General features: G+C 39.5%; 1 protein-coding gene across 1 annotated transcript; it reads left to right on the forward strand.

Annotated features, from left to right (window-relative positions):
- The first annotated feature begins 11869 nt into the window (after positions 1–11869).
- Positions 11870–81518, forward strand: IL23R (interleukin 23 receptor). Its single transcript, XM_036351805.1, has 11 exons — positions 11870–11944; positions 13017–13119; positions 16050–16346; positions 23107–23230; positions 35389–35549; positions 41894–42039; positions 51022–51178; positions 68524–68613; positions 71379–71484; positions 76063–76153; positions 80865–81518. The coding sequence occupies exons 2-11, from the start codon at positions 13050–13052 to the stop codon at positions 81516–81518; spliced, it is 1896 nt and encodes a 631-aa protein (XP_036207698.1). The 5' UTR covers positions 11870–11944; positions 13017–13049.
- Positions 81519–122472: the final 40954 nt, after the last annotated feature.

Below are 122472 nucleotides of genomic sequence, written 5' to 3' on the forward strand. Positions count from 1 at the left end.
ATTTTATGTAAACTTTTTACCCTGCCAGTACCAGGAACGGCTAATGAACCGCTTTGCAGTTTGTTTTTTCTTTTTTTAAAAAAATACTTTGTGGTGTTGCAGATAAAAGGTCTTGCTGTACTCTCGGTCAGCACTGCAAACTGTGGGGCTCTTACGGGAAGAGCACGGCTGGCAGTCAGCTGGCCAGCTTAATAAAGGCTCTTAAAATTTAAATTCTGAGTCGGTGGTCTATCTCGATGAGCTAACCCGTAACACTACTTTATACTGAGGATTCATATTTCAATCATTGCCCATAATTAGAAATTAAAACCCTAATCTAAAATTGGATGAATGCCCAGCCGGCGTGGCTCAGGGGTTGAGTGTTGACCTATGGACCAGGAAGTCAGGGTTCGATTCCCGGTCATGCACATGCCCGAGTTGTGGGCTTGATCCCCAGTGTGGGGTGTGCAGGAGGCAGCCAATCAATGATTCTCTCTCATCACTGATGCTTCTCTCTCTCTCTCTCTCTCTCTCTCTCTTTCTCCCTTACTCTCTGAAATCAATAAAAAAAGATTAAAAAAAAAAATTGGATGAATGACTCAGTCAGCTAGTTTTTTAAATGTCAAAGTATTTGCTGCCAAAAGGCCAACAGTCTGAATTTGATCATCCTTTAGGCTAAAGTCTATTTTAGCATCAAAGTTCTTTAGTTTTGTTATTTGTAGTTATGTTTTTTCCCCTCAATAATGAATAAATACATTCCCTGCTAACTTTCTTAAGTTATTAGAAAATTTGCCTTGGTTTGTTTTTCCTGATTTTTTTACATAGGCATGTTCTGGGCTCAGTCCTAGGGTTTCTTTCCTTTTCTATTTCTAGTTTACATCTATTTTCTTGGTAATTTCATTAATTTTTATGATTTTAAATTTCATCAATGTGTAGATGAAACTCAAATTTTTATATTCTGCCTGTATCTCTTTTCTGAATAGACTGATATGACCAACTGCCTATTCAACATCTCTCTCTGGAAGCATAGTAGTCATTCTAAACTTAACATGTCTCAACACAAATTCCTAAATCCCTTCCCTATTCCTCAGCAAGTATTTTCCTCATCAAGTTTTATCACACTTCAATTAATGGTCACTTTATCCAAACTTTCTAGTTGCTTAGATCAAAATCCTTGGAGTCAAATCATTATCATTTCTCCACTTAAAACTCCCCAATGGCTTAACTCAATTATCAGAAGAGCTAGCTGAAGGCCTTCTAGAGTCTTACACTTGCCCACCACCCGTGGCTACAGTTACTTCTCTGAATTCATTTTCACCTGACTTCATTCCCATTGTTCTCCCCTTCCTTACTTTGCTCCTGCCACAGTGGCCTCCCTACAGGACCTCTAATGCACCCTAGAGCTTCTTTTTCAACCCTTTTCCTGTCCCTCAACTGTTCTATCTGCCTGAAACTCAAATTAGCAATTGCTCATAGAGACTATGATGAACAATTATATGCCAACAAATTGAATAATCTAGACAAGAAGGGTAAATTCTTAGAAGCATACAACCTACCGAGTCTGATCATGAAGAAATAGAAAGTCTGAACAGACTGATTAATAGTATGGAGACTGAATCAGTAATCAAAAATCTCCCAACAAAGAAAAGTCCAGGACCAGATGGCCTCACTGGTGAATTCTACCAAATATTTAAATAGAATTAATACCAATCTTTATTAAACTCTTCCAAAAATCAAAGAGGAAATGACACTTTCAACCTCATTTTACAAGGCAACATTTCCCTAATATCAAAGCCAGACAAAGATAAACAAAACTGACAAATCTTTTTGGTGTCCTGATACCTAAGCCAAACAAGGACACTGCAAGAAAAGAAAATTACAGACCAATATCTCTGATGAACATAGATGCAAAAAATCCTCAACACAATTAAACAACACATTAAAAAGGTTGTAAACTATGATCTAGTGGGGTTTATTCCTGATATGCAAGGCTAGTTCAATTAGGCAAATCAATAAATGTGATAAAAAAATAAATGTTATATGCCACAGTAACAAAATAAAGGATAAAAACAATGATCATTTCAATAGATCCAGAAAAAGCTTTTGACAAAATTCAACATCCCTTCATGGTAAAAGCTCTCAATAAATTAGGTATAGAAGGAATAACCTCAATATTATAAAGACCATTTATGACAAGCCCACAGCTAACATCATACTCAACATTAAAAAGCTAAAAGCTTTTCCTGTATAATCAGAAACAAGACAAGAATGCCCACTCTCATCACTTCTATTAACATAACACTGGAAGTCCAAACCAGAGTAATTAGGTAAAAAAAAGAAAGAAAAGAAATTCAAATTGAGAAAGAATAAGTAAAACTCTCTTTTTGCAGATGACAGGATCATATATATAGAAAACCCTAAAGACTCCACCAAAAAACTATTAGAACTAATGAATTCACCAATGTTTCATGATTAAAAAAATAAATATATGAAATATCAATGAACTATTTGAAAGAGAAATTAAGAAAACAGTCGCATTTACAATAGCATCAAGAACAATAAAATACTTAGGATTAATTTAACCAGGATTATGAAAGACCTGTACAGTAAAAACTGTAAGAAAATAATGAAAGCAATTGAAGAGGACCCAAATAATGGAGAGATATTCCATGTTCTTGGATTGGAAGAATTAATATTGTTAAAATTTTCATACACCCAAAGCAATATACATACTCAATGCAATCCCTGCAAAATTCCAATAGAATTTTTCACAGAAAAAAAAAGTTCTATAATCTGTATTGAACCCCATACCTCCCTAAAACAAACAAACAAATAAAAGAATAGTCAAAATAATCTTGAGAAAAAAGAACAAAGCTGGAGGCATTACATTTCCTGATTTCAAACTATATCACAAAGCTATAGTAAGTAAAATAGTATGGTATTGGCATAAAAATAGAGAATGGAACAGAATAGAGAGCACAGATATAAACCCATACATATATGGTCAACTAATATTTGACAAAGGTACAAACAACACATATTGGGGAATGGATAGTCTCTTCAATAAACAGTGCTGGGAAAACTGGATATCCATATGCAAAAGAATGAAATTAAACCTCTTATACCACTCACAAAAATTAATTCAAAGTGGAGTAAGGACTTAAATTGAGACCTGAAACTATAAAGCTCCAGAGGAAATAAAAAAGAGAAAAAAACTCCTTGATATTGGCCCCTAGGCAATGATTTTTTGTATATAGCACCGAAAGCACAGGGAACAAAAACAAAATTAAGGAAGTAGGACTACATCAAACTAAAAAGTTCCTGCACAGCAAAAGAAACAATAAAAAAAATGAAAAGGCAACCTACTACATGGGAGAAAATTTTTGAAAATAATGTGGCAATGAACATGGGCGTGCAGGTATATCTTGGAGATAGTGCTTTGGCTTCCTTTGAATATATTCCCAGAAGTGGGATTGCTGGATCAGATGATAGTTCTATTTTTAATTTTTTGAGAAACTCTGCCAGAAGTCAATTCCAGCATGTCAGCAGGGCTGACTAATCTGGAGATGGCTGAGGGCATTTCCCCAAACCTGAAAAGGATGCATAAATGATTGGTTGCTGCCAGATAGCTGAGGGCATTTTAATCTACATGTTATTGCCTCCTATTGGCCAAACACCTGAATAGCCATAGGCAGTTCCCCCAATCCAACAATACTTCTGTATATTAAACCTTGGCCTTCGATGGGTATATCTACCTTGCCTTAGGACAAATTGTGTTAATAAAGAGCAAGGGGTTAGGGGATTCAAGAGAGATTGGCTCCTTTAGCTAAATCTTCTCCGGCTCCGCAAAATGAGTTCCAAATTTATGTCTCATTTCTGGACTCTTGATTAATTTACAGCAGCCCCTTCTCTAGATTCCTGAACCCTTCTAGATGCTGGGACAAGACCCCCGGCAAGCCTCCATACTATTTTTCATAGTGCAAATCATATATCTCATAAGGGGTTAATATCCAAAAAATATAAGGAATTCATACAACTTAACAGCAAAGTAGCCAAAGAATCTGATTTTAAAATGAGCGCCCTAACCGGTTTGGCTCAGTGGATAGGACATCAGCCTGCGGACTAAAGGGTCCCGGGTTTGATTCTGGTCAAGGGCATGTACCTTGGTTGTGGGCACATCCCCAGTAGGGGGTGTGCAGGAGGCAGCTGATCAATGTTTCTCTCTCATCGATGTTTCCAGCTCTCTATTCCTCTCCCTTCCTCTCTGTAAAAATCAATAAAGTATATATATATTTAAAAATGGGCAAAGAACCTGAATAGACATTTCCCCCAAAAAGATATGTTGGTGAGGATGTGGAGAAAAAGAAACCCTTGTACACTGTTAGTGGGAATGTAAATTGATATAAGCACTATGAAAAATAGTATGGAGGTTTCTCAAAAAATTAAAAATAGAACTACCATCTGATCCAGCAATCAGGGAATATATTCAAAGGAAGCAAAAGCAATATCTCCAAGGTATACCTGCACACCCATGTTCATTACTGCATTATTCTCAATAGCCAAGACATGGACACAATCTAAGTTAACAGATGAATGGATAAAGAAAATTATATATATATACACACACAATAGAATATTATTCAGCCACAAAGAGAAGGAAATTCTGCCATTTGTAACAACATGAATGAATGTTGAGGGCATTATGCTAAGTCGGGCTGGGGGTGGGGGAAATAGGGAGATGTTGGTGAGAAGGTACAAACTTTTAGTTATAAGATGAATAAATTCTGAGTATCTAATGTACAGCATGGTGACTATAATTAATAATACTGTATTGTATACTTGAAATTTGCTAAGGGAGTAGATGTGAAGTGTTCTTATCATAAAAAAATTAAAAGCTAACTATGTGAGATAATGGATGTGTTAATTAGCTTGATGGTGGTAAACATTTCACATATGTATACATATACAAAATCATCATGTTATACACTAATTATACACAGTATTGTCAATTATTCATCAATTTAAAAATTATATTATTACATGTCTGATATGGCCCTTTTTTTGAGTCACTAAAGGCTCAAGGTCTATTTTGAAGGGGATAATGGAAGAAGGAAGGAGAATTTAATGGAATAAACCCCCTCTCCTCCCCTCTATTTATAGTTAAATTGCATAAGTAAAATGTGTAAGCAGTAGACTTATCAGTAATTCCCTCCAGATGTCTCATTTTTTAGAATTGACCAGGAAGGAATTTCCTCTTTATATTCCTTCCTTTAAAGTTTTCCTTGTTACTTAATGTGTTTAATATTTTTCAAGTGTTTTAAAATTGTCACATATATTCATCCTAAAAAGTAGGAAGTTTAAAAAAAGCAAAGAAAAATAATAACCATAATTCTATAATCCAAAGAAACTACTATGATATTTTGGTGTATTTTTACCACATATGACTTTTTGTTTGGCTTATATAGTTGAGCTCTATCTAATGAAATGGTCTAAATGTTTTCTTTATCTGCCTTTAAAAAGGCTTTTAAAACTATGCACTCCTTTACATAACTTTAAATTTATATTTAAAATATGAAACATAAGTCAAATAAATTTACTTCCTTTTATATAGGAAATGGAAATTATTGAACATTTTATAAGATGAAATAAGTGAGACTAAGCTGTAATAGGAACAAATATGCCTTTAACTATCTTATTACCACAGCAAATCTAGTAAAGCAATCAAGTACAATTTTTACATGAATTTTACCCAATGTGTCTAGAAAAAGTGTGATAGGCCATCAAAAAATCTCATTTGCATTTAGGAGGATAGCCATAACCATGTTGCTTCTGATCCCAGTTTCAGACTATTCCAAAGTGGTCCCAAATATCCCCAAACTGACTAAAATTCTGAGTATCTCAACATGAACTGAAACACAAGTATTTTAGTAAGCTTCACTTTTCTAAAAAATATATATGTCAGGTAAAGAATACAGATTTACAAGTTTAAAGCTCTTGATTAATTATGCAAGGGCACCTTCCTAAAATCAGTATTTCCATTTGTTTGGTACCCTGGAGCTAAGTATAAGTATATCCAGGGTACTGCACATGGCTGAGATTTGGGGTGGAGGATGCCATTTTTTTATGAAGTGAGAGAAAGATGACTGTGAACCCAGGCTCATACTCAGAGAAAGCGCACATGTCAAATTTGAGAACCTGGAAATTGACCTTTGAAGTATGCATGCAATCTTGAAGAGCTGGAGTTGTACATTGAAGGTTTTGAACTCACCCACACTTCTTAGAGTTCTTAGGTTTCTAAAAAACTCATAGGAAATAAGAGTTTGCATATCTCACAGGAAATGATGATGATTCAGCCTGTAGCACCTGTTTCTCCAACAGAGCTGGAGGAGCCATCAGGCCTTTGATGCCGAGAAGCATCAAGCAGCCGCTTGTAGGCACCATTCTTTGGATGAGTCAAAGGATTTATGGTGTTTATTTCTCTCCCTAGAGTCTACATAACTCTTTATGAATAATGGGGCTATTAATTCAGTGGTTAAGATAATTAATAAAATAAAGCGACGCCTCACTTATCTGGCTTATTTGAAGAATGCGTCCTTCCAAGTAAAATTATCCTCAAAACAATGAAAACTTACAACTTCAAGTTTAAGCCATGAAGTTAGAAAAACAAGTCCAACACTTTTGGTAACAAGTTTTCTTAGATGAATAATAAGAGTTGTGAGCGTGGATAAGTAGGGCAGGGCCAGACAGTGAGCGGTTGGTGAAGTAAAGTGGGTACAGTGTGGCAGCACACACCAATCGGAGGATGACGGGGTAGCAGGAGAGGCAGTTGAAAGAGGGATGCTGGTATCATAAAATCAAGTGCAGAGTCACAGGTGTGAGATCAAACAGGAGGCAACAGGCAAGAAGTTGAGCCTGAGTCATTGACCCAGATCAGGTAAGCTTTGCTCTACAGGAGTTGGCACACAGGGCTGAAGCTTGAAAGAGTGTGACCTGAGGCTGTTGCCTATTCCTATCTGTATATACTAGTAACTGTTTTCATATCTTTCCATTAGCATTTTATTCTGTCCTATCGTACTTTTAAAATACCATCTTCTTTCCCATTTCAGGATCCTGGAAAGCCATTAACATCCTCTTCTGTAGTCATAGCCCCTGGCACGGTGAATGCTGACAAAGGGGGGGCACTAAAGGAAGGTGAAGCCCTGTATTAGGCCTATAACAACAGGAAGGCAGAGTGGCACAGTCAATCATCAAAATTACTCTTCACGTTCGTTGCACATACAGTCTACAGTACATTGGAGAATGCAAAAGAGTCGTTTCAGCTCTTATACTGTAAATAAGAGTCTTTTCAGTCTCTTTAGTGCTACATTTTTTTTTTACGTTTTATGCTTTTTGTTGGTGATTTTGCTGTTTAAAATGACCCCCAAGCATAGTCCTAAAGTTCTAAGTACAAGGCTACAATGTACATTACAAAGAAAATATGTATGTTAGATAGGCTTCGTTCAGACATGAATGACAGTTTACTGGCCCAAAGTTTAATGTTAATTAGTCAACAATATAGATTAAATAAGGTGTCTTTAATCAGAAACACACATAAAACCAGATTATGTGTTGACCTATTGATGAAAATGTGAGCAGAGTCTTGCAAGACAAAAAGTAATATGAATCATTAAAATAGTAAATGAATTGAACTAAAATTAAAAACTTCTGTCCTGAGCAGTTTGGCTCAGTGGATAGAGTGTTGGCCTGCGGACTGAAGGGTCCTGGGTTCGATTCTGGTCAAGGTCATGTACCTTGGTTGCAAGCTTCTCCCCAGCCCAGGCCCTGTTTGGGGCTCATGCAGGAGGCAACCAGTTGATGTGTTTCTCTCACATCAATGTTTCTCTCTGTCTTTCCCTCTCTCTTCCACTCTTTCTAAAAATCAATGGAAAAATATCCTCAGGTGAGGATTAAAAACAACAATAACAAAAAACTTCTGCTCTCAAAGACATCATTAAGAAAATAAAAAGATTAGCCATAAACTAGGAGAAAATAGTTGCAGAACACATATTTGATAAAGAACTGGTTTTTCAAAACGTGTAAATAACTTTCAAAACGCAATAAAAAAAAAAACCCAAACCAATAAAAATGGGCTAAAGAAATATATACAGTACTAGAGGCCTGGTGCATAAAATTCTTGCCCTCAGGGGGTCCCTCAGCATGGCCTGCACCCTCTCACAATCTGGGAGCCCTGGGGGAGTGGGCCTAAGCTGGCAGTTGGACATCCTTAGCGCCACTATCACTGCACTTAGTGCTCCCACCACTGCCACTGTGCTTGCCAGCCATGAACCTGGCTTCTGGTTGAGCAGTGCTCCCCCTGTGGGAGCACACTGACCACCGGAGACAGCTCCTGCATTGAGCGTCTGCCCCCTGATGGTTAGCTACCATTGTTCCACTGTTTGGTCAATTTGCATATTAGCCTTTTATTATATAGGATGCCCTGCTGATGTGGCTCAGTGGTTGAGCATTGACCCATGAACCAAGAGGTTACTGGTTTGATTCCTGATCAGGGCACATGTCCAGGTTGTGGGCTCAATCCCCAGTAGGGGGCATGCAGGAGGTAACCGCTGGATGATGTTTCTCTTTCATCATTGATGTTTCTCTCTATCCCTCTCCCTTCCTCTCTCTCTAAAAAAATCAATAAAAATGTATTTTTAAAAAATAATAAAATTTTTATTGAAAAGATGGTTAAGAACCATCACCAGCCCTCGCACTATTTATATTTCTTCTTTCTTTTGGGTCAACATTTTCTGGTTCTGGCCACCACTTATTGCTCTAAGTGTTCTCTTTGAATCCTCTTATTTTTCTATATTGAAAAGAAAAAAATTATTTATTGATGAGAAACAGAAAGAAATGTCCATTTTTTGTTACAAGTGTTTATATTTATGCATTCAATGGTTGATTCTTTTTAAAATTATATTTTTATTGATTTCAGAGAGGAAGGGAGAGGGAGAGAGAGATAGAAACATCAATGATGAGAGAGAGTCATTGATTGGCTGCCTTCTGCATGCCCCCTCCTGGGGATTGAGCCTGCAACCCAGGCATGTGCTCTTACAGGGAATTGAACCAGGACCTCCTACTTCTGAGGTCAATATCCAACCACTGAGCCATGTCGGGCTAATGGTTGATTCTTATATGTGCTCTGAGGGGGGGGTCAAACCCATACCTTGGTGTATCAGGATACGCTCTAACCAACTGAGTACCTGGCCAGGGCTTAGTCTTATTCTAATTTTAGTTTCAATACTATTGATATGCTGAAATCATCCAAATTTAGATCTCCAACTCAAACTTTTCTCCCAAGTTTACCAATGTCTACAACAGCCTATTAGATAGTTCTCTCTGAATATGCGCTAAGCATCCCCAAATCAACCTGCTCAGAACTAAATTCATAATTTCCCCACAATCTCTCCTCCTTTTGTGTGCTCAGTTAATGTCATTATCGACTGGGTCAGCAAAACTAGTCACCAGAGTCATTCTTCGTGACCTGAATCCTTCACTTCCCACACGCATTGTTGACTGCACGATGCCAGAAGTCACCATTTCTTCATTGGTCACAACAGCCTGTCCAGCCTGCCTCTACAGAGCTCTCAGTTCTGTGTTCTCCTCTCAGTTCTTGCTGCCTTTGCTTTGCTTTAGATCCTCATCAGCTTTTGATTTTCATTAGCCTCCTAGCTGGGCTCTTTTAAAAAATATGTATATATTTATTGATTTCAGAGAGAAAGGGAGGAGAGAGAGATAAAAAAATCAATGATGAGAGAAAATAACTGATCAGCTGCCTTCTGCACGCTCCCATACTACGGATCAAGCCCACAACTTGGGCATGTGCCCTAACCAGGAATTGAACCATGACATCCTGATTCATAGGTTGATGCTCAATCACCGAGCCACTCCAGCCAGGCTCCTAACTGGGCTCTTTATCTTCAGTTCATTCTCTCCACTAATTAGAATTACCTTTCTAAAATCCAATGTAATTATGTTATTCAAATTTAACAACCTTTGCTATCTCTTGACTGACATCAAGATAAAGGTTAAAATACTTAGCAGGAATACAAGGCCTATTACAATCTGCCATTTACCTAATTTTCCAGCTCAAATCTTATTCCTCTCAACCTGGAGAAATGCTTGCCAGTCCCATACATCTATATTACTTGCAAATTTTGTTCCTGTGAAATGTTTTCCTACACACACTCCTTCACAGGCTGGAAAATTGTTACAAATCATTAAAACCCAGTTGGTAGTCATTTCTTCTGTGTGGGCTTTAAAAATAGTAATCTTATTTGTTGTATATTCTAGTGGTTCTCAACTCTAACTGCTCATCTTATCACCTGGGAGAGGAGGGCTTTAAAAAATGTCAATGCCCAGCCTCTACCCACAGAAATTCAGACTGCATTATCGAGAATGAATCTAAGCATAGGAATCAGTTAAGGCTTCCTCTAGAGCAGCGGTTCTCAACCTGTGGGTCGCGACCCCTTTGGCGGTCAAACGACCCTTTCACAGGGGTCGCCTAAGACCATCCTGCATATCAGATGTTTACATTACGATTCATAACAGTAGCAACATTACAGTTATGAAGTAGCAACGAAAATAATTTTATGGTTGGGTCACAACATGAGGAACTGTATTTAAAGGGCCAGAAGGTTGAGAACCACTGCTCTAGAGTATTCTAATGTGTGAGTTACTAAAGATACAAAAATTAAAAAGACAGTGTGGAGTTTCTGACTTAAAGAAGTTTGCAGTAGAGGAAACAAGTAAAATTAATCATCATTTACAAATAGAAAGAAGTGTATTAAAGTGAAAGGATGTGCATTTAGAACAAATAGAGGAGGCAGGAAGAAAAGGCATGCCAGGAAAGGCCCCCAGTGATGCCTACTATAAGCCAACCAAATATTTGGTAAAATTTTTTATTAGGTTGTAGAATCCTGCTAAACTGTGAACCATAGTTTAAAGCAACCTATCTGTAATTTAATCACTGTACACAATACAACAAAGGAGCTGTTTTATAATCAATAACCATTATACTTTTAATTCCCAGAACAATACCTGGCACAAAGTACTACTAAAAAATGCTTGTTAAATAAATTAATGGTCTGGAATATTATGCAGCAGTGAAAAAGAAGGATCTCTTACCCTTTGCAATAGCAGGGAGGGACCTGGAGAGTATTATGCTAAGTGAAATAACCCAGTCAGAGAAAGACAAGTATCACATGATCTCACTCATATGTGGAATCTAATGAACAAAATAAACTGATCAACAAAATAGATCCAGAGACATAGAAGCATAGAACAGACTGAAAAATCTCAGAGGGAAGGCAGGGGAGGGTGGGTGGGTGGGAAGTGATCAACCAAAAAACTTGTATGCATCTATATATGCATAACCCATGGACACAGACAGTAGGGTGGTAAAGGCCTGAGGTGGGGTTGGGGGCAGGCTAGAAGGAGTCAATGGGGGAAAAGGAGGGCATATGTAATACTTTCAACAATAAATATTAAAAAAATAAATTAATGGTCAACAGTATCATTTAAAACTTTTCTTAAGAAACAAATTTACAATTAATATCAATGTTGCAAATTAAAACTAAGCATCATGTGTTTGGTGTCAAAGATTTTGACAGAGCACGTATATGTGTTCTGCTGTCTGGATGAGATAGGTAATTCTAAATTAAGCTGAGGAAACCAAAAGTACTGATAGAGCAGATTCTTTCAGTAATCTGGGTTTTCCCAAACAGTGACATGAGAGCCAGTCATTTTGAATTGGGCAGTTTGAGTTCCTCTTCAAGAATCTGAAATGTAGGTCAGGGCTTTGCTGACATTTCCACTTGCTTCATAGCTGAGAACCTGAAGCGATCACTGACAGGCAGGCGGTGGGGAAAGGAGATGTGAGGCTGGCCTGGCTCTGAAGTGGAATTATGTGCTTCAAACGGACAGAAAGGTAAAGAGGAAATGAGCATCCAAAATATTTAAAAACAGCTATGTTTCCTGTGAGAAATACATGGGCAAAGTGATTTTCTCTTATAAGTTCTGTGGTATTTTATACAGTGAATGATACGGATGATAGTCGAATTTATAATATTATCTGACATCACATCACCTTAGTATTTATTGTGCCTAGTCTAGTAGGTGAGTGGTTAACTTCTGAAATATTTTAGGGCTTGTTTTCACTATTATTTATAAAGATGACACCTACTATTGTTAACAACTTACGAAAGGGATCCCTATTTCATGAGTCATGAGAACCCCAGTTTTTAAAGATGTTATCAGATAGTTTATGCTATTTGATGAGTTATGGATTTTGTTTTGTTGTTGTATATTAAAGGCTCAAGGTTTAACTAAACAAATAAAAAAAGTGAATGATGTTGATTATTGAATAACTGAATTATTAATAATGTAAGAAACTGATTACCTGAGTAATGTAACTCCAGTGGTAAACTCATGGCAATTTCTATATTATGCTTCTTTTGAGCTCTCCAGAGATGAGTGAGCTTTCTGTAAATTTAACTGGTGACAACACATATGCATTTGTCTCACTTCATCTTTCTTCATTTTAAATGCCTTTTTTTCTGGAAATTATGAAATTTTTGGTTTTTCCTAAGTTTTACTCATCAAATACTGATATTCTTGGAGCTTGGTAGATGCATAACCTGGTCAGGAGAAAAGTTCATCATTAGGATTTAGAGCAGAAGGATATTTATGAAGAGAGAGACCAGATAAGAGGAACCGGATTATATCCAGGGTCCAAAGGTCCTACTGAGCTAATTCATAGTTATTTTTGAAGGGTGTTAAATGGCATTCTTTTGCTTTACTCCATATTATACCTCTTCACACACTAGTGACTTTTTACCATTTCCTTTCTTTCTTTCTTCCATCCCTCCTTTCTCCATCTCTCCTTTCTTCCTTAGCAGAGGTTCTCATCAAAGATAATAATAATTGCTAGGAAAAAATGTGATGCCTTTTATTCTTTTGTTAAAATATTAAAATTTAAACTTTTTTGTATTTTTCTCTAGAGGCGAACAAAGAGCTTTTCCCTGCTTTCAGACATGAATCAGGTCACATTTCAGTGGGATGTGGTAATAGCTCTTTACATATTCTTCAACTGGTGTCATGGAGGTATAGTATTTTGAATACCTATTGTTATCTTTTATTCAAATAAAGTATTGAATGTCTAATATTTTCAAGGTATCATGTATGGTAGGATTTCGGAAGAACCAACTTATTATATTGAGAAAATTTATATGAGCATAAGAATTGTGTGGAATGAAATAAAAAAAAACTCCCTCCTTCCTAAGGCAGGATTCCTTTCTCAAGTACGTATCCCTAATGCAACCACCTTTAACTCCTATATAAACATTTCTGATCAGGAGCTTATTACTTTGAGTTAGCATGTTCTATCTCTGAACTATTATAACTGTTCTATGAAAATCCATCAAACATTTTGAATTTAATTCAATTCCACAGACCATTTGTTGAAGGTTATTCCATGTCAGGCACACTGTGCTAAGCCTTTTATCCCTCACAACAATAACTCTGTGCAGCAGTATTGAGTGATATTACTATTCCCTTCCTACAGTTCACACACACGTTTGGCACTAGGACAGACATAAGCAGTTCGGAGGAATCCAGGAAGGGGATCCTCAGCAGTTCAGACAGGACAGCCATTTGCATTCAGGAGTTTCTATTGGAGGCAATGGTATTCTGGGGATGCATGGCAAGGACTCATTTACTGGGTGACAAAGCAACACCAAGGCAGGGTTCTAGGCCTTGAAGAAAACTTTCTAGATGGTGCAAGTTACTCAGAGTAGTGGCAAGTGCAAAACTGTGTTCTACAGGCTGGGGCACAATTATATTGGAGATAGAGAGGCACCCTCCTCATCAGAACTAGAATCCCTCCAGCAGGATATTGGATACTTCCAGAGTCAGACCAATGCTATCCAAGAAGATTTGGGGGAAATAAGGCACCAGTTGCTTTTTCTGGCTTCTTGAAAAATGCAAATGATAAGTAAGACTTCTGTTTATCATTCAAGTGATTAATACAGAGCACAGAGAAATAAGATGGGTCCCTGGGATGTGGCATTAGAGACCTTTTAGCTGTCCATCAGATATTATGTTATATACTAGTGTCCTGGTGCACATTGAAAGGAAATTAATTAGAAGAAATAGTTTACTATTGCTATTCACCCTTTCTCTATAATAGAAGTGTCAACCAAATTCACGATCGACAATGACAGATCAAAACACATGTGTACAATTGATGCCAGCGAGAGCTTTATATATATTGCGCATGTGCAAATCAACTTAGCCTTTTATATATATATAGATAAACTTGCTTAATGAGACCTGCTTTCTGATCTAGCTGAACTTTTTCCAGCCCAGTGAAGCACCCTAACTTCTCTTTTAGGTAATTATCAGCAACACAGCAGTAAATATCAACATGAAGCAGATTAATATTATAGATCATACAGGGAGAACAAAGGGTAAAATATTTAACTGCAGCAGTGTTTGACTATATTCTGTGCAGTGAGAAAACTTGAAGTCATTTTCAAGTTCCACCATTTCTTACTTCTTTTCAGTTGGGTCAAGTTCCTAAACTTTCTAAATTTTCATTTTCTGGCTAATGAAAAGAAAATAAGATTCTACCGAGTCTCCTATCTACCTACTCCAGGACTTCTGTGAGGATCAAATGAGATGAGACATGTGAAAACACTTAACAAACACTTGGTTAAATTGTAAAATGTTTGCACTTGGCTATAAAGCAAGTCAGGTTCCTGGACTGAAGAAACTCCAAGGAGGCTAGTTGCTAGGGTGAGGAAGCCAGGCGTCGCTATGTGACGTCATTACCCACGCCCACAGTGACCGTTTCTGGACTGGACTGTGGGCCGCATTTTGCGCCATGGGGTCTTAGCAGTGTTGGCTGCGATTTGGTGGGGTATCGCTCTGGGATGGTGGCAGGCAGGGCCTGTGTCCCACTTAGGGGAAGCCAAGTGTTACTTTGTTGGAACCAGGTCCATGGTGCCGTTTAATTTTAAATGGCCAGTGCGTGTCATGGTAGCTCCTGCGTTGAGCGACTGTCCCTGGTGGTTAGTGCGTGTCATAGCGACTGGTTGGATGGATGGACACTTAGCCTTTTATATATATAGATTATTTTTCAATCTGCTATGAAAATTTTTAATATAATCCAGACTATCTTTTCCAAGTTTTCTACTAGAATTTTATGTTACCCTTTTTAAATAGCTTTGCTGAATTAAAAAAAATATATATATATATATACCATGTTTAACATTCCTCTGACCAATCCAAGAACCCTATTCAAAAGAGAAGTTAACATATTTTTCTGTGACCTATTCTTATGCAATCCATGTTGACTCCTGTGTATTGAAAAATTATTGATTTAATAATTCATTGTCAATATCAGTGTATTTCTCTTTAATTAATCCATCTATTTCTTTCTAACATGAATGTACATTGCAATTACATACGTTGTTTTGCAATGTTCTTTTTAACTTAAAAAAATTCTAAACATTTCCCATATTATTAAATTAAGAGTGAATTTTAAGTGGTTACCAAGCAATAGATTTCTGCCATAAGTAGCAGTATGGTTTTATTCATTAAACTCTGAATTTTCTGGTAAAGTAGCCTTTATCTAAAAAAAATAATGAAGGCTGATTGATTAGTTGGGATTTAGATTCTGTAGTGCCAAGTGTCATATCTAATCTTACCTTTCAAAAAAAGTGTAGCCTCATAATGCCTTGGTTCTCTGCTTTAAAATAAGAGAGCTAATTATACTTGTTCTTTAGACAGAGAAGCTTAAAGGCCGATACTAGTTTTTTGTCATGCTCCTGCGTCTTAACAGAAGCATAGTAAAAGTACATGGCAATGAGCTAATCAATTAAAAGATACATTTAGTGCCCCAACTTTTTCCCAATGGAATTCATTTAATTAATAGAAAAGAATACATTTTAAAAGTAACAGCCTATTTTTTAAAAAATCTCCTGCTTTAATGTTTTATATGTAATTTATTCTTTTAATCTACTTATTTCCAGGAATTACAAATATAAACTGCTCTGGCCACATCTGGGTAGAACCAACCAAAATTTTTAAGATGGGTATGAATATTTCCATATATTGCCAAGCAGCAATTAAGAACTGCCAACCAAGGAAATTTTATTTTTATAAAAATAACATCAAAGAAGGATTGAAAATCACAAGGATTAATAAAACGACAGCTAAACTTCAGTATGACAGCTTTCTGGAACCACGTGCCTCCCTGCACTGCACAGCTGAATGTCCCGGATATTCTCAAGAGACACTGATATGTGGGGAAGACATCTCTTCTGGATGTAAGTGTGTGGGGTGCATTCACAGGCCAAATAAAAGTTCGTCTAACAATCACTGGTAATCACCAACTTGTCTAAAAATAGAGGCAAATTGATATAGTTCACTTCTTCTGTTAGTTTAATACAGGAATTGCAAACTTAAATGTCTCCAGGGGCCAGACTGGTGGAGTAAGTGAGTTACAAAAGCTGGTGGGATCTGTGCAGAGAGGAAAGCAGAGATACGGTCTACTGGGACAGCCACTGCCCAGCTCCAGCAGTTGTGAGGGCTCAGTATTCCCAGAGTTTTTGACTCTTTAGAAGAAGACTGAAATATGAACTTTTAAAGTGAACTCTATAAATGTTACCACGTTACCAACAGCTCCAAAAAAACAATTTTTCAACAGTTACCTGGTCAGATACAGCATAGAGGAGAGGCAACAAACTCAGGTGTTAAATGTTTTTTCATCTGTTTTTCGCTTATGTGTGTTTTTATTTTTCCAAATTAATATAATCAAATTTGAAGCAGATCCACCTGTAAAATTTTGCAGCTAAGATTTAGGGAGAAAAACAGTTGCAAAACTAGCTTTGTGTTCTTGCTACGCTCCTTACCAGCTGTGTGACCTTGGGCAAGTTGCTTAACGAATCAAAGCCTCAGTTCCATATCTGTAAAATGAGGCAAATTATACTGACTGTGGTAAGCCCTTAATTTTAATAATTTCTTTTAAAGCATTTTATACACTTTAAAGTACAACCAATGTGCCTAAGCCCTTAAAAATACATCCTTTGGACAAAACATGGAAGATTCTGATACAATTCCCTGCTTCTAATCCCACTGCCCCAATTGTGAATCATTATGTTTATTACTTTAATTATTAAGAAAAAATATATCAAGTTAATCTTTAAAATACTTGCTAAAATTCAATTTGTGTTCAAGCATTCTGAAGATGTTTAAATTATTAGAGTAATATGGACTGACTTGCATAATAATATACTTAATTCTTTGTTGTACTATTATGAAAGATGAATCAATAATTCAGCACTGTTTTAACCCAGATATTTATTCCCTACTAGAGGCCCGGTGCACAAATTTGTGTACTGGTGGGATCTGGCCAGCCTGCCCTAATCAGGGCCATTTGGGGCCGGCAGGGGGAGAGGCTGCAGGAGGTTGGCTGGCCCTTCTTCCATCGGGCCGGTTGGCTGGCCACAGTGCGAGTCATAGCGACCAGTAGATCCAGTTGCTTGGCTTTTATATATATAGATGACATCGAGGCCCATTTTCAGTGAAGGTAGAGGGCTTTGGGTATGTGCTATGTTCTCTTCCTCCACACTTATGAGAATCAAATCTGAGTTCTTACTTCTTCATCTCCAGACCTTACCTAGTAAGAGCCAGACCACCTGGACCCTAGAATGGATAACTGAAAAGCAGGGGATCTTAAATAAGGCCATTGTCCTATTTAACCCTGGTTACCTGATCTTGCAAGAGTTTCAAAAAAAAGAAGCCCTGGCTGGTGTTGCTCAGTCGGTCAGGCATCATCCCATGCACCAAACCAAAAGGTTGCTGGTTTGATTCCCGGTCAGGGACACATGCTCAGGTGGGTAGGCAGTAGATCAATCCACTCTGACATTAATGTTTCTTTCTCTCTCCCCCTTCCTCCCTCTTTAAAAGAATCAATAAAAATGTTTTTTTTAAAGATAGAGAAGAAATATGGGAGGTGGTAGAAGTACACTGAGGAATAAAAGTAGTTGAAAAGGAAGTAGTATGTTTTGGAGTCAAAGAATAAGGTTGGCAAATGTATGCCTTAAACTGATAACAATATGCTAAACTTGCCCCAAATTGTGGTAATTGAAACCACAGGCAGACATCTTATCTGATGCATGAGGACTCTACCTTGTCCACATCCTCAGGAAATATAAATAAGCTTTAATGTTTAACTACTTCACTATTTATTCTTTGGGGTGGGGGTGTTGAGATAATATATAATTTTTTCAGAGGGCAAATTAGCAACTTCCACAGTTATGAGGAAAGGTTAGTTTTTGATTGAAGGCAGAGGAAGAAAGAGGCCGAAGAAGCATGGCCTCCTTCCCTGAGCTGCAGTTTTGGTGACAGATTACTACCAGGAGCTCTCCCAGTGTTGGCTGAGGGCCTCTGAGCCCCCCACCCCAAAACCATTGGGTGATGCTTAAGGTCAGGGAATGGCCTTTGCTCCCTCCCCTTCTAGGACAATATAATGAAGCACTTATTCTCTGCAAATGGCTGCTTAGAAAGAACATCACTCTTCCCATTTATTTACTTTGTGAGTTGTAACTTCTCACATAGGCCTCTGGTTATGAGTATGGAATTGTAACTGCCAGGTAAAAATTTACTCGAACCCGTGTCCTTGGGTTCTGCATTCTTAGCACACAAAACTTCCTTTTTAAGTAGGTCAGAAAAAAAGGTTTTTGAGGGTTTTTGTGGTACTCTAGAAATCACATTGCTTTCACTGGATCACTTTGATCACAGGATATTTGTCCTGTGAGCTTTACTATGTCAATTTATCGTTACTGCTTCAAACAAAATGATCATATGTATATTTTTAGACTGGAGACAAGTCATAAAAGAGAAGATAAATGAATCATTGCTTTCCCTGAAAAGTTATCTATCTCTCTATATATATTTAAAATGATCTGTACTTTAATGTGTAATTTGTGAAACACAAACTTATTATTACAATTTTCATTTATAGCCATAATTTTAAACATATCTTGGTTTCTTGTCTGTGATTACATGCATGCTTATTATGGGAAGTTTGTTCTAGCAAAATAACACCAATCCTGGAATCAAACACTATGAGATGCCTTTATGCATTTAAAAATGCCAAATTAAAATGAACCTTACATGGGACAATCACATCACCACTTAATCATTTATTTTAAAAGTCTAAACATCTTTGACTTAAATTTTAACCATCTTTGATCTCTACTTACCTTGATAAAAGCAGACTTGCTATCCAACAAAAGTCCTGAATATTCATCTTTAGCATTGCTATTAAGTAGCATTACTGGCACAAGCAGGTTGGTTTGTGCTGTCCTTGGAGAAGGAATTAAGGACTGATCTTTGTCAGAAGCACTGGGTCTCTTCTCATTTTAAGTCTGCTTATGATTATCATATTATTAATCAAGCCAATCAATTCATGAAGTATACTTTATTGAGAGACTGCTATGCACTAAAAATGTGTTAAATGCTAGAAACTCAAAGAAGAGGGAATCACAGACCCTGCTTTCAAGATGCTCTCAGTAGAAAATGATCTCTGTCTAGACTCTGAATTAATTAGAAACCTGGCCTGTGATTAATAAGTGCTCCAATAGGCGAGGATGGCATTGGTAGGCAAGAGCAAAAACTTAAGCCTCATCCTTGTATATTTCAGGGTACTTTTAGTATCTAGTTGTAAAGTAGGTTTTTATTCTTGAACGTTGAATAACCTGGAAATGAGATCTAACAACAATTTGGTCTTACTCTCATAACCATACTCACATTCCCATCTTTACATAGCTTAACATTAATATTACAAACTAGAGGCCCGATGCACAAAATTTGTGCAAGGGGTTAGGCCCCCACCACCGCGGTGGCCACCTCTGCCTCAGCCCCCAACGCCACAGCTTTGTCCGGAAGGACGTCCGGTCTAATTAGCATATTATGCTTTTATTATTATAGGTATTGTGCTTATTTGTGTGTGTGTGTATATATATCTATTTGGCCTTTTTCAAAGTTAATAAATCATCAGACATTTATAACCCTGAGCATTCACTTCAGATAGAATGCTGTGGAATAAATAGCATATCCCAAAATATTGACAGTTGTCTTTCATGATGACTAATTCAATGATACTCTTATCTGAAACCAGAAAACAAAAATAATTTCAGCACAAATCACTGTAATCATTGAGAGACCACAATTCAATCAATATTCAAAATGACTTAAATGTCTGTGTCCACAGCTACCTCCTTTAAGGTGCAAATAAAATTTAAAGCTTTCTTTACCCTACTTGGCATCCTGTTTCTCCCCATTGTAACTCAAAGAAGAACCCTTTGGAGAACTCTTTCACAGGAGCCAAAAGGTACAGAAGGTTTCAAGGAGGGTGTGACCCAAATACTAAACACTGCAGAGTCAATGCATAAAGTTTTAAAATTTTTAGACCAGCAAAAAGAAGTACTCATTATCTCTAGAATCCCATAATCTCACTAATAGAATCCCTCTTTAATAATTCAGAGTATCTTTCTAGTTTCTCTCTCTATCTCTCTCTTTCTATCCCTTAATCCCCCTCTCTCTGTCTCTCAAATGAGACCACTATACTATACTACATCACAATTTGTTTTTTTTTCACTTTATCATATGACCATTATTTAATTACTTACTAATTATTTCATTAAACATACATAATTGTATTCTACATTGTTTTGGAAAGTATTTTAGGAGTGCATTATAGTTTATTTAACCTTATGTTAGGTTATTAAGTTTGTTTCTAAATTTTTAGTAAAATAAACAATACTTTAAGAGGCAAATTTTTTAGCTAAAGGACCATTTCATTAAGAATGCAATCCTAGTTGTAAAATTGCTGAGTTGCAAGATATTACTCTAGCTTCTAAAGATTATATGTAAAGTGTTCTCTATAAAGTCGGTAGCAATTTGCACAAGTGTGTTAGAGGATTGTCCTTTGTCCATTCCCACACTGAGGATTGCCATTTTTCAAAATCCTTGCCATTTTTATGGGTCTAAATGATACCTATTATCTTTTCAATTTGCAATGAGGATAACTTTTTTTGCATTTTATTTCTGATTTTACAAGTAATATTCTTGGTATGTAATTTGCAGGTGACCTGCAAGAAGTATATTTAGATTTAAGATAAATCTTTGGGTATAACTTCAGGTGCACAAATGTCTATACATTTATTCTTTATGAGCCTCCATTCTGCCATTTGTCTGGTCATTCTCTGAATAGTCTAGTTTCCCCGACAGGACTGCACATGTAGGCACAAGCTGAGAGAGCAGCACCTGAAAAGTGAGTATTTAATCAGCACTCAATGTTTCCATACTTCTTTTTTTATCTTTTTCTTGGTAATTTATTACTGGATGGTGTAACTGAAAATTCCAGGTGCTGCTCTTGGGGTTTCATTGGCTCCAGAAGCCCCAAGGGCTCAAACACTATCATCAGAGCTCTCTGATCTTTTCCCATCTCTTGGGTTTTGTCTCCCCTGTGTAGACTTCATTCTTAAATAGGCAGTTTCACTATGACAGGGAGATGGCCACCAGCAACTCACGGCTCCCTATTACTCTGACACAGTAATTTCAGTGGGAAAGAGGCTGCCTCTTTTACAATGGCTCCTGAAAAAGTCCCTGGGAGAATTCTGATTGGTTCATCTTGAGTCATGTGGTCATTCCCAAGAGAAATACTTGATTAATCAGCCTAGGTCAAGGGCATACTTCTTTGTGGAGCCTAGTGATTGATAGCCCTTGGGGGTAGCGAGGGGATGAAGTTGGGAGTGAGGGAGATGTCAGTGCTGAAAAGGGAAAAATGCTAGCAGACAAAATCTAATAATTTTCTCTATAATATGGCCACTCAGAGAAAGCACAGAGGAAGGGTGGAGGAAGGGAGAAAGAACCTTGAAATAGAATTCTGTGGTTACCAACATTTTAAAAAATCTTGTTTTTACTGTGGTAAAACAGACACAGCATAAAACATACCATTTTAACAATTCCTAAGTGTACAGTTCTGTGGCACTGAGTTCATTGTTGTGCAACCAGTAACTCACAGCTCCCTATTACTCCGAAACAGTAATTTCAGGGGGAAAGAGGCTGCCTCTTTTACAACGGCTCCTGAAAAAGTCCCTCTCTAGAACACTTTTCATCTTGCAAAACTGAAACTCTGTATCCATTAACCATCAACTTCCCATTCCTCCCTACCCTCAACCACCACCAACCACCATGCTACCATTCCACTTTCTATCTCTAAGACTTTGTATTCTCGATACCTCATATAAGTAAAATCATACAATATTTCTCCTTTGTGCCTGACTTATTTTACTTAGTATAATGTCTCCAAGGTTCATCTGTGTTGTAGCATGTCAGGATTCCTTTTCCTTTTACGACTGAGTAATACTCAATAGTAGGTATGAACACTAGACTTTTAAAGTGGGATAGATGCCAGAGAAGAAGTAGAAAAAAAAAAACCCTTTGGAGAACTCTTTTACAGGAGCCAAAAGGCACAGAAGGTTTCAAGGAAGGTGTGGCCCAAATACTAAATGCTGCAAAGGTCCAGGTCAATAATGACTGCAAAGAGATTATGGAATTTATTGATTAGGAAATCATTTAAGACCTTACCAAATGTGGTTTTGGTGGAATTGTGGGCTGAATTTTAGTTGTTGGGGTTTACGAGTAAATAGGAGATGAAGAAAAAGACCAGTATAGTGAATTCTTAAAAAAAAAAAAAAATAAGTTTAGCTATTGAGAAAGATACAGTGGTAGCAAAGAGAAGAGAGCTTAGGGAGATGAATTCTTTTTTATTTTATGGGAGGAACTCGATCACATTCATATCCCCAAAGAAGTAGAGTATATGGAGAAATCGATAAAGGAAAGGAGCCGTGTTTGACGGCTGAGTGGTTGCAAGGTGAGGGGGCAGGGAATGAAGGAGAGAATTGCTGAGGGGGATTGACCTGTTTTCCCAAATGAAATGGGAAGTTTATCAACTAACTACTTTATAAGGAACTCCATGCTTCTATGGTGGCTCCTAAGCCATACATTTTGTTGCAGATCCACCAGATGTCCCTGACCAGGTAACCTGTGTAATTTATGAATATTCAGGCAACATGACTTGTACCTGGAATACCGGGAAGCCCACCTACCTAGCCACGAAGTATGCGGTGCACATGAAAAGGTAGGTTCCTTCCTCAACACTTTAAATAAGCAATTCCACGGCAGTTCAGCCAGTCCTTCACCTCCGGCAGGGACCCAAGAAATGAGCCCCAAGCATGAATGGACACCCTGATCACCCCCAGCTCCCAAACCATGATAAGTGAGGCTACCACAACCCTTTCACGCCTTTAATACTTTCATTCTGGGGGGCAAGGTTTTCTATAACCTTTCTAACCTTTTAATTCATTGGTAGGAAACTGGGGGCAGGAGCCTCATGGTTATACCGCAGGACAGTTTTAGAAGGACCTCAGCTTAAAAATCCCAGAGCTATCCTTCTAAGGTTTAGGCAATTTACCCCATTTCTCCAAATGGACTTCTCCTTATCTTTGAAATGGGCCAAAATAGAACCAATTGCACAGGTTTGTTCTATTTATTTAAATGAAATTTGGCTTTTAAAGTGTGTGTCACAGTGCCAGGTCCATAGTTAGCACTGAATTAAATTTGGTGTCAAGTAGGCTGAGCAACTTTCCTGGTTTTCCTGAGTCTGAGGAGTTTCCTGGGACATAGGACCTTTGGTTTTAAAACTGAAAGTAATGATTGAATGAAAGGAATCATTTTCTACTTGGAGCTGAGGAGGGCTTTGTAGACATGCTCCTTTGTTATGTTCTAACAATACCAGACTACAGGAGCCAAGACCACCAGACAGCCAAAATCTCTTCAAGTTTTATGCTTAAAGACAAATGATTGACCATAAAAGTTATATTACTACATATAAGTTAAATTGGGGGGAGGGGATGCATGTTTAGTTTCTACTATTCAGAAACGGCAACATAGGAAAAAGTTGATATGAGAAAATCCCTTTCCATTCTTCCATGTACATAGTTCAAATATTCCTATGTTACATTTCAACCATACCCACGTACATCAGTCTGTGTTGGACTCCTCTGTCACTGTTAAAGATGGAAATAAAACCATTAACTTGAAAAATATAGGCAATTTGGGGTAAGTTGGTCACCCTTGTTTATTTTATTATTATTATTATTATTTTTTTAAAGAATGCCTTTAGTCCTAGCCAGGTGGAGTGTCATCCTGTGTACCAAAGGATTTCAGGTTTGATCCCCAGTCAGCACATATGGGAGGCAGCCGATCGATGTTTCTCTTTCACATTGATGGCTCTCTCTCTCTCTCTCTCTCTCTCTCTCTCGCTCTCTCTCTCTCTCTCTCTCTCGCGCTCGCTCTCGCTCTCCTTCTTCTGTTCCTAAAATCAGTAATTAACAATAATAATAGTAATACTAATACTAATAATAATAAACATATACTTGGGTGAGGATTAAAAAAATAATGCCTTCAGTAGTTTATTTGAAGCACACTATTTTTTTCTCAAAAATTTCACAAACTACTTACTTAAAAAAATTATTAAAGCCTTACTGTTTGGGAAGCACTGAGCCAAAGGCTTTATATGTGCTACCTCATTTAATCCCCTATACAACCCTGTGATGTACGTAAGATTCTCTCCCCCATCCCCGACCCCATTTTTCATAAGCAAGGCTACGGAGGCTTAGCAGGGTTAGGCAATGTGCCCAGGGCCACACAGTTACAGAGAGGGAGAGGCGGGTTCTGAATCTGGGTTGGCCTGACTGCCTTACCTCTAATTTCCTTACTTTTCTGCTGAAATCGTGTAGAGAACCAGATCACGGGCATATTTAATAGAGGCTGTCCAGGTCTCGTCAATATGGAAGAGAATAACCTTCCAAACTTGCTCTTCTTCTCCACCTGTTAGGTACTCAGAATAACTGTGATGAAATAAATCATCAAAAGTAACACCTTTTCATTCAAGAAATTCTGGGTAAAAACTAGACATCTTTCTGAGTACATGGCTAAGCCCGGAGTTACTAGCCGTGTGCCAAGGGCAAGAGCTCACACCTTTCATTCTGAGCGGGGGTTTAACAGAGGCGTGGTCGGGCATTAAAGGGATGATGGAAGCGATCAGAAATGGTTGCACTGAGGAACAGAACACAATGTGCTAAGCCACGTGCTCCGTGTGCACTTCATGTGCTTATGGCTTCAATGCTCAACTCAACCTTGTGAGGTAACTATTATTATTCCCATTTTCAGAGGGCTTGGCGAGCTCCTCTTGTCTCTCCAAGGTCACTTGGCTAAGACATAGGGAACCAGGGTTCTAACAAGTGTCTGAGTGCTCATTGACCTCACCCCTTGCCTTGGGGGTAAGATAGGCTCCAGGAGATGAAAAAAAAAGGCCAAGAAAACTAGAGTATCATTGCTAAGTCCACTTCGGAACTGTGAAAATGAGGGCAGTATGGGAGTAAACCCCACAGTCCAAGCTCACTGGAAAACGAGAAGTGCCAGACTGACAGGGAGCCTACAGCCTTCAGGATTTTTGCTATTTCCTGGACCCTTTTACTATCTTCTGATCATGGTTAGTTGGTTAATTTTTAAAAATGTAACAGCTTTGTTGATTCAATATATGATACGATTCACCTTACATAAAATGTACCATTCACAGAGTTTTAGTATATTCACAGAGTTGTGCACCTATTACCACAATCAATTTTAGACCATTTTCATCATGCCAAAAAGAAGCCCTGTATCCATTAGTAGTCACTCACTATTTCTCTTCAACTATTCCAGCATTCTCTATGGATGCCTATTCTGGCTGAATAATGTTCCATTGCATGAATATATCCCACCCATTAGTTGGTGGAATTTGGGTTGTTTTCACTTTTGGGCTGTTATTAACGTTTGTGTGCAATCTTTTGTGTAGACACATGTTTTCATTTCTCTTGGGCAGATACTTAGAAATAGAACTCCAAATAGAACTGCTGTGTCATATGGCAACTCTGCCTAACCTTTAGAGGAACTGCCACAGTGTTTTCTAAAGCAGTTGTAACATTTTTCATTCCCAGCAGGAGTGTGTGAGGGTCCCAATTTCTCCACATCCTGGCCAACACTTGTTGGTTACTGCCATCTTAGTGGATGTAGGTTAATCCTTTTTCGTCCTACTAACCCGCCTTCTCAGAATCTTGACAGTAAAATTGCCTTGTAAATTTGGAACACACATAGCACAATTTGAGAAAATACATCTGTTAGCAAAAACTTGCCAACCACCACTTAATTTCCTATTTAATGTCATAAAAATACTCTCCAAATAGTTCATAAGATCATTTATTACAGATTTCTTTTAACATTAAGTAATGCATTCTAAATTGAGTATGTTTAAGTGATTTGCATGTGGGTTTTGAGGGACACATTCTCGCTATAAAGTGAAGAATACCTTTAGTGAGTGATGAGTACTGAGATTGTTCCATCGGAAAGAACAAGGGCTTCAGAGTTTTACATTTGATTTCCAGTTCTCAGACTATCAGTCAGATGTCTTTTATGATGCAAATATCAAAAAAACCCAAGCACTGTGACTTGAACAGGTGGGGCTTTATATCAAGTCGTAGGTGTAGTTAGCACAGAGCTGGCTTGATAATTCAATGACACCCCAAGGATCTAGGCTCTTTCTGCCTTTCTCCTCTGTAATCTTGTGTGTTGACCTTAAACCTCAGATGCTGTACCTCCAGGCTTCGCATCCAAGTGCCCTGTAGATGGAGCTTAGTACTGTTACCAACATTATCCGCCATAGTTGTTAGCTGTGCAGTCTTGGAAAAGTTACTTAGTTTTGCTGAACCTTAGCCTCTTGTGAAATGAGGATAAGTAACACCATACTTCGTTATAAGAAAGCAAATTATAGGAAATGCTTAAGACGTGAACAACACAAAGGCAATGTTAGAGTATTATGGTGACACTCAGGGTGGACTCCCTAGACTTATTTAATTCATTCTTCCATCAAAATCTGACTGATTTGGGAGAGAAATTTAACATAAAGCCATTAAAAAATGATCACTTACAGGATATTAGAAATAATTATTTTATTTACATTATTTTCAAGTAATAGTAATTTTGGACAGATTACTAGAAAAAGAGGTTAAATATGCTGAGATTCATTTTCTAGCTATTGTACATATGTCAAGAGTAAATTCACTCATTCATTCAAACCAGAATGTTCACTCAATCTGGCCAAGAATTTTTGTTTTGCTCACTGCTGTATTACTTGAGCCTAGAATGCCAGTGCATTTGTCCCTTCACAGTCTAGTTAAAGAATAATAGTAAGAGGGCATCCTAATATATATAAAGAGCGAGGTGCCGTCACAACCGAATGGGCGACTGGTTACCGTGAAGTGCGTGGAGCGCCTATCAGTCCCCCCTCCTCTGGCCCCCGAGCCGCTCACCATGAGGGTGAGACGGGGCTGTTGAGCGGCAGTGGCGGGCTGCTTCGCCGGAGGGCCGTGAGCTTCGTAGAGCAGTCACCCCGGCGGCAGCGAGTTTCACGAAGCAGTGGCGGGGTGGGAGAGTTCCGTGGAGCGTCCAGCAGCGAGCTTTGCGGGGTGGCAGCAAGCTTCGTGGAGCAGTCGAGGGGCAGGGGAAGCCTCATGGAGCAGTCGCAGGGTTAGCGGAGCATCCCGGGGTGGGGAGCTTCACGTAGCATCGCAGGGCAGCAGAGGCCATGCGACAGAGGCCAGGCTAGGCCTGGGGACCCTAACCGCGCACAATTTCGTGCACGCTGGGCCTCTAGTATATTATAAATTATAGCCAAAATCAGATAAACCTAACAAAAATTCTGAATTAATGGAGTCCAGATTAATGGGATTTGATCATATTTTAGAGAAGGCATAAAACATTGGCATAACCATGAATGTTCTCCTCTAGCAAATTTAAAGATGAGCTTCTGTCAGCACAGATAAATATCTGTTCATCTTGTCATTAGAAACACACCCCTGAGTTGAAAAAAATTAGAGAAGAGAAATCAATTTTTCTAACTAGCAAAAAAATCTTACCTCCCAGGAAAAAGCTGACTTAGAATGAATTTTGTGGCTGAAGTAGTAAGTATCGGACTTAAAAAGGCTCCTCTTGATCCAGGGTTCTTTGTGTATTTTCCAGTTTGGCAGGTAGGTAGAAATCAGCATTTGTAAGGTTTCACTTCCAACACATGTGGTTCTATTTTCCAGTAAAATCACAGATATTGACAGGCATTTTACCTCCACCCACCCACTTATTTTACCAGTGACAGGAAGGTGGCATTTCCTCCATGGAAAATCAGGGCTTCCTTCTATGTTGGGTTGAAGTTATAAAGTAGAGGAATTGTGTATTACTTTAAGAATTTTGTTCAGTGCCTTTGTAGTGACCATATCAGCAGATATGCATGGCCATTCACATGCCCTTCTGTATACTTATATATTTTGCTATGTATCAATGGATAGTGATTAAAAAAAAAACAAAAAAACCTCTGCTACTAAGTGTCTATCTACTGATGTCCCAATACCATCAACAGGTTCATGTAAATATGTTCTTTATCTTGGAAACTTGTAATATCTGGCACAGTGCCTTCTACTCAATAAATGCTTGTTGAATGAAAATTATGGTGGCCCTCCATTCCATTCCATCCAAAATAACAGTAAATATTTATTTAGCATTTGTGTCTTCTTGGCATCATATTAAATTCTAGAGATTAAAAAGTATAGATACTGTCTCTGTGCATGAAAAATTCATACATTTTTTAGAATAATGCCAATGGTGGAATTTTCAGGTGCCAGGAAAGACCAATAGGGCAATTATTTTTAGATGATATATAATTTCAGACCCCCTAAAATCAATTGTTTATTCTGCCAACTCATAAGACCTGCTTGTTTTTGCCACACCTTTTTCATATTCATAACAACCAGAAAGAGTTCTTAGATATGATTCTAAATATTTTCCTGGCTCTGATGTTATGTTTTCAGTAACTCTTTTAGGACTTGATGGGCATCTCACATTTTAAAATCCCTTTCCTCTCCGATTCTGTACTTGTACCCAGAAAGCTAACTGTGGTTGGGGACAAACACAAACTTATTCGTATTACTTTCTATTCATGACCACTAACCTCACCTGGGCCCAGAGAGCCACCCAGTAATCCCACTACATTTCAAATGGCCAAGTCACTTCTCCACATAATAATTTTTTCTATTTTCTCTCATCTCTGGTCTCCAACATTCTTCATTCTCTACTGATCACCTGCTTCCTATTTCTTTAAGAAAATAGGAGCCATGAGCAATACCACAACCTCCCTCATCTACTGATGTATTGACATCTGTACGCACACACTTGATCTTCTCTTCCGCTCCTGTGGGTGAACTACCTTTACCCTGAGGCCGAGTCTCCACTTGTGTACCAGATCTTACCCTCCTGCCACGGGAGGACCCTGCTCCAACAATGTGCCTCTTTTTCTTCTGCATTATCACCTCTTCTATCTTTATTGGATTATTCCCTTCAGCTTTAAAACATGCTGCCCTCTTGAAAAATACAACCTTCTCTTAGTCCCTCTCCTCTACTGCCCTATTTCTCTGCTCCTCTCTATATGGCAAAACTTCTCAAAAAAGTTGTCTATATTTTGTTTTTGCTTCTTCTCTTCTCATCCTCTTTTTTATTTAATATATATTTTTATTGATTTCAGAGAGGAAGGGAGAGGGAGAGAGAACTAGAAACATCAATCACGAGAGAGAATCATTGATTGGCTGCCTGTGCACACCCATACTGGGGATCAAGTCTGCAACCCAGGCATGTGCCTTGAACTGGAATCGAACCGTGACCTCCTGGATCATAGGTTGACACTCAGCCTAGCCAGGTCTCATCCTTTTTTTAATCAAGTTTAGTCAAGTTTTTGTCCTCCCTAATGCCAAACCCAATGGTTTATTCTCAGTTCTTATTTTCCTAAGCAAAATCATTTTCTAGCAGGAGCACTTCATTTGGCTTTTTACTTCCTTCTTCCGGCTGCCAGGATGGACACTACCCCCTCTTGGTTATCCTACTTCCTGGATGGTTTTTCCCAGTCTCTTTTCATTTCCAGTAAAGGAATAGGCCCTCGCAGCAGTATCCTAGGATCTCTTATTATCTCTATCTAAAACTCCTTACCTAAAAGACCTCATCCAAATATATGGTGTAAAACCCTTTATTTATCTCCAATCCAGAATTCTCTTCTGAACTGCAGCTAACATATACCTAACATCGTCTCAACACTTCCTCTTAGAACTCCAAAAGGTAACTGAAAGCTAACATTTTCAACATCAAACACCCAGTTTCCTCTCCCCAGACTTGCATTCTCCTTTTCAGTAAATGCCCACTCCGTCCTTCACATTACTCAGGTGAAAAACCATTGGCCTCCTCCTGGATTCTTCTGTGCCAATGACCAGTAAAGTGTATTGACTCTAGGTTTAAAAGTTAACCTCTTTTCACTACGTACATAGCAATCCTGGTCTAAGCCACACCATCTCTCATCTGAGTTAGTATAAGAACTTCCTAAGCGATGCCCTAGCCTTAACCTTTGCCCTCCTACAGTTCGTTAGTTATTCGCAAGTAGCCACCATCATCCTTTTCACATGCACGTCAGATCATGACACTCTTCTGCTCAAAATCTCTCATTTCACTCAAATCTAAACCAGGGTCCTTGCAGGACCGATGTGACCTTACAATGCCTTCTGAATCTCCCTCCTCCTAGCTCTCTAATTGCTTCTCTAGCCCCTTCCCATCTCCCTCACTCTGCCAGGCTCCCTTGACCTCCTGACTGTTTGCTGTTCTTTGGACAGGATAAGCAAGGGCCTGACTCAGGGCCTTTGCAGGTTGCCTAGATGTTCTTCCTCCAGAGACCCACAAGACTTGATGGTTTATTGCTCTAATGTTACCTTCTCAGATTCACCTTCCTCATCTCCCTGAAACAAAAAAATTCCCCCACCCTTACTGCTAGCACTTCCTAACCCCTTTTTGCCTTATTTTTCTTCTGAACATGTATCAATAAAAGACATACAATATATTTATTTATTTCTACCAATATGTATGGTCCACAAAGTTTGGGATGTTAGCTGACTTGTTCGTTGTTGTTCATTTAGGTAGTATTTTGATGTATAAATGTATTCATTATTTGGTAACATAAGACTGGTTCCTCTTTACTTCCCTGGAATTTTGTCTAAAGTAGTGCTTGGAACATAGTGGGTATTAAATACATATTGTTTAATGAGTGATTAAATAAACAAAAGATACTGTCACCATTATCACCATAAGTTGACAGTGTTTATTGAAAATTTGTTAATTACAACTAGAGCTAGATGCACAGGACACTTCTGAAAATATAAATCGTGCTGACCCACTTTAACAAATAATCTGTCATGTATTAATTAGTACATGAAATAAAGAAATAGAAATATGAAATTAAAAAACTTTGTAATATACGGTTTTAAATAAAAGTAGTCCCAAAGTATAGTCAGTCATTATCATTGAAATCTTCATCTAAAATAGCATTTGGTGGTCTAGATGCCAATATGAGAGGAGGTTTTAAAAGCAGAATTAAATTATCCAGTATATGGTTAATGTTGGTTTGAGAATACATTTTCATTTTGACTTGTGGTCTTAATATGTGCGGTAAAAGAATTAGCCACAAACCAATTAAGAATATGCTTGTGGTTTTCTCTAACTGGAAAATATTCACAGATGCCCTACTTAGTACTTACACGTAGTTGCCATTTTCTGATTTTTACATTTTAATTCTTTTTTAGCATGAGGCTAGCGTGCTTTGTAACAAATTATCCTCTAATTTGTTTATGTAACACCTTACTTCAGAAAGAATATAAGTCAACTATGTAAACACTTGGATTTAACGGCATGATTTGACCCCAGATACAAACAATATAAAATTTCACTTGTTGATATAAAGCAATTTTAAAACTTTCATGTTTATTCTTTTAAATGCATAAAAGTCACATGTCATAAGTACCTTTTAAGTCATAATAATAACTGTTTTTATTTGTTTTTTTGTTAATCCTCACCCAAGGATATTTTTCCATTGATTTTTAGGAACAGTAGAAGAGAGAGGGATATACATAGAGAAACATCAATGTGAGAGAAACAATTGGTCTCATCATTTGGTTGCCTCCTGCAGGAGCCCCGAACAGGGCCCAGGCCGGGGAGGAGCCTGCAACCGAGGTACCTGCCCTTGACCAGAATTGAACCTGGGAACCTTTGGTCCACAAGCCAATGCTCTATCCACTGAGCCACATTGGCTAGGGCAATAACTGTTTTCTAATATGTGAAGCCATGCTCAGTGCTTTCTTATTTAATCTACTCATTTTCTCGTGATAACAGGATGCTATTATTTCTGCTTTACAAATGAGTAGACTGAAGTACATAGAGATAAGTAAGGGGCTTCAACTCTCACAATTTATCGAGGGGCAGAGCGGAAATTTGAACCTAAGTCTGCCTCTAAAACCCAAGTCCTGTGCTTTTCATCACCATGATATGTCCTTCTTGTCCTCTCATGGTGCTCATAGTGATCTCCCTGCTGGTGAGAGGAGAGAGGCAGCACTGGAAAATATATACTGACAGTTAGAAACCTGAGCTGAACAAGATAGAGTAGCTGCTGCCACCTGCACGCTGTGGACCCCTCTCCCCCCACCCTCTGTCAGCCTTAGAGAGATTTTTTGATTGCCTGCTGAGGTTATCCAGCTCTGATAGTGGCAATAAGTTTAAAAAACAGAAATATAATTTATGTAGTAATTTGATTTATAAATGCATTTATTTCATGGTAGTATAAGGCTGGTTCCTCTTTTCCTCCCTGGAGTTTTGTGTCTTAGCAAGCACGTTACTCTGGATTCCAACAATTCTAAGTGTCTGGCAAGTTATAATCCTGGCTGGGGGACTGTGGGGCTGGAGAAATTCAAAAGTTGCTGTATAGACACATAATAGGAACAGGACCCGAAGTGGAGCCCCAGGGATGAAATGCCAGTGATTTATAAAATGTTTCTTCCCCACAAAGCCTATCAAGTCAGTCCCTCAGGACAGAGAGCAGTTAATGATATTAGATAAAGAATCAGGCGGTGCTTGCCTCTGCAGCACTAATACTATGATTGGAACAGCGCAGAAGATGGAGAAGACCCCTGAATGAAAATGACATACAAATTTGTGAAGTGTTCTATTTGTTAAATACAAAAATATAAGGTACTTGTCTTTTCACCGTTGTTCAAATTCCAAGGTTATTTCCCTTCTAAATTAGATTTCTCTATCAAGTTAGGTTTCACAATGTAGTACAATTAACTTAGGAATATACAAGCAATACACCATTGGCAATTAATATAGAGATAGAACCTAGACCATGGTCATAGCTCCCAAAACAGGGAGAAAAGAGAAAATAGTCTTTTAAAAAATGCTTCACTTCTTTGGTTGTCTCTTAAGTGTGGCGGAGAGAAAATTATTAAAAATGGAAAACAGAGCTGTGGCTGGGTAGCTCAATTGGTTAGAGAGTCATCTAGATACGCCAAGGTTGCAGGTTCAATCTCCGGTCAGGGCACATATGAGAAACAATCAGTTAATACATAAATAAGTGGAACAACAGATCAATGTCTCCTTCTCTCTGTCTCTCTCTCCCTCTTTCCTTCCTTCTCTCTCTCTCTCTCTCTCTCTCTCTCCTTCTCTCTCGAATCAATGAATTTTTTAAAATGGCACACAAACAAAGGCAAACTGAGGATATGAGAAAGGCAGCACGCTATTGACAATAATGGAGTAACTGACAAGAAATGCTGATATTGCCTGGCCGGTGTTGCTCAGGAGGTCATGGTTCGATTCCTGGGTTGCAGGCTTGATCCCCAGTACGGGGTGTGCAGGAGGCAGCCGATCAACGATTCTCTCTCATCATTGATGTTTCTATCTCCTTTCCCTTTTGCATTTCTCTGAAGTCAATAAAGATATATTATTTAAAAAATCTTGCAGCATATTGGAGCAGCAGCCCAGCAAAGGACATCTCCCTGGTCTTCTGACTCCTGAGGGGAAAGGAACGAGGAAGGGACTGAGGCCCAGGCCCAGTTCATTCCTGAGTAGAATCACCCCACTTTCAAGGGGGAAAGGAGAGCGAGGGGCAGGACAAGAAGCGGGGACGTTTAAAGACAATTTCTCCTTACAGAGCCAGAAAATGAGGGAGGAGACATTCCCCAGGACTCTCCTCCCCACTACTCCCAACCTCCCACCCCCTTAAAACAGTACAGAGTAAATTTTTTCAAAGATTTAAAAGAGAGGCTCAGACTTTTTGTTCAAGGTAATGTCGGTTAATAAAATGTTAAGTGTCAGCCGTAACAAGCAACTGGACATTTTAACTGGTGGGTTAGAGATCCTCAATTATTCACTTACACAAACTTAGATAAATACAATTGGAAGTGATAATTTAATAGCTCTCTATAGCTCTCATTCCAAAGTGGGTCTCTCTCCTCTATCTTGTCCATCCCCTCATCCAATCAACCACCAGAGCCAGTCATTTCTAACCTCAAAATACGTAGGAGATCTTTTTGACCTGGTCTGCTCTACTTCAAGTTATTTCTTATACTTCCATGCCCCAGAGTATTGAACTTGCTGAACTTTCTCAAAACTGGCATGTCATTTCATTTATTTGTTTCAGAACATACTGTTTTTTCCCTATCTGGAAGATTAGTCTTCCCCTACCTCATCCAAATCTCCTGCGCCCATCACCCCTCACCTCATTCTTATGGTTATCCTACATCTGAGCCCTTGCACTGAGCCCCTGTGAAACGCCCTTTCCCAGAGGGTGCTCATGTGTTTCAAGCTATGTCCAGAGTTGACTTACTCAATAGGCATGGTGCCTGGGGCCCATAATACTTTCAGGAGCCCATGGAAATGTTTAATTTCACTTAAAATCAGAAGGAAAAAAATTAACCGTTCAGTCCGAGAAAATGTTTTAATATGTGATATTAATATATTTGCTTTTATAGCAACAGTTGTAAAATATTATAAAAACACAAGTATGTACACAAATATATAAACACACCTACACACATACATACTTTTTTATTTTTTCTTAATAGAAGGAGTCCATGAAGGCAAAATTGTTTAGGTCCCATGAAAGTCACATTGTAGGCATAGATAGTCTCAAATTTCTTTTTTTAAATTCTCAAAATAAAATCAAGTTTGATCTTTTTTTTTTTTCCCAGTAAATGTTGATTTCTGAAAGCAGGTTAAAAAGGTAGCATCAAAAAATTCAGGAATAATTAATTCAAGCCAAACATAACTGGTAATTATGATCTTTTTTTAAAGTTTAGAGACAGAAGAAGAACAACAATATCTCGCCTCAAATTATATTAACATCTCCACTGATTCATTACAAGGGGGCAAGAAGTATTTGGTTTGGGTCCAGGCTGCAAATGTACTAGGTACGGAGAAGTCAAAACAACTGCAAGTTCACCTGGATGATATAGGTAAAGAATAAGAAATTCTATACCGTATTTACAAATAAACAACTATTTGTGCTGACCTAGTTAAGTGAAGTCTAGATTTAAAAGGAGTTCCCTGAAAGATCTTGTAGATCATGATAAAGAAAACAAGAATTACCCATAATTTCTACATGGGTGTATCTGTTTTTTAAAATACTGATAACTTTTTATGTTCAAGGATTGTTATAAGGCAGTGATTCTCAACCTTCCTCATACCGCGACCCTTTAATACAGTTCCTCATGTTGTGGTAACCCAGAATTTCATTGTTACAAATTGAACATAATTAAAGCATAGTGATTAATCACAAAAACAATATGTAATTATATATGTGTTTTCTGATGGTCTTAGGCGACCCCTGTGAAAGGGTCGTTTGACCGCCAAAGGGGTTGCGACCCACAGGTTGAGAACCGCTGTTCTAAGGGCTATGGGGAATAAAATAGACAAGGTACCTGCTGCCCTAAATATCTTAAAGTCTACCAGGGAAGAGGGAAGGAAATAAGAATTAGAATAAAGTATTATGAGTCTTATGTTCTGAGAAGGGCAGCATAATAAAGAATTTCTTCTGTATGCACTATTGTGGAAGTTATGTTTTTATTTTGAAAAGTTTTACAAAATACATAGAAAATTGTGGAGAATTTTGTAGACATCTTTATCAGCCAAATTTAACAAATGTTAATATTTTTTTGCTTCAGATATTTTTAGACCTTGCCTTTTTTGACTTACAATATAGAATAAATATTTCTATTAGTTTAATCTACAATAGTATTTTAATAAATGTCATTAACTAGTCACTATTGTTGAAGATTTAGACTGTTTTCAAATTTTCACCATTATAAATTATTGCCATGAACAACCTTTTAGATAAAGTTTTGCTTGTAGTTGGTTTTCTCCTGAAGATAAATTCCAAAAAGTAATTTGGCCTTTTACAACTTGAGCATTTTGTAACTGTATCCCAGCTCTAAAGCCAGAGTTCAGCCAATGAACACCAAATGTGAGTCACCTTCTTTGATAATTCTCATTCCAGTTATTCCTGTTTTTATCATAATAGCCCACCCTCATCTGTGGATTTGCTTTATGTGATTTCAGTTATGTGTGGTCAACTATGGTCCAAAATATTAAATGAAAAATTCCAGGAATAAACAATTCACAAGTTTTAAATAGTTTACCATTCTGAGTAGGGTGATTAAGCCTCGAGCCATCCTGTCAAATTCTGCCCAGGGTGTGAATCATCCTTTTATCCAGTATATCCACCCGCTATATTAGTATATACGCTTCCTATTTAGCAGTTACTTAGTAGCTGTGTTGGTTATCAGATTTACTGTCACATTGTTTGTGTTCACGTAACCCTTATTTTACTTAATAATGCCACAAAATGCAAGAGTAGTGATGCTGACAATTCAGATATTCCAGAGAGAAGCATAAAGGGCCTTCTTTAAGTGAAAAGGTAAGAATAGTACAACATTTATTATGAGAGCGCACATTCACATAACTTTTATTGTAATTGTTCTATTTTATTTCTAGTTATTGTTGTTTATCTCTTACTGTGCCTAATTATAAGTTAAACTTTATCACAGGTAGATATGTACAGGAAAAAACATGGTATTCCTAGGGTTTGGTACTATCCGTGGTTTTTGGCATCCACTGGAGTCTTGGACCTATCAGTCCCGGATAAGGAGGATTACTCTATGGAGGATGATTTCAGCAGGCTAACATTTATGCAGCACTTTCTTCAGGCTAGCTGCTATTACACACATCCTCTTATGTAACCCTCACAACAGCTCTATTTGCAGAAGAGATTATAATGTGTACATGAGAAAACTGAGGCTAAGTTGCCTTAAGAAATTTGAGATTGCAGAGCTAAGGAGCTTCTACTTCCAACATCCTCAACTACTATCCTCAGTTTTTATTTAAACACACAGTACAGTGTGTCTGACAATTTTCCTGTTGACTAATAACTTAGGAGATGTGATGCCTTCTTATGGGGTACAACATGGGTATCTTTGGGGGATCACAAAGCTCTTCTTAGTTAATTAATTACTTAATTAATATCTTAATTACTTAAGATATTAATTAATATCTTAATTTCTCAACTTCTGTCTTGACTAATGTCAACTATCTCAACTAACAGTATTAGTCTAAAAATCTGTCATTATGCTCTGAATTTTGGATTTGAAATAAACACTGCTGACTATGGTGATGAAAAATAATTCCATTGCATTGTATATTCTTGGAGTTACAGTTCTCTTGACCATGACCTATAGATTTTAGTAAATTTACATTTTGAGGTAAGACGGGGTAACATGCTCTTACCTCATAATAATTACATAATAATACATAATGTATTATTAATACATAGTTAATAAATACATAATAATTACACATAAAATTTCACTAAAGATCTGGGATGAGGCAAATAGCCCTTTGAAACAAACTGCCCAATGAATAGAGGCGTGCTGCAAATAATTTCTATTAACATTTTACTGCAAGATGGAAAATCCCCAAGGTAACTACAGACACAACACTTCATTTCATGCACCTGGCCTTGGCTTTTGTCTTCCTTCCTCAGACATATCCAAATCCAGAGAGGTTTCTGCCCCCCATGCTCAAAAAGGCCACCATGGGTCCCCAAGGACCTGAGCACAGACCGCAGTTAATGAGTCTGTATGCAACCTCCATCCAGGACCTCCAGGGAAATCAGGAGCTCAAACTCGTAGAGCAGCATTTCTTTGAGCAATAGTTTTAACTGTCAAATGAGCTCTGACAGGCCATGTGCATTTCATAAACAAACCAAAATATTGTCTTATTATCTTCTATTTTTTTCTTGTAAAATATTAAGTAGACCATTCAAGTAAAAAAAAATTCTTTTTACAGAAACAAAAATCAAAAGGTTTATGCCAAAAAGCAAACAGATTCACCTTGATGGATAAAGATGATTAAAGGCTCTCTTATCCACTATCATTTGGGCAATATGATTTTTAGTAACTAAATTAGTAGTAGCAGTGTTACCGTTATTATCATTGTGACCTTATTATGATCATAATATTATTGAACTGTGTTCTAGACAACAAGCCTATCACATTAAGTTCTGGAAATAATCACACATGGTACTGTGCCCATTTTACAGATGAAGAAAAAGATAAAATAATTTGCTCAAGGTTGCATAGCTTAGTAGGACAGCTAGATTTCATCCCAAACTTGTTAACTTGTCATAGTTAATTATCACCACACCTCCCATAAAACAAAAATCTTATCTGGTCGCCACCATCAGCAAATCTGACTTCTTACACTGTGAATAAGGAAGCTTCTTGTTTGGAGCTCCTCCTCCTCCTCTTCCCTCTCCTCCTCCTCCTCCTCCTTTTCCTCTCCTCCCTCATTATCCAGATAATATAACAGATAGAGGACTTCACATAACAAAGCCACCAGAATATTAACAGATGAGCTATTTTCATTTGTGACACTTTAAGAATGAGACATTGCAAGTTAGATAAATGAACTGTTCTATGAAACTGAGGAAAGTGGACTCTCCTGGGAGCAATTTCCACATAATAGCTATGGGATTGGGCTTTAATTACGTTAGAGAGGCTGTGCTGAAAGGCAGGGCTGAGTAATAGTGCAGTAACACTGTACCAAAATGACATGTGAGAGGAATGCTTAACTTCTCTTGTAGAGAAATAAATTAGAATACAGAAAGTGTAGTGCTTTCTGGCTGCCATTTTGAACATTAATGTTCCCCAATGAATAATTATGGGTAAATACATGCTATTTATTTCAATACAAGTAGAAACTGCAAATATGGTATCTACGATGACATGACAGTTTTGGGGGATTTTTGGATTTTTTTCAATGTATAAATATTTCATGGCAGACAAAACTGAATAATATATTGTTTATAGAGAAATACATATGAGCTAGAAAAAAAGCAACAGAATTATTACCAATATATTAAGGATAGAAGCTACCTCTTCTATAAGGGAAAAGAGGTTTGGGAATGGTTGTTTGGCCACCAATCAATGTCTTCCATAGAATCTAATTTGGATTGTTTTCCAAATGGATGATCAGTTATTACATAATATTTGTCATTTACTTCTTATTATAGATATTTTCTTTTATAGTTTTATCATATATTTTATCATATCCTAAGTTCTCTTTTACAGTTGGGTCTAGATTTGACAGTTCTTTAAAAAATGTAAAATAGAGAAAAACAAAACCAAAATAAAAATGTAAAATCTTATGGGAAGGTTTATAACCTAAGCAATGACAACAAAAATTTAACATTTGAGTCTTGTGTAACAAAAAATATGTTCAAGTACATGTTATATAACATATTTATTTTTTAAAATATATAAGCTGATTCAAATCAAAAGGCTTAGTTTAAATCTCTACCATGCCAAGACTCTATCTTAAAGCTGACTTACTGTGATCTGCATTTCTCATAGGACTAAACAGATTTTGGTTCCTCCCAGAATTTTCTTTCTGCAAATGAATGCTTGTGCTGCTGTAGCAGTGGGAGGCAGGAGGGGGTAAATAACACAGCACTAAGGGTGCTTATGTGGTCTCCAGTGGTCTCAGAAGGTCCACTTCCCCGCATAATGTGAGCTTGCTCAGAGCCCCCCATGGGGTCTACTTCCCTGACTCTAGGCATCTCTGAATACTGATTCTGCTTATAAGAAGCACATACTAGCTATAGGAAATCAACTATGGGATTCAGATGATAAAAGTTCTGTACAGTAAGGTCTTTAATTAGACTAATTCTCCTACTACTACTTCTGTCCTGTTCTAGGTTTAGCCCAAGGATTTTATTCTAAGACTGTGCTACTAGAGAGCAAATCTTTAATTTTTATATTTCTCTATAAATCATATACCTGTGCACATAATTTTAGATAATAGTTATTAATAATTAAAAAATAATTTCCCCAAAGGATACTTTCTACATTTAGAATAAGTGAAAAGAAAATGAATTCATAGAGGATATTAAACTTTAACAATGGTCCCTAAAAACACACATACAGTCTTGAGCTTTTTATTAAATAATATAAGTAGAGGGCCCTGCCAGGTGGCTCAGTTGGTTGGAATATCATCCTGTACACCAAAAAGGTTGTGGGTTTGATTCCCAGTCAGGAAACATACCTACGTTGTAGATTCATTCCCCGGTCGGAATGCGAATGGGAGACAAACATCCTCTCTGTCTAAAAAAATCAATAAACATATCCTTGAGTAAGGATTTTTTTAAAAAAAGAATGCAATAATATTAGTAGTAATACATCTAGAAAAGTCATAGGTGTTTTTTTGTTGTTGTTCTAAGCGTGCATGTAGGAGAAATGGAAAGTACCAATGATTCCATTCTGTTTGGACAGGAACAAACTTTTAAGTATTTATATAGTTTAGAAATATAAAGATTTCATTTACACCCTTACTTATAGTAGAACAAAAAACTAGTGAGAGAACCAATCCGAATTTCATTTCCCTTTTAAAAGTTATTTTCATAGAACATAGTGATAATTGGTAAAATCTTAGAGTCTTGTGAGATTTGCTTTGTTCAAATCATACTTTCAAATACAGATTTGTTTTAATGGAAAATAAAACAAGTTAGCAGTAAACATAAATATTCACACAAATTTCCATATAACACCAGAGAATAAAAATAATATTATTGTGAAAGGTTTATATTTAACAACTTATTAAATCAAATTATTTGAAGTAAATTTAGGATGCAAAACATCTCTCCTAAACAGATGCAGAGAAAAAGAACTATCTCCTTTATTTCCTTTTTACATTATTTTGTTAATAAGGCCAGGTTCTGGAATTTCATTAGTTAGGATTATAAGGGTGTGTGTGTGGGGGTGGGGGGGGGGGGGGGGGAGGGTAGGAGGGAGGAAAGACAAGGCTATTAGAGTTCCTTTTAAAAGAACTGAAGAATGGGCTGAAAAGAATTTTACTTAGCAACCCCAGTTGTTTCCTATATAACAGAATAGAAAACAAGGAAAAAAAATCATTAATTATTAACTAGATCATGGAATTATTTTTAGTACTTAAAATTTTTTATAATTTTTAAGGTTTGTTTATTGATGAGAGAGAGAGAGAGAGAGAGAGAGAGAGAGAATATTGATTTGTTGTTCCACTTATATATGCATTCATTGGTAGATTCTAGTATGTGTCACTGACGGGGATCAAACCTAAACCTTGGCATATTGGGTCAATGCTCTCACCAAGTGAACTATGTGGCCAGGGCAGTACTGAGTTTTAACACGTCTGTAGATTGATGAAAAGACACACATTTCTCTCCAGGCAAGTTTTAAATTGCTGGGTTTTTGTTTTTGTTTTTTCGTAGTGATACCTTCTGAAGCTATCATTTTCAGGGTTGAAGATATAAATACTACAGTCCCCAAGACCATAATTCATTGGAATAGTCAAACAACAATTGAAAAGGTTTCCTGTGAAATGAGACACAAGGCTTCAACAAACCGAACTTGGAATGTAAGCTACCTTTCACTATTCTTTAGTATGTAAGTGAATGAAAAAAAGCGCCAACCAACAGTCAGTGACCAGAGGGGACTTACAGTGATCTATTTGACATGTTTTTATCTGATTCTTTGTGTGATATTCATACCACTCTGGTTTTAATAAGGATTATACTATGTTTCCACACAGGGAGATGTTTTCTGAACAGGTCCACTTGCCTTTTGTAAAGTGCTAAATAGTTGAATGTTCAGCTGAGAGATGTCCATCTACTTGTTCTTAGGCCTCAGTCTTGGATGAGTATAAGACATTACAAAGTGAATGTCTACTGGTAGACAAATTAATCATCCTCAAATACCAATGGCAAGTTACCAAGGTCTTAGGAGAGGCATAGGTACAAGGTTCATTAATAAAATCACATCACATGACAGCACCTGTGAACATTAATAAAAACTCACTAATTTGAACTATAGGGTAACATTAGTCTGAGAAAAAAGTTCCAATTTGAAAAGAAATGCAACTTTATTTTTTGTGTGATTACAATGAACTGCCATTTAGTAAAAATAATTAATAAATGGAGTTGCCTGGTTTTGCTTAATTGAGAGTTATTTTTCATGTATGATGGATACATGGATAAAGAAGATGTGAGATATATCTAGTATACACACACACACACAATGGAATATTACTCAGCAATTAAAAAAGAATGAAATCTTTCCATTTGTGACTACACGGGTGGACCTAGAAGGCATTATGCTAAGTGAAATAAGACAGACAGAGAAAAACAAATATCATATGATTTCACTTATATGTGGAATCTGAAAAACAACAACAAAATAAATAACAAAAATAGAACAAAAATAGACCCATTGTAATAGAGAACAAGCTGATGTTTGCCAAAGGGGAGGAAGGTGGGGAGAATGGGTGAAATTAAAGAAAGAAGGAAAGGAAAGGAAAGGGGAGGGGAGGGGAGGGGAGGGGAGGAAAGGAATGAAAAGGAAAGAAAAGAAGAGAAAGGGGAGGAGTGAGGGAGAAGGGAGGGGGGAGTGAGGGGGAGAAAGAGGGGAAGGGAAAGAAAGAAAGAAAACTAAGTTAGTTTTGGATGAACATGATGAGTTGAACATACTCATCCAAATAAAATAAAATAACAACCCTCTCTTTCAAAAAACAATTGTGAGTTATGTATCATGTATAAATTTATCAGTTTTCATGGAGTTAAATGAAACAATGTGTATTTAAAACTAATCTTTGGTGATTCATGTGACTCCAAAGCCTTCTTCTGCTTCAGCTTCATCATTCTGAGCATGAGTTTTGCTGTGGACCAATGTGCTAAAGAGTGTGAAGATGAGGGTAAAACTATATTGACTTCATGACATCCTCTAAAAATTACTCTTTCAAATAAATCCCTGTTGTCAGTTGTTTATTTACCTTGTTCATTTAAATCAGAAATATGAACTTCACAGTTGTTCAGATTACACTTAGATGCGAGTCCATGTGGTGCATTGTTTGGGCAGTAACCAAGTGGCCATGCTGCTGGACTCCTTGCCTGAATAATTATGCATCTGTGTGCACAGCAGTACCACACTTAATGCCTGGGACAGATGAGATAAACACTAAACAAAAATCCACAGCTACTCTTTTGCCTAGGCTGAACTTAGTAAAATTTGAGAACAACCTAAATGAAATTCTTGAGTCTTAGATTTTGAGTTTATAGGGTTTTGCTCAAATAGGACACCTGGGCCTTTGTGTAGTGTGACAGTCATAGGGTGATACTGAGAATAGGAAACTCCTTTATTTGGCAGAAGTAGGAGGAAGTAATAGGCTGTAAGAATGTTTAGAAAATACAAAGGAATTATGTTATCTGTATCTCTGAATAGGTTTTCAGAAACCAGCTGTTTTCTGGTTGAAACTCTTGTTCTCTGCTCCCCCTGGTGGAGATATATATGTCATTGTGAGACTTGGTGACTGGTAAATTTGAGCTCACTTTTCAAAACCTTCTCTTTCAATGAAAACACAACAAAACAAAATCTATGGGACACAGTGAAAGCAGTCCTGAGAAGGAAGTTTATAGCTCTACGGGCCTACCTTAAAAAACAAGAAAAAATGGTAGTAAATCATCTAACTCTACAACTTAAAGAATTAGAAAGAGAGCAACAAGAAAAGCCCAGAGTGAGCAGAAGGAAGGAGATAATAAAGATCAGAGGAGAAATAAATGACATAGAGACACCCCCCCCCCCCAAAAAAAATACAAAGGATCAATGAAACCAAGAGCTGCTTCTTTGAAAGGATAAACAAGATTGATGAACCTCTAGCCAGGCTCACCAAGAAGCAAAGAGAGAGGACCCAAATAAACAAAATCAGAAATGAAAGAGGCAAAATAACAACAGACCCCACAGAAATACAAAGGATTTTAAAAAAAATACTATGAACAACTCTATTCCAACAAACTAGACAACCTAGAGGAAATGGACATATTCCTAGAAAAATACAACCTTCCAAAACTCAATCAGGAAGAATCTAAAAATCTCAATAGGCCAATAACAAGTCTTGCCCCAGAAGGGTGTCTTCAGCACAGAAGTTCTCCCACTGCAGACACAGCTGACTCTCATAGCCAATTGGCCTGGAGGTCAATTCCTCCCAGTGATCCTACAACAATCAAGACATAACTACAAGACTGTGCACAAAGCCCACAAAGGGGTGCACCAAGAGTGTCCACCTCAGGTAATTGGGGAGGCTGAGTCCCTGGGCCCTACAGGACACCTAGCACACAAAACCACTCTACCAACACAGGGAAGCATAAAAAATGCGGAGACAAAGAAACAGGTCACAAATGACAGAAATGGAGGAAAGCAAATGACTGGATATAGAGTTCAAAACCACGTTTATAAGGTTTTTCAAGAATTTTATGGAAACCACCGATAAATTTAGTGAGACCCTGGAGGATATGAAAAAGACCAACTAGAAATTAAGCATACACTGACTGAAATAAAGAATAATATACAGAGATCCAACAGCAGACAAGAGGATCCCAAGAATCAAGTCAAAGATTTGAAATACGAAGAAACAAAAAAGACCCAACTGAAAAAGAAAAAAGAATCCAAAAATATGAAGATAGTGTAAGGAGCCTCTGGGACAACTTCAAGCGTACCAACATCAGAATTATAGGGGTACCAGAAGAAGAGAGAGGGCAAGATATTGAAAACCTATTTGAAGAAATAATGACAGAAAACTTCCCCTACCTGGTGAAAGAAATAGACTTACAAGTCCAGAAAGCGCAGAGAACCCCAAACAAAAGGAATCCAAAGAGGAACACACCAAGACACATCATAATTAAAATGCCAAGAGCAAAAGACAAAGAGAGAATCTTAAAAGCAGCAAGAGAAAGACAGTCAGTTACCTACAAGGGAGTACCCATACGACTGTCAGCTGATTTCTCAACAGAAACCATGCAGGTCAGAAGAGAGTGGCAAGAAATATTCAAAGTGATGAATAGCAAGAACCTACAACCAAGATTACTTTATCCAGCAAAGCTATCATTCAGAATAGAAGGTCAGATAAAGAGCTTCACAGATAAGAAAAAGCTAAAGGAGTTCATCACCACCAAACCAGCATTATATGAAATGCTGAAAGGTATTCTTTAAGAAGAGGAAGAAGAAAAAGGAACTCTTACCATTTGCCACAGCATGGATGGAACTGGAGAGCATTATGCTAAGTGAAATAAGCCAGTCAGAGAAGGATAAATACCACATGATCTCACTCATTTGTGGAATATAATGAACAACATAAACTGATGAACAAGGGCTGATTCAGAGACGGAGAGGCATTGATTGGACTGTCGGGCCTTGGAGGGGAGGTAGGGGAGGGTGGGGGTAAGGGGGAAAGATCAACCAAAGGACTTATATGCAAGCATATGGACACGGACAACGGGGGGGAGTGGGTGTGAGGGCATGAGCGGGGGCCGGGGTAGGGGGTAACATGGAGATAAGGACACATATGTAATATCTTAATCAATAAAAAATATATTTAAAAAAACTGTGATACATCTACACAATGGAATACTATTCTTCTGTAAAAAGGAAAGAATTCCTACCATTTGCAACAGCATGGATGGTCCTGGAGAGCATTATGCTAAGCGAAATAAGTCAGTCAGAGAAAGATAAATATCACACAATCTCACTCATTTGTGGAATATAATGAACAACATAAACTGATGAACAAAAAAAGATCCAGAGACAGAGAAGCATCCATCAGATGCTCAAACCTCAGAGGGAAGGTAAGGGAGGGTGGGGAGAAGGGGGAGAGATCAACCAAAGGACTTGTATGCATGCATATAAGCCTAACCAATGGACACAGACACCAGGAGGTTGAGGGCATGAGTGGGGGTGGGGGGAGCAATGAGGGGGATAAGGACACATATGTAATACCTTAATCAGTAAAAAAAGAAAAAAAACACCTCTTTAATAGGAGCAGACAAATGAAGGAACTGGAAGAATATTTGTTATCCCATTTACCAGTAATCTTCATAACAATCTTTTGTGATAGGTAGTATCAGCTCCATTACAGACTGGACTTAAAAGAGGTTAAGACAGGTTCCCCAAACTTTACAGTTAGTAACTAAATGCCTCTCACAGATCTTACTAATACATCCTTTTGGGCATCCCCAAAACTATTTGGAAAATGAAAAAACAGGTTTCAATCAAAAACCTGTATCCTATCCATTCTGCTATGATTCTTCCAAATGTAACCACTTACATAGAAAAAGATGAATTACTATTTCTATCCTGATGACCCAAATCCAGTCAGTAACAGCCAGAGTGAAGCTTTGTGTTTTACATATGCTACCCCTATCAATTTTGTCTGGGTCAGGCATAAGATGCTATCTTTGCCTCCATGTAGGGAGACAGGAAGTCAGAGTCAAGAAGAGTGGGAGGACACAAAGGACTACAGATTCACTTTTCCACCTTGGCTCTGCCTCCATCAGACATTGCTGGAGGGAGGTACATCCAGGCGCCAGGCAGCTACCAGGAAAGCCTTGCGGCTAAGCACACAGGCTCTTGAGTTCAATGCCTGGCTCTGCCTCTTTAGTTGTGCAACCTTGGGCAAGTTCCTTATCTCCTCTGTGCCTCATTATTCCTATACCTAAAACCGGAATGAGATAAGCACTTACCTCACAGGGTTGTGGGGATGATCAAATGCTGTAAGAAGCTAGCCCAGAGCCTGGAATGGAGTTAATGTCCAGTGAATGGGGGCTGTTGTCATTATTCTTCATCTTAACCTCCAGGAGAGCCAGGCAGCAGGCTTGATAGAGCAAAGGAAGCCCACCTGGAAAGCAAAATCAGTGCATTGAGAATGCTTTTCAGCCCCTTTTAGCTAAGCTGCATATAGACTGTGAGGTGTCAGCCAGCCCTCCAGGTGATCCTCTAGGCCAGGGGTGGGCAAACTTTTTGACTCGAGGGCCACAATGGGTTCTTAAACTGGACCGGAGGGCCTGAATGAAAGCATGGATGGAGTGTTTGTGTGAACTAATATAAATTCAAAGTAAACATCATTACATAAAAGCGTATGGTCTTTTTTTTTTTTTTTTTTTTTTTTTTTTTTATAGTTTTATTCATTTCCAACGGGCCTGCTCTAGGCTGACACTGTGGGGAGAATATTTATTTACCTTCTTGGTTATCTTCTTGGACTGTCTTCCTGGCATCTCAAACTGTGTCAAAATTTGAGCTCAGTCCTCAGCAATCCTTGCCCACTGCTGTGTACTGTTTGCCATGTTGAATACACCCAACTGTTTACAAGTATATTTCCCCATCATGTAATTGTGAGCCTCTGGAAGACAGGGCTGTTCTATACTCTAGTATCTACACTGATTCTTATAATGTCTAGTTCACATAGATAATACTATGAAACATGAACTATTATTGTTTGCCTTTAATAGTGCCTAGCAGCAATATAGTAATTTAAGGAAATTTTCCCAATAAGTTTGAGTAAATGGATTAATGGTGACACTTCTCTAATTACACAAGACCAAGGTATTGACAAACTTTTTATTCAAGGTACAAACAGTAAACAATTTAGGCTTTGCAGGCCATAAGGTCTCTGTCCCAACTACTGAACTTTGCATGGGCAGCATGAAAACAGACGCTAAGTGAGTGGACATTGTTCCGTTCCAGTAAAATTTTATTTTTGGACACTGAAGTTTGCATTTCATACAATTTTCATGTATCATGAAGTAGTCTTCCATTGATTTTTCTTCCAACCACTTAAAAAATGTAAAGCCCATTCTTAGTTCATGGGCCCCACAAAACCAAGTATTCGTTCTCTCCCTGGAAAGACTAATAGAACAATACACAGATAGCAGAGGGCCAAATCCTTGGCCTTTGCATTTCAAAAGTGTAAATGCTGGTAAAAGACAGAAGACTTGGAAGAGATTAGTCATGACTAAGTTTCCCAATAATCATGTCCCTTCCCTCCTCCACCAAACAGTAGATAAAGATGGCCTGAGCAGCAAGAGCTAAAACTGGCCAGGGCCAGGGGTAAGAGGGAAGAATCAAGAGTTAAGACACTGGTGAGTCAGAAAAGGGTCCCCTGCCCCTGGGCCATGTACCAGGTTGGGATTTGAAGGAAGTCAGGATTATAGAACTCTCTGAATAGGTTTGAGATTCTCCTTCCCTCCACAAAAGGATGCTCCCAGAAACTTAGAAGAAACCGTAAGAAAAGATGTACCGGAAACTGATGGAGATTCTCTATGCCCTCACCTAACTAGAAATTAACTGCTATAAAAAATAAAGTCTTATTTCTTGCACTTGAGATCATCCCCTTGCCATGGGTGCTCAATTAGGTCTAGCCCTCAATGTTCATTTCAGCCTCTGAAAATAGCATCTTGAGGTGTCATCTTATGGTTGCAAGGCCCTAAGCAGTTACCTGGCTTGTCTAATGCTAGAAACAACTCTGCTAACAGTTCTGCAAATTTTTTCTCTCTTGTTTAGAATTCTGGCTATACTTTAGGGCACTTCCTCAAGAGGACTTATCTATAAATGTAATGGCAAGAGACATATTAGAGAATAACAATTCCCTTCTGAGAGAAACTATGTTAACTTAAAAAAACATTGAAACCTGTAAAGAATTTTTGTGAGTTTATTTGAGCCAAACTTTTGACATATGCCAGGAAGCAAAACCTCAACAAATTGAGATAATGCTCGGGAGAATGGTGGGTTACATCTGTATTTATACATTACAATCAAAGGAAAGGGACATAGGTGGGTTACATGAAATCCATTGGTGATAGACTAGAGAGGCGGGAGAAAGCGAAGCAGGGAAACCCCTGGGATTGGATAAAAAGTAAAATGATAGACACATACTTAGGTGGGTGTAGGAACAATTAACATAACAATGAAGGAATTAGTTGTATTTGTCCTGGAGCCCAGCACATTAGATTGTGCCCCAAGGGGTCCAGAAAAAGGGAAGTTACAAGTTACCCAGACATTTCAAGGGTATGTTATTATAGATGCAAAAAGACAGATAGGCTCAGTTAAGGTAAAGGTTGACCTTGTCAGTGAGGATACCGGCCTAGGACATAACTACCCACCATAACTGCTTTTAGTTAAAGTTTCATTTCAGACCATCCTTTGTGGTTACTTTAGGCCTCTGAGTTTGCAAGACCGCCATGAAGGCCTTTCCCGAGCGTATTAGGTTAGCATGTGGCCCCTTTCATCCACACTAATATGAAGAAGAATGCAGTTGAAAGTCAAACTTTTGGCACAAATAAAATGTCTCCTGGAACCCAGGAGACCCCAGGGGTCACCAGTCATGTTTACATAGCAGAGCATTCCATAGAGACATATTTTCAATGCATTGCAAATTTTAAAGATTTATGCTAAGATTATTATTATTTTTTAAGGATTGGGTCTTAACAGAAGAATCCCTAAATGAGGTTGCTATCTTGCTCTTTAAAAAAAAAAGCATCTTGATAGTTTCCACTTTCTTTTTCATGAGTGTTCAGTAACTGTTTTCTCCCAGCTGCTGCATAAATGCATTTTTAGACATATTTTATGTCTACCTTTTAATCATGCTTCACTTTTTCAGTAAATCCCTTATCACAACACACTAACGGTGCTGTATAAGTGATTTCTCTCTCCCATCTGAAGCAGCTTGTCCGGGGTCATTTTTCATTACATTTTGTAGCAGGTTGCAGTGCCCCAGAAAATGATTTTTAAGTTTATACCTCAGCTATTTTCTTGGTTATCTTCCATTAGATTTTTACAGTTCAACTTCCTTAAATGTTTCATTTCATTTTCTCACTCATACATATACATAACAGGTCTTACAGAATCTGCATAAATTTGCAATAAGGACCAATTTAACAGTTTAGCTTATGAGTAATTTTTTCTAAAAGTCATCATTAGCAAGTGAAATTATATAACCATTCATGAATAATTATTGGTCTAAATATCCAACTGCAAAGAGTGAGAGAGAGAGAGAACTAAAATCAAACAATTGCTATTAGGTCCCCCATTTCTTCTACCCCATTATAATCAGCTATTTCAAAATTAAGAATATATTACATTTGGACTTTCTTGAAATTTAAAATCTTGAGACAGTTATCAAATACAATGTGTATTTCATGTTAAAACGAAATATATTTTTATTGATTTCAGAGAGAGAAAGGGAGAAGGAGAGACAGATAGAAAAACCAATGATGAGAGCAAATTGATAGATAGGCTGCCTCCTGCACACCCCACACTGGGGATCAAGCCCACAACCCACAACAAGGCATGTCAACAACTGAGTCACACCGGCTAGGCTGTACTTAATTTTTAATGTTAAATAACATGTATTTAATTATTGATGGCCATGTTTTACCTAAAATACCCTATTCCTCTTTGTTTTCCCAGGCTCTGGAAGAGTGCCTGAAATATAATAGGTACTCCATGAATTTCTGCTACATTGAATAATTGTTTTGAAAGCACATTGTATCATTTCATTATTGTTATTCATCCATTTTAGGTTAAGGAATTTGACACCAATTTTACATATGTGCAACAGTCAACATTCTATTTGGAGCCAAATACCAAATATGTATTTCAAGTGAGATGTCGAGAAACAGGTAAAAGCTACTGGCAGTCCTGGAGTTCACCCTTTTTTCATAAAACACCTGAAACAGGTGAGTGTATCTATATATTTAATCTCTTAAGCTTTTCTTTTGACCTCTATCTCTCTTCTAATTATACACATTTTTTTTTTTCTTCTTGATGTCTATCAAAGTTGACAAAAGGATTCTAGGGCAGGTGGTAATACTTTCATTGTCATTTTGCTTTGATTTTTGTGGAGGCTGACTACAATTTATGCAATGGTTCTCGAACATTCCTGGGCCTAAAAACCAATGCACACCACCTGGTGTGCATGTTCACCATCCCTCTTTCACAGGTCTCAGGTAGCGGGAGTGGGGGGGATGCTCAAGCGTCAGCATTGCTTACAAACATCCTGGGTGATTCTGAGGCAGATAATAACCTCAGGCCTTGTTTTGAAAAAAGACATTACTCAGAGCTACATTCAATTCTTTAGGTCAGTCTGTTAAAATATATTCTTCAAAAACAGACACAAATCAAATCATATCAATAAGTACTGATTATCTACTATATGCAAAACAATCCAAAAGAGTTAAAGCACTTAACTATGAAATTATTTAATTCTATTCTTAATAAAATTTAGCTAAGCTGTTGTTTATATTTAGCTATTTCTCTGCTCTTAATATTACTAGTTTAATATTCTAGGAATTTACATGTCATTTAATAAAATCTTAGCCAAATAGATTTCAATTGTAAGCATACAATAAAATGACCCTATTGTAATTATCATAATATTTGATAATTGCCCCATTATCCTAAAGATGTCTCTTTAGTATAGGTAGGTTATACACTAGATTTATTTTTTTCTTTTCAGAACAGAAAAACTTAATTAGAATCACACTATTGTTAATATCATCTTTATTATAATATAGCATCTTGTAATTGTGTTTTATGTTTTCAAACATAACATTCATTATAAATATTGGTGACCAACCAGCACGTAGAGAAAGCCAAGACCCAAAGACTGGTTTAAAGTTCTTTTGGCGCCCCCTAAAGCCCAAATTTTAGAAACACATTTTAAAAAATCATACAAAATTTTTTGAATGACAGTTGACATACATTACTAGATTAGTTTCAGGTGGACACTTCAGTGATTAGACATTACACAACTTACTGAGTGATCATCTGATAAATCTCACACCCATCTGACACCATACATAGTTACTAGAATTTTATTGACTATATTCCCTATGCTGTACTTTATATCCCCATGATTATTCTGTAACAACTAATTTGTACTTTTTACTACCTTCACCTTTTTTTCCCATCCCCTCGACACTCCCTCCCATCTGGCAACTATCAAAATGTTCTCTGTATCTATGAATCTGTTTCTGTTCTGCTTGTTCATTTATTTTGTTTTTTTAGATTCAATTGCTGGTAGATATGTATTTATTGCAATTTTATTGTTCATAATTTTGATCTTTCTTTCCTTCTTCTTAAAGAGACCCTTTAACATTTCATATAACAACTGGTTTGGTGGTGATGAACACCTTTAACTTTTTCTTATCTGGGAAGCTCTTTATCTGCCCCTCATTCTAAATGATACCTTTACTGAATAGAGTAATCTCTGTTGTAAGGTCCTTGTTCTTTATCACTTTGAACATTTCTTGCCACTCTCTTTTGGCCTGCAAAGTTTGTTGAGAAATCAGACGGCAGTCTTTATGGGAGCTCCTTTGTAGGTAACTAACTGCTTTTCTCCTACTGCTTTTAAGATTCTCTCTTTGTCTTTAATCTTTTGCATTTTAACTATGTTGTGCCTTAGTATGGGCCTTTATGGGTCATCTTATTTGGGACTCTCTACACTTGCTGGACTTGTATTTCCTTCACCAAGTTAGGAAAGTTTTCTGTTATTATTTTTTCAAATAGGTTTTCAATTTCTTGCTCTCTTTGTTTTCCTTCCAGTACCCCATGATGTGAATGTTGGTACACTTGAAGTTGTCCAGAAGCTCTTGACACTATCTTCATTTTTTTGGATTCTTTTTTCTTTTTGCTGTTCTGATTGGGTGTTTTTTTGCTTCCTTATATTCCAAGTCACTGATTTGATTCTCAGCTTCCTCTACTCTACCACTGATTCTCTATAAATAATTCTTCATTTCAGTTAATGTACCCTTCATCTATGAAGTTCTCACTAAGTTCATTGAGCATCCTCATAACCAGTGTTTTGAATTCTGCATCTAGACTATGGCTTGTCTCCATTTCGTTTATTTCTTTTTCTGGAGGTTTGTTCTGTCCTTTCATCTGGAACATGTTTCTTTGTCTCCTCATTTTGGCTGCTTCCCTCTTTGTTTCTATGTGTTAGGTAGAGCTGCTAGCCCTTCCTGTCTTGGAAGAGTGGCCTAATGTAATCAATGTTCTGTAGGGTTCAGTGGCACAGCCTCCCCTATCACCCAAGCTGGCATTTGAGATGTGCCCTACTCCCTGTGTGAGTTGTGTATACCCTCCTATTGTAGTTGAGCTTTGATTGCTTTTGGCATGTCAATGGGAGGACTTTACCCCCAGGCCAATCAGCTGCAAGGACTGGCTTCAACCTCTGACTCCTGTGGAGGATCAGCTGTGTAGGGACCACCCCACAGAGCATTTTCAGTGGGGGTCTGGTGCCCCTTGCATGTGTCACTTGTAGAGGTGGTTGGGTGGTGTTTCATGTGGTCTCAAGCTGTCTATTGGGTGTGTGGCTCTGGAGATGCCCAGGAGGTACAGGCCAAGGTCATCCACCATCTGAGTTCTGTCCGGGGCACTGGCATGGGCTACAAAGTGATTTGCAGATATCTACTACTTGTGCTGGGTTTGGAGGTGCCCAGGGCAGTTCAGACTGTGGAGCAAGGACAGCTGCTACTAGGGCTGCATCTGGAGCCACACAGGGAGAGTATAGGGCGTGGCGAGGCCAGATGCTGCTTGTTTGAGAGATTTTGGAAAAACCTCAAGTATGAGCCAAGCAAGACGGGAAATTCATATGGAAAAAGTGGAAACAGTGTGGGTGGACCTGCAAGTTGGGTGGGGTGGGATCTCAGGGCATCACCAGGGCAGGGCAAACAGTGGGAGCCAAGTTGATGGAGTCTCAGATATGAAGCCCACCTGCTGGTTCAGTTGGGGAGAGGCTTATCAAAGGAGCAATGGCCTCTGCCAACTGTCTGAGAGAAAGCTCCCCTCTCACCTCCAGCTCCCACCTTGATGTCAGGCAATTCAGTCCCTTCCCATATGACTTTGGTGCCTTTGAAGCTGCTGCCCTGGTGTTGGAACTCAGAGGGAGTGAGTCTGAGTAAGTCTGTGTGCAAATCCTTTAAGAGGAACTGCCTAGGACTCTAGGAGCTTCCATCTCCCTCAGCCTCAATTTCCACTAGTTTTTACAGCCAGAAGTTGTGGGGACTTCTCTTCCAGGCATTGGAACTCTGGTGTGGGGCTGGGACCCCTTGCTCCTTAGGGGACACCCTTACAGCTGAGATATCCCTTCCAATTTTTATCCGACACATGTGGGTGTGGGACCAGCCCATTCTGCATATCCACCCTTCCTACCAGTCTTGGTGTAGCTTCTTCTTTAATTTCCTAGTTGTAGGACTTCCATTAAGCCAGATTTCAGACAGTTCTGAATGATGGTTGTTCGGTAGTTTAGTTGTAATTTTGATGTAGAAACACTTTATTAAGGGAATCATTTGCAATGCCAAGTCTCTTTTTTAAAAGTTAGTTTTTAATAGAAAATATTCTGCCTTAAGTTGATATTGTTAAAAATTCTTAGGACTTTAAATGCCATTTATAAGAGTCATAATTTAATTGGTAACCAAATTATTTTTAAATGAAATGTTAAATTGTCTAACAAGATTATTCAAATTGATAAGTAACATATACTTAGCACTTACAAAGTACTACTATGCATAATCTTGTTTGATTTTTACATAAGCCATATTTGGCAATGCAATTGGCACCATTTTACAAGTGAAAAAGTGAGGTATGATTTTCTAAATCACACATTGCTAGTGAGTAATAGCGCCTCAACTAGAACACACATTTTCTTACTAATAGCCCTCAGCAATCTCATCAATTTCTTTAACCAATTACATCAAAGTGGAGGAGCAGTTTACTAAAATATTCTACAAGTTAAGTACAGGACCACAAATTTGCTTCTTTAAAAGTAAAGGTTTTAAACCTTACATCGAAAGAATAGGAACATCATAGCTACCTTGCAACAAGCCTATATTTAAAATATAGTATTGGTTTCTATTGGTTTCTATTGGGGGAGGGAAGGAGGATCACTTGAGGCAAAAGTACATTAAAATTAAATATCCCTGAAAACTTGCATCTGTAAAAATTTAACATGTTAGTTAAGAGGAAACATAAACTTCTTTTGGTACAAATTCCTTTCTAAAATACATTAAATGAGAAACAGTGAAAAAGTGTGTTAGGGAAAGTGATAATATTAAATCTTTTTGAAAATGTATCTCTTTTTTTCTATTTGAAAAAGCAAAGCAAGTCTATTGTACTATATAACCTAAAAATCACTGTTGTTTACATTTTAGTGGATTTAACGTTAATTCTTTTCTTTGCACATATTTTTAAATGATAAAAACTATAGTGTGGATACTGTTCAAATACAGTTCTTATTTTTAAAAACTACTTAATGGCTGCACAGCATTCTAATTTATAGATGTATAATAATATATTTAATCATTTCCCTATTTTAACAATATGTAGATTATTGCATTTTTTCCCATTATCAATAAATTTCTTTGACTAGGCTTTGTATATAAACTCTCCTTTGGCCTTTAGGTCTTATTGGCTCAAGAGTTAAGCACATTTTAAGATGCTTGTTGCAAATTGTCAAATTGCTCATTAGTAAATCTTTAAAATCAGTTGCTTTTTAAAAGGTATTCATGAAAAGATACTCATTTAGTCACTCATGTTCATTTGGACCCTACCAGGCACCAGGCTCTTGCTAGATGCTTGCAGAACCTCAGTGAGCAGAGACAAAGATCCCTTAATTCTAGAGAAGACAGTCAATAAAAAAGCATAACAAACCCTCATCGGCCTGCGGACTCAAGGGTCCCAGGTTTGATTCTGGTCAAGGGCATGTACCTTGGTTGCAGGCATATCCCCAGTAGGGAGTGTGCAGGAGGCAGCTGATCGATGTTTCTCTCACATTGATGTTTCTAATTCTCTATCCCTCTCCCCTCCTCTCTGTAAAAATCCAATGATATATTTTTAAAAAAAGCATAACAAAACAGTAAAGTACATAGCACTATGAATAAAGATATAAATAAAAGCAGTAAGAAGGAAACCTCATAACTGAAGTTTCAATTATTTCACAATTGAAAAAAATAATTCTTATTACTTTAAGTTAACCAACTTGTTTGATAATGGGGCTTTTTGAGCAGCCAAACTTTCCCAGTAATTAAAAGTTTATTTATATATGAAGAAACACAGGCCAGGCAGTAATGCTCCCTCTATGCAGGAATTTCCTATTTTGTTTGCTAAAATTATGTGTGGATAGCTGAACTGATTAATCTCAAAACAATGTGTTTTCCCAGGCCTATAACTTCATAAGTGAAAGGTTTTAAGCCAGCCCTACTCATTGTTCTTGTGCACACCTTTGAAATACTAGAAGTAATACCCCTCAAAGGTGGCATGAACCCTAATGAGAGCACATAATCTTGTTAATTAACCTGTAATCCAATTCCCGCCTTGCTTTCTCCTCCTCCATGTACATTTCTTTATTCATTTTAAATGTATTTTTAAAAGCTGCAAAACTGTTATTCCCAGGAGCATTTGAGATCTTACTCCCTGGTATATGTTTAACTCAAATAAACTCTTATGAAAATTGTAAAAAACAAAAAAACAACAAACACACACAAGAACACACACACACACACACACACACACACACACAATGTGTTTTCAAAATTCTGCCCAGATGGCACTGCAGGGCAAACCATGAAGTATGTATGGCCCCTAACATTCCTCTCTATCACTTTCCCTCTGGATACTGCCTTTCCTTAACCTTTGAAAACCTGGTCTCCAAAAGAAATCAAACAAACTCATTTATTGCAAGGGTTAAATGATTTCTTATTCTCTTTTCCTTCCTCAGAGTATTTAGACTTTACTGGAAAACAAAGCCTTACAATAAAAAAGAAAAAACAAGAAATTAATCTCAGAATAGAATATCAGGCTTTAGCAAACACACAGAAGTTTCTCTGGGTTAGAAACTCATGTTTTTCTATGCTATTAATAGCAAAAGCTTAATTAAGTGACTGAATGCAGGATGACTTCAGGACAAGCTATAATAATAAAAGGGTAATATGTTAAATAGACAGGACAGCCCAATGACCTTCTGGACGTCCTTCCAAACGACCTTCCGGACGAGTCGGGGCTGTGAGGGTCGAGCCCCTTGCATGAATTTCATGCATCAGGCCTCTAGTAAATAATAATAGCTAACACTTATTAGATGCTTTCTATGTGTTGGCCACATATGATAAGCACTTTACATATGAATTGTCCTTTACTCATCACTACAGAAGTGTAATTATTATTCCAATTGTGCAGATGAAAACGATATGAGACACAGGGAGATTGCACAGTTTTGTCAACTGTTACAAAGCTGGTGAATGGTAGTCAGGGCCTAACTCAGGCTGTGGTGTTCTAGCACCTGCATGACAGCTTTGCTGTCTCCTTCCCAGGAGGTCTAGGGGGCCCTGTGTCAGCACCCCCTCAGCCACCGAACCAAATCCTCCTCCACACATTAGCTAATAATAAAACTATGCCAACAGCACTTCATTTCAAGTGTCATGTTTGTTATGAAAATTCATGAGAAAAGAGTGAACCATAACTTGATATCAATTATTTCCACTTGGGCATGAATACAAGGTGTGGAAGCAGCCTTGGGTTAAGGTGATGAGAATGAAACGGCAGGACTCCAGGAACCTTGGGATAGGGCAGCCTGAGATGAGGAAAAGTTGGCTTTGGCCAAGACAGGACCACCACAGGGCAATTCGTTCTTTTCCAGCTGGTCCTGATTCAATGAAGGGTCTAGAATGCAGTGCTTTCCAGAGTGGGGGTCTGTGGACCATCTGTATTAGAAATGCTTGGGAAATTAGCTCACAATCAGATTCCTCAGCCTCTAGCCAAGTGATATTTCTGCAGTAAAGTGTAAGAACCACTGCACCTAGAGGTTAGACACACCCTCTAAGAGGGACAAGTGCCTCGAACACGATGTTGGGTGTGGGCAGGATATGTAGACAGAACTGAGCAGAATTTAATAGTGCATTAAAAAGACTGTACACCACTATCAAGTGGGGCTTACCCCTGGCACGCAGGAATGGTTCAACATGCCAGCCGGCCTGGCTCAGCGGTTGAGTGTCTACCTATGAACCAGGAGGTCATGTGCGATTCCCAGTCAGGGCATATTCCTGGGTTGCAGCCTTGATCCCCAGTGTGAGGCGTGCAGGAGGCAGCCGATCAATGATTCTCTCTCATCATTGATATTTCTATCTCCTCCTTCCTCCCTGAAGCCGATAAAAATAAAAAATAAACAAAAAAGAATGGTTCATCATATGCAAATCAATAAATGTGATACACCACATTAACAAAATAAAGAATAAAATCATATGATTGTGTTAATAGATGCAGAAAAAGCTTTTGACAAAATTCAACATCCTTTCATGGTAAAAGCTCTCAACAAATTATGTATAGAAGGAATGTAGCTCAACATAATAAAGGTCATTTATGACAAACCCACAGCTAACATCATACTCAATAATAAAACATTAAAAGCTTTTCCTATACAATCAGGAACAAGACAAGGATGTCCATGCTCACCACTTCTATTAACACAGTATTAGAAGTCCAAATCAGGGCAATTAGGCAAGAAAAAGAAATTTTTTAAAATATGCAAATTGGGGGAAAAGTAAAACTGTCTCTTTTTAGCAGATGACATGATCTTATATACAGAAAACCCTAAAGTCTCCACCACACATTATTAGAACTAATAAACAAATTCAGTAGTTTCAAGATAAAAAATCAATATACCAAAAAAAAAAAAAAATCAGTTGCACTTCTATATACTAAGAAGGAACTATTGAAAAGAGAAATTAAGAAAAAATCTCATTTACAATACCACCAAAAACAACAATATACTTAAGATTAATTTAACCAAGAAGATGAAAGACATATCCATGAAAAACTACAAGACATTGATGAAATAAATTGAAAAAGACACAAATAAACATGATACTCCATGTTCCTGGACTGGAAGACTCTACATTAGCAGTGGTTTTGGAGGGGGCAGAAAAGGATTGGCTCTGAGAACCTCAGGCCATTATCGCTTGTACTATATCTGGTCACCTCTGCGCCCTCTTCCTCCTGCCCACTGTTTCCTGAGCCACTAACCACCCCAGCCCACTTCAGGAGCCCGGAATCCCCAGAAGCAGGGAGGCAAGACCACTGCTCTAGGGAACCATCGTATCCCACATTATCCCTCTGCCAGACCCTGCCCTGCCTCTGGATGTGAGGTTTCAGCTGAGGCTCTGAGAGCCAGTGAGGGCTGTTGAAGTTGGAGCTTCTAGACCACCCACCTGGAGAGCTGTAAAAATTCCTGCTGTCCCTACCAAAAGAGCCCCAGAGGGGAAAAGATAATTTGTCAGCGTAGAAAACCAACACTGAAAATGTGAAAGGCAATTCTCTAAATTCACTACCACTGCTGTAAAAAAGGTGAAAAGAGGACTTCCAGGCAGGAGTGTTTTCAGTGCCGTGCTGTAATACAGGCGCCTTTGTAAAGGAGAAAAGGTGCAGGCTCTGTAATCTCTTTAATGACAAGTCAGAGGCCCCAGGGAAGGGCAGTCACATTTCATAATGACTAATTAACTTGCTTGAATTGCTACTTGCAGTAGAAAAGTTTCCCAGAGAAATCATATTCTTCTTTTTAATTTTTTGACAGTTCTCCAAAGGAAGGCAAGTATGAGCAAGATATTAAACCACATTGTGTTTTGTTCCCACAAAACACTATTGGTCATTGCATTACCAGTGACTCCATAAAGATTCTCATTAAATTTTCAGGACTTTTAGGGACTAAAAGAAAAAAAGCAAACAAATGTTATATCAATGCAGTTAAATATAGGTGATATTAAATATAATGAAAATAGGGGGTATTGGCACATAGAATGTAGTTTTCTTATATTTTTGTTGATTTCAGAGAGGAAGGTAGAGGGAGAAATAAAAACATCATTGATCAGTTGTCTCCTGCACGCCCCCTACTGGGGAATGAGCCACTACCTGGGCAGGTGCCCTGACTGGGAATTGAACCGTGACCTCCTGGTTCAAAGGACAACCATTGAACCACACTGGCTGGGCAGAAGGTACTTTTCAAAAATTCTGCTGTTTGTAATTAGAGATTTCTGATTAATTCATATTGAGATGGATTATAAATTTGTAGATTCGTATTTACTAAACTGGGTTAAACAGATACACAATGTTCCTTAACATACTAATCATTTTAGACTCTTCATCTGCATTTATTTCTTCTTCTTCTAATAAACCACCAGAGTTCTACAGAATTAAAAAAATAAATTAAAAAAAACCCTAAAAAATGCTTCACAATCTCTCTGAAGTTTGCAACCCACTGATAGAGGCTAAAAATTATGCTTTTCCATGAGGAAGTAATAATCTCCTGTATTAGTTTCCTGTTGCTGGTGTAACAAGTTATCACAAATGTAGTAGCTTAGAACAATTCAAATTTATTATTTTACAGTTCGGGAGGTGAGAAATCCAAAATCAGAAGCATCAGGCTGAAAACAAAGTATCAGCAGGGCTGTGTTACTTCTGGAGGCTTTAAGAGAGACCAGTTTCATTGCCTTTTCCAGTTCTAGAGCCTGCTTGGATTTCTTGGCTTGTGGCCCCATCTTAAAGCCAGAAGCATAGCATCTCCCAATCTCTTTCTCTGACTCTCCTGCCTTCTTTTTATAAAGACCTTGTGATTTCATTGGACCCACCCATAATTTCCCCATCTCAAGTTCCTTTTGCAATAAAAGGTAATCTATTCAAAGGTTCTGGGGATTAGGACATGGATATCTTTGGGGGATCATTATTTGTCCAGCTATGTCTTCTCACCTATCCACACACTATCTACTATTGCAATTTCTTACTATTCATTGCGGAGATGCAAGCAAAAGAAATCAAATCTGGTTCTCTTAAGTAGAAAGAGAATTATTAGGAAGATAGAAATTAGGAGAAAGGCTGGCAAAATGGTCACAAGCAAGATCCAAGGGACATTAGAGCCAGAACCACAGCCAAAATGTTGACCTCAGAAGAACTGCCTGCCCTGTGCCCTGGAGACCCCTCTGGTGCTGCTGTCACCAGACCTTGGATATAGCTGCTGCATGCTTATTGGATTCCTAGTGATTTCCTGGAGCTGTGTGTCCTGTGCAAGTTGGGGGAGGTGGGCATCTGATGAGCCAAGCTTAGGTCATCTACTTAATGCTCGACTGAGGCGCGACTGGAAAGCCCTACCTGCCTCTTACTTATTTTAGAGAAATATGTCCACAAAGAAGTATGTCCCAGTGCTGGGCAACTACAAAAATGGCAAATGTTCACTAGACTCTTCAGACTCAAGAAGTAGGTACATGCTGTGCTTGAGAGCAAGGCTGCACTTTTGAAGAATCTTAAATCACTGAGTAAAACTTGGAAGTTGCTTATTCCTACATATAAAGTTTTGCTACACTCTGACATCAGACCTTCACCTCTATGTGGTCTTCACTTAAGAAAATTTCCTGGGTGGCTGTTGCTTTTAACCTTTCCCTCTGCTTACTCTTTCTCTTTAACAATACGAGTGCCATACATATATCCATTGCCTTCTTCACCCTCTATGTACCAAGTACTTACAAGCTAGGAATATAGGCATGAAGATAATCTCTGGAATATGTCTAGGCACACCCTTTTATCCTTAATATGCAAGGATGATACTGTAACCCATGAAATGATTCATTGTTTGACTTGTTTTTCAAGGTGTGGTAATGAGTTTGTTCTGACATATCCTTTTCTCTGCCTTGAGCATCTGGTGCCTGTTTGGTATGTCTGGCCATTGCCTTTTGCTTTGCCAATGACCTGAACTAGAGTCAAATCTCTACACATGGCCCAATAATGTTGAATTCCAACCATGGGGCTAAAATTGGCCAGGGGAGATAACACTTAAATGCTGTGAAGCAGCTGAGCTTATTAGGAGAAGGAGATTAGAAAGAAACTAAAAAGGGATGTTTATGTTTTAAGAAAAGAAGGGTTGAAAAAAATTCCAATGATTTGAAAAACATACCCTTTGTCTCTTTTTATATGACTCCTTTTTTCTTGAATACTGATATCTAGAACCTTCTGAGAGAAAGGTCTAGAAAGGTCCTTGTGTCAGCTCTGGTCAAAGACTTTATGATGCAGACCTTGGTTAGTGCTGACAGCAAGATTGGCAAGGGAAAAAGTAAATAAAGGAACCTTATAAATGTCCATAACCTTTGGTCCAGCAATTCCACTTACAGAAATCTAGTCTCAGGAAATAAACAGAGATATGGAAAGAAGATTTGTGTACAATGATATTTATCCAAAAGCTAATTATAATAGTAAGGATTATATTACTATCCTGTCTAATAAAAGAGAAACATGGTAATTAGCCATACCTCCGCTACCATTCCCATTGGCTAATCAGGGCGATATGCAAATTAACTGCCAGCCAAGATGGCGTCCGGCAGCCAGGCAGTTTGAAGCGAACATGAGACTTGCTTGCTTCAGTGACGGAGGAAGCCAACGTACCCCGCCTGCCGCTGCCGGCCTCTGAGCTTGCATTTTGAAACATTGTTACAAATATAGAAGCTAAACAAAACCCCAGAAACCTGCTTTCAGCCACCCGGGACCTCAGAGCTGGAGTTGAAACAGTGTTTCGGTTATAGAACCCAAACAAACCAGATACCTGCTTTCAGCAGCCGAGGCCTCAGAGCTGGAGCCAAGCCTCAGAGCTAAAGCTGGCCCAGAATAAAAAAAGAAGAAGAAAAGGAGCGGTTGGGAGCTTCAGTCACCCGCCAGCCTGAAAACAGCCCTCAGCCCCTCACCCAGACTGGCCAGGCACCCCAGTGGGGACCCCCACCCTGAAGGGGGTGTGACCAACTGCAAACAGCCATCAGCCCCTCACCCAGGCTGGCCAGGCACCCAAGCGGGACCCCCACCCTGATCCAGGACACCCTTCAGGGCAAACCAGCCAGCCCCCACCCATGCACCAGGCCTCTATCCTATATAGTAAAAGGGTAATATGCCTCCCAGCACCGGGATCAGCGGAGCCGAGAGGCCTCCCAGCACCAGGATCAGCGTGACAGGAGGCAGCGCACAAACCCCCTGATCGCCCTGTGGCTCTGTGTGTGACAGGGGTTGGGGACACAACCTCCCTATCTGCCCTGCTCTGTTCGTGACAGGGGAAGGCGCCCCAACCCCCTGATCAGCCCTGCTCTGTGCCTGATAGGGGGGAGCTCCCCAACCCCCTGATCGCCCTGCGGCTCTGTGTGTGACAGGGTGCGGCGCTCTAACCCCCTGATCGGCCCTGCTCTGTGTGTGACAGGGTGCGGCACCCCCCCACCCCCCCACGGGCCCTGCTCTGTGTGTGACGGGTTAAAGCCATAACCTCCCCATTGGCCCTGCCCTGAGTGTGACAGTGGCGGCGCCCCAACCCCCTGATCGGCCCTGCTCTGTGGGTGATAGAGGGTGGTGCCCCAACTGCCCCCCATGGGCCCTGCTCTGTGTGTGACGGGGTAGAGCCATAACCTTCCCATCAGCCCTGCTCTGTGTGTGACAGGGGGCGGTGCCCCAACTCCCCTATTGGCCCTACTCTGTGAGTGACAGGGGGGAGCTCCCCAACCCCCTGATCGACCCTGCTCTGTGCGTGACAGGGGGTGGCGCCGCAACCTCCCCATAGATCAGCCGTGGGCAAACTATGGCCCGCGGGCCGGATCTGGCCCGTTTGAAATGAATAAAACTAAAAAAAAAAAAAAAGACCGTACCCTTTTATGTAATGATGTTTACTTTGAATTTATATTAGTTCACACAAACACTCCATCCATGCTTTTGTTCTGGCCCTCCGGTCTAGTTTAAGAACCCATTGTGGCCCTCGAGTCAAAAAGTTTGCCCACCCCTGCCATAGACCCTGCCTTGAGTGTGACAGGGGGCGGTGCCCCAACCCCCCAATGGGCCCTACCCTGAGCGTGACTGCGGGTGGCATTGCAACCTCCCCGTCCGCCCTGCTCTGTGCATGACAGGGGGCGGCGCCCCAACTCCCCAATTGGCCCTGCTCTGAGCCCGACCAGGGGCTGCACCTAGGGATTGGGCCTGCCCTCTGCCACCCAGGAGCAGGCCTAAGCCAGCAGGTCGTTATCTCCCAAGGGGTCCCAGACTGCGAGAGGGCACAGGCCGGCCTGAGGGACCCCCCTCGCCCCCCAGTGCACAAATTTTTGTGCACCAGGCCTCTAATAATATAATAATAAGGATTTGGAATGCAATCTAAAAGTTCAATAATAGCAGTAGCAAACACTTACTAATCTTTTAATTTGCATAAGGCATGGTGCCAAGTGAATTATATGAACTATCTCATCAAATCTCACAAGTGAAGTACTATTATTATCCAATTTTATAAATGAAGAAACTGAGTCACAGAGAGGTTAAGCAACTTGCCCAGAGCCATGCAACTCCAAGTAGTGGGTCCAGACTTGAAGTGAGTTTTGTCTGAATTCAAAGCTGGTGCCTGACACCATCACCATTCCTCAATAGGGGAATGACTAAACAAATACAGTAGCAACATGATGAAATATTACATTGTCATTACTAGGATGGTTTTGAACAATTTTTAATAAAATGAGGAAATGTTCATGATATAATATTTAATGAAAAAGAAAAACAGTAAAGACTACTAGGGTACAGATATACATAAAGGATTGTTAACAAATATAAAAATAATTGTTTCCTGTTTGGGAACAAATATAAAACAGTATTTTCTTTTCTATACTCATACTTTTCAAGCAGCCTACAAGTAGTATGCATTGTTTTTACCATAAAGGAAAATAGTTGGTTTTCAGAAAAAAATAACTCTTGGCTGGAATGTTCTATGAATCAGTGCTAAATGCGTTAGCCCAACCATAGCCCATTGTGGTGGGGTTCAGAGCCCTAATGGCCAGCCCCCGGAGGAGCAGTGGCTAAGTCTCAGCATGGGAGAGGCTGCTCTCAGGGCTGGCTGAGCCTTCCCATCCTGGGCCATCCTGCGGCAGAAGTGAGGTGATGAACAAATGCGGCCAGTGACCAGCAACACTGTCAGAACTGGATGAAAATTTTCACTCTGCAACTTCTGCCTATGTGACTGTGGGCAAGTCATTTACCCTTTTTTACACCTTTGTTTCCTCATCCATAAAGTAAGGACAATAGCACTATGCACCTGACTAAGTTGCTGTTGAGGATGAAATGAGAGGAGGTAGGTAAAGTGTAGTACATCGCTTAAAAGGAATAACAAAGCACCCTTTGCCCCTTGGGGGACAGGGTAGAGGGAAGGGCTGAGCAGATTGATTTGACATCATCCATAAGAAACAGATGGAATACATTATTGCTAAAACCAAATCCCTTTCAGCAGATTTTATTAAATTATGCTGGTATTTGGTGAGCCAAAATAAATATAGTTATGTTTCTAGTTTTGGCCAAGTATAAGAAACTACACAGTTTGGTTTTTTGAACACACTGTCTTCTATAAGATTAACTCTAGTATCCAATGTCAGTGCACATAAGTTATATAAAATTTTTTTATCAAAGTAGAGATAGCCCTAGCTGGTTTGGCTCAGTGGAAAGAGCATCGGCTTGCGGATTGAAGGGTCCCGGGTTCTATTCCGGTCAAGGGCATGTACCTTGGTTGTGGGCACATCCCCAGTAGGGGGTGTGCAGGAGGCAGTGATTGATGTTTCTCTCTCATCAATATTTCTAACTCTCTATTCCTCTCCTTTTCTCTCTGTAAAAATCAATAAAATATTTATTTTTAAAAAGTAGAGATAATTTGGGTTTTCTGAGTATACTCAAGTATGTACTGTGAGAGTAATAGGCATAATTTAATATTCCGTTGCAGGGACAGAATTGTCTCATTATGACATGGCAGACATTAAATAAATAATAAAAATACCACAAGGCTTTTCTGGAACATTAGGCAATACACTGATGATTACAGCTGATATAAATAGTTTTTCAGTCATAAAAGCTTTGTGTGTACACCACTCTGTGTTTGTAAATGTGTTTGTATGTTAAAATACTTGAAAATACTATAAATTACTAATAGCAAGTAGGTTATGGGGATGGGATTAGAGATGGTTCTTTTTCTCTCCTTTTTATTTTCTCTGTTCAAATTATTTTCTCTTATTATAGTTACTGCTTTTATAATGAAAAATGATTAAGTATTATTTAAGAAATGACCTAACCACTGGGTGGCGGTATGCCATGAAGAATATAGTCCATATGGCTTCATTGCAGTCCTACACTAAAAAAATTTGCCATTGGCTTGATTTCTTCTACAACATTCTTGTTTATAACTTGCTTTACTTCAGCTATTCAATTCTTTGTGAAATTGCTCTCTGATAATTAAGCCTCTTTTTAAAATGACTTTAATTTAATCTAATTTAAATGAATGAACCTGGTAGATTTGAAACTATGATGACAAAGGACCCAAGAGGAAGACTGTGTTTATTCTCTATTAGGGCTAATAAAGACCTCATCAGATATGAAAATTATTGTTATATGAGGCAAATCATAGGCTTAGAACCATTTTCAGGAACCACCTATACTTATACAAAATAATTACATTAACCTGTGTTAAAAGCCAACAGCAATATATATTCTTAAATATCAACGCTAATTTTAAAATAATGAAAATGAAAAGAAATCCAGCAACATATGCTATAAACCCTTGGTTTTGGCATACTAAAAATTGTATCACATAATAAAGTTATATTTCTCTTTAAAATTTCAAATTAATGCCGATGCAGACTCCTGCATGGGCTCCGCGAGAATGAACAGAAGCTTATAAAATACTAATTTAGATGAATAAACCTGGCTGTTGGGCATGGGGCAGAACCTTGCTCCCTCACAGTTTGGTGGAACCACATACCTGGAAACAAAAGACTTAATGAAGCATTGTGAAGCCGAAGGGAATTTCTGATTTGTCACAATTCACAGTGAAACATTCCCCTCTTGCTGTGGAGAAGCCAGAATAAAAACACGGGAAAGATCTTTGGCTTTTCTAATGTTTTCATCTTCTAAAGTGTCCTACCCATTGTTCTTAGAAAACTGCTCTTCAATGGAGCTTGTGCTGGCACCCAGGTCAGCCCTTTTCGAACATTTCCAAAGACCCATAGGAACCTTTGTATTGGAACTCTATGATATTTTTTCCTCAAAGAGAGTTGTCTGGGCCACGTAGCTTGTTTTATTCAAGTGTGTGATGTCTCGGTGGCAGCTAAGGACACCACAGTTGTGATTCCCCCTGGCTCCTAAGTACTTTTTTTTAAAAGAAGAATTTGAACTCTGAAATCAGAATGCATAATGGGGCTTAAGGCACGCCTGGGGATCCAGGGCTTAGAACCATTTTTACCATTCTCTTCTGCCAGCTGGGAGAATCATGTCCTTAAAGTCACCTCTGGCAGCTTTTAATTATCAGGAGGGAAGAGATGGGAAAGGAAGCTCCAGTAATCTTGAATTTAGACTTGAAAGTGAGTTCGAAGCCAAGGTTGCTCACCCCACCCTGGTCCGAAGCTTTCATTAGTAGTGTCCTGACAACCTTTATGACCAGCTGGGGCTGGCCAAGATCCTTGCCAGTGGAAAGGAGCAGGGGGAGGTCATTAGTGGCATTCCTCCCCTGTGCTACAACCTCAGAGTGTCTGCTAATCAAAACTGGGCTTCCTCTACGGTGGCTAGAGGCTGTTCACTAACAGCATCTCACAGATTGTGCAAAGGCAAAAGTGACACATGTTGGAGGCTCACAAGGAAGCCTGAATTTTATTGCATCGTCTATTGGAAGGAATAAAGTAGAGACCAGTTACTGTACATTTTTTTCTGGCTCAGTGAAAGAAAGAAAGCTCCTTGGTATTTGCTGCCTAGAAGCCTCATCAAATTAGCAGACACACCTTGAAGTGTTATAAACCCTAAGTAGTTTCTATTGTTGTTGTTTTTTTTCTCCTTTGGGATTTACCCAATTAAATGACAACAAGAAGAAAAGACACAGTTGAAGGCCTTTGAGTTTATTCCATCGTTTAAGTCTATTAAAGTTACTGACTTACTTTCATCATCTCCAAACGAGTAAAGAAACTCTTAGGAAATTGGGTAAGATATAAAAGCTGATGCTATTTTCTTTTTCTTTAAGTTCCCCTGGTCACACCGAAATCATTCCAACATGACACTTGGAATTCTGGGCTTCGAGTTGCTTCTATCTTTAAAGGACACCTCACTTCTGGTAAGAAAATGCAATGTGTGTTTTTATAGTGGTTTTTAACGAATCATTTATTTGAATTCTCCCTACTGAAAAATTGTGTCAGGCATACCTTTCTTGATAAGAAGATTGCCTATATGCTTTCTATAGGAAAATAATCAACAAAGATCTCCTTAAAATTGAATTTAAGGAGTGGTGGATGTAGGTGGATTTTACCAGATTTTGCTCCGTGTTGAATATGTTTTCATTTTAATTGGTGCTAGGGCTCAAGACCCCAAAATGTTTTTCTAAAACATTTCCATTATTTCAGTGTCTACCATGTAGTAGAAGTTATATATACATCATCTTTTTTAATCTTCAAAATACCTGGTGAGATAAGTGTTACATATGTATTTTTTTGGTTGGGAACACTAAAGTTCAGGGAGGTTGAGGAACTTGTGCCATTTCACATTAGGTGACAGACTAAAATTCAAACCCTATTTTTCAAATTCTGAAGTCTTTCATACAATCAAGATCTTATTTTATTTGTTAGTATGACTCAAGATTTTCCATTGATGAGCATAGCTAAATATTTTAGGCATAAAAAGATATTAGATCAGGTTGTAGGCTGTGCAATGGGCAAATATAACTCTAAATAGAAATTTCAAATTGAAAAACTGTAGGCATGACTATTTCACTACTGACCATGGATAGACCATTTTTCTCCTTGCATAGAAATCTAACAGGAATAGCATAAGAATTTTTGCAGGTTATATTAACAATTTTTTGGACTTTTGTTTATTTATTTAACAAATACTTATTAAGCAACTACTATATGCCAGGCACCGTTCTGGGTGCTGGGGAATCAGCAGTGAAAAAAGTGAACAAAACCCCTGTCTTTTGTTGTTGTTGTTGATCCTCACCTGAGGCTTTTTCCCCACTGATTTCCAGAGAAAGTGGAATAGAGTAGTGGGACAGAGGGAGGGAGAAGGGGGGAAAGAGGGAAAGAGAGAGAGAGAGAGAGAGAGAGAGAGAGAGAGAGAGAGAGAGAGAGAGAGAGAGAGAGAGATCACTGTGAGAGATACATCGACTGGTTGCCTCCCTCAGGCACCCAACTGGGGCTGGGGATTGAACCTACAACCCTGCCTTTGACTGGGAATTGAACTTGTGACCCTTGGGTCCACAGGCTGACACTCTAACAACTAAGCAACACTAACACTCTAACAACTGAGCAACACTGGCCAGGCTGAAAGCCCCCTGTCTTCATGGAGTTTCTATTCTAGATAGATGGGGCGGGGAGGGGGGGGAGAGGAAGGGAGGGTGGTGAGGAAAACAACAAACAAAACAAGAAGAATAAAGTCAGGCGGCGGTATGTGATATAAAGAAACATGAAGCAAGGTATGAGTACTCTGAACTTGTACATGTGAATCAATTACAAGGCAAGTGCTTAGGTTCAGTATAGATCCCTAATTACAGATGCCTACACAGACCTGCACCGTGATATCTCTGTGGGAATTGTGGAGGCTAGGAGCTCATGGCAGCTCTACTAGACAGGTATTATTACCTCTACAGAAGAGGACACTTGAGCTTCAGCAAGTTTATAATGATGCCCTGGGGTTAGAGAGCTGATAAGTGGCAGAGTCCATTTCAAACCCAGGCATCTCCGGTCACTCTGCTTTATCCTGGTCCCCTTTGCCCATCTGATGTTAATGTGGGGTTCTCTATCCTCCTCCAGGCACTAATGCCCAAGGGTATGTGGCAGTCAGTATCTTCCATTAGTTGCATGAAATCTTCAGCAATTGTGTTTTAGTCCCAGGAAAACACTAATTTCATATTCCACTGGAACTCTGGAGTAATCTAAGCCCCTGACATCCAACTGGCTTTAGGAGAGGAGCTGCAAGTGTATGGTAGGTGCGGCAGGGAAATAACTAGAGAAGGGCCAACACGGTGTCTGCCGCGTGATAAGTATCTGATACACATTTGCCAAAGGGAGAGGAAGAGGGATGAATGGAGGTTAATACCCAGCACGGCTCAGAACAAACTCCAGTGTGATAAGTCATTTCTCAATTACAGTCTATATTTAAAAATAGAAAATAGGGAGAAGGTGTGATGATCTTGGGAGGTAATACATGTTGGATATATTTTACTAATTATTTAAAGATTTCAGGGGTTAATTCAACTTCAAAATGTGAGGAAAGCTAGCATTGTTTTTAAAATAAAATGGGAGTGCAAGATGTATAACAATTTAAATTTTTTTCTTATTACATATATTGTTCTGCTAGTAAGTAGAGTGAGCGCTCTTTCTCAGCAGGAAAAAAAATTCATGAACAATCAATTTTGAAGAATGGTGACAAGTTGTATACAACTTCTGTCTCATACAAAAGGTTAAAAACCGCACACAACAAAACCTCGGTTATAATTATGGCCAGCTTTAGACTCTGCTACAAGCAATTGAGAATTCTCACTTGTGTCAGAACCCCATTTGGCTCATCACTAAACCTTTTTATATAAAATATGCACGCACAAGCTCAGAAGAATGTCTAATGCTGACCACATTTGCTAGAGTTGCACTTCCAGAAGCCCGCTGACATCAGATATATGCAACCCAGTGTTTTCAAACAAAAAGTATCATCATGCAGTTTGCCAGGGCAGTCACCTTAGAGTGAGAGGTAAAGATTAATTTTGTTTCCCCCTTTCCCTTTTCCTTTGAGATCAATGACCTTCGCTTTGAGGAGAGTAGAGAGAGCACAATGATTCTGATATCGCATGGACACTGATGCTTAGCTGAAATTATTTTTCTTTCCTCTCAGACAACAGGCAACAAGACATTGGACTTTTATCAGGAATGGTATCCTTTGCCGTTGTGTTTTCAATTCTTTCTTTGATTGGGATATTTAACAAATCACTCCGAACTGGGTAGGTTTTCACAGAATTTCTATTTTTCTGATTTAGACCATATATTTGTACCACCAAAATGTAGTTTATTCAGTTATTTACAAGAAAAATCCATCAGCAATTTTATTCAGAGGAAGGAAAAACAAAAGGAACAGTTATGCCAAACTCTTTACAAATGTCACTCATTTAATCCTCACAGTGACCCTGCCAGAAAAGCTCTATGGTCTGATTTACAGATGGCTTACACAAGGTTCACAGAGGTTAGTGGTCAGCCCAAGGTCACGAAGCACTAGCCAGGAGTCCAGACCTGGCTGATCTCAAAGCCAGTGTACTCTCTTTCACTATGCCCTCAAGTTTATCTACAGTGCCTGGATTCTTTTCTTTTTTTTAAAAAATATATTTTTATTGGTTTCAGAGAGGAAGGGAGAGGGAGAGAGAGAGATAGAAACATCAATGATGGGAGAAAATCATTAATTGGCTGCCTCCTGCACGCTCCCTTCTGGGGATCGAGCCCACAACCTGGGCATGTCCTGACCAGGAATCGATCTGTAACCTTCTGGTTCATAGGTTGATGCTTCAACCACTGAGCCACAACACCTGGATTCTTTAGAGTGGTTAAGTCATATCATAACCTGCCTTGAATTCTACCAAAACATGCTCCCTGAATCAGTGTGAAGAGAAGTGTAGCACCGTTTGAATTCATCACTGGATACCAATTGTGTTAGTGTTTTAGCATTTGGGTCCAATGCCCATTCTTCTTGGCCTTCTTCAATCATTTCCCTGATATATGGTATTAGTAAATATCTACACTTCATTATTTAAAAATGAGACTTTGAGGAAAGTAAGGCCTTAAATTTCCTAAATTTTACTAGATGCACTGAATACATATTTATAATATGTTGTTTCATGTGGCAGTCTCCCAGTACATCAATGACACACACATTTTAACACATATGACTGTGCTAATTGGCATTGAGTCTCTCTTTTTTGCCATCCCTTGTTTCATGAGATAAACTTTCTTTTTTTTAAACTTATAATCAAAACACAGTAGAAAGATTTAGAATGAGCTATTCTACATAAAGTATACTAGTGATTTTTAAAATGTATGTAGGCTTCTTCCTCAGAAATTAAGTATTTAAATTACACATTAATAAACATACCCCTTGTACCTTGGGCAAATGAATATGGAACTTTATTTTCAGTTGTTTTAAAATATACTCAATTACAAAGCCCTTTGAAATATTTTAATATTCAAACTTATACCACATACAAATATTCATATTTGTGTTATCCAAGAAGTCTATGTTAGTGAGAAATTTTAAATAACAGTAAATTTGTTACTAAGAATAACCTAAGAATTAGCTTCCTGTTGATAATGACAAATAAAAAAATAGGACAATTCTTTGCTAATTTAATTATTTAAATATGTATTATTTTTTTTTTAATTAATTAAATCTTTATTGTTCAGATTATTACATTTGTTCCTCTTTTTTTTCCCCCCATAACTCCCCTCCTCCCAGTTCCCGCCCCACCCTCCGCCCTCACTCCCCACCCACTGTCCTCATCCATAGGTGCACGATTTTTGTCCAGTCTCTTCCCGCATCTCCCACACCCCTTTCCCTCCCAGGAATAGTCAGTCCATTCCCTTTCTATGTCCCTGATTCTATTTGTAATCAACAGTTCATTCTGTTCATCAGATTATTTATTCACTTGATTCTTAGATTCACTTGTTGATAGATGCATATTTGTTGTTCATAATTTGTATCTTTACCTTTTTCTTCCTCTTCCTCTTCTTAAAGGATACCTTTCAGCATTTCATATAATCCTGGTTTGGTGGTGATGAACTCCTTTAGCTTTTCCTTATCTGTGAAGCTCTTTATCTGACCTTCAATTCTGAATGATAGCTTTGCTGGATAAAGTAATCTTGGTTGTAGGTTCTTGGCATTCATCACTTTGAATATTTCTTGCCACTCCCTTCTGGCCTGCAAAGTTTCTGTTGAGAAATCAGCTGACAGTCGTATGGGTATTCCCTTGTAGGTAACTGAGTTTCTTTCTCTTGCTGTTTTTAAGATTCTCTCTTTATCTTTTGCTCTTGGCATTTTAATTATGATGTGTCTTGGTGTGGTCCTCTTTGGATTCCTTTTGTTTGGGGTTCTCCGCGCTTCTTGGACCTGTAAGTCCATTTCTTTCACCAGGTGGGGGAAGTTTTCTGTCAATATTTCTTCAAATAGGTTTTCAATATCTTGCTCTCTCTCATCTTCTGGCACCCCTATAATTCTGATGTTGGTACGCTTGAAGCTGTCCCAGAGGCTCCTTACACTATCCTCGCATTTTTGGATTCTTTTTTCATTTTGCTTTTCCGGTTGGGTGTTTTTTGCTTCCTCGCATTTCAAATCATTGACTTGATTCTTGCGCTCCTCTGGTCTGCTGTCGGGAGTCTGTATAATATTCGTTATTTCAGTCCGTGTATGCTTAATTTCTAGTTGGTTCCCCAATATAAGATCGAGGGTCTTATTAGTTTTCTTGTAGATCTCATTAAGTTTATCGGCGGCTTCTAAACAGTTCTTGAGAGACCTTAAAAGTGTGGTTCTGAACTCTATATCTTCCATTGACAATTTTGTCCTGTTTCTTTGTCTCCGCATTTTGTTATGCTTCCTTGGTGCACCCCCTAGTGGTCTTGGTTCGCAGTCTTATAGTTAAATCTTGATTGTTGTAGCTAATTCCAGGGAGGGTTTGACCTCCAGGCCAAGTGGCTATGAGAATCAGCTGTGTCAGCAGTGAGAGAACTTCTGTCCTCTAGGGAGGTGCTAATCTGGCGTTTGCCTGAGGCTATCCGGCAAATGCCTGTGTGCAGGGCTTGGGCGGGGCGGGTCCAACAGGATCAACAGGGTGGGCCGGAGAGAGCAGTTATGGCGGCTCTCAGTCCTGTCCCCAGGGGCTCTGCCTCTCTGAGTCCCAGCACCCGCTGCAAAGCTCAGAGAGAAAGCTGCACTCACTCTGACCGAAGCCAGACAGTCCCGCTTCTCCTGTTTGAGTCTGAGTCCCTAAAGACTCGCCCGGATCTGGAGCTCAGAGTCTGCGACTCCCTCCCGATTGAAAACGCCAACCGCGCCCTCCGCCGCCAGCCCGCTCCGTGCACTCCGCACCTCAGAATTTGACTTCAGCACTGCGCCTCCTCTGAGTGTCCGTATGCGTTTCTCTTTCCTCCTAGTTGTAGGACTTCCACTCAGCCAGCGTTCCTGTGGTTCTGGGTGCTGTCCCTTCCGTTTTTTGGTTTCACTTTTGAAGTAGTTGTTCAGAGCAGCAAACTCCCAAATATGTATTATTTTTAAAAAGATAAAAGAACAAGAGATAATTCCAATATGAGTATTGTACATATTAGCAGATACTGTTATTTACTGTAATGATACATTATTTATATAAGCCTTATTTCAGAAATAGAACTGGAAAACAGAGAGTAAAACATTTTAAATAATGAAACTAAGAGTGGATATATATATATATATATATATATATATATATATATTCTTACTGTATCAGCAGCTGTATAAAAACTTTTCTACAATAGCATGAACTTACTAATTTGGTCTAATTTTAGGTATAGAAAGAGAGTGTAAATTAGTAAGAAAGCTGAATCATGAAACATTGCATAAATGTGTAAGGAAATTATTTTTACCCTACAGTTCAAGGTCAAATTGGCCTAGCAAAGTACTTTCAGACATTTTGGTTGTTACTTAGTAAAAGTCCAAAGAGAAGCTGCTTAAACAGATTAAGAAGTCTGATCTGTTGTTAATGGATGTACTGTTACCATGGGAAAATGTACCATAGATCAGTTTAGTCTCTTCTAAGTTCCTGGTACAATCTTTTTCTCAAATCAATTTTTACTATAAATGCAGAAAATGCTTCCAACATAGTGGCAGTGCCAAGGGATAGCTTTGGGGAAGAAGTGGATTGTACATAGCTTCTCCCTTTTCTTTCCATCACCCCACCCCAGTGATCCTAAATAAGTACACAGGCTAAATAAAAAATGGCATTCTCACTGTGCCACAATACTGTAAGACAGTTTCCCAGTCCCCCGATTCCATCCACATAAAGCAAGTCTGAACCACCACTATCATCTCAAGCCTACCTGGAATCATTACAAATTCAGAATTAGAGAAGCTTGAATTAAATGGTTTTATTATATAACATTTTCTTCTTTAATATTTTTCTGTGGTTGTGGTCACCTTGGAAAGTTCTACAAAATATCCTTTAAGTTTTCCAAACCTTTCCACACTGAGGTCTCCTGCTCATCATGCTTTGCCATATCTAACATATGTACAGTTTTCATTTCCAGGGTGGTTCTCCCACTTATCTTGAGTGTTTTGAAATGTTCTGGGTCATTAGAGAGAAGCAGAGTAATAGAGAGAAGAGAAAAATCCCTACAGACATTGAATCAACTTCCCACTTAACTATTTAAAGAGATTAAAATCTTAGCTTCTGCTTCAGAAAGCTTGATTTTATTATGCATTCTATTCAAGTTGATTTTCTAATCTCTCATAGGATTGCCTACACCAATCCTCAAGTAAAATGCTTCTAATATGCATTTTTGCTTTTTAGCATTAAAAGAAGAATGTTATTGCTAATACCAAAATGGCTTCATGAAGACATTCCTAGTATGAAGAACAGTAATGCTGTGAAAATGCTACAGGTAACTAAACACCATCAAATAAAAACTAAAAGGCTGTGTCCAAGAGTGCAGCTCAATAGAGTTGAATTTCCATTTCAATAAACAAATGTGTGTACATATAAGCATAACTGTAGAAACATATGTAGAAACAAACTAATACATATTTTAAATCATACTTAAGAGGTGAGAGAATGGAATTAGTAAAAGAAAAGAGAGATAGGGAAAAAAAATGCTATTCAACATGATGAAAGAAGGAGAAGAGAATAGCCAAAGAACATATATGCATGGACACAGACAACAACGTGCTTAGGGCCAGAGGAAGGAGAGGGTGGGTGTGGGTGGAGGTGGGGAGTAGGGAATTGAGGACTTCTGTAATAATGTCAACAATATAAAGAAAGATAAAAGGAAGAGAGAGTTAGAGATAGAGATAGAGATGATAGAGATAGAGACAGAGGGAAAGAAAAATGAACTGAAGTGAAAGATTGTGAACTAGGTGCCAGAGTCACTTGGTGGCCAGGAAATTGGGAGGTGTCTTCAGAGACCAACGGAAGAGGGCAGAAAGGTTCAATTGAATGAGCCTCACAGACCCAAAGGAGTTTTCATTTTACATGAGATTGGAGAAGCAGGTGGAGCCTAAGGAGGACACCACTTCACTCCTGAGACCCAATGGAATTGGAAAAAATAAATGTGTGAGGACTATGAGAGCAGGTGTCACTAGGGGTGGGGTCAGGTTTTCACTTCAGCAAAGAAGAGAAGGGTGAGCCAGAAGACCTTGAGGACATATGGGCCTTTGCTGGTTATGGAGGAACTGTTGATGATTATGAGTGAAGGGAAAGAATCTGCTGTGTATGCTCCTACTTTCCAGCACTCTGGCCTGGCCATCAAGAGACTCAAAACCTAGTCAATGGGACAGACACATTATCCAAGCATTGCAATGCAGTGATGTAAGTGCAGTGACAGAAATAAGATGAGACATGACAAGAGTATATTGAAAGATGAATGGGAGTTGCTCAGAAGATACAGAGAATGTTTAAAATCAAGAGGACAACATGAGCAAAAGGACAGAAGGGAGAGGAGTGTGCTGGGTATTGCTTTATCAAAAGGATTTACACGAGGAGTAGCTGGAAAAATACTGGAATGGTGAGTGAGATAAGATCATGCCGTGGCCAGTTTGGCTCAGTGGATAGAGCGTCGGCCTGCGGACTGAAGGGTCCCAGGTTTGATTCCGGTCAGGGGCGTGTGCCTTGGTTGCGGGCACATCTCCAGTGGGGAATGTGCAGGAGGCAGCTGATGGATGTTTCTCTCTCATCGATGTTTCTGGCTCTGTGTCTCTCTCCCTTCCTCTCTGTGAAGGGTCAATAGAGTGTATTTAAAAAAAAAAAAAAGATCACAAAAGGTCTTACAGCTATGGAACTTCATTCCATTGACCAAAACTTTAATAAAATCTGTATTTTTAGCTTAGGAACCCTGTGTTCAAATGATGTGAGGAAGACTAGTATTTGTAAGACAAAATGGCTCTATTTGGAGCTTCGGCAAGCCAGCCCATTAATCAACTCCTTCCCCATTTCTCTAAGGCAGCGGTTCTGAACCTGTGGGTCACAACCCCTTTGGCGGTCGAACGACCCTTTCACAGGGGTCACATAAGACCATCCTGCATATAAGATATTTACAGTACGATTCATAACAGTAACAACATTACAGTTATGAAGTAGCAACGAAAACAATTTTATGGTTGGGTCACAACATGAGGAACTGTATTTAAAGGGCCAGAAGGTTGAGAACCACTGCTCTAAGGCAACAGTTTTCAGCCTTGGTTGCTTATTAGAATCCTGGCCCATTCCAGGACCTCTGGGGGCGGAGAATGGGTCTGGGGAGACCCAGGCAATAGTATTTTCCAAAGCTTCCCAAATGATTCCACTTCATGGCCAATGTTGAGAATACTATTGAGGGGTTGAAAACTACTGCTAAAGACAATGAGGAGCCAGTGGGAGTTTTCAATTGAAATAGACATGGTCCTAGAAAAGAGGCAGACTTGGGGGGGTCAGAGAAATGAGCACAGTGAGGTGTGGACAAAGTGTCAATAAGCAAGAATCCATAGTGCTGACTCATTTGTAGGGGGTCTATAAAACATAGGAAATAAAATGAGTCCATGGAGTGACAAGGAGCAGGTCATTGGTGATCGTGGGCCAGAGGTTCAGTTGAGAAGTGAATGGAGAAGGAGGAAGTGGGGAGTAAGGGTGGAAACATCTTTTGATGAGTGCTGTCTAGAAGGGAAGGGAAGAAAGGGGCTATGCTGACATGTGGTCAGCTTTCAAATACTTGTGCAATGAATGAATAACAGTAACTCCAGAGGGGTGTGGAGTCAGAAGCATGTTTGTACTAAATTGGACAGGCCTGAGAAAGATTATTACAGAGAGGGGAACGTGATTGAACACGACTGTGAAGAAGAAGGGAAGGAATGGTCTAAAGCAGTGGTTCTCAACTTTGGCTGCACATTAGAATCACCTGGGAATCTTTTTAAAATCCTGATTTCTGGGCCTCATCCTCTGGAAATTCTGTTTCTTTGTTAGTAATGTTGTGGCCCCACCCCATAACAAAGAAACAGAATTTCCGGAGGATGAGGCCCAGAAATCAGGATTTTAAAAAGATTCCCAGGTGATTCTAATGTGCAGCCAAGGTTGAGAACCACTAGTCTAAAGGAAAGAGGTGGAAAATCCACCCTGAGCAGGAGGAGGGATCTTTGTCTCTGGATACAGGAAGGAGAGAAAGGGCTTGGATGGCTGACAGTGGAGGGGTGATCTAAACAACTGAACCCACATATGTAATGAGGTACAAGGTTAATTAGCTGAAGGACAAACATACATTCACCAAATTACAGATAACAAATACTTTAGTCTTGATATTCATTCCACTTAGTAGTTCTTTTTTGCTCCCCTATTAATTGTACTAGGGCATTGGGAGCTTCTTATGGCTCAAGGAAATGTCTCTGATCCCTCGTGATCAGATCCTCTTCTTCCTTTATGGCCCTCACTCTGGAATAGTTCCCGTTGGTCTCTTGTGTCCTTCGTTGTGGTTTGACTCCCACCCACTTCCTCACTTAGTTGCCAGCCTAAAGTGGGGAACTATCTCCTTCCCCAGAACACAGTCACCTTGCATTCTTAGTTTCCTGCAGTGTCTAGTATCAGGGGTAGGCAAACTTTTTGACTCGAGGGCCACAATGGGTTCTTAAACTGGACCGGAGGGCCGGAACAAAAGCATGGATGGAGTGTTTGTGTGAACTAATATAAATTCAAAGTAAACATCATTACATAAAAGGGTACGGTCTTTTTTTTTTTTTTTTTAGTTTTATTCATTTCAAACGGGCCGGATCCGGCCCGCGGGCCGTAGTTTGCCCATGGCTGGTAGTTCCTTTGACCTCATCCGTCCTTTAACTACAGTGGTTCCCCCTTATCCGTGGTTTTGCTTTTCCCACTGTTAGTTATCTGCAGTCCAAAAATCTGAAATGGAAAACTCCAGAAATAAGCAATTCATAAGTTTTAAATTGTGCCAATTCTGAGCATTTGTCGTGTATCCAACTATATACACTACCTGCCCATTAGTCACATGGTAGCCATCTCAGTTGCCAGATTGACTGGTGGTATTCCAGTGCTTGTTTTCAAGTAACCCTTATTTTATTTAATAAAGGCCCCAAAGCACAAGAGTAGTGAAGTTGGAAAATTGGCTACCCAAAGAGAAGTCATAAAGTAGTGTATGTCTGTATAGGAAAAAAACCAAACATAGTATATACAGCCATCTTCTGCTTAATGATGGAATATGTTCTGAGAAATGTGTTAGACAATTTTGTCCTAGTGCAAACATCATAGGGTGCACTTCCATAATGGTACAGCCTACTACACACATAGGCTATATGGACAGACTATTGGTCCCAGGCTATCAGCATGTACTGTGTGCTTCTGCACAAAACAATACAAGATCAAATCAAGCATGTGAAAAATGATTCAATCAAGAGAACTCTATCGCATCAGGGATTAGGGCATCGACACATGCATTTCGGAGGGACACAAACATTTAGTCCACAGCAGAAGCTATAATTTTACAGTTGTGTTGGGTGGAAGCTATGTGCCCTGGGAAGCCAGCCATCAGCTGGAAAACCTTAAGACCTTTTCTTACCCAGAAGAATTATCAGGCTTTTATACAAATAAAAATCTTCTTCATCTACCCTCCTGATTACCACAGATGTGTCTGAATTGTGAGCAGCTGCACAGCTTTAGAAACTCAACTCAAAACACTTCTTACAACCTTAGTCTCAAATGAAAGCGAAATAGGATTCTCCCCCTACCACAGTTTTTCATTTAAGCAGCCAAATATTTTCTTGTAGTAAGGCTCCATAATATTAAAAGATATTCCAACATATTTCAAAATCCAAATTTTAAAAGGCCCTGAAACAATATGCAGAACGCTTTCTTTTTAAAAATTTTAAACCAAGGCATGTCCTTAAGACAGGGATTATTTTTATTTTTCCTTTCCTTCAGTCTCCTCAAGGGAGAATTTAATAAAGGCTTGGATTCAAGCAGGGTAACAAAGGAGAAAATCCTATGGGAAGATAAACAATATGAGAAACAGGAGAGGGAAAGGAAAGTTGAGGGAAATTAGAATTCCAGTCCTTATCCTGTTATCCAGCTGGCCCCTTTAAATGTCTTTTGTAAATTAAAACAATGCTTTTTCTTCCCAGGAAAAGAGTGAATTTATGAATGAAAATCCCAGCGAACAGGCCCTATATGTTGATCCAGTGGTTACAGAGGTAGAAGTCTTTCTCCAAGAAGAACCCAAGCCCACGGACTGCAAGAACGGAAGGAATACAGGAGCCCTGGAGGCAACAGAGTGCCTGCAAAAGTCACTGCCCGCCAGTACTGCAGTTGTGTATATTCCTGATATCAACACGGGGTATAAACCCCAGATTTCGAATTTTCTCACTGAGGAAGACCATTTCAGCAATGATGATGACACCGACTCCTCAACTCTCAAACCAACAGTTGATTCCTTAGACCTGGGGAAAAATGCCCTTTTTAAAAAATACCCTAATTTTGCTCTTTCTGTCTCAAGTATGAATTCATTAAACAATACACTATTTCTTGAAGAATTAAGCCTCATTTTAAATCAAGGAGAATGCAGTCCTTCTGACATGCAAAACTCGACAGAGGATGAGACCACCATGCTTTTGGAAAATGCTTCCCCCAGTGAAACTCTTCCAGAACAGACCCTGCTGCCCGATGAATTTGTCTCCTGTTTGGGGATCATGAATGAGGAGTTGCCATCTATTAATTCTTATTTCCCACAAAATATTTTGGAAAACTGCTTCAATAGGATGTCTCTCTTGGAAAAGTAGAACTGTGTAGTCAAAATTAATGTGAGAAAGCTGCCTTTCAATCTGAAGTTGAATTTCCCCCTCAACATAAATTTAATTCTGCCCTATTTTTTATAAATAAGAGAATTAAGATCCAAAGATGGAATATACTTTATGGTCACAAAAAAAAGTAGCAATATTAGGGATACCTCCTGTATTTTTAAAAAAGAATCAACGATATCCTTTTCATTTTCCCTCCATGCCAGGCACAGAACAGCTCTCTCTGTTGTAGGAAGGATAAATAATACAAATTATATGGCAGTGAAGTAAATGCTGAAAATAGTTATTTAAAACCAAGACATTAATATTAGCTTGCCAGGGAGAGGCAAGTTTAATTTTCACTTTATTGCTTAAAATTATCTTGAGTAGATAAAAACATAGCCCCAGTAGCAAAATAAGCAAAGGACAGAAACAGAGGAGCAATTAATTAGCATGTTTGCTGTATTATTTTTTTTCTACTATTTTCTATTCAGCCCTTAGGGATTTGATCTTCCCTTTTTTTTTTTTGTTATCACCATTTTATAGTGGGATACAAACATTTTAGTAACTTGCCCAAAGTCTTACAGGATCTTTCCTTATTTTGATTATGAACTAAGGAAGTTATTAAAACAATGATGTGTGGAAATCATGAGATGGTTATTTTTATTCGAGTCAAGAGTGATAGCATTGTTCTCCTGTGGCAAAGTTGGTGTATTAATTACACAATAGTAGAATTAATGAGGTAGCAGATGCAGGATCATCAAGGTGTAATTTTTTTCGGATTCAATTATGTTTTAGATATATGTCAGAAAATTACTGTTAATACAGATATATGTCTAAATACTGGCCACACCTTCCATTGCTTCCTATGCCATGTCTCCTGCAGACATCACTAATTGATCACTACATGCCTTTTGCTGAGACGTAAGGTGGCCTTAGAGTCAATCATCTCAACATAGTGCTTGTGATGGCCACAATCAATAATGGCTGAGACGAGATGACCTGCCAATCAGGTCAATATTGAAAGGTCGGAGATCTTAGAAATATGAAGTGCATATTTTAAGTTGAGAATTGGTACCCAGCAGACTTCTCTATTGTGATTAATTTGTATGGTCAAGGGGAACACTTTTTTAATTATCAGAACAATTTGAAAACAGAATAGCTTATCCCCTGAATTCCTCTTTCTCTCCAACAGTTGTTAACAATAACTTATATTCAGATTAAATCGCTTAATTTTATTAGAACAAGTCAAGCAGTTAATTTTAAAAAAGGACCAGTTGCCTACCATGTGTGTAGCACACGAGCAAGTTATTTTGTTTTTGGCTTTTTTTATAAATAAAAAAGGAGACATTTAATTTTTAAAAAAGCTAAAAGCAGTTTTGTTGTCATTAAGTGTCCTCATGAGGAGGATGACCATACATCCTGCTTTCCCTGGTTTTTGTCCCAGAGTGAAATAAGATCACCGCACCCTTTCACCCTCAGAAGCATCCCATTTGGATGATAAATCATATGGTCACCCTATCTGTGAAAGCTGCTTAACGTCCAGCATGTAAGTAACTTATCACATCATCTCTTTTTTTGCATTGACAGTCCTCTTTATTTTACTTTATACCATTTATAAAGCCATTTTGTTTCAAAAATGGAAAGTTACTACTCAGTTTAAAAAACATATCCCCTGCTATGAAATTCTATTTTCCTAAAATATGTACATAATAGTTGTACTTTACATATCCTGAAAGTATATTTTAAATCACAAATGAAATGCCAATATGAAATATCGTGATTTGTAAATGACCATATGTCTTTGCTTTATTCTTCTTCAGAGGGAAATTATACTGAAGCAAAGAGGCAGGTAGCTTTTGAGATAGAAATAACAAAAGACTGAGATAAATCTTTCATGTTTACCAACATGATGATGGCATCTGTTAGCATGTGAAGAATATTTTCTTAGTGTATTTCAATACAATTGTAATCTGCCGCACATTAAAAAAGCTTTTGTCAAGCTTAAAGAATTACAGCATTGTTTGATCTGCATATGCTTCTGTTACAGTGAACGTCTCCTTTAGAACTTCTTGTTCTCTGGGCTGCTTTCCCTTTCTAAGGTGTCTTCCCCACACCCACATCACTATTCAGCACCAAGGAGACACTTTGCCATTCGGCCTGATGGTCCCAATGGACTAAAAACTGAAGCAATACCTATAACAGAGGCAATGTACCTTCCTTTGCCCTAACTCCAGGAAAATTTCATCACAATGCAACCTTGGTAAACGGGCAAGGGTTTTCTTACTATGATTCATATTAGAGGCCCGGTGCACGAAATTCATGCAAGAGTAGGCCTTCCTTCCCCTGGCTGCTGCCACAGGCTTTCCTCTGGCTCCCAGGACCTGGGCTTCCCTCACAGAGGGAGACCCACCTACCCACCGCAGCCACCGGCCAGTGGCCTGGGCCTCCCTCTGTGGGGCAATCATGGGGCAATGGCCGGGCCCCCAACCAATCGCATCGCACCTGCCTTGGCTGGCCTGGCACCAGTGGGTGTCATAGCGTGGTCCTGGATGGTCATCCGGATGTTTGTCCAGATGGTTGTTCCGCTGTTTGGCCATTCAGTCGATTTGCATATTATGCTTTTATTATTTAGGATTATTCTCTGTAGTATTGAATGTCCCTACTCTGTGCTAGGCACTCTGAGTGATATGGAGGTGAACAAAACCAGCCAAGTCCATGCAGTGTCGGGACTTACATTCTATGGGCAAGAAACACACAGTCCATGGGGCTAAGTCATTGCCCTTCGAGGAGTTTACATTTTAGTGGGGAAGGGGAAGACAGGGGATGAAGAGAAGCGAAAAAAAGTAAAGAAGAAAAATGTCCGATAGTAAGTGTGTGTAGAGAGGTAAAATGGGATAGTGTGGTGAAGATCAATTTGGTGGTCACTTTACACTGAGAGTCAGAGAAAGTCCCTCCCAAAGGGACACTGCCATTGCCACCTGAATCACACGTAGGAGCCAGTGTGGGAGAATCAGCTTGCCACTGACAAGTTCCTTCTCTGGAAAAATTCTCCAAGGCTAATATCTCTGCTTCTTTCCCTCCTGTTCATGTGGCCCCTAATACCCCCTGCCCCTGCCACCTCTCCCTTCCTCAGGCAGAATTTTCTGTAGATTTGGGGGACAAGCGTGTATCTTTTCATCTTTCCATCTAGCCCTTGGGCTTATTACTAACTTTCTAAGTCTCACAATCTTTGTAAGTTGCTGCTTCCTAATGGATGTGTCACGGTGTAGGTTAAAGAGAAGGAGGAAGAGAGACAGAGGGAGGAAAAAGCCCCTAATGATACCATTGAGAGGGAGGAGAAGATAAATACAAAGAAAGGCAGGTTAATTCTCCGTAATGCCGAAGCAAAACAGGACATCATAATTCTGGACAATCCTAAAACTAAGAGACATGCAATTTCCTCCTGGTCTAGTATCTTCCCTGCTCCTTGCCTCTCTTTCCTTCCTTCCTTCCTTCCTTCCTTCCTTCCTTCCTTCCTTCCTTCCTTCCTTCCTTCCTTCCTTCCTTCCTCCTCCCTCCCTCCCTCCCTCCCTTCCTCCCTCCCTCCCTCCCTTCCTTCCCTCCTTCCTTCCTTCTTTTTTCTTTTTCTTTTTAATTTTTATTTTGTTATTTTTTTTTACATAGAAGCAATGGAAGAGGTACAGTTCTGAGGTGTTTTCTTGAGTGTGTGTGTGTGTGTGTGTGTGTGTGTTCTATCCTTTTTTAAATTAGGAATTTGTTTTTACAAATTAGAAGTACTATTTGATGATATAAGAAGGCTTAAGAGTTTTAGCATGTGGCTCTCAGGCAACATGGGTTGCTCTCTGGCCCTGCTGGCCCAGTCAGAGGGTGTTCTCAACTTCTTTTCGTATATTTTCAGTCTTTGACAAAAAGGAATCACATGACTATGGCATGGGGCAGAGTTTTCATAAATAAATTTTAGCAACTGACATTAAATCTGTTTGCAGAAGTCCAAACTGTAAAACAGGTGAAAGCAAATCTCCCTTTAAAACAGAGATTGAAGGTCATGTCTGAAGCAGCCTACACATGCATGTGAAAACCCAAGGATTTCTCTCTTCAACACCAGGTGATCAGGACTCCAGCCCAGCCTTAAGAAGCCCCTTCCTCAGGATTGTACCAAACTTTCCATCTCAGCCATAGGCTGCCAACCCAAGCTAATGGGACCACAACTTCCTATACCCTGAACGACTTTGTAAAAAGGAGCTTTCTTTTAGAGGTTGCTAATAGAAGCAGTACTACATGCAATAATTAACTTGTTTCTTTCCAATTACTTTATCATAAATGTCTGGGTTTTGTTCAAGTTTATGTTCTTTTTTTGATCATTAAGAATAAAATATTGTGCTGTGAACATAATTAGATTATAACCCTAAAGACTGTTGAATTGTTCTGTGGTTTATCTCTTTATGAAGTAATTATACCAATTATAGGAGGTGATGTTTTAATGGGCAATGTTATCCACTTGGCAGACACTATTGATTTAAAATAAAAGAAAGTGATTAAAAACAATTTATGGAGCTCTCTGGGGTAAAAGCATGAAACCAATATAAAATAATTGGATTGTGATTCATGGAGTGGATTGTGTACTACTTTCCTGGATGCCACAGTTTAGGCAATTTTATAAGGAACTCTAACAAAGGTTTGATAGAATATTCTTTTTTTTTTATTAAATATATTTTATTGATTTTCTATAGAGAGGAAGGGAGAGAGATAGAGAGTTAGAAACATCGATGAGAGAGAAACATCGATCAGCTGCCTCCTGCACATCTCCTACTGGGGATATGCCCGCAACCCAGGTACATGCCCTTGACCGGAATCGAACCTGGGACCCCTCAGTCCGCAGGCCGACGCTCTATCCACTGAGCCAAACCGGTTTCGGCTTGATAGAATATTCTTACGTCTCTTTCCCGCCGCTAAGATTACACCATTAAATCCCAATTAATGTTTCATGTTAAGGACTCTCTTAGCCATTTTGCTAATTTCACTTTTCAACCTACTCTGCATCTTTTTATCCAGAATTTCCATCAACTGTCTGAAGATGCATTTCCTTTATGCTTATGTTCAGGAAAACAACTTATTATTTAATTTTAATAATTAGCATTTAGCAATAAATTGAGAATTTATTCTTACATGGTTCATGTTTGCTTGGGATAGAAAAAGAAGTCTGCCCTTGCTTTATGACAAGAAATAAAATTTAAAAAACTAAATCAAGCAAGTGTCGGAGAAACAGTTCTTTCCTGAGATCCTAGGTTCAAAAGTTCAAGCAAACCAGAATGCTGTTTCTAGCCATGAAGGCACACCTAACAGCCATGACTCTGTCAGGGCAGAGGAAGGAAATCATAAATAGCAAACACTGGAACCCATGCGACACACGGAAGTCAATAAACCAACTGTTTTCTTTCTGTTCATATCCGGCCTGAGAATTTTATTAGAAGTGAGTGAGAGGGAAAGAATAGTAAAATTTTTAAAAAGCACTTTTTATTTTCAAGCTACACAGTAACGAATTTTAAAAAATGCTCTTAAAAAATCAAAGTGATATCAGTATCAATGGAGTGAAAAGTGACAGTCCGCCTGTACACCCCTGCTTCCTTGCCCCATCCCTATCATAATAATATGATGAAGAGGCCTGATATATGGTGATGGAAGATGATTTGACTTTGGGCTGTGGGCACACAGTGCAATATACAGATCATGTATCATAGAAACGTACACTTGAAACCTATATGACCCTATTAACCAATGTCACTCCAATACATTTAATAAAATAGTCATTCTCAATAAATTAGTGTTTTTCTTTCCAATTTTTTTAATGGTTAAAAATGTTGTATTGTTCTGTGACTTGTTATTTTCACCTAACAGTACATCTTGGATATCTTCAGATGTTGTTATGTATAGCTTTATCTCAGTCTTTAAATAGTTGCTCAGTAGTTCATAGAATAAATGTATTATGATGTATTTACCTATTCTGGATATTTCATATGTTTCCCATTTTTCATTATTATATACACACTCTTGTAATAATTCATCTTATATACATCTTCACACAAGTATGTGAATTGGGGGTGGGAGGGATAAATGCCTAAATGGATATAGAAAGAAGGGGAATATGAGGTACCTGAGTGGAGAGGCAGGACATGTCAGGAGACTTGTGGAGCAAACAGGAGGTAAAGAAATAGCATTAGAAAAAAAAAATGCACTTTTAAGCAACACAGGACTGCTCTTGTTCACCCAGTAAACAGCACCAACCCTAAATTCCTATCACACTTCGGCTGTTCTGTTTCCGTGTTCAGAATTTCATAGTAAACATGAAAAATGTAATATATTCCTTGGATGCTGGCTGATGTGATACTTATTCCAAACCTCTTCATATCTGAATTTAAACGAAGTTCAGTTCTCATTTTACTATGGGATTCAATGTAGGAGATTTATTTTATCTTAGTTGTTGAAATTGAAAATCACTTATGTTTTCTTAAATAGGAGATTAGGATTTTAAGAAGCTGCCCTCTGCCAAATATTTGCAAGTTCACTTTTCCTTTTTTAGTATTCATTGCACATTCTGTGCTGCTTTGGAGATTCCATTTGATAGAATAGAGGCAGCATATTCAGAACCCTGTGAGAGCTGGGCAGGAGCTTGCTAAAGCCCAGAGTATTGCAGAAAAGCAATTGTAATAATATTTAAACACACACACACACACACACACCACACACACACACACACACACACACACACACACACACACACAGAAATGCTTAGGAAATACAACAGATGATAGAGTCAACCTATCCTCATAACTTCAATGAAATAATGATTTTTTAAAAGCACTCTTTAAAATTCTTATTTTTCCATTTTGTTTATTTTGTTTTACTAAGCAATAAAAATCCTCATTTAGCAAAAGAAAAAATTGCAGAAAAGCATGTAGAACTACAAATATAACTAATGTTGCAATAGGTGAACTAAACCTCCTTTTTTAAATTTTCCAGTGAAGAGCTTGAAATAAGGTCAACCAGTCAGGGTTTTTGAATTCTGAATCTACTGAATGCCAAGTGTGTGACCTTGGACAATTATCAGAATTTGATATTTTCTCTGTTTGTCCTATTTTCTGGGACAGGGTGTACCTTGCTAAAGAAGATTTGACTGAGCCCAGACAGCATGGCTCAGTGGTTGAGCGCTGACCTATGAACCAGGAAGTCACGGCACCTGGCTGGGTTGAGGGCTCAATCTCCAGTGGGGGCCATGCAGGAGGTAGCCAGTCAATAATTCTCTCTTGGCATTAATGTTTCTATCTCTCTCCCCTTCTTCCTTCTCTGAAATCAATTAAAAAAAATTATTTTTAAAAAGAAGTAGATTTGCCCTAGCTGGTTTGACTCAGTGGATAGAGCGTCGGCCTGGGGACTGGAGGGTCCCAGGTTCTATTCCAATCAAGGGCACATGCCCAGGTTGCCAGCTTGATTCCCAGTAGAGGGCATGCAGGAGGCAGCTGATCAGTGATTCTCCCTCATCATTGATGTTTCTCTCTCTCCCTTTCCCTTCCTCTCTGAAATCAATAAAAATATATAGAAGAAAAAGGAGGAGGAGGGGGAGGGGGAGGGGGAGGAGGAGGAGATTTGACTGAGTTAAATACTCTCTCCTTCCTGAAATACTTTTTTCCCCACTTTACTCCAAGGACACCACAAGTCCATGACTTTTTTCTCTGACCACTCATTCTCAGCCTCCTTTTCTCGTTTCTCCTAGCCTCTCTGTCACACAGACACTGGGGCCCTCGGCCCAGGCCTTAGTTTCTCTTTTGGTGATCTTGTCCATTCGTGTGGGTTTAAGCATTATCTACATGCCAAGAAAACAGATTATCCTGACCTCTACCGTGAACTCCAGACTCATACATTCAGCTGTCTTTCTGACATATCCATTTGCACATCCTCATGGCCTGGAGAACCCAACATGAGATGATCTCCCAAGCCTTCTCTTCTCACAGATATCCCCATCTCAATAAACAGTATTGCCATTTTTCCCAATTAATCACAAATCTAGGAGTCATGTTGACCTTTTTTGCTCTCCTTCCTCAGGTCTACACTATTAGGAACTCCAGTCTACCCTACCTTCAAAATATATCCTGAAATGAAATCACTTCATACCACCTCAACTTCACCACCCTAGTTCAAACCACCATCATCTCTTGCCTAGGTTATTAAAAAGGTCTCCTAAGGTCCATCTTCAATAGAGAACTAGATGTAACTAGTGATCCTGCTAAACACTTGTTCAAAACCTGCCAATGGCTTCCCATCCCTCGAAATAATAGTAGTCCAAGTCACTGCAGTGACCTATGAAGCTCTACCTGGTTTATCTCTCTCTATCCCACTGGTCTCAAGGATTTTTCTTACTCTTTCTTTTTCCTGGAATACTCTTCCCCAAGACTGATGCATTGCTCAGTAGCACAGTAACTTTAGGCCTTCCCTGGTCACTCCATCAAAAATTGCAAATCTCACCCCCATACTTCCTACTCGCCTCCCCTGCTTTTCCTTTCTTCATGGCACTCACCACCACCTAAAATCAAGCATACATTTAAAAAATATGCTTTTATTGATTTTATAGAAAGAGGAAGGGAGAGGGAGAGAGATAGGAACATCAATGAGAGAGAAACATCAATATCGATCAACTGCCTCCTGCACACCCCATGCTGGGGATTGAGTCCAAAACCCATGTATGTGCCCTGACTGGGAATCGAACCGGTGACCTATTGGTGCATGGGTTGATGCTCACTGAAAGGGGCAGACAAATTGTGTGTGGTGCTAAAGAAAATGACCAAACAAACAAGTGTTCTCACCTTACAGAACATTAGATAAATAGCTTACTACTAAAAAAAAACAATAGCTAAATTCTAAAAGACCAAGCATCTCGTAGTTTATCGGAACTTTGGTGTAAAGATATGTTGCTAAAAATAGTCAAGTAGAGATAATCCACAAAATGTATGTATTTGTGTATTGTTGTTTTAAATGCCATCTGCTTTAGTTTCAAACTAGCCTGTAAATTTTGTAAATGAAGCTGGGGTTGGCTTGGTGATTTGTTCAGAGGTGGCAGAGTTAGGGCAGATCTCACTTTCCTGACTCCTAGTCCAGGACTCTTTCACAACCTACACCACATTAGCTGCTTAGAAATGGACCAGTGGTTCTCACCTGCCTGAACATTAGAATCACCTTGAGAACATAAACAAAACGGAAGCAAAAACCACGGAAGCCTGATTGCCACCAGTTTCACTGATACTTTTTGGGGTTATTTATGCACGGCCAGGGTTGAAACCATTAACTTAATTGCTCCTCCTTGTGAAAAGAAACTTCCTGCCTTTATGCATTATTATTTACATCCCCAATCCTTCCATCACCTGGTTTTCTCAGGAACAATAGATGCCAATCCATGGGAGCCCATGCATCTCATCACCACCCCATCTATAAACTTGCTTTCACTCATTCTCTCTCCTTGCTTTCATAAAACAAAAGGACTACACCTTTCCCCTTCCAGGCTAATCTTTCCACCCAGCACTGGACTCTCCCCCTCATCTTATGCTCCCCATAGGGACTGGCTGTAGTTATCTGTTTACATATCACACCCATCTTGTTCTCATCCACCAGTGCCTGGCTCAGAGTAAATGTGGTAAACACTTCTAAGTGTCTATTCAACACCCATTCTCATGTTCTTACTTACTAACAGAGCCTCTGTATTATTGAAGCATCAATAGATCCTACTGAAAGACACATTCTCCAGCCTCTCTTGCCTCTAGGTGTGGCCATGCACTGAGTTCTGTCCAATGAGATATTTGCAGAAGATGTTAGAGGGATTTCAGGGAAGTCTTTTTAAAGGGGGAGACAGACAAATGGAGAAAAAATTCCCCTCTTCCTCCCCCTTGCTCCTTCCTGACGACTGGAAAGTGGACATGACAGCTAGAGCTCCAGCTGCTACCTGGGACCACAGGTGACCTGGAAGACAAACGCCATTCACTGGGCATAGCACGGCAGAAAGATGGAAGAGGCCCACATCCCTGGTGTTTTGTTTTTTTAATATATTTTTATTGATTTCAGAGAGGAAGGAGAGGCAGAGATAGAAACATCAATGATGAGAGAGAATCATTGATCAGCTGCCTCCTGCATGCCCCACACTGAGGATTGAGCCTGCCACCCGGGCATGTGCCCTGACTGGGAATGAACCATAACCTCCTGGATCATAGGTCGATTGTCAACCACTGAGCCATGCCAGCCAGGCTCCCTGTTGATTTTGAGGAGCTGCCCTGGAGCACTTATCTCTACTTTTAGATGAGACTAATGTTTTTAAATCACTGTTATTGGTCATCCTGTTTTTGTATCTAAATTAATCATAATGGATGCAACAGGTAATCAGAATTTTTTTTTTTTTCAAAGAATGGATGGCATACATCCCTATGGTGGTCATCTATTTTCTCCTCAGTTTCCCTTTCCTAGGATCTACTCTTTTCCTCCAATCCATGTACCTTCAGCGTCACCCTGGTCAGCTGGCTGCAGAGGATTGGTATGAGGTATTCTAAAACAAGCTAGGCCTGTCAAAGGCCTTCCCCAACACCTGCCTCTGAGTATAACAACTGGGCTAGAGGTGCACACCTGACCTAAGCTGGACCAATCAAAGGTTTCTCCCAGGCACTCTGGAGAAACAGAGACTCTCTCCAGTGGTAGAATTTTTGATGCAAAGTTCAGAAGCTTTTGTCAGTCATGTTTCTCTCCATTTGACCAGAATAAAAGGAGGATGGTCTACATACCGAGAACAAGAATAATAAACAAATAAACAGAAAAAGGCAAAGAGAAGAGATGAAATGAGAAGCCTAAATGCATCTAAGGACCTGGTTTTAATTGTTAATACAGTTCAATCACATTCATGACTTACAGTTAAAGCGAAACCTTTATAATAGTCTTCTTTTTGCTTAAGCTACTTAGAGTTGTATTTCTATTATTTATAATTGAGAGTTCTAATTAGTACAACCCCCTAGATGTAAAAAGAAAAAAAGCTTTGAATTTTGCTCTCAGAATCTATACGATTTTCTTCTAATGATGATGAGCAATGATGCTGTTTATCTTGTACATCAGTTTACCTAAAATTGAAAGGTACTACTGCACAAAGATATGTTTGATGTTGTTTTCAGTAAATTGTTACTGGAGTTAGACCTCAAGCCATCCTGACAGCGTCTCCCCTACATCAACCTCTTTGCAATTACAGACAGAGGATTGGCAATAAATGCAACTCAGCTTGAAGAAAAACCGTACCTTTCAAAAGGCTGTGAGCACTGGATCGCACTATTCACTCTTTGTGCATCCTAACTGAAAGTCTGAAGTGGAAATGAAGTTCTAATATTTTTATTTTTTTAATATTTATAATTTTCAGTTTTCCATCTCAACAATTATGCCTAGACATTGCTATTGCACATTATCTGAGAAGAGGACAATCCCTTTAAATTATGTGACTGACTTTCAGAATTTGAGTAAGGTATGGCTAACCAAAATGTTCCAGCGACCAGGTACAAATCCTGTTCTATGACTACATAAGCAATTTTTTTTTTGCACACTACAAAGTTTTATGTGGTGTAGCATGCAAAAGGTAAAGCCCTTTATCTGTGTTTGTGCAGAAACCAGGTAACCTTGTCATAAACTGGGGAAGAAATGACTTAAGTGTCACCTCCCACATTTCCTGCTGTGAATAGACTTAAGGGCTACGAGGTGTCATAACTATTAACACACAAACTTGACAGAAACTAAATCTCAGTGCACAAACTGGGGGAAAACAAGTATCTGCAATAAATGAGTTCTACAAATTCATACCTGGCTCTTTCCATACCTTGTTTAACTTCCCAACAACCTTTGGTGTATTATTAGCACTTTAATGCTGAGGAAACTGAGTCACAAGAGATGGGGCATCCTGCCAGGGTCCCCTCACTCATACCATGTGCCTATCTCAGCGCTGTGCCCAACTGTGAATTCCTCAGGTCTGGAATCTGCTGTTTACATGGCTTCTTTCAATGAACCTTTGTCATAGAAGACTAAAACCTTGGCAGTAATAATGTGTACATGCCAAGAATATAGCAGTTACCAAGAGCATATTATAGTCAGCAGGTGTGTGTAATAGAGGAATCACTTAAAGGCACACCTGTGAAAGATTTTCAGATTTAGCAATAATGAATCATTTAGAATGGCTTGACCACCAAATGCAACGCATTATCTTGGACTGAATTCTATGCCAAGGGCAAATATAATAGGAGGTCTGCTGTCACGATTATTATTGGGACATTCAACCAAATTTTAATATAGGTGTAGATTATTTTTTTAAATGCTGTATCCTGAGACAGAGAAGCATTGAACAGACTGCCAAACTTCAGTGGGAAGGCAGGAGAGGGTGGGGGCAGGTAAGAGATCAACCAAAGGACTTGTATGGATGCATATAAGCATAACCAGTGGACACAGACACTAGGGGGGTGAGGGCTTGTGTTGGGGTGGTGGGGGTGGCCGGAGAGAGGTCAAAGGGGGAAAAGGGAGACATATGTGATACTATATGTAATACTTTAAACAATAAAGAATTTTTTAAAAATGCTGTATCCCTGTTAAATTTCCTGCATTTGATACATGTACTGTGAATACATTAAAAATACCTTTATTTATATGAAAACACACTGAAATAATATAGCTAAAGGGCCATAATATATATAAGCAACCTCTCTCAGATAACTTAGTAAAGAAATTGGAGAGAGAGAGAGAGAGAGAGAGAGAGAGAGAGAGAGAGAAAGAAAGAGAGAGAGAAGTGACAAAGTGTTAAAAATAGTCTGGTAAAGGAATACGAAAATTCTTTGTATGTATTATTCTCACAATTATTTTTGTAAGTTTGAAATTACTTCAAAATATAAGATTAATAAAAAGAAGCACCAGGCATAGACGCAGGAGTCCTGGGTTCCATTACCGATCTGAATGACATTTGCCATTTCACAAAACCTCTCTGGACCACGTAAAATACAGATGTTTTAACTGTGGGTTGGCATTCCATTATATTGTTGTATCATAAATCAGCAAGATAGATACGAGACACCTTAATGAGCCAATTAATTAGGAGTCTTTATTTGTGCGGGCCCAGAGGGAGGCGTTTCCCAAATCTCTGAGCAAACAAATAGAGGAAGTTCTCTCTATTTATACCTTTTTGAGCCCTTTGTCTGCAGATTTTACAAAGAGCTCTGTGTAGGTTATTGTTACAGACAGTTTTTAACCTTGAATATATAATGAACCAATATTTGGCATAAGAATATGGGAATTATTATCAGTATCAGCATTAGCCTGTTACATCAGATGGCTAGCTTGCAAGGTCAGACAGTTAAGTTTTTATCTTTTTCTATTATTCAAACTAAAACAGTTACTTTACAGAATAAGGAACTATCTAAAAATAACAGAGTTTACCTACAGAATAAGAGACTGTCTAAGAATAACAGAGTGGTTCAAAGAGCAGTTTCAAACAGCAGTTTTCTAAAGAAGGAGTTACTATGCTTCAATATAAATAAACCTCAGTTCATCCATTCCCCTACATCCGGTAGTTTCAAATTTTTCACTGTTCCAAACAGTGCTACAGTGAGCAGCTATATACGTTCTTCCTTGTGCTCACATGCAAACTTATCCTAGAGTTGATCCACATGTATCAATGGGGATAAACTAAAAAATATAAGAGTGCATATAGTGCAAAAGGATACATAGTGCAAAAGGGGGGGAAGCATAGTGCAAAAGGATACATTCATATGATTCCACTAATGTAAATTTTCAGACACTAAAATACATGATAAAAGTACAAAAACATGCACTGGGTTAATATACACCAACTTCACCAGAGCTTACCTCTAGTCACACAGTGGTTCTCAACCTTCCTAATGCTGCGACCCTTTAATACCGTTCCTCATGTTGTGGTGACCCCAACCATAAAATTATTTTTGTTGCTACTTCATAACTGTAATTTTGCTACTGTTATGAATCACAATGTAAATATCTGATATGCAGGATGTATTTTCAGGGATCGCGACCCACAGGTTGAGAACCGCTGCAGGAGGGGAGAAGGAAGAGTAGGGTAGGGTGGGCTTTAGTTATATCTACACTGTTTTATTTCTTATAGAGATAGAGGGAGAGAGACAGACTAATAAAAGAGTTCAGTTAAAGCAGTGGTTCTCAACTTTCCTAATGCCGCGACCCTTTAATACAGTTCCTTATGTTGTGGTGACCCCCAATTTCATTGTTACAAATTGAACATAATTAAAGCATAGTGATTAATCACAAAAACAATATGTAATTATATATGTGTTTTCCGATGGTCTTAGGCGACCCCTGTGAAAGGGTCATTCGACCGCCAAAGGGGTCGAGACCCACAGGTTGAGAACCGCTGAGTTAAAGGGTCTCTCAGTCCCCTTCAGCTCTAATGGTTCATATTCGAGCTAGATTTGAAATCTTAAGCTTTATACCCTTAGTCTGCTTATGAGTGTGTGTAGACTTAATTTAACAGAAATCAATAAGTACATATTAAGAAACTACTTGATCAGGGCACTGAGCTACCTACTAGGTAGCCAGAGATAAATATAACATGGTTTGGAATGCTTTGAAGGAAGAGGAACTCTGATATTGTGTTAAAGAAAAAGCTTGGTTAATCATTTCCTTGGGGAACTTAAGCAACAATTAAAGGAGGTAATGAACATGGGAGAAAGGGCGGGATTTTGTTAGAGAAATGCTTTCAGCTATTTACTCCTGATGTGAAAACAGGAGCTTTCCATTCTTAGCATTGTTGGCTCAGTGAACCGCCTAAGGAAGTTACACCCCAGAAGGAAACATATTATTACACATTGGAATTGACTGGTCGTCCAGTAAGAGCTACAGTGGAATTGCATGTATTGAAACAGAAGAGAAACACAAGCAAAGAGAAAATAGTATTTTTGATCCAGAACTGGTATATCATTTAAAGTAAAACAAAGTGAAAATCTGGTAATTATCCAGTGAATTTCTGCAACTCGATAACCAAACTGGATAGTTCAAGTGAAAAGTGCATCTATTGCTGTGTACCTATGATTACAGCAAACCAGACCTCTCTACCTCTGAGGGTCACTTCATGTAAACAAGAACAGGAGTTTTTTTTACCCATCTGGTCTCTTTTGGACCAAAGAGAAGAAAACCTGACTCAAATGAACTGAAATGAAAATAGGAATTTATTGGATCAAGTAATTAAAAAAAACCAGGCGTAGCTTTAACTACAAGCACACCTTGATCTGGAAGCTAAGGCTATGGCATCCAGATGGCAATTTTTCCCCATCTCTTGGCTTCTGCGGTGTTGGTTTCATTTGCAGGCTTTGTATGGTGTATGGTGGCCACAACTCCAGACTCAGGTCACTATTACAGCTAGCAGTTCCAGGGTGGGGGTGGAGGTGGGGCTGTGGATGGGGGTGGGGGGAAAGAAGGTCTCAGCTGAGTCATTCCTACACAAATTTCAATATTTACAATGCTTGGCATAACCAGTGTAACATGCTTATTTCTAAACTAATTAATCACTGTTACCAGGGAATTCTCATTGGCCAGGCCAAGTCATGTGTTCATCAGAGGAGTCAGGGGTAGGGTTAGCTCTACTCTCAGCACACAGGGGGCATGAGGTGTTCTCAGCGAACACTTCTCATACACTTTCATATGCTTAAATTGCCAGGGGAACTTTTAAAATGCAGATTTTGACTCAGTAGGGCTGGAGTAGGCCCAGAGTGTCTGCATTTACAACAATCCTGGCCCTATGAAACTCCCAAGGAGCACGCTAAATTGCCCTTTAAGAATTGCAAATGTACTTAGGCTGGACCAGCTACACAAATTAAAAAGCCTCCTGCAACATGGAAACGTGGGACCACCTTTTCAAAAATTATTAAGGATTTCGAGAAGGTGACAGCAGAGCACTAAACGAAGCACAGGGTTCTTCTAAGCTTGGGGCCTGAGCACCTGCACAAGTCACACACCCTCGAAGCCAGCCTGAGTGCCGGCTTCTGTTCTGAGGGGTTGTGGCCAGCACAGGACGGCTGTGTGTGGTAGGAGCAAACCCCGTGGTCCTGCTCTGCTCTTCTTCCAAACAGACTCAGCAGCATCTCTGAACAGAGGTTGAACAGTTATTTGAAAACCATCTCCCTGAAGGAGTACCAGGTATTAGCCTGTTAAGGGCCTATGTATCTCAGTCCAACTCTCTTTAGAGGGCCCTGAAATGCTTACCTATCTCCTTTACGGCCACTGATTTTACTCTGATGTTAGGCTATATATTCTAGCTGTGTGTCACCAAAGCATCTTATATTTTCACAGTTATAGAACTTAGTGCATATTATTTCTGTTAATGAGTTTAGTTGTCTGGCCTCCCTCCTGGACCATAAGTTCAAGGTGGGTGGGGACAGTGTCTGTCTTGTTTATCTTTGTGGCCCCTTTCTCTAGAATGGTTCCTGGGACAATGTGCCGGGGTTCTTGTTCCGGCATCTAGAAGGGTTCAGAAATCTGGAGAAGGGGCTGTGCGTAAATTAAATAAGAGTCCAGAGATGAAACATAATTTTGAAAGGCATTAGGGAGTCAGAGAAGACTTAGCTAAAGGAACTAAGTTCTCCTTGTCTCAGGACCCCTTGCTTTTTATTAACACAACTAGAGGCCCAGTGCACAAAAATTTGTGCACTCAAGGGGGGGGGCCCAGCCTGTGCCCTCTCGCAGTCTGGGACCCCTCGGGGGATGACCACCTGCTGGCTTAGGCCTGCTCCCTGGGGGATTGGGCCTAAGCTGGCAATCAGACATACCTCTGGCAGCCCGGGGGTTGTCCACTTGCCAGCGGGGAGCAGGCCTAAGCTGCAGTCGGACATCCTTAGCGCTGCTGAGGAGGCAGGAGAGGCTCCTACCACCACTGCTGTACTGGCAGCCATCAGCCTGGCTTGTGGCTGAGCAGAGCTCCCCCTGTGGGAGTGCACTGACCACCAAGGGGCAGCTCCTGCATTGAGCGTCTGCCCCCTAGTGGTCAGTGTGTGTCATAGTGACCAGTCATTCCCAGTCGTTCTGCTGTTAGGGTCAGTTTGCATATTACCCTTTTATTATATAGGTTAGAGGCCTGGTGAATGGGTGGGGACTGGCTGGTTTGTCCTGAAGGGTGACCCGGATCAGGGTGGGGTCCCGCTGGGGTGCCTAGCCAGCCTGGGTGAGGGGCTGAGGGCTGTTTTCAGGCTGGCCACACCCCCTTTAGGGTGGGGGGTCCCCACTAGGGTGCCTGGCCAGTCTGAGTGAGGGGCTGAGAGCCATTTTCAGGCTGGCCAAGCCCCCCCAGTGACGGAAGCTCCCAGCCTCTCCTTTTTCTTTTTTATTCTGGGGTTTATTTACCTTCTATAATTGAAACTTTGTTGCTTTGAGTGGAGCTCAGAGCCTCCGTGGCAAGCTTGGCTTCCTCCATCATTGAGGCAACCAAACCTCCTGCTTGCTCCAGTTCCGTGGCTGCTGGCCGCCATCTTGGTTGGGTTAATTTGCATATAGCCGTTCTGATTGGCTGGTGAGCATGGCTTAAGGCAAAGCAAAGGTACGGTCAATTTGTATGTTTGTCTTTTATTAGTGTAGATTTGTCCTAAGGCGAGGTAGAGATATACACATCAAAGGGTAGGGTTTGTACAGAATCCATTGTCAGGTTTTGGAGAAACTGCCTTCAGCTGTTCAGGTGTTTGGCATTAGGAGGCAATAACATGCAGATTAAGATGCCCTGAGCTGTCTAGCAGCAAGTAATCATCCTTTTCAGGTTTGGGGAAATGCCTTCAGCCATTCCCAACAGGCAATAACATATGTGACTCAGCCCTTGTTGAGTCCCCAAGTTCCATCAACCTTTTGATGAAACTCTTGCAATTATGACATGCTGGAATTGGCTTCCAGCAACAATGTTTTATAAATATCTATTAACTGAGTTAACAATTATAGTAATAGTTAACACGTTTGGCATTGTCAGACAATTAAATTTTAGCCATTCTGGTGGGTGAGTGGTGGTATGCTACTTGTTTTTCATTTGCACTTCCCTGATGACTAATGAGATAGAATACCTGTTTGTGTGTGTATTGGCCTCATGAACACCTTCTGTATTAATTGGTGAGGGATGTTATAACAAAGTGCTACAGACTGGGTGGCTTAAACAGCAGAAACTTATTTTCTCACAATTTGGGAGGGCTAGAAGTTTGATATCAAGGTGCCAGTAGGGTTGGTTTCTTCTGAGGCCTCTCTCTGACTTGTAGATGGCTGTGTTCTCACGTGGTCTTTCCTCTGTCGTGTGTGTGTCCTAATCTCCTCTTCCTATAAGGACACCAGTCATATTAGATTAGGGTTCATCCTAAAGACCTCGTTTTAACTTAATCACTTCTTTAAATATCCTATCTCCGAACACAGCCATGTTCTATGGCACAGATGAATTTGGGAGTGGGGGACACAACACATCTATCACCTCACATATTCACTTTATTTATTTATTTATTTATTTATTTATTTATTTATTTATTGGTGAAGACATTTAAATTCTACTCAGGAAATTTCGTAATACCCAACCCATACCAGCCATTTAACAAATTGTTAATAGAATGGATGGCTGAATCTTTCATGGGTCCTCACAAAGGACAAATGAGTATCCTCCCAATAAAATTTACTCTTGCACATATGCTGTTTTTTTTTAAAATATATCTTTATCTGTTTTCTTCACCAAAATGGTGAAAAGATTGAGGACAGAAAATATCTACTCATTTTGGTATTGTCAGCAATTGACACTGTAAATTGAATGAATGGTTGAATAGATAAATATGGGTTTCAGGAAAGTTAAATTGACAAACGAGTAATTAGGAGTACAACACAAAGGCAATGAAGACCTTCACTAGGATGCTAGTAGTGATGATAGAAGTACTAAGAATATCAAAGTGGCAAGGTTAAAAGAATTTGACAACCAAGCAAACATTAAAGAGGGAAGAAAAACAAAATTAACTCAAAGTCATTTTTACTCTTCTTGGTTTCCTCACAATGAGAAGGAAGAGTATGGATCTATTCAATCTCATCATAGGGACTCCACCCCCATGACCTCATCCAAACCTAATAACGTCCCAAAGACCCCACCTCCAACGCCATAACATGAATTTGGGGGTGACACAAACATACTGTCCTTAGCAGGTAGAAACTTCCAGATAATAATATAGAAGCTGAGCCCACCCGGCATGGCTTAGTGGTTGAGTGTCAACTTATGAACCAGAAGGTCACGGTTCGATTCCCGGTTGGGACACATGCCTGGGTTGTGGGCTCAATCCCCAGTGGGGGGCATGCAGGAGGCAGCCGATCAGTAATTCTCTCTCATCATTGATGTTTCTATCGTTCTCTTCCTCTCCCTTCTTCTCTGAAATCAATAAAAAATATACTTAAAAATGATAATATAGAAGTTGATACAGGAAGCTGTTTCTAACCTTAAACATGTAGAAATTATGAATATTTAAAAAAATGTTTAAAGTACATAGCAAAGCCAAAAGCAAGAAAGAACAACCCTACTTGCCAGAAATGAAGAGAGGCCTAAACTAAGAGCATGAAGTAGGAGCTAAAACAGAACAGTTCACAGGGGCAAAGGAAATAATTAGAGACCTTTGGCACGGGAGTTTTAATACTTTTGAGAAGAACAGCAAACAGTTTCAGCCCATATGTGAGGGAGAACTTGAATAATCCTATGAACCAAGGTTGTCCTGTTAGTGAAAATGGGAAAAGAAAAATTCTACCAAACCAACACAATAAGACAATAAAAAGAAATAAGAAGTATAAGAATTAGAAGTGAAGAGACAAATGCTTTCATTATTTTTAGGTGACACAATTATTTTTTAAAAAAACATAAGGTAAACTATCATAACCAATAAGATAAACTATTATAAAAGGTTGTTATAATAATTTACCAGAACAAGATCAGTATATAAAAATTATTACTGTCTCTCAATTCCAGCAAGATCTAATTAGAAAACCTAATCAAAAGATTTCATTTAATATTTGGTGACAGAAGATGATTTTACTTTGGGTGGTGGGCACACAATGCAATACGGGGAGCAATGGGCAGCAGCAGCTTATCCTAAACTAACCCCCTGAATCTGTCCCCAAGGTTCTCTTTTCTCTGACTCTCCAGTGAGCTGACAGCAGCACTGCCTTGGTCTGCTTCTTTTCCATAACATTTCTAGAGCCAAAGGAGCCCCGCTTAGTCTCTCTCCTGTTGCTTCTTCTATCCTGAGCCCTTCCTTGTTTCACTGTCCTCAGCCTTAATAAACATACTCTCAAAAATTTTTATTTCATTCATAATAGCAATGAACAATAAAGTAGGAATTAACATAATAAATAAAGCCAGACCTTATGTAGAAAATTTTAAGTAAAGATTATGTATAAAGTAACTATAGCATACATACAGTTCAAAAAATTTAACATACAGAAAGAAAGAAATATTATTTAGAAATTCCATCACACCCTTTCCCAGCTATTTGATTCCCTTCTGCAGGGACAGCTACTCTGTTTCTTATGCATTCTTTCATAGATATCCTAGACATACACATGCAAATATGTATCATTCTTACTTTTTTTACAAAATGATAGCACAGAAGAACATTGCCCAGCACCCCACTTCTTTTCACATATCATATATCTCGGAAATAATTTCATATCAGTACATATAAAATTGCCTCATCCTTTTAAAGTGTACCACTGTATCACTTAGAGAACCAATCCCATATATATGGAAATTGGTACAATGCTACTGTGAAAACCCCTGTACATAAATCAATTTCCACATTTCCATGTGCAGGCAATCTCAAGTTCAAATTGCTAGAAGAGGAATTATTAACTCAAAGTGTATGTGCATTTCAATTTCTGACAGAAAAGCCAATAGGCCTTCATAGGGGGTGCACGAATTCACATTCCTACCAGCCATGTAGGCCAGTGCCTGTTTTCCCCCAATATATTCTCCATCCCTGCGGGTTTCTTTTTTTTTTTTCCTTCAAAATTTGATCTTCACCAATATGATAGGTAAAAAATGGTCTCATGCAAATGAGATACCACAGATATATCACTTCACATACACTAGGATGGTTATAATAAAAAAGATAGATAGATATTTTGGTGAGGAGTCCTCATACACTGCTGATGGTAGCAATTTTAAATGATGCAGCCACCTTGGAAAACAGTGGGCAGTATCTGAAAAACTGAAACATAAAGTTACTATTTGACCCAGCAATGTCACTCTAAGGGATATATCCAAGAGAAATGAAAATATATGTCCTCACAAAAATTTGTACACAAATGCTCATAGCAGCATCATTCCACCAAAAAGACAGAAACAACCAAAATTCCCATCAGCTGATGAAAATATAAACAAAATATGGTATATTAATTCAATGGAATAACATTATTTAACCAGGAAAAAAGCAGTAAAAATACTGATACATGCTACAACACGATGAGCCTTGAAAACATTATGCTAAGCGGAAGAGGTCAGTCACAAAAAACAGCATATCGTATGATTTCATTTGAATGAAATGTCCAGAATAGGCAAATCTATAGATACAGAAAGTAGATTAGTGGTTGCCTAAGGTTAAGGTACATGGAAGGATTGGAAATGATATCTAAAGGTTATAGTGTTTCTTTAGGGGGTGATGAACATAATCTAAAATTGATTGTGATGATGATTGTACAACTCTGTGACTGTACTAAAACCATTGACTTATACACTTAAAAAAGGTGAATTATGGTTTATGGACTATATCTTAATATATCTCAAGCTGTTTCAAAAAATGGCCTCTGTGTAGTTTGCATTGCTACTATTAAGAGTGAAGTTGAGTCCTGGTGGGGTATCTCAGTTGATTAGAGTGTCATCTGTATACCCCCAGGTTGTGGGCTCAATCCCCAGTTAGGGCACATGCAAGCATCAACCAATGAATGCATGCATAAGTGGAACAAGAAGTCAATGGATCTCTTTCTCTCTTTCAAATCAATTTTCTTTTTTAAAAAAGTACTAGAGTTGCAACAGTGTGGATGGAACTTGGAGGCATCATGATAAGTGAAATAAGTCTGACAAAGAAAGACAAGTACAATATGATTTCACTTATATGTGAAATCTAAAAAAAAACAGTAAAGAAACAAAAACCAAGCTCATGGATACAGAGAATTGATTGGTAGTTACCAGACATGGAGAAGTGAGGGGTGGGAAAAATAGATGAAGTGAGTTAAAAAGTACAAACTCCAAGCTATAACATAAATAAATCACAGGGTTGTAATATAAAGCATATTGGTAATAAAACTATATTGTATATTTGAAAGTTGCTGATAGTAAATCTTAAAAGTTCTCATCACAAGAAAAACAACTGTAACTGTGTGATGATGAATATTAACTAGACTTATTGTGGGGGTCATTTCAGAATATATACACATATTGAATTATGTTGTACACCTGAAACTAATATAATGTTATATATCAATTATATCTCAATTAAAAAAATGTAAACATGCACTTTCCCTAATGCTCAAATTCTACTTCCAAAATATATCCCATCAAATAACCACATATGTTCAGAAATAAGTATGTAAACCATATAAAGGCCGTTTCTTGCAATATCATGAATAATAATAGAAAATTACAAGTTAAAGTGTCCAGTAAAATAGAAATCATTCATGAATTATGGATCATTTGTCCTTTAGATGTGAAGTTGTTTAAGAAAAGTATGAGGTAGACATATACACCTTGATATGCAAAGAACTCCAAGGTGAATAATGCTATAGTCCTAAATATACCCATACAAAGAAAGGTATATGTTTGTGATTACAATTAATAGAAAGAGGGTATAGAGATTATAATTTTTTAACAGCAGACCCAGCTCATAGTTGTGTTTGCTTGAAACTTTTTCCATAAAATGAAAAAATAGAAAATGTCACTTTCAAAGATTGGTGTGGGAAGACTGATAGAGATCATGAGAGGACCAAACTCTTCCTAAACCAAAGGTCAACAATAGTTGAGTTTGTGAAGGGGGGCTGTTCATATTTTGTTCCTCATTCTTTTGTATTCTTGACTCTTGCTGAACAGAAAAAAATACTGATATATTAATTGTAAAAAAGGGGCAGGGGGAGAGGGAGGACAATTGCATATTGTGTACTCTATGTAGTGACAACTGTATACAACCCAATTCTATACAACTAGGGCAGGATCGACAAACATTTTCTGTACATAACCAGATAGCGAATATTTTAGCCTTTGTAGATCACATAATATTTACAATTTCTAGTGTTCAGTAAAAATAATTACTAGATGGACAAAGAAGCACCAATAATGTGATTCATAAGTAGGAGAAAATTCAAGCAATAGAAATAAACCCAGAAATAGCAGAGATGATAGAAATAACAGAGAAGTTCTTTACTACAACTATTATAAATGTATTCAATAATTTAAAGAAAAGACATATAACACAAGAAATGGAAACTATAAAAATAATTAAATGGACTTCCAGAGCTGATAAATTTTTTAATATCTTATAAAAAACCAATTGGATGCATTTAACAGATTTGACACTACCAAAGAAAGAGCAATAAATTTGAAACTATCCAAACTGAAGCAAAGAAAGGAAAAAGAGCTGAAAAAAATAACAGAACCTCAGTGACCTGTGGAACATTATAAAGTACTCTAAAATTATGTAATTGGAATCTAGATGGGGGAACAGAAATAATGTCTGAAAAATTTTCAAATTCTGCAAACACTAAAAAACCACAGATCTAACAAGCTTGAAAGACTCTAAATAGAATAAACACCAAGGAAACCATACCAAGGCACATCCTATCTAATAAAAGAGAAACATGGTAATTAGCGTACAACCGCTACCCTTCCCATTGGCTAATCAGGGCGATATGCAAATTAACTGCCAGCCAAGATGGCGGCCGGCAGCCAGGCAACTTGAAACTAGCATGAGGCTTGCTTGCTTGAGTGACGGAGGACTGCAACATTCCCCGCTTGCCTTGCCAGCCTCTGAGCCTGCAGTTTGAAACATTGTAACAAATATAGAAGCTAAACAAAACCCCAGAAACCTGCTTTCAGCGAGCCGGGATCTCAGAGCTGGAGTTATACATTGTTTCGATTATAGAACCCAAACAAACCAGATACCTGCTTTCAGCAGCGGAAGCCTCAGAGCTGGAGCCAGAGTTAAAGCTGGCCCAGAATAAAAAGAAAAAAAGAAAAAAAGGAGCAGTTGGGAGCTTCAGCCCTCAGCCCCTCACCCAGACTGGCCAGGCACCCCAGTGGGGACCCCCACCCTGAAGGGTGTGTAACCAGCTGCAAACAGCCATCATCCCCTCACCCAGGCTGGCCAGGCACCCCAGTGGGGACCCCCACCCTGATCCAGGACACCCTGCAGGGCAAACCAGCCAGCCCCACCCATGCACCAGGCCTCTACCCTATATAGTAAAAGGGTAATATGCCTCCCAGCACCGGGATCAGCGGAGCCAAGAGGCCTCCCAGCACCGGGATCAGTGGAGCCAAGAGGCCTCCCGGCACCGGGATCAGCATGACAGGGGGCAGTGCCCAAACCCCCTGATCGCCCTGCGGCTCTGTGTGTGACAGGGTGCGGCACCCCAACCCCCTGATCAGCCCTGCTCAGTGTGTGACAGGGTGCGGTGCCCCAACCCCCCCCCCCCATAGGCCCTGCTCTATGTGTGACAGGGTAGAGCCATAACCTCCCCATCGGCCCTGCCCTGAGTGTGAGAGTGGTGGTGCCCCAACCCCTTGATCAGCCCTGCTCTGCGGGTGATAGAGGGCAGCGCCCCCCCCCCCCCCCGCACGGGCCCTGCTCTGTGTGTGATGGGGTAGAGCCATAACCTCCCCATTGGCCCTGCCCTGAGTGTGACAGTGGCGGCGCCCCAACCCCCTGATCAGCCCTGCTCTGTGTGTGACAGGGGACGGTGCCCCAACTCCCCTATCGGCCCTACTCTGTGAGTGACAGGGGGGAGCTCCCCAACCCCCTGATGGGCCCTGCTCTGTGCATGACAGGGGGCAGCGCCCCAACCCCCTGATTGGCCCTGCTCTGTGCGTGACAGGGGGTGGCGCCGCAGCCTCCCCATCGACCCTGCCTTGAGTGTGACAGTGGGCGGTGCCCCAACCCCCCAATTGGCCCTACCCTGAGCGTGACTGAGGGTGGCATCGCAACCTCCCGATCCGACCTGCTCTGTGCATGACAGGGGGCGGTGCCCCAACTCCCCAATCGGCCCTGTTCTGAGCCTGACCAGGGGCTGCACCTAGGGATTGGGCCTGCCCTCTGCCACCTGGGAGCAGGCCTAAGCCAGCAGGGCGTTATCTACCGAGGGGTCCCAGACTGCGAGAGGGCACAGGCCAGGCTGAGGGACCCCTCCTTCTCCCCGAGTGCACAAGTTTTTGTGCACCGGGCCTCTAGTCACAATATAATACTGAAAATCAGTGATAAGGAGAACATCTTGAAAGTATCAAGAGGGAGAAAAAAAGACATTATATACAGGAAAACAGGTAAGAGTTTAACTGACTTCTCATTAGAAACGATGCAAATCAAGAAGACCATGGGATAGTATCTTTAATATGCTAGGAGGAAAAACCTGTCATTTTACATACAGTAAAGAAATTACTCAAAAAAGTGACATAAAGTCATTTTTAGACAAACAAAAAGTGAGAAAATTGTCAGCAGCATACCTACATTAAAAGAAACATTAAAGAAATTTTCTAAGGCAGAAGTAAAATAATACCCAGTGGAAACTTTGACTTATACAAAGGAATTAAGGGGAATGGCAACCATAAATATCAGAAAATGTCAATAATTTTTGTTTTCTATTTTAAAATTTCTTTAAAAGAGAGTTAAAACAAAAGTAGTAACAATGTATTGTAGAGCTTAAATATTTAGGAAAGTAAAATGCACAATGGAATAGCACAAAAGATATGAAGATAGCAGTATACTGTTGTAAAGCTCTTACATTATACACTACTAGAGGCCGATGCACAAAATTTGTGCAAAGGGCTTGGCCTCCACTGCCATGGCGGCCGCCTCTGTCCCGGCCCCTACCACCGAGGCTTCGTCTGGAAGGTCATCTGGAAGGACATCCGGTCTAATTAGTATTTACACTTTTATTATTATAGATTTGAAGGTAGACTGATATAAATTAATAATACATATTTATAAAAAACTAACCGACATGTGAAAAGATGTTCCTGGTCAAGGATATATAGTTTAAAGCAATAAGATACCATTTTTCACCTGTCAGATTGGTAAAAATTACAGAATATGAATTTACTGTTGCTGATAGCGTGGTATGCTAGTAGGAGTGTGAATTACTAGTTTGGATAATAATCTGGCATTATCTATTAAAGTGTAAAAGCTCATACCATTTTTTTTAATTTAACAAGCCACATGTGAGATTCTATTACATACAAATAAAAGCACCATATATTTGTACATGAATATTCTTATTTTATTGAGTATGTTGTATTTTTGTTTGGGAGGAAATTGGGAAAAACTTGAAGACTTATAACTAAAAGAATAGTTGACTAAATCTTAGTACATACATAGCGTAGTATGGAATACTTGTAGCTATTGAAAAAAATGAGTTAAATCTATCATGTATGTTAAAGAATAAAGTTTATGCCATGTGGTAAAGAAAACCAGATGACACATAGAAAGTTAGATGGGTAGCATGGCTCAATTTTTGTTCAAATGCAGAAAAAAAACTATCATGCTTTTATACCTCTATAAGGCATGAAGAAAAAAATGTGGACATATTCTCCCAAAGCTATTACTTTTTTTGTGAGAGACTGCAAGGGACAGGACAAATTATTAAAATTTGATATTTCTCTGCTATGTTTGAGTTGTAGAAAAGGATACTTTATTGAGATTCTTCCTCTCTCAGTTTTAGCAGAGGTCTCATGGGCCAAATGAAAGAACTCTAATACATCACCTATCCGACAGCAGTGCTTGAACCTGTGACTTCCAGTGTCTCACATTTTCTCCTTTCCAAGATGGAGCATTCATTGTTCCCGTTCCACCACTTTACGCTGTGGCTGGGGAGTGGGGTGCAGGTAATGTATGTTTGGGGATTATAAGCAGTAGACCAGAGCAATCATATCCCACAGTAGCTGCTGCTCACTACCCAGCGAGCTTGACTCTGAGCTGGAGGCAGTGACAGGACAGGATTTGGACTGTCTCACTTGGGAATCAGAGCGTATTCTTATGAATGAGAAGCATGGAGCGAAGGAACACTGGAGCCTAAAAATACTGAAATATAGAAAAGGATGTTCATGCTCACCAAGCTTTCACTGAAGAACTCTATAACAAAATAAATAAAAAACTAAGGAACATATGTGTGGTTTTGTGTAAGGATGTTTGTGAGAAGGTTGTCTTTTATGTGACTCACTCTCCCGTGGGCCACCAAAACACTTTCTCTTGGGCCACCAAAAGTTCTGCCACTGCCCTAGCCAGTTTGGCTCAGTGGATAGAGCATTGGCCTGCGGACTGAAGGGTCCTGAGTTTGATTCTGGTCAAGGGCACATGCCCGGGTTGCGGTCTTGATCCCCAGTAGGGTGGTACGCAGGACGCAGCCAATCAATGATTCTCTCTCATTATTGATGTTTCTATCTCTCTCTCCCTCTCCCTTCCTCTCTGAAATCAATAAAACTATATTAAAAATAAAAAAGTTCTGCTGCTGATGACCAGGTTACAAACCATTAAATTATGGAATCTGTGAATCCTATGACTCATATGTGTTTTCAATTTAGCTGTTGAGAATGACAGATTGTGAATCAAGTTCATATTGTGTGCAACCCTGTGGCTGTCAGTGTTTTAAATTTACATCATATTCTAATTTTACACTTGAACCTTTATTTTCATTCAGTAAGGCCTGTGGCAACTTAAACACCTCTTGGAATTGCACTGCTCCTATCCAAGGCATGGCATTTTCCATGTGCTTTGTTCATCTATAAACAACATCTGTGTTTGCTGAGTATCAGTTGTAAAAAAGTTACAACTTTGAATTTTAGGAATATTTTTTATTGCTAATCTAAGAATCTTGTACTACACTATCTATATATATAAAAAGCCAGTGTCTGTGATGACTGTGACGACCAAACGACCCCGTCACCATGAGATGCATTGAGCACTTCTCAGTCTCTCCCAACCGGCCCACGAGCGGGGTGGGGTGGGACTGGGGACTGGCGAGCGGGCTGAACGGCTGACCTCTTGTCCCTGTCCCTGACCCGCAGGCTCCAATGGATCAGCAATGGAGAATGGGGGAATTGGGTTGGGTGGCGGGAGGACCGGGCTGGCTGTCAGGCTGTTGGGATCACCAGCTAATCACCTGCTTCTCGGGGGCTCAGGCCTGCAGGAAAGCGGGTGCCGGGGACTTCACCTCCACTGCCTGTTCAGGCCGCTCACGCCAGGGTGGGTAGGTCATGGGCGCGCCCCGCAGCTTCCATCAGCACCTCAAGCCCCAGAAGCAGCGGCGATGGTGGCAGCGCCTGCGTGAGCGGCCCCAAACGGGCAACATGTTCCATCAGCGGCTGGCCTGGCATATGTGCATGGAGGTGCAGTCGTCGGCACCCGCTTTCATGCAGGACTGAGCCCCTGAGCAGCTGGGGATGAGCTGGTGATCCCAACAGGCCTGACAGCCCAGCAGTGGAGGCGGTGTTTGGCCTGGGGACTGGCAAACGGGCGGAAGATGGCCCTGATCTCAGGAGGCCTTAAGGACCCTACCCGCACGATTCTTGCGCTGGGCCTCTAGTTTTTATATAAGCCTTTCAACACATGATGCAGGTATATTTAGCGGTTACATTGGTGTCCTATACATGTAATGCTTTAGTCAGATGAGTAAAATTAATAATTAAGTAAAAACTTTTACATATGTACTACTATTTGTAATACTTTAAACAATAAAATAATATTTTAAAAAACTTTTAGGAATGAAACTTCTGTAAAGTGAAGTAGCAAAGATGAATAATTAATCTTAGATTCTGACCTTCTTATTATAAGTAAAAGGTTAAAATATATGTAAAAACCTTCTTATCAAGCTTAATGGGGGCCAACATTTGATGTCCTAAGTCACTATGTTGGCAACCATTTCTTAGTATTTATTCTGACAAATGACTCAGTTGTTCACAGCACAGTGTGAGTAAGTATTTTCAGGACTGTTGGTATCAACAATGAACCAAAATAGACATTTAAAGGAATGGAAAAGTATCAGAAATGGAAACTGAACTAATATTTCCTAGAAAAGTCTTTGTCACTGTCACTGTGGTTTTCACTTACTTGAGCTTTTAATTTGCAAGTATGTACATCCATCTGCTATAGCTGTACAGAAGGCCATCTCACACCCATCGACCTAACAACAATCATCCTAACAATCCTAGGTTGATATTTGGGTTTGTATGTTTGAAGCTCTTGCTTCATCAGGCATTCTCTACGGTCTAGGTCTTGTTCTCAGAAAATATAGAGGCAAGATGTTTTTCCTCTCCAACTAGACAGGCAACTACTGACAACAGCCATGAATTGACTAGGAAAACTACCCAGATATTAAAAGGAGGAGGAGGAATATGCATAACCCACCAACACAGACAAGAGGGTGGTGAGGCCTGGTGGGGGGGAGGGAGGACAGGCTAGAAGAGGTCAATAGGGGAAACAACGGGAAATATGTAATACTTTCAACAATAAAGATTTTTTTTTTAAGTTAAAAAAAGGAGGGAGAGAAAGGAGAGAAAGGGAGAAGGAAAATAGAAAGGTCTCTACAGATTCCATAGGGGAAGGCCACCTACTTGCTAAGGAAAACTATATATAATTTTCAAACTACATTTTAAATGCCCTTTTGAAAGTTTTGAAGATTTAACATCACCTATAACTTTGGTTGACCAGACAGTGAGATCTCTCCCGAATGTCAATTCATCTCAGTAAATATTTATTGAGCACCTGTCCTGTGCCACTCACTGTGCCAGGTGCTGGAGATAAGGGATCAAACAAGACAGATGTGTCCCTTGCATTCATCCAACTTATGATATAGAGAGAATCACTATCACCAATAACTATTAGCACAGGTCTTATCTTGATTTTAAGCCTTAATTGGATAATATATTGTTAGACTTAGAAGATGATAATTTCTCTAAAAATGCTTATGTAAGCCCTGGCCGGTGTGGCTCAGTTGGTTGGGCATCATCACAGGCACCAACAGGTTGCGGTTTTATTTCTGGTCAGGGCACATGCCCAGATTGCGGGTTTGATCCCTATAAGGGGGCATGCAGGAGGCAGCCAATTGATGTTTTTCCCTCTCCCTCCCTCTCTAAAAGCCCGGCTGGTGTGGCTCAATGGTTGAGCAATGACCTATGAACCAGGAGGTCACAGGTTTGATTCCTGGTCAGAGCACATGCCCAGGTTTCAGGCTCGATCCCCAGCAGGGGGCGTGCAGGAGGCAGCCGGTTCATGGTTCTCTCTTATCATGGATGTTTCTATCTCTTTCCCTCTCTCTTCCTCTGAAATCAATAAAAATATATTTTAAAATAAAATGAAGTAAAAGTCAATTTAAAAAGCTTAAAAAAGAAAAAAAGAATTGCCCTTCAAAAAAATATTTATGTAAGATTGGTCATCTTCTGATGTATTTGCATCTAAGAAAAAGAAGATAATAAAGAAGGCTGTCATTGTTGCCTTTATCTTATTGCATTCTCATAATGAGTTTTGCTTGATTTACAATCAGATTCAGTCCAATATCTCTCATCTGTTCCCCTAGAGAAAATGGCTCAGGTGCATTTGGAACACTGTCTTGTGTCTGAATTAGCAATTTTCTAAGATGCTGCAATAAAAGTTAATAGACCAGTGGTCTTTAAACATTTTAGATTGTGCATTCCTTCAGAAAAAAAGGGACTTGAGAATACATCCTATTATATGTTCAGTTGTGTTTTCATTTACTTATAAATTTTATATACACAAATAAATGTTTTGCAAATAGATATTGTAAAATATACACGAAAAATAAATTAAATGTGAAAATTAAATGGAGAACAATATATTTTTGAACTATTAACAAAATAAAAGCCTTCCTTCTCACTAAAAATTTTGAAAAATAAGCTAATCCATAAATTATACAAGCTAATTATTAATATTTGGTTACCATAATTTTATTATTACTGATATTGATTAGTTGTCATTTTAAACTAATCAAAAGCTGTTGCATTTTCATTTTTTTTTAACAAATGGTTTAAGAATTCACTGAACTACTCATTTGTAAAAAGATAGCAAATTGTTTCCAAGGGTTTTAAAGCATTTTTTTTTTTTTTTTTGGTAGATGACAAACTTACATAATTTTTAGCAAAACATTCCCCCACGGTCCCCCCCCTCCACCACCACCACCACCACCACCACCACTAATGGCAATATTTTGAACATTTTTTTCAAATGTTCTCTTTATTGCATATTCTCACTCAGTGTTAAAATGTTAACATTACCTCGAAAAGACAAAGAAGTCTGAGATTTTTATTTTATTTTATTTTATTTTTTAAGGAAAATCTATTAGGTAATATACTACTGTGAGACAGCTATCATTACAGAAAATATTTTTAAAATGAGAATATTTGCTCTTTTGTAAAAGATAAATAAAAAATAACCCACTTCTAATTAAGATTACTCCCTCCCCCCAATATGTTGTGTTGATTTGAGAGAGAAATAGGAAAGGAGAGTGAGAGAGAGATAGAAACACCCATCAGCTGTCTCTTGCATGCCCCACACTGGGGATCAAGCCTGTAACCCAGGCATGTGCCCTGACCAGGAATTGAACTGGTGACCTCTTGGTTCATGGGTCATACCAGCTGGGCTAAATTATTCTTTTAACTTTGTTGCAACTGATTTTCACAATCATTCACCATTTTACTACACAGCAATGTTAAAATTTGGCAATTTATAAAATTCATTTTTATCAAGTTGTCCACATAAATAAATTGCTGAAGTATCCTATATAATAAAGAGCTAATATGCAAATTGTCATCACACCCTCATGCCCTCGCACTGGGGCCGGGGGATCTGAGGCTGCATCCCCTGCCCTGCGGGGCTTGACGGGCGTGGGGCCGGCCTGGTTTGGGTCTCGCGTGATTTCGTGGCTCACGCAGGTGGGCGGGGACTTGACTCTGGGTCCCTCAGCATGCCTCAGACTCTGACAGGAGGGAGATTTTCATATACATTTTACTAATTTTCTTTCATCCCTGACACTTTTATTATAGAGAAAGGGCAAATAGCAATATTAAAATATTTCCTCTAATTCCCTTTTAATGTGCATGAATTTTGTGCACTGGGCCACTAGTATAAACTAAAATGTCACAATGTCATAAAAGCAATCTATGCATTGTCAATTCTAAAATGTACATTTTAAAAAATTTTAGCATCTTATCTTATGCCTACTACCCAAATATAGTAAGGTAGTTGGCTCTGAGCATGCTCAGCAAACCTAGATTGGTTTTAATGGACTGAAAAAATATCCCAGAGAAATTAGTGGGACATTCTTTTAAGAATTGCTGCCTTATTAACACTCTTACATCATTGAGGTTGATATTGGGTAAAACAAAAAAGAGATGGGAAACACTGAAATCTGAATATCTAAAGATATTTTAACAATTTTTTCTTATACATAGTTTCCTTTTTCTTTCTTGAACGAATAAGGATAGCTAATAAACATATATGCTTAAATAAATCTAAAAGAAATACTTCAATAAATAAAAATGTAATTAAAATATTCTCAGTGATAAGAAAGCATTGTCATAGTTTATGTGACAGATTTTTAAAAAAAATATATTTTATTGATTTTTTTACAGAGAGGAAGGGAGAGGGACAGAGAGTTAGGAACATTAATGAGAGAGAATCATTGATCAGCTGCCTCCCGCACATCCACCACTGGGGATGTGCCCGCAACCAAGGCACATGCCCTTGAATGGAATTGAACCTGGGACCCTTCAGTCCGCAGGCCGACGCTCTATCGATAGAGTCTATCCACTGAGCCAAACTGGCCAGGGCTGTGACAGATCTTTTAGTTTCTTACTGGTACATTAAGAAAAAAGGACGTCCTACACTAGTAGTTGAATTCCTAGATTCAGTGCAATATTGTCAGAAGTAAGGGCGCCGCTGTCATCCCCACTGCATTTTGTGCAATTGCCCCTCTTCCCCCAGAATCCCACTGACAACACAGAACATGGGCCCATTTGGGGTGGGTGTCATAACCTGTAGTAAATGTTCACTTCTTCCTTATACTTTAGAAAGCAAACACAAACGCAAGTCCTGCTATTTCCTTCCCACCCTACCCTGCACACAGCCCACTTAGGAGACCAGGGCCCCCGGGGTGTGGTGAGAACGGGGCGCTCCAGGCCGCACAGAGGAAAAGCATCTCAGGAAAGTTCTCTAATCAGACCGTCAACCAAGTGCCACTTCTCTGCGGCTGTGAAAACCCACCGCATGACGGTGTCGCGCTCACCCCGTGGTGCAGAATTCACCACGCCAACTCATCCTCACTCGGGCTCCCGAGACGGGCTGTACCCCCGCGTTTACAGAGGGGAAACGGAGGGGTGGAGAGAGAACTACCTTGCTCGGGACCTCAGAGGCACAGCCACGGTGGCGGGAGGGGTCCCTGGCCCGCTTTGACCGACGGCTGCGCGGAAACCGCTGGCGCTGGCGCCGGGCGTCAGGGCTGAAGCGGCAGCCCCGTCCCTCCGCCCGCGTCGCCGTCTGCGCACCTTGGCCCCTGCTCGCGGGCGCCACCCCGGGGTCTCCGGGCGCGGGGCCCAGGGGTCGCTGACGCCGGGACCCCCCGCGCGCCCTGGGCCGGCGCAACACGTGCGTCCCAGAGCACAGGGAGCACCCGGGCCGTGCTGGCCGCATGGTGAGTGACCGGGGACTCCGGGTGGGGCGGGGAACCCAGGGAGACGGGCGAAATGGGTGTGTAAGTGCCCAAGCTTCAGTGCTGGCCTCTCCTCAAGGTCCTCATTCTCAGGGCGCTGGTGTCCACCTGAGGGTGCTGGGTGGGCTTTGGCTAGGTGGAGGGGCGTGTGCGCTCACACTGAGCCCAGCCAGACACAGAGTCACAGGTTCCTGAGGAAGGGGGGGGGGGGGCGGGGGGAGGACGGGGCATCTGGAAAAGGGCAGAGGGCACCCCTCAGGGTCCAGCCTTGATAGGCCCACGGGCATGACTCGGGGCTTGAAAATGGACTTTCTATGAGATACTTAGTCTTGCATGAGGGCGATTGCCCCCTTTCTGGCAGCGCTTTCCTGTGGCCTCTCAGGTACAGTGGCTGGCCAGTTCCTAGCACAGTGCTCTGGGGTGAGCGGACTGTCCGGCCAGCCTGTTTTCTCATCTGTGAAATGTCTCTCTCAGAGGCCCTTGCCACCTGATTGAAGGACACTAAATATAAGCACTGTAAAAGATTAAGGTCTTCTATATTAAGGTCTAGATATAGGTCTTACAATAGTAGGCCAATGATAAAACTTTATACCCTGGTATGTGTAAAGAACAGGGTGAAATTAGTCCTTGAAAGAAAGGAGGGGAGGGGAGGGGAGAGGAGAGGTGGGAGAAAACTAGATAATTGTTACAATCCTTAGGTGTATATCCGGTACAGATAAAATCTTTGTTGAGCACCTTCTATGTACTCAGCACATTGTTTTCCCATATAACTGCATTGTTATCCCATATACACTGAGTGGCCAGATTCTTATGACCACCTGACGTTTGTAGGCAAATTAGCTATAATTTGGCGCTGAAGTTGCCAGAGGGCCAGACCATTATAAATAGGGAACCAGGTTGTTTACCACGACAGTAGAAGTGATTTTTTTTCTGAAGATATGGGTAAACAACGCGATTTAACAGCCTTTGAACGTGGGATATATATATATATATATATATATATATACATATATATATATATATATATATGTATAACTGCATTGTTATCACATATAACTGTTTAAAAACCCAGTGAGTGGTTATTAGTATTCCCATTTTACCAATGTGGACACTTAGGCACTTCTCAGAGATAGTGTTACACGTTTCTGGCTCTAAATTCTGTGCTCCTTGCCTTTTCACACCTCAGGCTTAATAAGGTTATAGCCACCTCCACTTGGGCAAACAAACATCAGATTCTTATTTCCCTATAACAAGTGTCCTATTTCTCTGTCCCACAGATAACTGAAAAGACCTTAGTGTTCAAGAGCGGTCACTCTCTTCCCCATTTTAATGTGAAATCCTCAATTCATTCTAGTAAACCCTCGATTTTGCAGACCTCAATTTAACTGAATTCGGAGTTAATGAACAAAATTTCCGGTCCATATGTCATATGTGAAAATTATTTGGCTTCTATATATAAATTTTGCAAACTAACCTGTAAAGAAAGCCAAGTCCCTCCACCCCCACAAAAGAAAGCCAAATCCCAAAAAAGACTTGTCCAACCTCCTCCTCCTCCTCCTCCTCCTTCTCCTCCTCCTCTTCCTCTTCTTCCTATTATTATTATTTTTAATCTTGGTCACTGATTTCTCCACCTGTACAATAGAAATGCCAGTGGATACTTTATCCAGAAGACCAAATAGTAACAACTCAGTTATGTGCTCTGAATTGTGATAATTTGATAAGTAAATGCTTATAAAAGATTAAGATTAGAATCTTAATTTACTTTTTTTGTGATGTCTAGAAGAAAAGGAAACATTAAGTAAAATGTTAGGCAGAGATGCTGAGGCATGGGGTTGTTAGTGTAGAAACTTCAGTTAAATTCTTAGTTTATATAAGAAACTTGAGGAACACTGCAGGATGCAATCATTAGTTTTAGTCCCCACCCCATCTCCACATGTGCCTCCAGTTACTTGAAGATAATTGTGAAGTTCCTAGAAAATTCCCAAAACAAAGTAATTGAAATGTGCTTTAATATCTTTAATGTCTCATAGCACTTTATGAAAAGACTCAGGGATTGATGTTACAAACTGGCAAGACCCAAGGTTAAATCCCCACTCCCATGCCATGGTCCACAATTAGAGACTTCAAGATTGAGGATGTCCAATGAGAAACCTTCCAATAGACTCAGGATGAAACGTTAGTGAAGGAGATTTAATTCTCACAATAAATGTTACCATTTTTCAAACAAGAAAAAAGGCTTTGAAATGTGAAATCACTTGTGATGGTGATAGAGGTAGAAGTGGAGGACCCAGAATGGCACCCAGGTTCTCTAGCCCCAAACATCATGCTCTTTCCAGTTCATCATCCTTCCCAGTAGAAGATGGCTTATTTTATTTACTAGAGGCCCAGTGCAGGAAATTTGTGCACAAGTGTGGTCCCAAGGCCTGGCCGGCAATCGAAGCGGGAGCATCTGGCGTGGAAGGGCAGGTCCCAGCTGACCTCTGGGCCCTGGGCAGCACCTGGGCCCCCGGGCTCCTGAGTGCCCCCCTGCACCTGAGTCATCAGGCTCCTGCAGGGCTCCTTCAGTGCCTGGGAGCCGGGCAGCGCCTGCCCCCCTCCCTGCTGCCGCCGCTGGTCTCTGTCTGCTGGGTGATCAGCGGGGGCGATTGGGCCCTGCTCGCACCTGCCTTGGCCTGGCACCACCTGCTCACCTGCTGCAGTCTCACTCTCATTGGGGCCCATGAGGGCTGGCAGCGCCTCCACTACCACCCACTGCCAGCGCCATGTTGCCGATGCCTGCCATTTTCCGCGCTGCCCCCTGGTAGTCAGCGCATGCCATAGCGAGCGGTCGAAATCCCAGTTGAGGGGACAATTTGCATATTAGGCTTTTATTATATAGCATAGCTCTAGAAGACTGCAGGGGGGCGCTAAATAGAGAAGGTTGGATTGTTAAAACTTAATTGAACAAGTGTGGTGAATAGTGTAGGCTTGTGGAGCTATTCTAAGAATGAAAAGACAAAATGTAGCAAATAACAGTTAATTATAAAGCACCTTCTTTCTTCAAGACTCCACCCATGTTGTCTTTCTTTCTTTCTTTCTTTCTTTCTTTCTTTCTTTCTTTCTTTCTTTCTTTCTTTTGTTCTTCCGTTCTTTCTTCTTTCTTCAATTTATAAGGCAGTTCACAGTAAAAATGATTCAGGGATTAAGACTGGATAAGATTCCCTAATGCATTTTAAAATTTACACACAACATTTGGGGAGCCTGTCCAGTGTGATATAGCTGAAAGGGAAATAAAGACAAGTGAACCGGTAGAAAGAACAAGAGAAAACAAAGGAGAAAAATATAAGAATATCTTTGTTAAGAAAAATAATAAAGGGGTCATAAAGAGGGAAAGGAGAAAACTTTGTGACTAAAATGAAAAAAAAAAAGTACCAAAACTTCAGCAGTCTCCTGAATTTGGCAAGAGAGGAAAATTTCTATACATGGTAAAATTAGGACTACACAGGAAAAATTCAAGAGCCACAGTAGCTGCATAAGAAAGGAAAACAGGGGTGTGTCCAATTCGGCTCATGTAAAGGGTGTTGAGACTATTGGGTGAAAAAGCAGAGAGGATTGATGTGTTACTTTTTCTTCCCCTTCAAGCCATCTAACATGGTACGAAGGGGCTGATTTGATCGGGGACTGACAGGCCAGCATTTGTTTATGTTATAGCTTGTTAGGTTTTTCTCCAAAAACCTCAGAAAGAGAAAAGAGACAATGCTTCATTCAGGAGACTGTTCTTTTTCATGACATAGATCATGAGAAGTCATGGAGCAGAGGTTGGCTTCAATGCTAGGCTGCAAGTTAGCTCCTTGGTGGATCTGATTTCCCTTTTCCATTCTCAGAGTGGAATGGATCATTAGAGATACTTACATCTTGTATATGCATGGGGTTTTGTTGTCTCATCCTCTTTTGAGGGGAGTGGGTATCAGAAATAATGATTCAAGCTTCTGAAGATCACACGCATTAGGTATTATAAGTACTTTACTAGATGTACCGGTATCATGAATATTGTGTTTGTAATGTGTGTGGTGCCTGGGACATAGAGATCAACAAACTGTAGCATTACTTTTAGTATTATGCTGCTACTGTTGCTACTGATCAGAAACAGTCGCACATGTTGGATCTGAAGTAATGTTGGATTAGAAATCTGGGAACTGTGATCTGATCTGGATTCTGCTATTAGTGTGGCCCTTGGCAAACTCCTTCTTTTCTCTAGGCCTCAGTTTGTCTCTCTGTAAAATGGGGAAGGTAGAAGAGATGAGCTCCAAAGTGTTGTCTTTATACTGATCTGGCACCAGTAAGCTATGCCTATAAGTAGCTTTCCCAGAAGGGAAGGATTTTGGACCCTGCCTCATTGAGTCAACTGGGTAATGAACTGCATGCATTTGTAAGACGTCCAACCTTGATGTAGGTTCAGGGTTGTTCTGCAGTGGCCCAAACTCAAGTTGGGAAGAGAAGGGGGCAGTAGGCACATGGCATTTACTAGCAAACCTTTCAGCTTCCTTCTTCCTCTGACTTATTAAATTATCTGATGGTCAGTGTTCGAATAAAGAGTGTCTAACATAATTTTTTACTTAGTCTGACAGAACATACAATTCCTGTGCATTGAAAGCACTCTCCGTGGATAGAGCATCAGCCTGTGGACTGAAGGGTCCCGGTTTGATTCCGGTCAAGAACATGTACCGGGGTTGCAGGTTTGATCCCTGGCCCTGTTCAGCGCGCATGTAGGAGGCAACCAATCGATGTGTCTCTCTCACGTCAGTGTTTCTCTCTGAGTGTCTCTCCCCTTCCACTTTCTCTAAAAATCAGTGGAAAAATATCCTCTGGTGAGGATTAACAAAACAAAACAAAAGAAAGTAATAAGTGATTTTAAAAAGAGATGCAAAAACAAGATACAGAAGGGGAAATGAAAACTAGCCTGGGAGTGGTGCTACTTTGTGTTAGTTATTCTTATGGTCCAAGACACGATAAGACAATATCATGTTAATCTTCCCAAAAACTTTGTCTAGGTACCTGGTGTCTGAATGAGGAAATGGTCCTCTATGGTTCAGAAGGCAAAGTGGAACTGAGATCGGCTAGCCTTTTTCTTTTCCACCATACCATGCTGCCCCCGGAACTTAATAAGGTGCTACAGAAGAAAAGCAGAGTAGAAAGTGTTTCTCCCCCTGTGAACGTATCACCTGTGGTAAGGGTTTTTCCTAAACTAGTAAAATAAGATTTTTGAAGTCGTTGCATATTTTATGCTTCTTCCTGGAGCAATGGAGGAAGAGACTCACCGAGAGACAGTCGTGGCCTCTGCCACCTGCCAGTAGCTCTATGTCTGGCTAGTCCCCGCCCCCCTCACTGAGACATTGTTTTCTCTGTCTGGGAACTATCACAACTGGAGTGATGAGTCAGTGACACAGCACACTCTTTCTTTTTCTGATTCAATGTAGAGTTGTAGTTTTAATACGGATCCTCCAGGCAGGCTGTGTGAAGGATGTTTACAGTAGATATGGGGTTTCATTTTATTGGAAGATACCTCATTTACTTGAAGGTCTTTGGGTTTCTGAGTTTCTTATAAATGGAGAAGGTGTTTTACCTGGTATTCAGAGAAAATGATCAAGTTTGTGTCTGAACTATATAAACTGAATTTGATCCTCTATTTTGCCTATTTCATATATATAGGGTATCCCAAAAATGTATACACTACTAAAAGCTGATAGATCAATTGATGTTCCTTTCTTTTCAGATTTAACCCATTGGAATTTATAATTATTCAAAGTGTATATACAATTTGGGGGATACCCTACATACATATTATATATATTTTTAAATTCTTATACCATCCAGTTAAATAATTTAATATTGAATATTATACTGTTTGGAGAATGTTGCAGCTTCATAAATTGCAATGCACATTGGAAGATACCCTGTAGACACTCTTTGCAGTTAGGAAGCAGAAACCTGTTTAATCCTATGTATCTGTCCATTCTAGTTCAATTCATAATTTCCTTTATGGAGAATATTTCAAATTTTAATGATGTAAGTAAGGTAACTATAATAAACAAAAACTTCTTAATGACATCAGCCACAATGTAGCAGAATAAGATTTAATGTAGTTTTAATTACATAAAACTAAACAATAAGTAAACTAGTAGCCCTGCACATGAATCCATGTGCCAGTAGCTCTCTGCGGGGCCTGGCCGCTCCATGCCTGCTGCCCAGAGGCTCTCTGCAGCCCAGAGGCCCATCCGCACCCTGGCCTGGCCAGAGGCCCCTCTGCGGCTGGACGCGTAACACTTGCCTTGTCGCTGGGGTGATGAAGCAAGCATTCTGCCAGGCCCCTCACGCTGCCCGCTCTCAGCAGCCACCACCGCCACCCCCCCAACCCCCGCCACTGGGACTGGGAGACTCCGGTGGGGCTGAGAGAACTGGGCGCCGCCATCTTGGGCTATGTGCGCTGCCATCTTTGTGACAGAGTGACAGTTATTTGCATATTACCCTTTTATTAGATAGGATTAGATAAACACAGAAAAGTTTCATTCAGTTCAGCACATGCCTACTATCTGCCACAGATTGTGGCTTCTGCCCATGAGGAGCTTGCAAGCAAATGGAGGAGACAGGTAGATACCTAAATAACTCAGTTCTACTTAAGGCAGGTGCTAAGATAAGAGGATGCAAGATGCTATGAAGATACTAGTATGAGCTTTTGTCAGACCTGAAGACTTAAGTAAAGCTACCAAAGATCTGACAACTTCTTTCCATCTCTGCCGCTATAACAGTGATCTACACCACCATCATTTCCTACCTGGGTCTCTGCAATTGCTTCCTAACTGGTCTGCTTGCTTCCACTCTGGCCCCCATACAAGGGGCCAAGACTAGTTTTTGTTTTGGGTTTTTTTTGTTTGTTTGTTTTGTGTATGTGCATTTAATGTAATTCATATCTTCTATCAACCCCAATTAAAAC

The sequence above is a fragment of the Myotis myotis genome, unplaced genomic scaffold (genome assembly GCF_014108235.1).
Source record: "Myotis myotis isolate mMyoMyo1 unplaced genomic scaffold, mMyoMyo1.p scaffold_m19_p_2, whole genome shotgun sequence".
Taxonomy (NCBI): Eukaryota; Metazoa; Chordata; class Mammalia; order Chiroptera; family Vespertilionidae; genus Myotis; species Myotis myotis.

Bases quoted from the DNA above. Each gene is read 5' to 3' on its own strand.
- IL23R (XM_036351805.1), top strand. From the start codon at position 13,050: ATGAATCAGGTCACATTTCAGTGGGATGTGGTAATAGCTCTTTACATA. The intron at 23,231-35,388 runs GTAGGTTCCTTC...CTTTTTTTAAAG, and splicing joins TATGCGGTGCACATGAAAAG to TTTAGAGACAGAAGAAGAAC. The intron at 76,154-80,864 runs GTAACTAAACAC...TTTTCTTCCCAG, and splicing joins ATGCTGTGAAAATGCTACAG to GAAAAGAGTGAATTTATGAA.